The 130,326-nt window shown below is 29.0% G+C and overlaps 3 protein-coding genes across 4 annotated transcripts; 1 reads left to right on the forward strand and 2 right to left on the reverse strand.

Moving 5' to 3' along the window:
• Positions 1–10,518: 10,518 nt before the first annotated feature.
• Positions 10,519–82,077, forward strand: LOC123290875. Its single transcript, XM_044871228.1, has 7 exons — positions 10,519–10,945; positions 48,235–48,438; positions 49,816–49,994; positions 60,765–60,990; positions 61,058–61,188; positions 66,382–67,047; positions 81,577–82,077. The coding sequence occupies exons 1-7, from the start codon at positions 10,519–10,521 to the stop codon at positions 82,075–82,077; spliced, it is 2,334 nt and encodes a 777-aa protein (XP_044727163.1).
• Positions 82,078–83,284: 1,207 nt separating this feature from the next.
• Positions 83,285–88,693, reverse strand: LOC123290926 (E3 ubiquitin-protein ligase parkin). Of its 2 annotated transcripts, none has more exons than XM_044871312.1 (8): positions 88,345–88,693; positions 88,084–88,273; positions 87,819–88,021; positions 86,698–86,855; positions 85,347–85,545; positions 84,102–84,236; positions 83,860–84,043; positions 83,285–83,458 (listed from the first exon to the last, which is right to left on the reverse strand). In XM_044871312.1, the coding sequence occupies exons 1-8, from the start codon at positions 88,600–88,602 to the stop codon at positions 83,349–83,351; spliced, it is 1,437 nt and encodes a 478-aa protein (XP_044727247.1). In that variant the 5' UTR covers positions 88,603–88,693; the 3' UTR covers positions 83,285–83,348. The 2 variants fall into 2 exon arrangements, with proteins under 2 accessions (XP_044727247.1, XP_044727255.1); XM_044871320.1 differs by having other exon boundaries at positions 87,816–88,021.
• Positions 88,694–99,240: 10,547 nt separating this feature from the next.
• Positions 99,241–114,877, reverse strand: LOC123290918 (palmitoyltransferase app). Its single transcript, XM_044871300.1, has 10 exons — positions 114,782–114,877; positions 114,487–114,709; positions 114,256–114,416; positions 114,010–114,194; positions 112,668–112,779; positions 111,515–111,669; positions 111,327–111,448; positions 109,382–109,481; positions 109,228–109,303; positions 99,241–100,679 (listed from the first exon to the last, which is right to left on the reverse strand). The coding sequence occupies exons 1-10, from the start codon at positions 114,837–114,839 to the stop codon at positions 99,997–99,999; spliced, it is 1,875 nt and encodes a 624-aa protein (XP_044727235.1). The 5' UTR covers positions 114,840–114,877; the 3' UTR covers positions 99,241–99,996.
• Between the last annotated feature and the right edge of the window lie 15,449 nt (positions 114,878–130,326).

The raw sequence follows: 130,326 nt of genomic DNA on the forward strand, positions 1-130,326 counted from the left end.
TCGAAATTCCGTAACACCACTATGTAATTAGTTTCTCATAGGAAAATTAGAAGCCTTCCTTTCCCTTCCGCATTCCTTTAAAATACTTTTTGCTCTTGGGGAAATCATATGATATTTATTATAGTTAAAATACAGAAATATAAATGTCTAGATGTAATTAATTAAAAACTACTCAAGTATTATCTATTGAAAAAGATTTAGGATAAATTCATATAGCTTTTAAAGAGGAATGAATGAATGGAATTTCTGATTTAGGGGAAAACAAGTTTTGCCAAATTAAGGGGTAAATTTCTCGAACACGTGGTGTGGTGAAACAATTTTTACTTTAAAAAGTAAACTCATGCATCTGTGACAAAATTTGTGTTGACCATGTGTTATCATAGTCACCAGTTATTATGGATATAGTTGTTTATTTATTATTACCATGTGTTTTATTAAAAATGAGGTTAGGGAATTACTCTTAGTTGTATATTATATATCTCGAGATTTCGACTTTCGATATTAATAAATTTTTTTGTCACTGATTTTTACAATTTGATGCTGACGCTTGAGGGTGGACATACCTAATTCTATTTTTTTCAGTTAGGTGGAATTCTAATCTGACGCTCAAAATAAGCGTCAAGAGGCTGCGCATCTGTAAAGGTACAGTCTATTGAAAGCATATCTGCATATCTATGAATTTTTGATAAACTTCAAAATAAATTTGTTGTGGGAATTTCAGATTTTTAATTATACAAAATGAAAATTAAAAAAAAGATAATTGTATAAATTATAGTGCGATATGATGAATAAAAACGCATGATCAGTGTTGGCAGATCCGTGAAAAATTATTATTGTGTCAGGGTCGTACAATTATTGTACTTTCAATAAAATTATTACACATTTCAAAACTATGTTTAATTGTCGCCTGATAGCTTGAGTTTTTGATAATTATATAGCTGAAGTATTACTATCCGTATGATAATTATAAAGTATAAAGGTTTAAACTGGGGTACTTAAAATACTACGTACACACTGATCAATTATAATTAACCGATCACATTAATACATATCTAAAAATATGCTTATTATTGGCTGACACAAAGCTATCGCCACGCTGTCTTTTAGACATAATAGGAAACATTCACTCAAGACTCATGGCGGAAATATAAATTATACCTGAAAAGATGTTATAGACATTTTTTTATTTATGAAATTGCTATCGTTCAAAATTATGAAAATGTGGTACGTGAAAAACCTTGAAATTGTGGTACGTGTACAATAATTACTGTACGTCTGCCAACACTGCGCATGATATCTACCGTCTCATTATAATTTTAAGTTTAAAATAATATTAATAACCGAATTGAAATTAAAAAAAGTAAAACTATTTAATTTGAACAAATTTAATCAAAACCGTTACCGTACCATATGAAAAAATTAAACTAATACCGTTTACAAAATCGATAAATCTACTTGACAAACCGGTTGTCAAACATTTATTTTTTTATGTATTATATTGCCTCTGTTCCTTTATTATGCCATAACTTGTTGTCCCTCAGCACGGTTTGACATTTTATAGCACTAGTTCGAGTTACATCTAGGCATATAACTATCACGAGTATGACAGAGTACATGCGTTTAAGCAATGCATCTAAGTAAGAGGTATTATAGATGTTATATGAAATTGCAAAAGTGACTTGTATCGTGGCTTCGGTGCCTTTTATGCTATACAACAGTTCTTCTGTTGTATATAATACCTCTCACTTAGATACATTGCTTAACACATGTATTCAGTCACACTCGTGATATTCATATGTCTAGATTTCAATCGAACTAATGGTATAGTCTATTTAACAATATCAACAAATATGTTATGTGATTCTGGTCAGTTTTCAAAATTAAAATGTGATTGATTTACTTATAATATTTACTAATTAATGTAAATAAAAATAAATAATTGTTACCGAAACAGTTTTCATCCACTTTTTAACAGCTGAAAACGTTTAATTTTTACAAAAATGTAACTGTTAATGTTGTTAAATTATAATCGTTGAAATAAAAATAAATTTGAAGGTAGCATAAGTGTCAGGATTATAATATAATCGTGTAAGTTGGATGGATGGATGTTTGTTACTCAATCAAGCCAGAACGGCTAATCGGATTTGGATGAAGTTTAACACAGAGATAGATTATAGTCTGGAATAGCACGCAGGCAATTTTTTATCCCCGTAAAATGTATATTCCCGTTGGAAATATTTGTTTAAATTTTTCATAGAGCAAAGTATCGGCATGATTTTTTGCATAGTTAGTGGTAGTTTAGGTGTTAGAAAATGACACACACTAATTTTTATCCCTGAAAAATACACGGTTCCTATGGGATAGCATACAGGAACCGTGTTTTTTATAGGGTTTTGAAAAAGTTCGTGAAATAGATTTTTAGCGCATTTTTCTCAAACAGGCTTGATTAAATTGCATAGTAACGATAAGAACTGTCAAAATCTCTTTTAATCGCGGATAATATCGCAGGGCACAGTTAGTAATCAATAACTAAACTCTGAAAACATTTTTTGGTCAGTAGTGTAATATGAATATCAGTTGTTCTCTTCACATTATTTTTCGAATCCATTAATTAGAGCTATTTTCGAGAAACACTTCCTTTCCAAGAATTTCTTTTACATAAAATCAGTTAAGGTTGTAACTATAGTTATATAACTATGGTGCATACTATATGTACAACAAAGTATGCCTGATAAACAATTCACGTTACCTTCTCACCTGCTTACTGTTATAATAAATATAAGAACATGGAATACAGGTTGATCAAAATATTGGGGTATAGCTTTTAATTAGCTTTCTGAATTATAAATTTTTTAATACAAATTTCTTCAACGTAATCGTCAAAATTGGTTCCGACTTAATAACGCTGTGCAGGATAAAAAAATGTAGATCCTCGGATACAGATACGGTTACTAATCATCAGTGTTAACATCCGAAGATACGGATATGGATACTAATCTTTGTTTTAGAGTTATATATTTCATTTGATGCATTCTTTAAACAGTTATAGACAGAAGAAAGGGTTTAGACAGATTAAACTAATAATTAAAATATTGTTTTGTATATGCAGACTTGCACGCTGTGAACTCCGATGAGTGTACATAGGTTTCGGCCCAAGTAGGGAAGCAAAATTGAAATTTTTGGTCTGGGGGGGGGGTCAAATAAGGAAAATTGACCTAAAGATTGCATTAATTCAACTGTATTCGTCATAAATACATACTTAGTAAACTAAATTGGCCAAGACCAGTGGAGGGAAGCAATGTTGACTTGCACAATTTAAAATGCTCTAATTTATTAAAATTTATTTGTAATTTAGTTTTTAAATTCTTCTATTTGCTATTAAAACACAAAAATATCCGGATCCTGATCCGAATTCGGATAAGGATCTCCTTTATTTATGGCGTCCTATTTACGTATGGCCTCTCCGCGTTTTAATCCCCCAATTTTCAAGTTTTCGTAAATGTAAACCTTGTAGGTTACACTGAAATGAAGATACTCACGATTTTTGGTAAGAGTGTTACTCACGAAACCATACCCTCCTCTGTACTGTAAACGAGTAGTTATTCCAGTTTTACGTTGGAGATCGCCTATTTCTGCTGAAAAAGTTCAATCGCGCCATGAACCTGCGTCCTGTCGCTATAAAATTTGTGGCACTAAATATAGTCAATGATAATAATTCACAGTGAAATGGTTCTACGCTTTAGAAGTTTAACGCTTCGATCTATCATTTATGCAATGATCCTTCGTCTGGCGTAGAAATGTATTCTTTATAAGTTGTATTGTCCGACTCCGATGATAATAAGACACTCTATATATATTTTTTTTGTAGAATAAGTAGAATAGAAAATACCTATTTCATCTACGAGATTTTACTATGAATTCAGTAACATTTGTGGTAATGCTACTGTTTCACAGAAATATTTAATAAATTTAGGTGTTAAAGGTAATTAATCTCTATGTATTTTATTTCTCAGAAATGTACCACCAAGAGTTCGGAGAATTTAGATATATATGTGTAGAAAATTAAACAGTTTTTATGCAATTTCAACAGTTCGAGTTGGTAAGGTAACGAAAATTACGATTCGGTAGTCACAATGTTACGTATAGGTATAGTAAGATTGAACTCATATATTAATTTCGGACTCTTCTTATAGTCTAATCTGACAGTAATACTAACAGATTGTTCTTCCAAACCACTTTCAACATGAAACGAAAGTTTAGTGTTGCTCCTAAACGAAATAAATAAGGGGCTGTACTTCAATTACGTAGCGCATTTAGAACGACTTTTCAACCCCTACCCCTCTATGTAACAGATTATAACAAATTATCGAACCCCCCCCCCTCCCACTGTTTCGTACGTAATTTTTTTTCGTCTTTGAATTATAGAGTACTATGGTTATAGACCTTTTTATTGTTATAAAATAATTTGTGTGTGTTGAGTAATTCGAAATATTAAAAGCTAGCTACAGCCAAATCAAGAGCGCAAAGTTTAATAAAAATTTTTTTTTTAATTATCAAAATTTTTTAAAATTTATTTTGATAATTACGTTCAAGCGTTGAAGGACCCCCTCCTTCGTACCATAACAAAAAGTACCTAAAGCTCCCTCGTTTTTTATTGTCGGAGAGATTTTTTATACTATGTATATTGTATATATGAAAAATAACAAGGTATACTAACTTTAGTCCTTCTGAAATTTTTCTAGCGTGCTCGGGACGTAAAATCTGACATCGAGTTCGTAAATGAGCAGCATAGGTCAAACCGTAAGAGATAAAACAAAAATTTAAATGTAAAAATTGTTCCTCATACAAAAATTAACAACTTTTTTTAGTAATCAACACTTTCTTTACATGGTATTTCAACAATTAATTCAGTCAATTGTTTGTTTTCACTTGTTTTATTTTAAAAAAATAGTTAAGAATACGCTATGAGTTCAAGAAAATCATAGAATGATTAAGAAAAAAAACATTATCGTAAAAAACGTTGGGTGCTAGGTTTCAATTTGTAAATATTTGATTGGCTTTGATTGGCCCCACGCTTTTTTACGATAAAATGCTCTTTTTTCATAATCACTTTGTTTGTTTTTTGAACTTATAGAAATTATTTTCTACTTTTTAGTTCAGGTAAATAGAAAAGTGTGCTTTTTAGTTTTTTAAACTATCGTTTATTTTTTAGTTCAGCTAGCTTCAAAAAAGGTGCCAATTTATAAATACTTATAATATGAATAGGAAACATTATAGTGTCTACAAGAGGCTGGAAAAGTTTAGTATACATTTTATAGAACCGTAACTTATAAGTAATTCTGTATCAAATATCCTATGATATTTGATTTTGAACGAAAAATCATTTATACTGTGTTTCCTAGAAATTTGTATGTTTCTTTTGCTCGCTTTAGAGGTTGAATTGCAAAATATTCTTTCATACTGATAATACCAGTGTGTATATTATACAGGGTTATTCACGCTCTACAACACGCAAGATTATGGTTTAACAGTATTTTATTTCAGGAATAGATGGGGGTGGTGGGGTTTATTGGCTTTACATTTTACAATTATGTTCATAATATACAGGGTGACCGCCGGAAACGCGTAATGTATCAATTAATGTTTAGTTGTAATGTATCGTTGTATTTTTTAAAAATGGAACACTCTGTTTATTATTTCATTTTCTGGTTCTGGGATCAAAATAAAGGTGTTTGTCATTAAGGTTTACCTTACTTTAACTTCACGGTTTCCGAAATATTCTGTATTTTATAAATTAGAATGAAATTATAATAGCAATTTTAACGTATAATTTCTCAAAGTTTATATCAGTTTTTAAACCATGTATATGAAATATACCAAGGTATACTAAGTTTAGTCCCAAGTTTGTAACGCCTAAAAATATTTTGATGCTATGAACAAAATTTTGGTATAGTTGTTCATAAAATCATCTAATTAGTCCATTTCTGGTTGCCTGTTTGTCCGTCTGTCATCACCTAAAAAGTGAGGTCGAGTTCATAAATGAGCAACATAGGTCAATTGGGTCTTGGGTCCGTAGGACTTGGGCTTAGTGACAATGTCTCCCGATAACGAGAAAACACGTTCATTTTCAGCTTTGTACATTTTCAGCAGGGGCATTCCGGGAATTTGTGAAATCGACGAGCTTGCTAGAAATGGCACAATGGTGCCGGGCACAAGCATCAATAAATATCCGGGATTTCCTTTGCGAACTGCAAGTTGTACTTGTGGTACTACAACACAGATATGGTCTGAGTACAATCGTAGGCGTTCCGAAGATCTTATATCATTCCAAGGGCCTTTGTTAGCAAAGTTGTCTCGGCTACTACAGGACACTGGTTGGGCGGCAGGCATGCTGAACGCCTGGACCTGGCAGTGTATCACTGCAGTGTATACTGCAGCAGCTGTCACAGTGGTGAGGGAGAGGAGACAATGTCTCATCTTCTCTGTCACTGCCCAGCTCTTGCCATGAGGAGATGGACTTACTTGAACCAGTCTCTCTTTAACGACCTCTCCGACCTTAAGTTCGTCGACGTCAAAGCTCTCCTGCTGTTGTTAAACAGCTCCAAATGGTTAACGGAGTAGTGGCCGGGGATGAGTCAACCCTTTTTTCGGTATCACAACGGACCCTATGTCCCACCCCAGCCACTCTAAACTAACCTAACCTTGTACATTTTTTCAAGAGTAGGCGTTCGTTGCCCAGTAGACTCAAATAACTGAAATTATTTTTTAAGTTCTAGTTATGTGAGTGTGACTGGTTTTGTACGTAGTTTCAGTTGTCTGAATAGCCGTTTTAGCATATAATACATTGTCGAGTTTGGGGTCTTCTTCATTATCTTGGTTTATATGCGTGTTTTTTTAGTTACCAAGCGCGCGAAAATGATTTCTCGAGTTTTCGAGGCATTGAGTTTTTTTCCCGTCTCCCTAATAAAAAGTTAATACAACATTCCTATTAAACTAAATTATTTTTCCAAAAAAACAATATATTCATAATTATACCATGTATATATGAAATATATCAAGGTATACTAAGTTTAGTCCCAAGTTTGTAACGCTTAAAAATATTGATGTTACGAACAAAATGTTGGTATCGGCGTTCATAAAAGCCATTTCCGGTTGCCCGTTTGAATGTCTGTCCGTCTGTCTTTCTGTAAGTATGATAACTCAAAAACGAAAAGAGATATCAACCTGAAAGTTTTATAGCAGGCTTAAGACATAAAAAGGGAGGTTGAGTTCTTAAATGAGCAACGTAGGTGAATTGGGTCTTGGGTATCTACAATTCAACTTGTAAACCGTTAAGGAAATTAAAAGCGAATGTATTATGTATTCAGTCATACTACAGACATATTTATATCCCAAGATGGTAGATACACACATGGTATATAAGAATGATTATCTTTCGATTACGTAATCAACACTGTATATAGATGGTATATTCAACAATTAACTCAGTCAATAGTTTGTTTTCACTTGTTAATATCAAATTTAAATATTGTTTAATCTATAAAGTATGATATGATTTAAGTTTCACATAAATTGGAAACATTAAAATATAAACAATAAATTGTTATCATATTATATCAAACATTATTAAAAATTAAAAAATATTTGTTATTAAATATAAAATTATTAAATATTTAGTATTATTAAATATAATATCATTGATTATATTTATTATCAAATGTATTATTGGGTGTCATGTTATATTAAACAACTTATAAATGTTGACAAATGCATAGTATAAACAACTTGAGGACTATTTTGAATCACGTATCAATTTGGTATTTTAAATATTAATTTGTTTACTGTTATGGTATAAGAGCCCATGACAGAAAAAGGCATCCATCTAACACCTAAAAATTATAAAGTGAAAATGACTGAAAAACATGTTACGCCCGCCAGACTATTAAGAACTTTTAATTTTTTTCACTACTTTTCTATGAAATTTGATGTTTGTTGTTTTTAGCCACGGGTACAGGTTATCCACGGGTTACGGTAACTAGGGGAGCGGAATTCCACACGAGTCAAACTAGTTAAGATTAATAATCGCTCTTCAGATGTTAAAATCAAATAAATTGTAGGTGAAACTTAGTTCACCGGGCATTTAGTTAACAATAAAAATAACAATTGGATTGGAAAATGTGTGTAGAATACTAGTAGTATAAAATAAGTTTGTAATTGTTGGGGAAGTACTGATAGATAGTATGATTAACAAACACACAAGTCCATGTAATAATTGTAAAATGGGCATGTTATTGTTAATACATTATTGTAAATACACATAACATGATAATGATATGAAGAGTATACATAACAACAATAAGTATAATATTAATAGTTCGTCATGTCATGTCAGTCAGTGTAATAGTTATTAGTTTTAGTGTACGAGTAAAGCTATTAGTAGAGAGCCGTAAGATTTATACCTCGGAATCCAGGACCAGTCAATAAATCTTTATAAAAACTGTGCGACTGCATTGTTCTTTAAAGCTAACATAAAGAAGTTAAAAAAGAAAATATGTGCGATCTAGCCCAGGGGGTGAGAGCCACACCTTCTAAGAAGTGGAAAAATTTATGCTGAAAATGACAACGGAAATCGATATAGGAATGAATGCTAAGCAAAAAGTGTTATTGAAACATATTTCGAAAAGCCAATACTTTCCGAGTTATTAGCGATTCAAATTCGGAGTATTTAACGTTGAATAATTGACAAATTTGAAGTTTTTTAAAAAAGTATATCATACACTTTTTAAAGTACTATAAAAAGCCTTGAAAATGAAAAGGTTTTAAACCATTTGCTTGAAAATTGACGGAGTTATAATGAAAATAAAGTTTCTCGGACCTTTCTGTTTATGTTTTATTTAGTACAAAAACTAATAAATTTACCACGGGAATTAAAATTGATGCTTTTTCTAACAATTTCAGATATATATTTTTTGAAATATTGCAATTCAAATGCAAACTTTTTTTTCGAAAAATACAAAAAAAAATGTCTTTGTCGTTAAATAACTCGAAAAATAATAAAGTTACAGAAAAAAAGTTTTGAGGGAAAAAATTTAGCTTTTCTTCAGCAAAATATTTTACCGCCAAATTTTTTTTTGCAACAATGCAGTCGAGTAGTTTTTATACAGATTCATTATCTGGTCCTGGATTCCGATATTTTAAGAAATTTATTCTTTACGGCTCTCTATTATATCGTTGCAATGGGATGACTGTTTTCCATCCATACAGTTACAGAGATACAGATACAACTGAACTATTATAACTATATTGAAAATAGTGTTTTATTGTTTGGTTTATATAAAAGCTCTTCTTTTATATAAATGTGTGTGAATATTGTGTTCAGTTTATATATGAGAGATAGATATTGTCGGTTGAATTTGGTTTCAAAACCAAGTTTCGTCTCGCCGCGACGTGCTAGTGTATTGATTGGCGCGCGAATGAGCTTCACAACGCTTTTCAACAACACTGTTTCAGTCAATGTCCGGACATCGCACGGAGAACAGCGCATTGCGAACAACCATACACCATACACACCGCCGCGTCAATATTACGACGCTGAAAGCCGATCGCTAAGCTCACATATACACACCAGTCTCCACTCACCGTTCACCGTTCTTCATTACATTTAAACACATATTTACTACCAACTTTATATAATAAAAATTCAAATTTGAAAATCCTTTCACTACATAATTCAAATAAATCATATGTAGTTTTCTAAATAAATATTCTCTTCGGTGTTATGTAAAACGAATATAAATAATATTTGTATGCATTTTTTCCTGAGCTTTGGATAAAAAAGAATATATATATATTTTCACGTGTGAAATTTTTTTTTTTTACATAATACTTGCGATATTCTACGATATTTGGTTGGTTGGTAACACGGAGTGAAATAGATATATAACTATTGTTATTTCAGTTTGTTGATGAAGAACGAGGTGTATTTTGTGCGGTATTCTCAACAGTGAACTGTCAATAGTTAGTCAATACTCTAGTGCGCGAAATGTATCTCGTCAAAACCACCACGGTTACTGGTCAAGTAAATACTTTATAAAATAAGGCGAGAGTGACAGTTTAACTACTAGGCCCTTTTCAAGCATATAAAACATACATGTGAACTTTATAAGGAGTGTTCTTATCTGAAAAATTTAATCTTCCGGATTTTAAAAGTTTTGTGATTTAAATTAAAAAATTTATTAGGTCATAAAGGTTTACATTTACTTCCAATGTTTACATTTTTACAACAGCGTGCGTGGCAGAATTATTAGTAAAGCTATTAATAAGAAGGACATTTAAAATCGATTAAAATTATTTATTGGTTATTACGAATACGAACTTTCCGTATATTACATGTTATGCAATGAAAAACATATGTAATAAATGTGCCAATTATTTAAAAACAAATGAATACTATATCTTCCATATAACAAAAATGATTTTAAAATAAATTTTATAAAGCGCGCCAAAATACTTATAACAATGGATTGTTGCAATTACATGGACTACCAGCTACAATCGATATATAACTATAATCGTACACAGTATAACGATACTGGTGCATATCATTCGTCAAATGGATATCATAATCAAGTTCCACCAACGTATTGTTCGTATAACAGTTTTGGATCGAATAGTAACGGATATCATTATCCATCTACAGGACCAAATCATGTTCAAAATCATCATGCAGCAAATTTTAATGAATATTCACAACGAAGTTATTATAATGATCGAACAAATTCAAATTATTTACATTACGATGGTGGACCAATCCGGGGTGGACATGCCCCACCTCCACCGCCCCCTCCACCATTACCACCATCCTCAGGAGGGCCACATTTATTTGGGGCGAGTGCATCGTCATCATCATCATCATCATCGAATGGAACAACAGCAGGCGCAACAGGTTTGTTGTGAAAGTGTATCTATTTTGTCTAAAGTATTTATTTTAATTCAAATGCAGATCAATGTATTTGTATGAGATAGTATTTGCTTTGTTGTTGTTCTATGATTATACGTTTCGGAGTAATAAGTGTAGTAAAATTTACTAAAGAGAACGCGAAATTTTTTCGATTCCTTTTTTTGTCATTCTCTTGCGGGAGAAGTACCTGCAAAAGGTAAAAAGAATTTCCAGGTCGAAAATAATGATTTAGGAAGAAATAATATATAATTACTCTTCCTGGTTTTGTTAATAAATTCATTTTAATTTCGTTAAATAAATTAATGGAAGTATTAGAATTTCAAATAATTTCGATTTCAAGATTTTAATGCAAGAATCTATTTTAAGCATTCCTGAATCCTTTTTTACTAGTTTCAGCGTGACGCCTTTATCTACCTATACGTTTGTATCTTGCGTATTTAAAAAACTACAAGCCGTAGAATGTTGGAATAAGGTTTGTCGTAATATATAGGGTGTCTTACATAAGAATTGAAAAAAAATTCCTCATCGAACTAAAAAAAATTAATTCTTTTTGTTTTTGAATCCGATGTACCATTAACGCTATACGCTTCGTTATATATCGATTGCGAGCTTAAAAAAACTATAGTTTTGTTCCCAAATATTTTGTCTCTAAGTTATATATTTACAGATTTTTTGACAATGAAAACAAACAATTGAGTTAATTGTTAAAATACCCTGTATAGAAAGTGTTGAATGTCAGTGTCTGCCTTATTTTTTATAAATAAAAAAACCAACACAATTATGCAAAAGGCTGCCATTTATCTGATATCGAAAATTCGAGTTTCCTCACTCCTCCCACGAAAAAACGAACACGAAACGTGTGAAACGAAATTTTACTAATTTCGTTACACACTAGCCACAAAAAGTTTAAATTTCACCCAATTGACCTTTATTGCTCATTTACGAACTCAGCCTCGCTTTTTATGCTATAAAAATTTCAGCTTGATATCTCCGTTTTTGAGATATCGTGTCGACAGACAGACAGACAGACGAAAGGGTAACCGGAAATGAATTTTATGAACACCTATACCAAAAATTTCGTACGTAGTATCAAAAATTTTTAGCGTTAAAAAGTTGGGACTAAACTTTGTATACCTTGATCTAATATAAATATTATCGAAGATAATAAATGCGAACTCTAGGATATATCGAAATAAATTTCGATTTTTGCCCCAATTTCCTAGATCAGTTTTTTGTATTTTTAAAATACGTATTTTCTACTACCAAGTAGTCATCATCAGTAAGAATTAGCTAGTGATTACTCTTATTATGAATGTTACTCTTTGCTAATTTGGTGGCGGACTGCACATTGTTACTTTCGTGTATTTAGAATTTATACTGTTCACAGTATCTGTCAAATTGTAGTATCAGTGGCGCTAGCCAATCAACTTCCATCAGTTGACTAGTGTTTGGCCAATGAGCGTGATACTTGTGCACCAGCCTATTCGAGTATTTTTTGACGTTTAAAATAATAAATTTCAAATCAAACCTAAATTAAAAAACTATAAGTAAATCATAAAAATAAATAATCCTTTATTTTTACAACGTATTAACAATTTTTAGAAATTCAACCTTGATTTTACAATTTTTATTAGATCCGAATTTGGAATAGATCCTTTGTCCAAGTTCATTGCTTCATTACCCAGCTTTTGAATGAAGATGCTTGAAGATCCAATTTGGATGTCGTTCTTACTGATGATGACTACTTGGTAGTCGAAAATACGAATTTTAAAAATACAAAAAACTGATCTAGGAAATTGGGGCAAAAATCGAAATTTATACCTTGATCTATTTCATATATACATGGTATTAAAATCCTAATGGTCTATAGAATAACGACTAGGCCATTAAAGAGGTATTTTTATTAGATAGTTCATTCCTACATTCAAATAATATAGGTGAAAGTTTCTAAGATTTCTTAATATTCATTTATCTATTCAACACTTGCTGAAACCCAATTGGGACCTGATATTTTACAGTTCTATTTAAAGACACCGCTTGTCGTATGCAAAATGGTTTTTCCAATAGAATTAGTTGGATGTTAAATCATCCAGTAACTGTATTAAAACTTCCTGTGCCCTCATGGTAAGTGGTATTTTAAAAACACTGAACTTAAAATCTTGAAAATATACAAAATTGATTAACATTTTCATCCCATTGCAAAAGAACGCCTATAACCTTTTTTTTTTAAAAACTTTTTACACATACATACGGAAAATAAAATGTGGTTTCTTCTGGATTTATAAAATTAAATATATTTTCCTATAATGATTTCCTCTGTCTTACACAAACTTTGAAAAAAGAGTTTTGAAGCTTTTATTGAATGGTTACATAATATTATTAATTGCCATTTAACTGACTACATATTTAATGTTATTAGAATTGTTTTATTGTAACAATAAATGTTTTTCTGCAGGGTGTTATAGTAAATGAAATTTCATTTTACTACTTTAACGTGTTCATGTTTATTCATTTTTTTGAGTACACGCATACACAAAATAAAAACAAAAAATTATTTAAAAAACTGAAAAACTGAAAAGAAAAAAAAGTCCAAAAAGTTTACATAGCGACTTTAACAGTCAGGACCACCCATTATTGAGAGGATTCGAGTTGGTGTAGATTTTAATGGGTCCCGACTGTTAAAGTCGTTATGTAAATTTGCGGGACTTGTTTTTTTCTTTTCAGTTTATATTCAGTCGGTTTTTTTAATTTTTTTTATTTTCTCTAGAGACCAAGCACGTGAACCGATTTTAATGATTATTACGTTAATCGATCGATTGGTCTATTTATTAGCTATCCAATGATACCCTACTTGACAGAGTTACCCAACTTTTATTTTTTTCTTTATCACTTATGGCGCCTGTCTGGTGGTCCCCTTATTGATTTTTCATTATTTCCACATCTTTAGTACCACTCGCAAGGTTAACAAAAATCGATTGACGTAAGAATCAGCCCACGCGTTTGATCTCTAGTGTGCCACATAGGAACACGCATACATTATTTTTCACAATATAACGTCTGGTGGTCACCATATTGAATTTTCATTACTGCCATATCTTCAGTAGCATTCGCAAGATTAAGACAAAGGGATTGACGTAAGAATAATACTATAATGTATACTACACATATATTTCAACTAGTGCGTTACTTTTAACTCTAATGTACAATGCGAAGATATTCTCGTAAAAATAAAGTGTATTCTCATAATAAAGTCTTTCTTCTCTCTTCAACTATCTATACTCTAACTATAGTCGTTTCTGTTCAACAATAAAATTCATTAACTTTGAGTAAAAAAAAAGACAACGCAAAAAAAAGACATCAATCTTAGTTTTTTGAGAAAATCTTAAATCTAGTTTTTTTTCTAGAATTAAATAACTTGTTAAAAACACAACTTCTCCTTGTTAATTATCCAAATTTTAATTAAATTTATCTCGAGTTAGAAACGGTCAAACGACTTCCAATTTTCATGGTAGGTGTCTTATAATATCCTTAATAACGGTACAAAAATTTGGAATTTTCTGCGAGACAACAGTCTTAAACTGATAACTGTATTATGGTAACTTTATTACATATACCAACACAGTAATATTTATGTTTATTTTTATCATAATCTTAAGAAAAAAGTCTATAGAAAAGTTTTTAGTTATGCTGTAAAACATCATTTTCAGTCAACTAATAAATTTAACTCTTGTAAAAAGTTCAGCAAGTATCTCTTTTACAAAACGGGTTATTAAAAACATTTTTATTTTAGTAATTCTCAACGGGATGGTTATTTTTAAAGCACCTTTAAAAATGTTAATAGTATAAATACATTCTACAAAAATGAGAATTTACGGACGTACTATCCTAAGACAGATAAAATATATATCAATCATACTTTTAATAAAAATACGGCATGTTTTAAAGAGAGCACAACTCGTTTTGGCCTATTAAAATATTGAGCGTTTTAAAACGTTCAGGGGTTCGATTCCGGTCTTTGAGCACAATGTATTCTACAAAATACGCTCTTCCTTTTATGTAGACCAACTTTGAAAAAAAAAATTTTTTGTTCCATTTCTAAGAATTTCAATGCAGAAATTTATTTCCATGTAAGAATAATAGTTAAATTCTATCAACTTAACGTACGTATTTCCTTATTTCGCCTTCGTAAGTATGTACCTACTTCTTACGTATGTACGGACTTCATACGAATTAACATAAATCATTCGCATACATTAATGTCAGCATAATGTTTTCAATAATACACCTTTTTCAATATTTATAATTCATTTTCTTGAAAACTAATCGCTAGACGAAAAACTTACAAGACACTTTTTTGTTGAAAATTAGGTTGGTAAATAAAAAAAATTAATTATTTAAAAAAAATCGAAAATTTTATTTTTATGCCGTACTAGAAATTTTAAACCGATTTTGCTATTTCATTCAATACGTACTTAAATTATGGACTCTAGAGAGGCAACATCTACAAGGTGTTCTATAATTGACTGCAGAACTCTTGAAGACGAACTAAAAAGTTGTTTACCAAATTTTGATCTGAGACCTAATTTACAAATTATTAATTAACCAAATCAATTAATAAATTTATCCAATCTGTCCAATAATTTATCGTCATCTTGGAAAATGATTTTTTTGCGTTTTGACCCATATCTTGCGTTCTATTAATTAAAATTTGATTATTTCTGTGTCTTTGGTTTTATCGTCAAACAAATTTATATCAAAATACACGCTACGATTGATAGAAAGGAAGTTATGCGTGTTCAAAGTCAAAAATTTTCTCGTGCGGTTCTTTTTGTAACGGTTTGGGTTTCTAACCTAATTTGGGCTCTCAAGGGTAAACAGTGATGTACACGAAAAAATGTTTCACAGAAAAGTTTTTTTTTTTATTTTTTTTTTGTAACTGGTGTTTCTAATCTAATTTGCGCCCTCATGGATAAACGTGATGTTTACGAACAAATGTTTCAAACATTTTTTACATTTAAACTTTTATTCTAACTCTAACGGCTTAAAAGATGAATCCTACGGATCCAAGACTCAATTAACGACTTATGTTGCTCATTTACGAACTCTATCTCACTTTTTACGTCCTAAGCATGCAATAAAATTTCAGCTTTATATCTCTACAGTGCAACGTTGCACTATTAAAAAACTATTTACAAAAATTCACGAAAAAATTTTTGACTTTGAAGACGAATAACTTTTTTCAATCAATCGTAGTATGTACCTTGGTATTAATGATATTGGCCAAAACGCATTTTCCAAGATGGTGGTGAAAGGGTTAATTTCCTGAATACGCAAAATCAGATTTAAGGTCTCCAAATAATCCCCTATTGAATGAATGAATAAAAAAACTTTTGAATTACCCCCCTTTCAATTTTCGTAAATGAAATCCAATGGACTATCAAATTATTGCATGTTATTTTATCTTTTATACAGGTATAGATATCGGTAGCAAGATCACGAATCGTTGACAACTTTTTAATCACATATCAATTAGAGACTTATAGTTAAAACAAATATTGCGTGTCCTTACAGAAGTAGCATTTTATTATTCGTGTAATAGATAACATTTCATTCGATACATCTTAATAAAGAAATACATTGTGTTTTTCTGGTAATTGGTGCTAGTAAGTTCTTTAAATTTTAAGAAATTATTTTATAACGATTTGTTTATAATGATAGAGCCAGGGCAAAAAAAATTCTTTGAATTTACTAAAGCTGATCATTTGAGGATTGGTTATAGTAGTTGTGTACACACACATACTGCTGTCAGTCAAGTGAACGATAGAACAGGGGGCAGATATATGGTATCGAAACGGTTATGATTTCCATGATATTTAATATATATATATAACCTGTATAACAATTTTTAGCTTTAGAAAATTCATTTAAATATCACGGCAAGCATAACTGAATTTTGTTTATTTATTTACATACAATAGGACTGACTGACAAGCCCTGTTCTAACATTTAACTGACTGACAGTCATAACTGTTATTTATATGCAATATACAATCTGTATATCAATTTTCAGCTTTATTAAATTCATTTAAATACCACTGAAACCATAACCGTTTTAAATGCTTAAATAAAGGAAAATTACTTGTCTCAAATTTTGCACTAACTTTTCAGTAGATTGTTTTATATCTCCCAATGAAAGCTATAGGCATAACGGCCAATAACATTTGTCTTAACAATTGTTTACTATGGCTCATTGTTCTTGCGTCGCCAAAGTTGCGAACTCCCGAACAAAGCGCATACAGAGATATTTAAAAGAACCTTATGTGCCTGTAAAACATTAATAACGCTACTTTAGAGTAAAATACCCATACATATGTTGCTGTTATGAAATTATTGCAATGTAAGCATCGTAAAATTTCAAAATTATTAATTTCAAATTTTGCACTAACTTTCCAATAGATTGTTTAATATGTGACTTACACAAAAAATGCAAAAGGCCTTTTTTGTAGAGAATTTTCTCTACGAAAATTCTCTCGGCACTTTTTTTTTGTTAAAATCAATAGTGGAGCAGTTATTGCAAAAAAAAAAAATAAAAAAACAAACTGTCCCCTTTAAACCAAGATGGCGCGCTTCCCTCCAAAAGTCAGTCAATTATTTCAATACTTCCTTGAAAATAATTAACTTTTTGATGAATATTTTTAATCAATTCTGTATCAGCGTGATTAATTAAAGTAATCAAATTTTAATGATTGGTATTGTCAAATTACATTTAAAGAACGTAATTAGCATGGCAAACCGCTATTAGACAATAATTTATTTATATTTAATAATTTTAATGGATTAATTTGCTATGTTCATTGATTGATTCAAAGTATTAATGGAAATTGTGTATCTTCTGGGCTGAAAATTAATTTATGAATTGTAAATTTTAATGTTAAAAAGCGTAGAGTGCTCGATGATACTAGATAAACTGAACTACACATGAACTGTCCACATTTAAATAATTATTCAATTTTGTATACCATTTTCAATCAAAATTATTCAATTCTTCATCCATTTTAAAAACGTGTAAAATTAAAAAGTATTTCTTTTTACTCCTCTAAAAATTTTGAGTTTTTTTTTAAAGGCAATGCAAGAATGTTTTTGAAAATTTGTAGGTAGAAATAATGGACAAAAACGTAAAAAAAATATGCAAAGTGGGCATAAAACCTTTTGTGTAAATTTTTGCAGGGCTTTATCTAAATTTTTAATTTAAGACTAAAAATCGTAAGCGCATCAAAAATATTATGGAAGTGTTGGGAAGAAAAAGCAATACAGTTTTAAACGCATAATCATATTTCAGCTTTGAATAAGACCTTCTATGTTCTTAAAACTTCGAAACACCTTAAGGGTGTTCTATACATATTTTTTATCAATGTATTAAATTTTAGATTGTTTTTCCTACCAATCTGTTGAACCAAATATTATTTCAATTTGAAATTTGGATATGTTGTACTACTTTCAAATCTACCTGTTATGTCTAGCTTGATTTTTCAAAATTTTCATTAATTTCCCCAATTTTCATTTTCAAAACGAATATATAATTAAATTCGAAAAAATTCGAGATAGCCTTAACATAGCAAATAGCATTTGCAAAGTATACATTTGCAAAAATTTCAAAATTTTCCTTTACTTTTCATTATTGGTAGGAAAAATACTTTCAATTTTATATATTTTTACAATTCTCCTTCCTATCTACAATATAAGCAATAAAACGTTATGTATGTATGTGTATTCAATTTCTCCTCGTTTAGTTAGGTCTGTTTAAACTTGTATGCCTGTCTATATAGAATATGGTTTGTTTTATCTTTTCCTAGTGCCACTGAGTTTTAAGTGATATTTTCATTTTTTAGTGACAAAAATTTTCAGTTTGTTAAAGAGTTAAAGAAGAAGCTTTGTGTAAATTTATTTTAAAGTGTTTTATTTTGACGTGGATTTTTATATAGAAGGTGTGTACATTATACTGCTATTCTAATAACCTAATTATTTTAACCATAATTTAATAATATTTTTTTTTATAAATAGACGTTTAGTTTCGATCACAGAAAACTTTAAGGTATGTTTTTAAATCAATTTTTTAAAACAAATTTTATATAATATAATTTATTAGCTCGACTGAAAATTTAACTTTCCCTGATATTGAAGCGTCTACTAGCCGTTTAGTTCAGTCCAATTCAAGGTAATTATCTTAAATTTTTTTCAGTTTCTAAAATTATAGAGTAAGACGGACAACTTGGGCATCTCATAAACCTCTTGCTTGTAATGTTTTTCCAAATAACATCAATGCAAAATTTTGGGAAAACTCGAGAATTTGGAAAATGTTATACCCATAATGATTTTTTTTTTAAATTTTATTGTGTTTATTGGTCGAATACGTATTTTTTAACTTACATGTGAAAGTGGGAAAATGGCTATATTTCGAGAACGGTTAGTTTTAGGGCAAAAAGGACGAAAATTTTCAGCATCTCCTGAACCTTTTGTTTAGAAATTGATAAGCTAATTTGTTTTATCGGTTAGTTTTTTATTAAATTATGAATCCACATTTATATTTCAAAAATTATGAGGGTCGCTTCACGACACACAGCATGAGCTCATTTACAAATTTTACATTGGTAAGAAAAATTAAACTTATATGAAATAAATGCTGATATGAACTTTTAAATTATAATTGGGATCTAAAATAAGGTAAGCTTATAAAATCAAGAATTGTATATAAATTATTTTACTAAAGTCCATTTAAAACCATTTCAGGTTGATGCGGATCTCTTTTAATATTAAATACAAGGGCAATTAAATATTACCTAACAAGCAGTCTGCAACTTTGTTATTTATAATGGAAAAGAAATTGTATTCGAAAAAATCGTTTGATGGTTTTTCCTACCAATCTCTTGAACCAAATATTATTTCAATTTGAAATTTGGATATGTTGTACTACTTTCAAATCTACCCCTTTTGTCTATCTTGATTTTTCAAAATTTTCATTAATTTCCCCAATTTTCATTTTCAAAAGGAATATATAATTAAATTCGAAAAAATTCATATTTAATTAAAAGGAATAAAATAGCATTCCTATCCAATTGGTGAATGAAAATTTCAAAATTTTTCTTTACTTTTCATTATAAGAGGGAAAAACGCTTTCAATAAAAGAATAATAAGAGAATACACACAAGGTTTTTCCTACCAATCTCTTGAACCAAATATTATTTCAATTTGAAATTTGGATATGTTGTACTACTTTCAAATCTACCCCTTTTGTCTATCTTGATTTTTCAAAATTTTCATTAATTTCCCCAATTTTCATTTTCAAAACGAATATATAATTAAATTCGAAAAAATTCATATTTAATTAAATGGAATAAAATAGCATTCCTATCCAATTGGTGAATGAAAATTTCAAAATTTTTCTTTACTTTTCATTATAAGAGGGAAAAACGCTTTCAATAAAAGAATAATAAGAGAATACACACAAGGTTTTTCCTACCAATCTCTTGAACCAAATATTATTTCAATTTGAAATTTGGATATGTTGTACTACTTTCAAATCTACCCCTTTTGTCTATCTTGATTTTTCAAAATTTTCATTAATTTCCCCAATTTTCATTTTCAAAACGAATATATAATTAAATTCGAAAAAATTCATATTTAATTAAATGGAATAAAATAGCATTCCTATCCAATTGGTGAATGAAAATTTCAAAATTTTTCTTTACTTTTCATTATAAGAGGGAAAAACGCTTTCAATAAAAGAATAATAAGAGAATACACACAAGGTTTTTCCTACCAATCTCTTGAACCAAATATTATTTCAATTTGAAATTTGGATATGTTGTACTACTTTCAAATCTACCCCTTTTGTCTATCTTGATTTTTCAAAATTTTCATTAATTTCCCCAATTTTCATTTTCAAAACGAATATATAATTAAATTCGAAAAAATTCATATTTAATTAAATGGAATAAAATAGCATTCCTATCCAATTGGTGAATGAAAATTTCAAAATTTTTCTTTACTTTTCATTATAAGAGGGAAAAACGCTTTCAATAAAAGAATAATAAGAGAATACACACAAGGTTTTTCCTACCAATCTCTTGAACCAAATATTATTTCAATTTGAAATTTGGATATGTTGTACTACTTTCAAATCTACCCCTTTTGTCTATCTTGATTTTTCAAAATTTTCATTAATTTCCCCAATTTTCATTTTCAAAAGGAATATATAATTAAATTCGAAAAAATTCATATTTAATTAAATGGAATAAAATAGCATTCCTATCCAATTGGTGAATGAAAATTTCAAAATTTTTCTTTACTTTTCATTATAAGAGGGAAAAACGCTTTCAATAAAAGAATAATAAGAGAATACACACAAGGTTTTTCCTACCAATCTCTTGAACCAAATATTATTTCAATTTGAAATTTGGATATGTTGTACTACTTTCAAATCTACCCCTTTTGTCTATCTTGATTTTTCAAAATTTTCATTAATTTCCCCAATTTTCATTTTCAAAAGGAATATATAATTAAATTCGAAAAAATTCATATTTAATTAAATGGAATAAAATAGCATTCCTATCCAATTGGTGAATGAAAATTTCAAAATTTTTCTTTACTTTTCATTATAAGAGGGAAAAACGCTTTCAATAAAAGAATAATAAGAGAATACACACAATGTTGTATGCATATACAAAATGCAATGAATATTTGTTGTGTGTTATAAAATAATGTAGTATGATATTTGTACCTCCATCTACACAACACAGGTATGATAAGAAGGAGTGTTTACAGAAAAATAATAACTATTTGACGTCGCTCCTTTTCATCGCATAATAAAGATATATTACTGTATCTTATGTATTGGGAATTGAAGTTGGGCCTGTTAATATTTGACCCCATTATTAGGAAAGCAGATCGTGTAGCTTTCGACGAATCAACCAATGAAGCAGAGAGGTATGGTATTAAACTGGAAACTAAATAATTATAAGAAAGCATTTGAGTGGAAGAATTTTAATTGTTTTTTATAGATACCTGTCGTTAGTGTCCAAATTTAATGAGGGGAAGAGGACAAGCTTAACGAAACGAGGTGGATATGAAATGCGTAGCGTTGACGCTGCTCTATCGCATACAAGTGGACCTAGTTGCCATTTAGGCCCATCTTCACCTAAATGCACGATCATTGGTAAAACATTTAGTAAAGTATTTATCAAAACGGCCAATAAAGCTATGAAAAGAACCTGATAAAAACTACGGGCCTTATAACTCCCAACCAAATATTTGTGAAGAGGCCATGTTAGAGGAAGCAAAAACATTTCTTTTACGATTAAAAAACAACGTACCATCAAAAAAAAAGTCGAGGAAGAAACAAGGGGTCAACATGACAATGCAAAATGGCGAAAACTTCACAAAAATATGTTGATTAATCGTAAATAAACAACTTCCTCACATAATTTAGTTGAAAATTTAATAAATGGGGGAGTAAGTATTTTCAAAATCAATGGAATATGGTCGTATCAATGAAACGGTGGCATTAAATCTGTATGAAATACAGAATAATGTAGAAGTTGAAAAATGCGGCCTGTTTATTGATTTTGAAAATCCTTGTCTTGGGTTAGTCCCGCTGGTTTGGTGGGGACCGAAGTCATTGTAGACATTAAATGCTTCGTTTCGTTAATAAGATATTTTGGCCACAAATAAACAAAAATGTTACACTGTAGAGGGAAATAAAAACCGGTAAGCTTTTTACCCCTACTATTATCAAATACAAGGGCAATTGATATTACAAAAAGTGAAATATGCGATTTGGTAATTTATAATGGAAAAGAAATTGCAGTCAAAAAAATCGTTAGGGATAATGATCTTTGGAAGATTGTAATGCTTCCAAAATTGCAAGCATTTTATTTAAATTGCATTATTCCAGAAATTATTGATGCCCGCATTCCCAGAGACATGAAAATTCGAACCTGTAATTTGTTTTCCAAAATAATCTAGATAATAAGATAAGATAGTAAAATGAAATGTACAAGTACCATACATATCATATTTCTTTCAATAGTTAAAAAATACAAAACATAATGTTTCAAAAATAAATAAAAATTTATTTCTATATATGTGTGTGTGTATTATTTTTTTTTGTGTGATTTTGTTATGAGTGAGATATGTAATATATGTTTATAAGTAAATGAGAGAGACAGTATATATATGTAGTGTTCGTGTATTCAAAAGTGAAATGACAAAGGGAATATGTATTTGATTAACAGAAGATAGAAGATTGTATCGGTAATGAATATATACATATTATTGGCTACTTGATGTTATTATAAAGTATTTCTCCTCAAAAATAAAAAAATACTTTTCAGAAGAAAGGGTAATAAATTTAACTAAAATATTTAAAATACCGTGGCGGGCTCTGGGCGGACAAAGTTTACTTTGTTTTGTATAGATTCGGCTTAAGAAGAATGGAAACAGTGTCGAATGCACAAAAAATATATAATGATAAAATAAATAAATATTTATTATTAATTATTATTACCCATAATAATAATAAACACTGTAGTTGTTGTTATTATAATAGCGAGTACTGTTACTAATTGTAAGTAGGAATGATATTATACAGAGTATTGCAAAAGTCACGCATAAATTTAAAATTGGAATCAATTTATTAATTTTAATGTCTCAAGAAGTGCCAGTATAAAACAGCCGTCATATTCATATAGACCTTTTCATTCCAATTAAGGATTCTTTCTTCGTACTGCTAGTATGAAGTCTTCCCTAGAACCTTCTTCTGAAAGATGAATTGACGCGCAAATAATAAATCAAACTTCAAAGTTAAAATTTATTAATCGAATGAATTTTTATACAAATTATGTTGTTATAGTAAATGCAACGGCACAGCCTTCCTTGGAAAGATGTGTCCGTTATACTAGTAATAAGTTAAACTAAAAGACTAAGACTTAAAGACTAACTAAGATAGAAGATACTTGATTTTCATTTTATCATATTGGTTACCTATCGATCATGTTGTTCGGAACAAAAGTATATTGTAATTTAAACGATGCTGTCTTGCCATAATATTGTGAAAAAGTCTTGTATTATATGCGCGATAAGAGTATATGAGCTTGTAATAAACTGAGGTATAATTTTTATCTATACTGTACCAGACAACTGTGTACACAAACAACGCTCAGTAAGTTATTAGTTACAAACTTCTACTATGGTTACATCTCTTTCAACCTCAATTATGCAAACTTATCTCTCTATTTTACAAACTTCTACAATAGTTATTTCTCTTACAACCTCAACAGTTTAATATACTGGTTTCTGTTCAACAATAAAATTTTGCATTATTATATCTTATCAATGAAAAAATCAATAATTGTTCTTTATCCTACGTCCATGAGATAAGAAGTTCTTTTCTCACTCAGTATGTTTGGGAAAAATAGTTTATTATCGCCTTAGTGTGGTAATGCTTTCATTACTGCATTTGTATCGTAATGAATTCATTACAACACTTTAAATTACTGTCAAAGTGTAAACTAATGTTTTTTAATTTTCTATTTTTCTCAATAAGCCATGACAAATTTTATATAATAATATTCGTTTATTTTCACATTTTAGAGGCATAGATAAATTTTGTACGATACACGTGTGATAACGCATTATTAACGTACTTCTGCGATTGCTCAAGTTTTTCACAGGCGTACGTAAAAAATGTTGTCCCACTAGTATCGTAAAAAACTATTTTTCTTTTTATACCATGCATGTATGTAATATGCAAGGTATATAAAGTTTAGTCCCAAGTTTGTAACGCTTAAAAATATTGATGCTACATAAAAAATTTTGATATAGGTGTTCATAATCTGTCCGTCTGTCATCACGATAACTCAAAAACGAAAAGAGATATCAAGCTAAAGATTTTACAGCGTACTGAGGACGTAAAAAGTGAAGTCGAGTTCGTAAATGAGCAATATAGGTCATTTGGGTCTTGGGTCCGTAGGACCCATCTTGTAAATCGTTAGAGATAGAACAAAAGTTTAAATGTGAAAAATATTCCTTATAAAAAATAACCAACTTTTGTTTGAAACATTTTTTCGTAAATATCACTCTTTACCCGTGAGGACGCAAATTAGGCGTAAATTGTATGTAAATTGAATTTTTACAGCCATCTTGTTAATTTGTTTTAGACATCATATAATATACTTACCTTGGCCTGTTAAATGAAATCCACCAATACTCCTCCAACCGTTTAGATGGTAAGAGATAATAAAGAAATGAAACCTTTTTTAGGTGGATAAAAGCTGAAATAATCCAAAGAATCGTGAAAAAAATTTCTTAAGCTACGATTTTTGAATCTGAAACCAAAATATTAAAATTAATTAATTGTAGAAAATTATTTCTATTTTAAATATCATTAGATTTTTGCGCCGCTCTGAATAATATAATATATATGTTTATTATCGTTAGTTTTAACTTCTATTATCATTTTTGCAAAAAATGATAAATAGAAGTTATTGTAATTCAGTTAGGCTAGGAAGCCGACGAGCTTGCTAGAAATGGCAAAATGCTGTCGGACACAAGCATCAATTGGCATCCGGGAGTTCCAATCGCGAACTGCAATCTGCTGCTTAAAGAGGATATCTTAAAAGAAAAACTTTTAGATGGAGGGAGAAACTTACTTGTGATACTACAAGACAGATATGGTCTGAGTACAATCGTAAGCACTCCGAAGATCTTATATCACTTCCAAAGACCTCTATTAGAAAAGTTTTTGCGGGTATTACAGTATTACTCTAAATGTGTCCTACCCTAAGACAGCTACTCTAATCTAACCTAATCCAGTTTGGTGGGAAAAATTGAACCACTCTCAAATTTTGCATTTTATATTTTTAAGTACGTAGATTTCAAAATTGACTGAGTTAATTGTTGAAATACCATGTATAGACCGTGTTGATTACGGATTCATTTGTTTTTTTACGTCATGTAAGTAAAGAAAGATAAACAAACACACACATACATAATATATGCAACGTATAAATTTAAAGTATAAATAATAGGTTCCTGTATACACATACTAAATAATGTTTCTAAGCTAATTTGCATTCTCACGGGTAAACAGTGATGTTTACGAAAAAGTGTTTCAAACAAAAGTCGTTTATTTTTTTATAAAAGACATTTTTTATATTTAAACGTTTGTTTCTAACGGTTTATAAGGTGGATCCTACGCACCCAAGATCTTGGCCTATGTTATTCATTTACGAACTTGATCTCCCTTTTTACGTCCTGAACACGCTATAATATAATTTCAGCCTGCTATCTCTTTTCGTTATTGAGTTATCGTGTTTACATACATACAGACAGACAGGCAACCGGAAATGGACTAATTAGGTGCTTTTATGAACACCAATATCCACATTTTATCGGTAGCATCAATATTTTGTAAGTGTTACAAACTTGGGACTAAACTTCTTGGTACATTTCATATATACATGGTAAAAAGACTTTTGCAATCTTTATAGGCGGTCGCGGTGGCTCGGGTGGTTTGTTTATTGAAGTACATCTCAATGTCCCAAACCATTTAGCTAAGACAAATAAAAATTTATTCTCCCAAGAAATAGAAGATGTAAAATGTGCATAGAAGTTGGAGTGTAATCATTTGCAGTGTTTTTATATTCATAATAATATTTTATTGTTCCTTTTGTTCCTTTTCTTTTGCTTTTTTTGTGCTTTAGAAGAATAATAATGATAATAATAATATAAGATTCAACATCCATATTAAATATTCATTTTAGAACATATTATTTATGTGTATGTATATTACTGTTTATTTTAAATAGTATCTTCTTTAGTATGAAAAAGGAAAAACTTTTATTTCCATTCCAAGTAATAAATAATTTTAATTCATGAACATTTTATTCATAATTGTTAAATGACAGAGAAATAAGAAGATATGTTATTCATATAAACAAAATTGCAAAAAACTTTGCAATTAATTCCATAATAACTTTCATTCCCACATTGCATGCTTTTTCCTTCATTAATTTTATTAGTCTAAGATCCCAAGTAGGATCGACTTTCACCCATCTGTTTACAGAATGAAAGTTATTTTTTATGAAATATAAAATGTTAACAAATATCTTTGTAATGGGTTGCCTAAAACAATGTGGTCAAGACTACCTTTAGTGAAAATATCAAGAGTAAAATTTTTTGAAATTTTTCACTGATTTGCAAATCTAACGAATTTTGATCTACTCGAAAGTAAAAGCCATAAAGATTATGCAGCAGCTATGTTGCCTGCCTCTTTTCGTTCACTATTAAAGCATTTATACAGGTTGTGAATAATAATTACGTTCATTTTTTAATTCATTGACTCGCATTTCTATTAAAGATAATTTTATTGCAAATACGGTGCTATATGATTGTCCACAAAATATCAGTCAAAATATAAAAAAGCTTTCAATTTATTCATATCAGTCGAAATATAAGAAAGTTTACAAGCTTTCCAAGTTTTGATATTTTTATTAAAAGTTGTCTTGACCATATTTTTTTAGGCAACCCACTATAGGGATATTTGTAAATATTTTACATTTAATAAAAAATAACTTTCATCCGGTAAACAGATGGGTGAAGGTCGACCTTAATTCGGATCTTGTACTATATATACCAAGATTCTTTTTATATGAATGTAAATTTCAAAGAAATTTCTCCTCAGATCAAATTTTTCGATCTGATTTTGAATTTCGATACAATTCTGATTCTTTCAAAATTCTGTACAATTTTTAACCAAAAAAGTTTTTCATGTACAAATGATCTTTTCTTTCCCCTTTATAATCGGATGGGATTTATATAAAATTAGTATCACTAGTCCCACTCTATTCGTAGCCATCTAAAAATTTGAAGTCTTTTATATTTTATTGTTTTGAAAAATGTATCTGGACAAATTTTTCAAGTTGAAAAATAATATTTTGTATGTTCTTAGAAACGTCATACAGAGAGGAAAATCTGGATAATATTTTAGAATGATACTTCGGGATGGTAGATCATTTTTTTTCCCGTTTTGAAAATGTTCCGTATCATTTTTGGGGAAGTGCTTTTTTAATTTTTGGGCAATTTCCGGAATATTAAGAATCGACCCTATTTGTAATTTTAAAATTCCGATTTCGGTTCAGTATTTTAAAAAAGGTGATGGTCTTGATCTTAAATGATGCGACACATATTCAATTTGTTACAAATGAATGACTAATAATAAAAATAACTCTCTTTTTTAACTTACACTCCACTCTGTATGGTTGAAATAGGAAATCACTAAAACCTAACATTTCCTGTGAAAACTCGTTATTAATTTATTTTTGAAACAATTATTGATTATTCTAGTTAATATTACAAATGGTTTTGGGTAATCATGTTATTTGATTTTGTGTTTCGCATATGTAAGTGCATAGTCATACAATCACATTCACAATCAAATACATTCACAATCAAAGAAACTGAATTTCTATAATTCAGAATTTTCGAGATAGTTATTTGCTGCGTGTAGCTGAACTTATCGATCAGTACTGCTCTGTTAGACCCCATTAAAGGAAAAATAAATTATCGATAGATAATAATAATAATCATCATGGGGTTTTATCTCCGTTTCTCAGACTACGTCTATAACAGAGGCCACCCACCTCATTACTTTTAATCTTTACATATTTCTTAAACTACATCCGAATATAAAACTAATTTTATGATTTGGGTGGAGTCGGTGTAAGCGAGCTGGCGAGTGATCAGTTTCGCTGAACACGCTTTCTTTACATATAATGGTAAAACCTGTGCAAATTTTTTGACGCAGAGATACATAACTGATATTTCCATATAATACATACTATACAATTTGCGTCTAATTTGCTCCCTCACGGGTACCAGTGATCTTTACAAAAAAATTTGTTTAAAAAAAGTTGTTTATATTTTAGTAACATTTTTTAAACTATTGTTCTATCTCTAACGGTTTACAAGTTGGATCCTATGAACCCAATACTCAATTGACCTATGTTGCTCATTTACGAATTCAACCTTATTACTTTTTATGTCCTGAACACGATATAAAAATTTCAGCTTGATATTGTTTTTCGTTTTTGAGATATCGTGTTCACAGACGGGCAGACAGACAACCGGAAATGGATTAATTAGCTGATTTTATGAACACCTATACCAAAATTTTGTTCGTAGCATGAATATTTTTAAGCGTTACAATCTTGGGACTAAACTTAATATACCCTAATATATTTTACATGTATATTACACATGAAATTTGATTTTAACAAAAATTTTCATTCCTTTAAATTATCAAATCGGGCTTGAATGAGAATAACTTGAATTCCGATCTGTAAAGCGGGATCTTTCCCTTATGGTTGGGTATAAATAATATGGAAATCTCAGAGCACCAATTTGTGTAGTTTGTTTTCCGTTTCTTTTCTCCGGAACTATGAAAGATCAGTGTGGATCTTCGAGTTGTCGGCCTATTGTGTCTAATTTCAAAAATTTTTTAAAATTTTATTTAATATAAGTAAAAAAAAATTAAACTTATAAAATTTTATTTTTTTATTGATCAAATTCAAATTTTTGTTCTTAAGAATGAAAAGATGAAAAATGGTAGGGGATGTCGTAGTCCAATGATTTGTGTTTTATAAATTAATTAACCAAACCTTCTGAATGACTAATGCTCCAACTGAGTGACCCTCAATTGTAGAAAACCCCTTTTATAAGTTTTTTCTACTTGTCTATATTTATAATGATAAAGTAACATACATTTGCAAAGTCTGTGTCATAACTTTTCAAGTATTAAAAGTTCAAAACTTTTAATATCTATTTCAAAACTTTTCTCTACTTTTTACGCATGCATAATTATTATACCGGGTGCTCAAAGAAGTCTGTACCATGCTCTACTAGGCAGACTGTAGCTGGTTATAAGTTTAGCAGCTATATCTTTGTAATTTATTTAAAATTGCTTAGGACAATTTTCGGCACTATATGGTCCTAAAGTTTCAATTTTGTATAAATTTTTAAAATTAAATATAAGATTTTACTAAAATTGCGTATGCACAATATATCCAGGTATACTAATTTTAGTACCAAGTTTGTAACGCTTAAAAATATTTATGCTAAGATCAAAATTTCGGTATAGGTGTTCATAAAATTCATTTCCAGTTGTCCGTCTGATTGTCTGTCAGTCCAACTCTCTGTCAACACGATCGCGATAACTCAAAAACGAAAAGAGATATCAAGCTGAGATTAGCGTACGTAAAAAGAGAGGACAAGTAACCGTCAAAGATAGAACAAAAGTTTAAATGTAATAAATGTTCTTTATAAAAAAATAACAACTTTTGTTTGAAACATCTTTTCATATACATCACTGTTTACTCGCGAGGGCGCAAATTAGGTTAGAAAAATTATATAGTATATACAGGTATTGTTTATATTTTTAATTTATACGTTACTCATATTATATATGTGTTTGTTTATTTATAGCATATACTATATCCGCTGAGGAAGTGAGAGGACAGATCCTCGATTACTTCGTGTGTACGAGTGGCTATCTTTCTTTAATTACATGACGTAAAAAAACAAACGATTGCGTAATCAATACTGTTTGTACTTGGTATTTCAACAACCAACTCGGTCAATTGTTTGATTTAACTTGTTTAATCAAATAAAATAATTTTGATGTAGAATGTGGAGAATTTTACTAATTAAACAACCCAATCTACGTCAATAAAAGAAAATGAGTTTAACATAAAATTCAGAATAAATATATTAGTACTGCTAAAAAGGTACAATAATGTTAGCCTAAAATTGCAATTTTAGCAAACCGAATGCAAATGTTTGTATCTTAATCAGCGACTTCGAAAATTTGGGCAAGATTTTTGTTCATTTTTGTTAAGTATTTTTTGTTAATTTTGAGTTTTTAGAAAGTTTGCACGTTTTCAATTTTTCCAAATTCTTTAAGGTCTGATTATACCGTCTTCTTCTTACTCTCTGACTATAATACAAATGTTGACTTCTCCAAACCATGTTTTATCTGTTACTCGTATATATAACATTTGCACCTATTCGGTCTACAAACGTTCAATTTTGGACTAAAGTTAAAGGCTTTTAGCCCGTGCCCTCGGCGAAAAAAATGAAATAAATCCCAATCATCCCTGTCGAAAGATATATCCGATTTACACAAAGTTCAAAATTTTGTCTCTTGATTTATAAGACTCGATTACTATATAATAGTTTATTCAAAATTCATAATTTTATTTATGACAAGCAGTTTCAACGCAAAAATTGTGATAATTTGTTCAAGATATTCTTTAGCTAACATTCTTAAGATACATAGAGATCTTTATATATATATGTAACTGAAGTTTCAACTAGTTATTAACTGAAAATTATAAAAAAAAAAAGTAGGCCGCCGTCCACTTTTTTGGCTAAAAAATGATTCTTTATAATGTACTGAATAAAAAAGTATAAGGTCATTTTAGAATTCAAGGAAAGGAACACCCCCTCAGGGGACATGTAACTTATTCACTTCGGCCGTCCACCGATTTTTTCAAAAAATGATTCCTTATAATGTACTGAATAAAAAAGTATAAGGTCATTTTAGAATTCAAGGAAAGGAACACCCCCCCAGGGGACTTTGAAAATTTTTTACATATACATAAAAGTGACCCTTATTCACTTCGGCCGTCCACCGATTTTCTCAAAAAATGATTCCTTATAATGTACTGATGAAAAAGTATAAGGTCATTTTAGAATTCAAGGAAAGGAACACCCCCCCCCAGGGGACTTTGAAAATTTTGTACATATACATAACTGACCCTTATTCACTTCGGCCGTCCACCGATTTTCTCAAAAAATGATTCCTTATAATGTACTGATGAAAAAGTATAAGGTCATTTTAAAATTCAAGGAAAGGAACACCCCCCCAGGGGACTTTGAAAATTTTGTACATATACATAAAACTGACCCTTATTCACTTCGGCCGTCCACCGATTTTCTCAAAAAATGATTCCTAATAATGTACTGATGAAAAAGTATAAGGTCATTTTAAAATTCAAGGAAAGGAACACCCCCTCAGGGCACTTTGAAAATTTTTTACATATACATAAAACTGACCCTTATTCACTTCGGTCGTCAACCGATTTTCTCAAAAAATGATTCCTTATAATGTACTGAATAAAAAAGTATAGGTCATTTTAGAATTCAAGGAAAGGAACACCCCCTCAGGGCACATTGAAAATTTTTTACATATACATAAAACTGACCCTTATTCACTTCGGCCGTCCACCGATTTTCTCAAAAAATGATTCCTAATAATGTACTGATCAAAAGTATAAGGTCATTTTAAAATTCAAGGAAAGGAACACCCCCTCAGGGCACTTTGAAAATTTTTTACATATACATAAAACTGACCCTTATTCACTTCGGCCGTCCACCGATTTTCTCAAAAAATGATTCCTAATAATGTACTGATGAAAAAGTATAAGGTCATTTTAAAATTCAAGGAAAGGAACACCCCCTCAGGGCACTTTGAAAATTTTTTACATATACATAAAACTGACCCTTATTCACTTCGGCCGTCCACCGATTTTCTCAAAAAATGATTCCTTATAATGTACTGAATAAAAAAGTATAGGTCATTTTAGAATTCAAGGAAAGGAACACCCCCTCAGGGCACATTGAAAATTTTTTACATATACATAAAACTGACCCTTATTCACTTCGGCCGTCCACCGATTTTCTCAAAAAATGATTCCTAATAATGTACTGATGAAAAAGTATAAGGTCATTTTAAAATTCAAGGAAAGGAACACCCCCTCAGGGGACTTTGAAAATTTTTTACATATACATAAAACTGACCCTTATTCACTTCGGCCGTCCACCGATTTTCTCAAAAAATGATTCCTAATAATGTACTGATGAAAAAGTATAAGGTCATTTTAAAATTCAAGGAAAGGAACACCCCCTCAGGGGACTTTGAAAATTTTTTACATATACATAAAACTGACCCTTATTCACTTCGGCCGTCCACCGATTTTCTCAAAAAATGATTCCTTATAATGTACTGAATAAAAAAGTATAAGGTCATTTTAGAATTCAAGGAAAGGAACACCCCCCCAGAGGACTTTGAAACTTTTTTACATATACATAAAACTGACCCTTATTCACTTCGGCCGTCCACCGATTTTCTCAAAAAATGATTCCTTATAATGTACTGATGAAAAAGTATAAGGTCATTTTAAAATTCAAGGAAAGGAACACCCCCCCCCAGAGGACTTTGAAAATTTTTTACATATACATAAAACTGACCCTTTTTCACTTCGGCCGTCCACCGATTTTCTCAAAAAATGATTCCTTATAATGTACTGATGAAAAAGTATAAAGTCATTTTAAAATTCAAGGAAAGAAACACCCCCCCAGGGGACTTTGAAAATTTTGTACATATACATAAAACTGACCCTGACTGATTTATATTTATTACAAGTAGTTTCAACGCAAAAATTGTGATAATTTGTTCAAGATATTCTTTAGCTAACATTCTTAAGATACATAGAGATCTTGCTAAGTTCTTCCATGTTAAACATCCAGTTTCAGATTTCCAAAGTTATGGTGCTTAAAAGCATCTAAGTTTTTGTTTGTAGCAAAAAATAAACATATCATTGCAGTATCAAGTCGGAAAATTATTTTTAAAAAAAAAGATGATGCAAAATGAGGATAAAAGTTGTGTAGTCATTTACAATATTTTTCCTAGGATTAATTTATTCATTTCTAATATATGAGTATGTATATATTGCATTTATATTTTACATTGCAACTGCTTAAATTTAGACAAGCTTTCTGTCTTCTGTCACATTAAATTTATATAAATTAAACACAACTTGTTGATTATACTGACATTATTTATATTGTATATATATATGTATAAACTACATATAGTAGAAAATGGTATATTATGCACTACCACGACATGAATATTAAATTGAAATATTTATGTTTGTTTAAGCGAGTCCAAAAAAAATTGTTCGTAAAAAACACATTTTTTTGCATTAAAGATCCTTAACTCACACTTGAAACGTCTCTAAGAACACTCCATTAAATTATCTTTTTCCCTAGAGTGTTCTCCAAATTGAACTGATTTTGAGGATCATCGCCTATTTTTTAGTTATTTGGGGTTCAGAACTCTAAACTCGCACTTGCATCATAGCTAAGAACACTCCCCATTAAATTACCTTTCAAACAAAACAAAAAATAATCCAAATCGGTTCATCCGTTTAGGAGCTACAATGTCACAGACAGACACACATAGCGGTAATAAAATTTATAACACTCCTTTTTTGGTTCGGGGATTAAAAATAGTGTGCCTACATTTTCCTAATGGCAAATTACTTTCAAACAAATTTTTCTTGCATTCTTATAGCCTTTGACGAAAGAATAAAAAGTCTCCACGGACAGAAAGTCTTAGAATTTAAGTATTTAATATAAGGAAGAAGCTTATATATGGCATAATAATAATGCCCTGAGGATAAGATTTATTGGAAAATTTATTCTATATTTAAAAGAGCTATCCAATAAAATGCCACTCAAAGGGAGAGGGGGCACTCTCTTCAACGTATGAGATCTCGAATATTACATTAAATACAAAATTTTAAAGATGTATTCTATTGTTTATGTCTGATTTTAAATCCCCCATTTCCAGGAGGAATTTTTAGGAGTCCGAATCCTTAGACATTTTTGCCCTTAAAGATTTTTGATTCACTCGTTAAGATCTATCGAAAATTAGTAAAATTGTATGTAACTATTGCTTATATAAATGGAAATTAAATAAATTCAAGAATCTGGGGGTCCTACTGGCCCGTAGGCCTAACTAGTAATACGACTACAAAGTAACAAAATACGAGCAGGATAAATTAAAAAAAAAATCTTCTCCTCAAATCTAAGGAATCTAAAATAGCAGTCATTTTTTATGATTTGGGGTTTTCAGTTCTCTTTTGCAACTTTTTAAACAGTGTATAATAAATAATTGTACTTTTTACACTTTTTATGCATTTATCGGTCACATCACATTACATTAGGCATCGCCCGTTGATGTGTCCGTATGTGATACGGGCCTGGGGTCTTACAATAAAGAGTCTTCAAATGACATTCAGGAGGAGGCTTAGCATTCAGGATGAGGCTACCTTTCACAAGTCTTTAAGTTAGTTTATTGTGTCTAAAACATTTAATTTGAAATATTTCAGTTCGTATAAAATAGAAATATTTACCATAAGCAAAGTTGTACAAAATAAAGTATAGTATAATTTATCAATGAATACAATAATTTAGATATTAAAGTTTTGATCTGGCCTCTAAAAGCCAAATTCAGCACGGTTTTTTGATTATACGTTTTGTCGAATGTACTTAACTAAATTAATTTACGATTTGCCCAATTTAAATAACTGATATTAAATGATTTGAATGCTGTTTTGTAGGCTATAGTCTAGTCAACAAGCACTATTTTGGAGCGAACTTGATCTAATTCTCGGGAAATTATGATGATGGTGTCATTTGTTTCGGAATTAGAAACTTTTCGGCACAAATGAAGAGGCTGTGCTAAAATTACAAAATTTGTAAACAATTTAATAATAATTTAAGAGAGGGTTTGTTTTTCTTTTTGCAAATATCTCAATTACTATTAAAAATATTCGAAATTTGAAAAAAAAAATCCCTATAGAACAGGAATTTTTCTAAAAAAGTGCTGTTTTCGGGAACTTTCCCACCAATATTTATAATTTTAATTTAGAAGTGAAAATAGCGCAGAAATAAATAATTCACAGACATATACATACATTTTTTTCAAAAAAATAACTCAAGCAACAACCATCACAATAATTGTAAATAAACGCTTTTAGCGCTATTTTCAATTCTAAATTAAAATTATAAATATTGGAGGTAGAGTTCTGGAAAAACATAATTTTTTAAATTTCGCATATCTTTAAAACTTTCCGATATATTTGCAAAAAACCAAACCCTCTCTTTTTTGTTATTAAATTGTTTATAACTTTTGTAATTTTTACTACAACATCTTCATTTGTGTCCGAAAGGTTTCTAAACATAATTCCAAATCAAATGACACCTTGATCATAATTTTTCGAGAACTAGATCGGAAACGCCGCAGAATGGTGCTTGTTGACTAGACTAGAGGCCTTTTATAGTTACCACACACTCACCATGCTATTGTAAATGTGGTATATACAGTATGTGTTTTACATAATGGCTCATATATTAGTCCAAGAAAATTAGAGTTCTAAAAGGAGTAGTTTGAAATAAGGTACGGGATCTGTTGACTGGATCTTATTTCGGAGACTCTCATAAAACCCAAAACTCATGTTAGGACAATGCAGTGCTGGGTTAACTCAAAGGGGACCGTCAGCACATTTTTTTTTTTGACGGGGGCCAAATATTATTCACAAATGGCATAATATTAACTTTCTACATATTTGTCATTAATTTCTATTTAAAGTTTGTTTCTTTTGAATAATACACTCGTTAGATACTATCTAAAAAGCTTCATGCAATTCCGTAGTTAATATAAGTTACTTATACTTAGGTTAGCATATATTAACGTAATAACCCAATACGTAATCTTTGAATTTCATCAACCTTTAATTCCAATCTAGTCTACTGATTATGTCTTAAAAAACAGGGCAATAAGGAACTAAATCGTTCGCGAGTTTTTATTACAGGAATCGTGGTATTTAATTGGAGGGTGAAAATTGAGATGTATTGGTGAAAAAGCACCCATTTTGGTTTTTTAATATCTCTTAAACAAAGCAAAATTTCGATCTATTTTATAAAACTTTTTTGAAGAAAATCAAATTTTCCATCTGATTAATCTATTTAAAAAATTTAAAAAAATAAAACAAACAGGAAAAAAAGACCAAATTTCGATTTTTTGTGATTTTTTTCAGCAGAGATAGCTATAGGCATTGCTGCACACAAAAGAAAGTAGATTGATTCTCTTTAAAATTCTGTGCTGCAAAATTTGTTTGGTTAAAAATTGTAAAAGCAGGAAATCCACTTGAGGCTTAAATTGTTGCTTTTATAATGGTATCTTTTTGTAAATAAATGTTTGTTGCAAAATAATATAAGGTTCCCTATAATTTGCTGAAATTTAAAAGTAGGTTCTTCAAAAAAGCCATATGCGATTGGTAACGGAGCATACAACGACAATTTATTTAAAAAAATTTTTTTCTTTTTTAAGAATTGCCCTATAACTTCTGCATAATTTTTAATCTCGTCGATGCATGATTAAACCGTGAAAACGCAAAGATAAACTATTTTATTAAAAAGATAAACGGAAACTGGATATTATTTACTATACACTCTGTGTATTGATAAATGGTAAGTAATCAGGTGGTCTAAATTGGTACTACTGAAAAAGAGACTTGTTTAATAGTACAAATTTTTATCGCCAGCTAGCGGGATTTATCTGATTTGAATTTGAACTTGTAACTACTGAATTCGGGGCTTCTTCTAATTTTAACTAGTATGAATTATTATCGCGAGTTGGCGAGGTGCAACTCCCAGTTATCAATAATGTTCACTATAGTTTGTAAACCTCCGTTTTTCTTTGCATTTTCACCATTCCATCATACATCTACGAAATTAATACCTAATTATGCAAAGTTTGTAGGACAACTCTTAATAAAAAAAACACTTTTTTTAAATTGTAGTAGAATGCTTCGTTAACGATCGCGGTTTTCCGAATAAAGAGTTTTTTCAATAATAAATTAAATAATTTATTTTCTGAATTCTACGATTAGTATTTAAACAAGCACCCAATGATCTCGTACATATACCGTACATTAATATGTAGGTATATTGGATTTAATTTGCAATACACTAACTAATAAACGATGTCGTTTAAATTGTTTTAATCAATTATTCAACAAAATGATACGAAGTCAGGTATCATATTAAATGGCATGAATCACTGTATTTGGTATTTATAAACATTAAACACGATTAATTTGCACATAGCTGTGCTTGAAATTTTATGCTTAAATATGGATATATGTTTACATAATTTTAAAATTTTTTTGATCTTTTTAATTAATATTAGATTATAAATTTATTAATTATACAATGTATATATGAAATATATCAAGGTATACTAAGTTCAGTCACAAGTTTGTAGCGCTGAAAAATATTGATGCTACCAACAAAATTATTGTATATAGGTGTACATAACATGAACTATACACTTAAGAAGGATTACTGAACATTTCAGATTTCTAAAATGATGCAAATCCATTTTTAAACTGGGTCTAAGTATGGAATACTGGGACAGGTGGGGTGAAAATCCAATAATCAACTTAAAGGTCCTGCTCCATGACGATTTTCATTTTATTTGATTAATTATATACTGAAAAAAATTTTCTGAGCATATCAACTTTTTAAAATGATGCAAACCCATTTTTCGGGACTCTTTAAGTTAGAACTGAACCTAGCAGACAATTTAAAATATTCTTTAAAAAGGCATTTATTGTTTATAGTGTCTTAAGTCCAATGCTGTACCGACTGCGCTACTAATGGTTGTATATAATTACGCAAATATGCTATATATTATAAAAATGATCAATAAGTTTAGTTCAAACTCATTGTAAGTTAATATTAACAATCTTTATGCAGTTGACAACATCACATATGGACTAGACATGACAGCTATGTGTTCGTAATAACCAAATCCTATATTTTAAGCAAACGCAAAGAAATTTTCTTTTAATGCATCGAATCGCTTTATTTACACGATTATATATTCCAACTAAGTACAATTTTATTTTCCATCAATAAAATGCATAACTTTAAACTAAAATCAATCTCCGTCATGGAAGTAATGATTTTGTTTATTTAACTTCAGTGATTTTGTATCAATGAATTCATTTTTTAAATTCAATCTCATTCTATTGTAAATATTGTAATTTTTTGAAAGTATTTTTACTAGTCATTATTTTAATATTTTTTTCAGTGTACGTTTTTTAGTTAAAATAATTATTTCGTTCATTAGTAAATTTAAGTGAAAATGAAAATCAAAAATTTTCGATTAATATTAGTGGGAGTTTGGAAAGACTTGGGGAAGATATAAGTAATTAGGGAAGATATAGTGAAGTTCAAAAAAGATAATGCTCAAAAAGCTATGAACGTAAAAGTACACAATATCAGGATGAAGGAATAGATGGGTCTGTAATCTGACAATGATGTTAGTGAGAGCAGCAGTAATTCATATTCAATGAATTTAAATTCAAGTGTCAAATAATGCATTCATTAAATTGACATATTTACATGAATGATCTATGTTTAAAGTTAAAGTTTTATGTGATCAAATCAAAAGTATTGATACTTTTTTTTGTTTTTTATGTTATATCATATCACTTGGATATTTATGCAAACAATGTAACCAGAGAGATGAAAGTTGAGCTTTTAAAGATATGTACGACATCAAAGAGATACATACTATATATTTACCGTCAACTTTGTGGAATTTACACAGAATAATTTAATGCAATATATCTTTGCCATCCAATAAATATATATAATACAGAGAAAGAATATGGTAGCACTTGTATTATACATCACATCGTCTAGTACTTGGCCAGAAGTTTGCAACAAACAGTATTTACTACACTTATTTCTCTTTTTGTTCTGACTACATATTTAAAAAATGTGTCATCGGACAGTCATATTGACTTATGTAATGTACTTTTTATAATCGTAAATTATGATCGTAATAATAATAATTTTTTTATGTTTGTCATAAATACAAACCATTAAGGATTCCCCAGAAATGTTCTTTAGATCGTTCAAGGGGTTGCATCTGCATCTACACTTAAGTGGGTCAATACAATTGACTATTTTCTTTTACTTTCGATACCAAAAAAATGATTGCTATACCCCTCTAATAAATTATCTTCAAATATGAGATATTATTAATATTAAAGTCGTCCTCATCAAAGTTTTCATTTTTACCTGAACCCATTATGAAAAAAATTCAAGAAGAAGATTTGAAGAACCGAAAAAAAATTTTTCTTCTGAATTTTATAACTCGCTACTCTTTTGTTTATTGATTAGCGTTTAAACAATAATCGTAACCAAAGTTCAAAGCATATATTTTTTCGAAGTTTTTAATAATTACCTTAGAAAATATGATTTTAATTCATTTATTTTTGTAAATATTTCTAAAAAATTCGACTTTTCGAAAGCTTTTAAAACTATTTCTAGATAGGCACAAATAAGACAAATTGAATGGGGATAAGCAAACAAAACCAAATGAGAATTAAGAATTCATAACAGCATGTGGAACAAGTGAACCAATATGCATACCTTGGAGCTCTTATAGTTGAAGACGGTAGATGTGCACATGCGATCAAGATGCGTGTAACCCTCGCAAAGATAGCTTTTAATAAATTAAGATCGTTACTGTCAAATAAAAACATTTCTAAAATAACAAAAACTTGGGTGCTCAAGTGTTATTGTGTTGCCTATATTTTATTGTAGGCATTCAAATCGCGGGCTGTGACAAAAAGAACAGAAAAACTTTCGGAAGTAGCTGAGATGTGGTTTTATTGACCAATTGAGCGTATTAACTTTACGTTTAATTAATGGCGAAGCATGAATTTTTTCGTATGGGACTGAGGTGGAAATGATTAGAGGAGCACAATAAATTTGTAATCTTTTTCTTTGTATTTTCCTTCAAGAAATGCGGATGCACCCGGCGCGCACGTAAATAATTACTAATCTATTAATTGATCCAAATATAAGCGTAGAATAATAAAATAATATCGCAAAATAGTATCAACACTATAGACCCTTATTGAAAGTAAATTTGTTATTAAATCTTTTTAGAATTTTTTGTTGTTCATCTCATCTCATCCTTGGTCTGCATAACCTCCAGAAGGCAATTGATTAAGTCAAATCACCTCCCAACCGGAGCATCAATGTATATACGTACTTTCGGTCGTGTATAAAGAAATAGTATATTACACTACAAGGGCAGAGAGTTTGAGATTCCTGCACTGCGTGATATGATGATTGAGGCGAAGCCCACTATTTATTACCTCAATCCCACGTGTTGCGGATATATCTTCACAAGACTCGATTCACAATTCACTTGAGAAACTCAACTGGATAATTCGATAGATCTAGAACTTTTTCCGTCACTTCTATATATCCACATTTTACTAAAAAATTTATTTTGAATCGGTAACTAGTTTATTATATTCAGTAATAATTTTGGTCAATACTTGGGGAACAACTTGATAACTTGATGATAACCTTAGTTCCGCATTTTAATACTAATAAGTCATATCAGTGATGAATCTTATTAAATTTAATGATGTGCCTATTTATCTATCAGTGCGTTCTTCTTGTATTATATTTCTTATAACATTCATACAGAATGCTGCATAAATACCGAATTAAGCTAATGTTTTATTCAAACAGTAGGCATTTTTTCCTGTTCACAGCAAAACCAAGGCAGATATCAAAGGATTTTATTCTTATTTTTCTTCTACATTAATAAAGTTATAACAAAATTCATCATCAAAGTTGAATATAAGGTACAAATAATTGCAACCACAAGTCTAAACTTCATCATTACCACATAAACTAAACTTCATCATTATTGCAACCACAAGTCTAAAATTCACATTATTAGTAGTTTTTGAAAGATAATTTCGAGGATTTGTATACGACATTATTTCTCTATTAAATAAAAAATGAATTCATCCAAATAGTGAAAATATTTTCGGTAATAAGAAAAAACAAGAAAAACTAACGCTTAACTGGATATTTTATATCCAGTCGTCACATTGATAAAATTTGAATGATATACTTGTTCCATTGCCATATCACCCCGTATTCGCATAACCTTTACTATCTAAATTGGAAATAAATAAATATACATATTAATAGCAATAAAATAATTATGATTGCACTACATTGTATATTAATAATAATATATTATTATATTATACATATATTATGTAACTTATTATTTACTATAACTAAATATTTCAATATTATAATGAATTATTAATTTATTGAATATTTCAGCCATAGGTATCGTGGGGTACAAGATGGTACACTTGCAGTCATTTGAATAAAAACTTGAATAGTTTGCTGTCCAAATTTATAAAAAATCGAAAACTTTTCGGATTCACACAACCTGAAATGATTGATAACAAACTTGAAACAACTTGAAATGATTGATAAAAATTATATTACGCGAGAGAAGTCGCTAGTAAAAACTTGTAATTTATAAACGAAGAAAGAGTGAATAATTTGAACTTTAACAGTTTAAATCTAAAAATTTAGTTCCAAAGAGCTATTATAAATTTTACCTACTTTGAACAAAGATGTTAAAAAAATCATTCTTGATATAAGAAACTCTTTGATACAAACCCTGGATTTAATTGAAGTACCTTCCCATGGAAGGGCGAAAAAATCACGTTTTCTTAGGATCCTCTTTTAATCGTGTAATTCAATCTCATTAATGTCCTTTATTTTAAAAGCTTTTATTTAACTTGCAATGTATGTATGTATATATGTTACGGTGGATTCTTTGAACTCAATTTTGAAGTAGATATCTTCAACCGATTGAGCTGAAATTTTGCAAGCACATTTAGTTTAGATGACAGTGCATGGTAAGGTTGTGCTCTCCTGATTTTCCCATCGCTTCCACCATATTTTATATAAATACATTTTTTTAGTCTTAAATTAAAAATTTTCATCAAAAATTTAAGTTTTAGTTTTTAAGGTACAAGCTTTTATTGTACTAAAAAGTAGAAAATAATTTTATCTATAAGTCACTCATATCCGACTATTTGTAAAAGCTTGAGGCGGTTAATTTAAAATATAAATAATGAATCGGAACGCCTAATCTACTCCACATGCCTAATTACTTTTCGATTCATCCTTGATATTAAGCGCCTCAAGCTTTTACAGAAACTACAAAAACTAACATGTTTGTCTGTCTAATTTTATTCTTTAAATTTATTTAAATTTATGATATTTTTTCATTCAAATTAATGCTCTAGCGTGTTTTTTCCTAAGCGATATATGTTTAGACCGTGAGTATATTTTTCGTCAAATCTAGACATAATAAGGAGTGAATCATGAAATTTGTTAAAGGAAGAAAGAAGATAAGGGTAGGACAGAAACAAACTTGCTAGAGTAGTCATTCATTGAAAAAGTTTAAACCGCAACTCTTTTGTAGAATTTAAGGAAATTGAGTTTTTCGTAATTATCAATAAATACTATACATTAATTATCAATAAATACTAAAAGTTATGAAAAAAGTTTCAATTTTCGTAACTCATTTTACATAAATCAATAGAAATTGATTGTTATTTAATTTAGTTTTGTCATTTTATTTGTCGATTAAAATAAATGATAACATAGAAATGACTTATATTTTATTTTCACTGTATGCTTCATTCATGTTTGCGATATTAAGGAGTAGAGTGAATATCCCATTATCAGTAGTGAAAAGGTCAATTTCAAGGTAAAATGTCTTTTTTCGATAAGGACAATTTTTAACTTGAATATTTTTTTCTCAAAGCTACACATATATTATATTTATAGTACATACCTATTCGCTTCGTGCGTGAATTTCGTTTCCATGACAACGATACACTACTTTAATTATAGAATTGTATGGATGCATATAGAATTGTATGGATTGCATTGAAAACTTACATTTAAAATTTAATATTCTTGTTTCACAAATTTAAATAAATAATTATGATAATTTACATTTGAAAAATAATATTTGTACAATTTGATTTCTTATTTTCACAATTTTTAATGCATTAAGTTTAATTAATTAGTGTTTTTCAATCATTTTAATTTGACAGTTTCTATATCATTAACATGTAAAGAATTGCAAATTAGTCATAACAGCCTCCTTTATCTCCAAAATTTTTCACTTAAAGCGCTGGCATCGATTTTATTATCCCTATCATGACTACGCACACAACGAATATGACTAGGAAAATGACCTTCTGTGAAACTTTTTCAAACCACCTTCCAAATGTTTTTCAAATCGTTCTGATCAAAAACTCTCACGGCCATAAAACATTTTGGGGATTGTTTTGCTAGTCATATAGGTACTATAAATATAATATTGATTGTATGTAGCTTTGATTGTATGTAGCTCCAAAACTGCTCGTAAAAAAGTTTTGTGGCCATGAAGAACATTTTTGGGGGTAAACAAAATAATGCAGTCACTGGTATTCAACTCTTTCTATACGTAGTATTTCAACAATTAACTCAGTCAATTATTTATTTTCACTTGTTATTTTTTTAAAATTGTTTTTATGCCTAAAGTATTTTATCTATCAATAATATTAACATAACTTGGGTAGGTATAGGCAATACTGTAATGATCAATTCAATGAAATCCAAATAATAGAATGTTGAAAACGGTATCTAAATTTTGAAAGATAATTATATTTATTATTTAAAATTTATTATTCGTCATTTAAAATTAAAGTAATAATAATCAATAGTTAAACAATACAAAATGATATTTATATAAATTAATTTAGCATATTTAGCTGAATCAAATTAAAATATTTCATAATTCTTAAATAGTTTGTCATTTCACCATAGACATACATGGATATACAATATATTTCGAATTGTGTTGTTAGCAAATTCTAAAGAGAGTGTTTTAAAAGATAATTCATCTAATCGATCCACTCAGGTGAATATAATTATTTTTCAAAAGTATGACACCATTTTAGACATTAAATCATATGGGATTAATTGAATTTATTTAATTAGGGATGTATGTGCATGGCAACAATGTTTTATTTAAAGGCTCAAAATTTTTTATAGGTAGACTTTACTCGAGCTAAGATATCCATGCAAATTTTAAAAAAAATATTGAAAATCGATATAAAATACATTGGGCTCTTATGAAGAAATCTCAAAAAACGACATATTTTGAAAGTTTTTGATAATTTTCACTGGGAACGAATTAAAACAAACAAAAAAACCCTTTTTAATAGAAGTAAACATATTAAGTACTCAATTTTTGTTGTTAAATTAGTATTAGATACAAATATAATTACTTTGAGTATTTAAGGATGTATGAGCATGGTAGTGGGGGCACAAATTTAAAAATAGATATTTTCAATTTTGATGATAAATTTATATTATTACTTGACGATATAAGACGAAAAGTAAGAATAAAATTTTTCGATATCTGGCTTAATTTTCAAAATATCGAAAATTGAAAATTTTGTTTAATTATTTAGCTTTCGATATTTCGAAAACCAAGACACATATCGAAAAATTTTATTCTTATTTTTCGTCTACATTCATGAAGTTGTAACAAAATTCATCATCAAAGTTGAAAATAAGATAAAAATAATTTCAACCCTTAATCTACCCTGCTCTTACATCCCTTATATGGACGGTGACACTTAGTTTTTTTCTTTTCTAATTCATTGCTAATATGTTTACTTTCTATTAAAAAGTTTTTTTTAAATTTGTTTTCATTCATTCCAAATGAAAATTATCAAAAACTTCCAAAATATGTCGTTTTTTGAGATTCCTCCATAAGAGCCAATGTATTTTATATCGATTTTTAATGACTTTTTTCTTAAAAATTTGCACGGATACCTAAGCTGAAATTTTAACCACATATTTTTTGAGTAAAAGACTACCTACAAACAAATTTTGAGCCTTTAAATCAAACATTGTTGTCATGCTCATACATCCTTAAACATTTAAAACAAAAAAAATTAAATCAGCATGTTAATAATTAATAAGCCGGTTCTATAGCCAAAAGGATATATATCTCGACTAAACTCCTTCAGCATTCACAGAACCCTTGCTCTTTTGTGAAAATTAATTTTAGCATGCGACAACCTATAAACTTTGTTTCCGCAGACATTTAAAAGTCTTAGCAATTTGCGATAAAACTGCATGGCACTATTTAAGGAGCATGTTCCATAGCTCAACCTTTAATTATCTTTTTAAAGCTGATTCAGCCTCACTTTCTTGATTTCGCACTTGATTAAAATCTGCCTTTAGAAATAAAAATCTTCAACCTTTTGTATCTCGGTAATAAATTATTTTCAGACCAATGTTAATATGAACTTTTTTGCTTATTTTAAACTAGAGAACGCGCACATAAAATAGTGCGGTGCAATTTCGAAACACCCTATATATCTCCCCGGTCCGGATAGTAAAGTGTAAAAATTTTTAAATAAATAAATTTTGTAATTAAATATTTTAAATTTTGTTTGTCCCATTTTAATATGTGTCCCGCCCATTTATTGATTTTTTTTTCAATACGTTCAGCATTTCATTTTTTCAGAGTTGACGAACTCAGGTACGTTGTACATTATCTAAGATACAACACTCTTGTCCCTGTTATAAAAATCCTATAATATAGAGATTTTTGATTGAAATTTTTCAAAATATAAATATGTATAGAAACTTTGCATAAAGTCTACATCTATCTATACAATTAGGATTGAAAGCAAGGATTTAGAAAAGTATACACAGTTGTGACAAGTATTGGTATATATTACGAAATATATGTGTACATCCATTATGAAATGTAGGTTGACATTATTACAAATAAACTGTGTGTGTACATTTAAAACACTTGAAGGGCGTTAGTCACCCAACAATATACAACCAAAAATACTTTCATGTGTTATACATAACCTATGTCTATACTGTGATACTATGTATGTAGAATATGCAGGAAGTACAAAATGATCTGTTATCACCTATAATCGATTGATAGTTTTTTAAATCTCTAAACATGGGCTTCGCCAACCTTCCTGGGGACTCACAAAAATGTTTTCGCTTACTCATCATTGCACATTCAATTTCAAATTTAACCTTTCATTTTGAATGATGAAACTGCATTATCAAAAAAAAATTAATGCCAAAATAGGTTAAATTTTAAAACACTTACATTTTTCGTTTTTTCTTCTTCCCAACAGAGGTTGGGCCATTTTGAATACGTTTCTTTGTGTAAATTATAATAACAATAATAATAATAGGAGCCATTCATCCCATAGGTTTGGCAAAGGCCTCCTCCAGAATATACCACTCTTTTCTATCTATAGCCTCTCTTGATCAGTAATCACCCGCGAACGAAACCAGTTCGTCTCGCAATCGTTTGATAGGACGGCCTTTCCTCCGGATGCGGTTATACGGTGTCCATACGGTAGAATGTAATGTCCATCTACCGTCTCTTAATCGGTAGATGTGTCCCACTCATCTCCACTTTAGACTTTTAACACTTACTGCTACATTCTTTTGTTTCTTGTTTGATTTCTTAGCAGCTTTTTTATCAGCTCTACGTGTACCTTGGATTGAGAGTTTCATGCTTCTTTGGCACGGTAGGAGTTTTTGTAATCCTTAATTGTATAGGCGCTTGTTTGTGAGCCGTTAGTTAAAATGAGCAGGACACACGTGTTCAAAACTTTAATTTTTTGGCTGAATGATAAAGAATTACTCTTAAAGTCATGCTATAACCCCAAAATCTCTTCTACGCGTTACCTGTTCTTGCCTGAACCTGCGCTTCGGCCGTATTGTCAAAATATAGGATCTGTCCTAGGTATTTAAAGCTTGTTACGTTTTCCATATTTTTACCCTCAATTTAGGAGCACAGCGTTAAAGTGTTTGGGTGAAGGAGATCTCCTTATCAGACCCCGTAAATTAACAAAGATAATGTTATGACCAAAATTGTCCAAAACAAAAGATAATGGATTTTTTTCGCAGAAAAATAGTACTTACTGAACTTATTGAATATATAATTGAGCTATAAAAAAATTAATAAATTTGAAAGAAACAATTTTTATTTGAAATAATTTTTTTTGTAAATGTCACAAGTTGCAATTATATAAACTTTGGCCTATTTTAAACCTAAAATCAAAGTTTAAAGATCACATCAAGAGACTTTAATGAAGTACCGCAGAAATAAAATTTTCAATCTCAAAACTTGAAGTATTTCATTATACATAGTAAATCATTTTCTACACTTTTTTTTCTCTTTTCTCTGTGTACGTATTTTATGACAAGGAAAATCACACAAGAAATCAATAAAATATACAATACAATAAATAAATATTTCAAACTTTTTCACACATTTTTTATACTTACAAAATTTTTTTTTTTTTAAATTGAATATTTTTTAATTTTCTTTTTTATAGATTATCAGTATAATCCAAAGGAAGCTCGCATCAGAAAAGCTCAAAGAGATGCCCTTAAAGTGGCACAACGACAAGCAGCCTCAGCAGTACCATTATTACAATCACCAGGTTATTCACCTTTATCAAACACGTCCAGATTAGATATGAATTCTACATCACCAATGCAGCAATTTATTCCGGCCTATACATCTCAACAAACACTTGGTAAAAAATATTCTTTTTTTTTTTTTAAATATTGTATGTTTAGCCCCAAGTTTGTTGGTAGTATCTACATGCAAATGTATTAAAATTCCGTTAGTAGGATTACCCAACCAAAGGGAATAAGCGGCTTAACTGTCAAACAAAATATGTTGGGCCTTCACTTTCAGGGTCATATAAAAGTCACCTCGTTACTGATAAATGGTAGTACAAACGGTAAATAAGAAATCTCCGACGAAATACTTTATCGCCTTTGACTATTAATATAGCAAAACTCTTATATTTTCCCATTGAATTTGCTCGAAAAATATGCAAAATAAACAAAATACAAACAATTTTTTAAAAATTAAATTCTTAAAGATTTACATGATTTTAAAGGACAAGGTCAAATTTAGGATATTTGAAAAATTTGCCCTATTATGTATTTCTGTTATCCCAGCACCAAATCTAGGTATTTATGGGTATTAGGTTGATTACGCTGATTTGTGTCGGCGTAATACACCGCGATTTCCTTTATCAGTTATTGGCCTCTTCAACAACAAATTTTTTCGATGATATTTTTAAATTTTCTTATGTAACAAACTCTATAGTTTTGAGACCTCTAAATCGCAAAATGTGTAAGTGTTTACCATTCTAAGTGGTATAGCTATATCATTTAGAATGGTAAAACACGTGCACATTTTGTGCCAAAGAGTATATAAACAAGAAATTGTCTCAATAATAAAAAAAAAACTTTTAACAAAAAGAAAACCGACTTCAAAAGAAAATCTTTTCCAAACAAATTAATATGCACTAAAAAGTAAAAAAATAACGATAATATAATGCAGTTAAAATTATTGTTTTTTTTTTGGAATCGGTGTCAGCCAAGGAAACAGCTCTGACAGAACAATTTGCTACATTAGCTTGGCTGACACCGACTCCAAAAAAAACAATAATTTTAACTGCATTATATTATCGTTATTTTTTTACTTTTTAGTGCATGTTAATTTGTTTGGAAAAGATTTTCTTTAAAGAATTTTATGAAGAAGTATAGATAGACCTTTTCATTTCAATTACGATTCATTATTGTTTCGAACAGACAGTAATAAGTTGGACAAAGATACAAGATATTTCTTAATCATTTTGTCACATTAGTTTTTTGACATACTGTCCGAAACAAAAGGTAATCACTTTTTAAAATGAAAAGGTCTATTGAGCTTGAAGGGGACCGATGTGCGTTTTGTTTCAATAAAATTTCTTAAAAGAGTAAAGGATTGTGTTCCAGCGAACCGGGCATAATTTTCTTTAATGGCAGAGTACTTCTTCGTTAAAATACTCTTATAATTTTTATGCTTCAATCTGTACAAAATAACTGATAAATTAACCACTTTGTTTTTAACATAGGTCAGAATGTTGGCAGTATTAGTGGAGGTGGAATAATAAATACTGGACCTTCTCCATTAGGAAGTCGATCACCTGCAATAGTTTTATCTAATACAACATCTCGAAGACCACCACCACCTGCCTATCCGGGCTTAGCACGCCAACAAAGTTTTCATCATGGATTAGAACCAAACCATAGGGTAAGTTAATTTAGTTTTTCATTGTTGTAGTATATTTTTTCGCCACAATTTAAAAAATATAAACCATCGAAGATAAAAATTTTGAATTAAATCCCGCTTCTAAAATGAAATGATGGGGAATAGAGTTTTGTATAGAGAACGCAAGGTGTGAGTCCAATATTTCGTTCAGGGCGAAGCGAAAAAAGCTGAACCACGAATCAGCGAGCAAAAGGCTAGTTCTATTATTACATTTAAAGTTTATGTATGCAATTCTGTACCAAGGGCGGTAATGGAGTTATGTAAAATTCCCTTACTTAATCCAAGCAATTTGGGATAGAGGTGGAGTAAAATGGAACTTTAGAACTAAATGTAATATATTTTGATAAAATGTTGTATATAAGAATTTTCGAGGGCAAAGATTACGTAATTAAACTCAAAAATATAAAATTTAACCTCTTTCTCTTCTTTCACACCGTTCTCTACTCAGTTACTTTTAAAACTGCTCAGTTACTTTTTTTATAAAATAGCTACAAACCTAACTTTTTGTTCCTTTCATAATAGTACAACGGGCAGACAGCTCGTTCCTTACTCGATTACTCTTTTCCGCATAGATGTTTTCTTATAATTTTAATGCACAGATTCCAAATTTGAAATGCTACCCTTTCGAAAAAATTTTTTTTTGCTATTCAAAATTAGTTTGGTTCATAATTGATGTATCTATCTATATTTTGATACAAATTATGGTAGCAAAAATGGAAATGTGCAAAAATGGCCTTCATTTATGAAAAATTGGTTGAATCGAACCACCTTCGAAACCGATAGTAGATTTTTTAATGTATCGATCTTTGGTCAATCAATAATTTAATTTGATCGCTAACCTCCCTATCGTTTACGCCTCAACAAATAGAAATAAAAAGTCAAACGATACTGGTCAGTATATTTGCATTAATAAAAAACAGAAGGCATACAGAAGGTGTTTTTTAAGTTGACATATGCTTGAAATTCGATAAATAAATTTAAACGAGGAAAATGCTTTAATCGAAAAATGTTAGTTTCAAAGGCACACATCTGATACCGACATCGAATTAGATCTAAGTTTTCAGGTTCAATTAAAACCTCACTCTGATTCGTAACTAATTCGTACTTTAAATTACAAAGTTGTTCTTTATAAATACGCAAACATTTTTTGTTTGAACATTTTTTTGTACACCGAATAGTTAAGACAGTAATTGATAGCAAAAATTTAGATTTTTGTGCGTTTGTTCATTCAATTTGTACTAAAATGGTCTTTATAGAAAAAAAAATCAATTTTATTGGATTTATTGAGAAATTTTTTTCGAAAAGTGCCTAGATTTCGCAGAAACAATTATATGAAATAACAATTTTCGGTAAAACTTGTCAGTCCTTTTTTGCCTAAACTGTACGGTTTGTGGAAGAATGTTTCGAACAAAAAATGTTTTAATCATTAACAACTTTTTAAAGTTTTCATCTATCGATTACCAGTTAGGGAGTAGAGTAAACTTGTGCTTGAAAACCTAGTTTAATGCCTGCGTAAGATGTGTGCCGGCACAACCAATTTTTTTTGCTTGAACCTTTTTATGGTTAAAACTTAACTAAAGACACCCTGTATACTTTTATTCCATCACCGCTACTACGGCTCAAATTTTTATTTCGAGTTTATAACCAAGGATATACTGTTTATTCTTGTACGAGGTTCAAATTTTAAATGTATTAAAGTCATAAAATACACAGGTGACATGGCTACTATCCATTAAGCCAATAAATGGAATCAATTACACAAACCATTAATATTAAATTTCTGTGTCATATACAAACAGAAACAAATTTCATGGTAATATCGTTTAATTTGATTATTATTAACACTATCAATATTTGGACATTATTTATACTAAATATAAGTAGAAACATTTGATAATAAATTGTCAACATTCAACAAAATTTATTGTTTTGTAACAAAATATATTCAACGTACTTATTGATAATATTTTTAGAACAATTTAAAAATTTTAACAATTTATGTAGATTAAAATTGCACAAAGTCTAAAACTTTGTTAAATTTTACTTCTTTTTATACCATATATATATATATATATATATATATATATATATATATATATATATATATATATATATGAAATATATATCAAGGTATACTAAGTTTAGTCCCAAGTCTGTAACGCCTAAAAATATTGATGCTACGAACAAAATTTGTGGTGTTCATAAAATCACTTAATTAGTCCATTTCCGGTTGTCTGCCCGTCCGTCTCTCAACTCGATAACTCAAAAACGAAAAGAAATATCAAGCTGAAATTTTTATTGCGTGTTTAGGACGTAAAAGGCTAAGTCCGTCAATGAGCAACATTTGAACCTCCAATGCTTACAAAAATTAGCCTGAGGTCTAGAGTATTTAACAGAGCTAGGTACATCTTAATTTGTATTTCCTTAAACAAATACATTACTGTAAACAAGTGAAAACAAACAATTGACTGAGTTGAAATACCATGCATAGTCAGTGTTGATTTCTTTATTACACATACAAACATGTGATACATACATAACTGATAATCAAGTATAGTACATATGTAAATGACTTTATAGTGTTCTGCATTACCGACATTTAGTGTATAGTTTGTACACATATTATAAAATTTCCGCCTAATTGGCGCCCTCACGGGTAAACAGTGATGTTTACGAAAAAATGTTTCAAACAAAAGTTGTTTAATTTTTGATAAGGAACATTTTTTACATTTAAACTTTTGTTCTATCTCTAACGGTTTATAAGATGGGTCCTACGGACCCAAGACCCAATTGACCTATGATGCTCATTTACGAACTTGACCTCACTTTTTACGTCCTGAGTACGCTGTAAAAATTTCAGCTCGATATCTTTTTTCGTTTTTGAGTTATCGTGACCACAGACGGACGGGCGGACGGACAACCGGAAATGGACTAATTAGGTGATTCTATGAACACCTATGACAATTTTTTTCCTAGCATCATTATTTTTAAGCGTTACAAACTTGGGACTAAACTTATAATACTATGTATATTTCATATATACATGGTATAAACAGTACTTCAGAAGAGCACTTGTTGTTTCTGTCGTAATAGAAATCGCTTAAAACACTTTAATCAGACCAAAAAAAAAGAAAAGAAAGCGAGTTAACCATAAACAAATAGATGACAGGTTTTTATCAGAGAAGAGAGACAATACTTTATCTCTTCTCTGGTTTTTATATCGATGATAATAATAATATTATCGATGTCATATGATGTTAATGATAATGATTCGTTTATATATATTTTTTGGTGGCGTCATATGGTGGACGTAGTATATATTAAAACGATGTTGTCATAGCAACTGTTTCATTTACTGGTCGTTATGTTGCTAAATGATCACGCGGATGTTTGCCCGCGCGCAAATATAAATATTCCACTCTATGTTAGTTTTATTCTTGTACATTTCGTCTTCTTTTTTTATTGAAAAAACACAATGGAATTTTTTAATATTTTGATAATAAAAAGCATTTTTAAAGGCAGAGAAATTAGTATACTAATAGCTGTAGGTATTTATTGTTATTAATTTGTATATTATTTTTAATCCCCGACTTACAAAGAGGAGGATAGTGTTATAAGTTTTACTTGTCTGTGGCATCATAGCTCCTAAACAGATTAACCAATTTTGATCTTTTTTAAAGGTAATTTAACCCTGAGTGTTATTTGATATGTTTTAAGTATGAGCTTAGGATTCCGTACCCGATAAAAACTAGAATAGAGGTGATGTTCTTCAAACGGCTGGGCAGATTTTCTTGAAACATAGCTAAGAATACTCATGGTCAAAATTACTTGTATTCAGATACGGAATCCTAAACTCGAACTTTCAAATAAAAAAAGGACATAATCGGGTCTTCCGTTTAAGAGTTACTCGAGATAATCGATGAGACACGATTTTGTGGCATCGTAGCTCCTAAACGGATGAACCAATTTTGTATTTTTTTTTATTTGAAAAGTAATTTGATCTAGAGCGTTCTTAGCTATGTTTAAGTTCGAGTTTAGGGTTCCGCACCCGAATACAAATAGAAAAGAGGTAATGGACTTAGCCCTTCAAAGGTAAGCAGATTTTCTTTGAACATAGTTAAGAACACTTTCGATCAAATTATCTTTCAAAAAAAATCAAAATCTGTTCATCCGTTTAGGAGCTACGATGCAATGAATTGATAAGAACTGATTTTGTGTCGAGGTTTTCTTTAAATTTTCAATTTATATGTTATTGAAATATTGAAAATTTGATAGAACTCTTTAGCGTTTTTCACCTGCTACCAATAGATACATATATTTGTAACGATGTAATTATGCGTATATAAGCATAGACTGTAAATATAATTTTTCCTCTGTTTTATCGATTTGAATGAAATGCTAAGGGAATTATTATTTACTAGTCTGATACCCGCTCGTTTCACTGGACTTAAAAGTAAAAAACACCGCTTTATAGCCTCCACCTCTCTTAATGTGCACAGTTTTCAATTTTGTTAAATATAAAATAGTCATAATTCATTGAGTATATCAGAAAAGTTGGCCATGAATGGTTTGACATTTACTATTTTAAATTTTTACAGATTAATTTTATTTTTTTCAATATATCTTTATAAATTATGATGTGTTATTGAAGTATGAAGTATATTGAAGCTATATTGCTGTACAGTTTCATTAAAAACCATTCGCTAGTTTTAACGTGAAAGCGTAACAAACAAACAAACAAACACCCTTACTTTCACATTTATAATATATAGAGATTATCCCAATATACGAGATATTAACTCGTAAAGAATTTTCTTAAGCTAATACGATTATAACAAAATTACACTAAAATTTTCTACATAATTTAAGAAATAAAAACGTCTCATAAAGATTAAAAGATGAAAAACTATTACAAGAAAATTTTAACATTTTAGTATTTAAGTAATTTGAGTACAGGTAAATTTTAATTTTTCATCATGAACAATTTTAATTGAACAAATAATGAACAAATCTTTATGGTTTTAAACATTTATTAGGGTGTTCGAGCTCCTTCATTTTTATCATACTTCTTAAAGAAAAGAATGTAAGCTTGTAGCAAAGTACCAACTCTCAAATAATGATTGAATGCTCATCTAGATTATTTGGATTGACCTAAGGCTAGTTAACCGACGTTGGAGCAAACGTTTGAATTTCGGACGTAAAAGCACGCCTTTTCGAACATCTATCATTTATGTGTCTTTTTTATCACTACTTAAATTGAATAATTACGATTTCATATACGAAAACTTAATAAATTAATTCATAAGTGTCAGTTTTGCTATGAAAATTAATAAATAATCCGATCAAAAGAAGCTCGTACAGAAATGCGTAAAAGCGCGTATTTACGAGAATTAAAGCTGTCGAGTTTATTAATTGTTTTTTGGTGAAAAAGATTTTGTACCTCGTGTAGGCATTTTTTTGTTCCAATAACAATTACAAGTACATTTTCATTGAAATTCATTATTAAAATTATTTGTGAACTCTGCCTGCAATTTCCTGCAAATGGTTTGGTAAACAGGACAGATAAAAGCCCACATGTACCATATCATGTTACATACCAAGTTTTTAACCCTTAAAAATATTGATCCTAAACAAAATTTATCTTTGTTGCTCTCCGTCTGTAAACACGATAATTCAAAAACGAAAAGAGATATCAAGCTGAAATTTGCTTAGGTGCTTAGGGCGTAAAAAGTGATGTCGAGTTCGTAAATGAGCAACATAGGTCAATTGGGTCTTGGGTCCGTAGAATCCATCCTGTAAACCGTTAGAGATAGAATAAAAGTTTAAATGTAAAAAATGTTCCTTTTAAAAAAAAAAAAAAAACTTTTGTTTGAAACATTTTTTCGTAAGCATCACTGTTCATCCGTAAGGGCGCAAATTAGTACGTGTTATATGGGAATATCAGTTATTTGTTTGTGGCATGTATGTATGTGTGGCTATCTAAGAGTGGCTGCCTTTCTTTACTTGCATGACGTAAAAAACAAACGATGCGTAATCAACATTGTCTGTGCACGGTATTTCAACAATTACCTCACTCAATTGTGTGTTTCATTTGTTTTATTTAAGAAATTAATCCCATTGTTGTGTAGCCAATGAAAATGAATATCATGGATTATCACTCAATAGTCGTGAAATCATTGATCACAAAAATTTGCTTCTTGGTTGTTTTCCTTTGGTACTAAATCAAATCAATGGTCTATCACAAACAGCCAGAGACCTTAGGCAAACTCCAATCTAATATTGAACGCGAATGACCAGAACAACTTACAAAATGTATGAAAGAATGTTCAAAATTAGGTCCAGCGAGCTTATACAGCGTGACTACTTAAGCTAGCTACATATGGAAAACTTTTTTTATTATAAGGTTTACGAACAGTTATTCTTTATAAAAATCTCTGCTTTCGAAATTATTCATCTATTCACTTTTGAAATTGGTGTACAAAATGTTCACAAATTAAAAAAGTTCGATAGGAATGCTAATGGTCGTTTAGAAATGTAGACCATTTAGAATAGATAATACGGGAAACGGTTCAAGAAATCACTCCCAAGATATCTAGGAGTGTATATTTAAATAATTTTGTCCATCAATTAAAACCACTGCGCATATTATAAGAATCTTAGGTCAAACGTTTTTTCTGAAGCAAAAATTTGATGAAATTTCTGAGGTCCAACCAAAGTAAAACCAACACATCGATTAACCTTCTCGATTAAATCTGATGATGTACAAAGCCTTAGTCAAGTATATGTTTAATGCTATTTGAAAGTGCCACCCTTAGAAACTGTATCTGTTTGAGGAGTAACTAATTTCAAATCCTATTTATATGTGCAAATTTCGATGCCACGATTCAAACCTTGTAGAAAATAATCATGCAAAATAAACTGACGTAAAAGGATTGATTGATTGAAATATGTGTATACTTTAATAGCATAAATTATTTTCTTGCATTGAAAGTATAAAACATTGGCACAGTTAAACTGTGTCAGTTAATCAGTTAGACTATATCGTTCATAACAACAATATAAACAGTTGACCCAATAACGATTGTGTGTGTGTGTAACAGGTTAGCAAACATAGCTCTGAATATACAAACTACGAGTACGAAGCGCAAGTTAGTTCACGAAATAAACGCTACCAATATTGAACGTACAATGTTGTCTGAAACGAGACTAGTTACCATGGGAACAACGCTACAGCGTCTGTATGACGCCGGCTTTCGCAAAGATTTTCCAACAATACAACCAAGCTTAAGTATAGAGACGTTAGAATTATAATATTTAAGTTAGACAAAGTACACATCATATATAATTGAACACGATAAAAAAAGACGTAAATTTAAATATATAGCACAACAAATGCATCATATCGTATAAAACATATATCAGGGAAAAAAGTGAAATAAAGTATATAAACATACAGTAAGTTAAAATGAAATGACAACTGATGATGAAAAAAATGATCGTAATGATAGGATATAGATAGAATATTCGATGCAATAGCAATATAAGATGGTATATGTGCTAGTAAATGATAGTAATATGAGTTCGATAAAGAAAGAGAAAATATTACATAAAACATTCATGTAATAAGGATTGATATTACATGAAAAAGAGAGGTATACAATTTTCATTCGCTCAATAAATTAAGCGCGAAATCTCTCTCTTCTGCAACCAGTATACACATGTATACAACACATAACATAAATATACATCATATCCTCGTGTTTTCTCGTGTTTATGTATAGTGTAATAAAGGACCCCGGACTACTGTATATAGAAAATAGCTCTTGGTCAAATGTTGCCAGAACTCGGGAAGATATTCTTATTGTTATTCTGAACAAATGACTCAATGGGCAAAAATTTTGCCAACGTTTTCGAAATATTCCAGTCAAAGTTCCCGATTTTCATTAAATTTCAAGAGATGCTATATCATATGCAATCGCATAATTTACGCCTGAAACGATGACAGAAATGAATTGGCCTCTGCCAAAGTTACAAATGAGTTTACCCAAAAATGTTCTAGCTATCTTCACGGCTATTGATATCTAGCAACAACGAATAAAATGGCTCATACGCGATATCCGCCAACCAGATTGTTTAATGAAGTTATGAATGTCCGAAACCATGGAAACAGTCCTGAAGTTTAGAATGTATAAATTATTCAAAAAGAACTGGAAAAAAATTACTTTGTTCTTGAAACACACCCAATCACACATACACACTGCCATGTGCAATTTATGCTTTGTAGAAGAATTATTCCGAAAAAATTTTGCACACTTCCGGTTGCAATAACTCCAAAAACCGGAAGCTCCAAAAAATCGGAACAATTCAGAGATACTCTCGGAAGGTTGGATAACCTCATCTGATACTATGGCAGAAACCAATTCACTCCTTATCTTTTCAGCCGTAAATTATGCGATTGCATTTGATATAGCACCTTTTGAAGTTCAATGAAAATCGGGAACTTTGACCTGGAATATTTCGAAAAGGGTTGGCGAGATTTTTGCCAATTAAGACATTCGTTTAGAATGACAAGAAGAGTATTTTCTTACATTCTGGCAACATTTGACTGAAAGCCATTCTTCATATACAGTAGTACGGGGTTCTTTATGTATAATACGTAAATACGTTGTCCCTTTTAAAATGAATTTATATTTTTCGATTCGATATTTAATAGGTAAAAGAAAGAAAAACGTCGATAATTCAAAATGAATTTATGTGAAAAACTATTCCATAAATTGATTGAGCGTATGTACTATAGTTTTTGAAATAGACGTTTTAGTTTGACATAAAACACATTCATTTTTCGGTGTATATTGTTATAAAACCAACAAATATAGATACTTTTTCGAAAGTATCTTACCTGTAAGACAATATTCATACATTGTTTTGGCTTTAAACAATTATTTTATCGGTGTCGCTCTGATATTCCCCCTTTAAGGCAGATATTAGTACACTACTAGAAGTTATTTATTTATATCAGTACCTAAAGGGCTAACATATTTAAATCTAACTAGTATTCCTCTACTCAGTCGTGGAAAGCTTGAAATTAGTTTAGTAATTACCGCCATAGGCGAAGTCACAAATGATTTGAATTTTGTCAGTATAATAGCCGCGGTAAAAATAGTTTATTCGAAAAAGGTACTCATATAAGGTTTGCTTAAGCTGGCTCATATTTGGATAACTAATTTTTGTCATATTAAAAACTCGCCTTATTTTATTGTAACGTACTTGAGGCCCCTGAATTATTGTTCTAACCTGTATTATGTATCCTTAAACTCTAGCGTTATAGGGGGGTCGACAAGGTTTACCTAATGGACGAATCATCACAACCTATTGCCCAAATCAAGTGTGCCATCCATTTTAAAGCTTGAGGAGTAATTATTTCAAAAGATTTTTTTCTTTCAAAAATCGAATGCGTTCTATTAATTGGAGCTATTTCCAACTTTGTGGTATTTTCCAAAATAGGAGTTTCAGACCTGAAGTGTATTTTTATACCATGTATATATGTAATATATATATCAAGGTATACTAAGTTTAGTCCCAAGTTTGTAAGTACGAACAAAATTTTGGTATACGTGTTCATAAAATCACCTATTTAGTCCATTTTCGGTTGTCTGTCCGTCCATCCGTCTGTGAACATGCTAACTTGAAAACAAAAAGAGATATCAAACTTGAATTTTTAATAGCGTGCTCAGGACGTAAAAAGTGAAGTCGAGTTCGTAAATGAGCAACATAGGTCAATTGGGTCAAGGGTCCGTAGAACCCATCTTTTAAACCTTTAGAGATAGAAAATAGTTTAAACGTAAAAAATGTTCCATATAAAAAAAAACAACTTTTGTTTGAAAAGTTTTTTCGTAAACATCACTATTTACCCGTGAGGGGGCAAATTAGCTTAGAAACATTATATAGTAAGTGTATATACAGGTACATGTTTGTTTATCTTTCTTTAGTTACATGACGTAAAAACACCAAAGAATGCGTTTTCAACACTGTCTATACATGGTATTTCAACAATTAACTCAGTTAATTGTTTGTTTCCACTTGTTTTTGTTTCTTTTTCTATAAAATGACACAATTTTAAAATCGACTGACTAATCATACAACAACTTAAGAACAAATAGAAATAACGAATTCAAAATTTGATAGCGTGTTAGCACAAGATATAAACAATTTTCAAAAACTAATTATTTCGAAGACCTATTTTGTAAACTCGAATTCAGTATATTTCCAGTACCAAACGTCTTAGTAATTATTTTCTTATACCCTTACTTTATATAACATAAATCTCTTCTTATATGACACAATCGTATTTGTTTGAAGAAAATTTTTTTTTATATGTTGCCAAAAACTCATCGAATTTTTTACTATAGCGTGATTTTTCATAAAATATCACTTTCTGTCCCAAGTTCAGTTGTTTTAGAGACAATAGTATGTATTGCATCTCACATATAACTTATTGTTCCGGTTTCTTGGTATATTAAATAAAAATATTTTTATAAACAAAGCTAATAAATATTTTGATAAATAAATTTTGATTCGAAATTGCCTTAACAGTCAAACAGAAAAATTTTGCTTGGAACGCCCTTTTTAGGAATTTTTTTTTACAGTTTTAAAGTTACATAATTAAGCTGCACAATATGATTATTTATCGATATAATATCAAATCATTGAAAGCAAAACAGAATATATATGTAATTTTCATTGAATTTACAGGAATACGGAATGGGATATGGCGAACCAAATTTTAATCCATTACCAAATATTTACTCAAATAACCAAAATATTTCATCACCATCAGAATCACATACAAGTGGAATGTTTGACTCTCATTATCAAAATAGCACACCTATGGAATCGGGATTATGGAACGGAATGTCTCAAAGTACTAATATGTGGAATTCTCAAAATTTTGATTTACAAAGACAACATTCATTAAACGGTAAAATATTATTGTATTAATTTTATAATTTTTTTTTTTTTTTTTTTGATAAAATTAATTTTTTAAGATTATTCTCCATTTCAATCACCAGCTGAACAACATTCAAGAAATCAATTAATTCCAGCCACATCTACTCCCACACCTGGTACCAATTTAGATGATCCAAGTATGTTTAATCACTCGGATTTTCCAGCAGATGTAAGTAGTATTTCAAATGAAGAATTTGTGAATATTTTAACTAAATTTTCACTTTAATTATCTTTGTTTATTTTTCAAAAGTAGTGGCACTATAATTAGAAACTAGTCTTGATACTTAAAATATTAAAAAATGTATTGAGAAGTAATTAATAATTAACTATACAGCTTCTTATTGCCTGACCTCTAATTATTTATAAGCATAAATAGAGTGGAATCATATTTTATGTGACATTTTTATCACATGATTCATTTCACGTGAAAGGGACAAAACAGCTACTTAGCCGCCAAATCCAAAGATTTTAGGGGAACACTTCTGTATACTTTCGAAAACGAATGCAATTTGGCACAAATCGTATGTAAAAGCATGTTCTCATACAATTTTTAATAATGAATTTCTGCCAAATGTATTAATTTTTCGAAGAAATTTTTCCAAAAAAATGGTTAGTTATTTTATTATGATCCAAGAGGCCACTGCAAAAATTCCAGGGTGTCTGTTATGTTGATGAAAACCATCAGGAATGATGGTATACATGTTCGTTAAGAATATGTACGATGATTGCCTAAATTTCGTATGACCCCAAGAGAGGGGCAAGAAATTTTTTGTTGCAAAACTCGCACACTTACTTGATCCATGTTATAGTGATCAAACTTATGCCAAATTGAAGATTTCAAGTATAATTCAAGGAAAAAAATGATTGACTGGAAAACAAATTACCCAAGTTGAGGCAATCACGAGTTTCAATGAGCAAAATGCACTGTACTTGCGTGACATTAAATGATCGAAACTAAACCTTATAAGTTCAATTCATGTTTAACCTCATTGATAGGTCAGGGGATCGCCGTTTCGCTGTCATTCAGAAAACCCGCGCGTTTGAAACCCAATTCAGTCAAAATATTTTTTTTAAAATATTACTATAGTTTTTTATTGATAACTAAGAGTTGAAAGCTTGCCAACTGGCGATAATAATTCGTACTAATGAAACGAAGTGGACTCGTTATCAGTAGTTCCAATTTTGATTACTAGATGACAATACTTGTACTTACCATTTTTAAAGGCCAATCAAATTAGATAAATCCTGGCTGATAATAAATCGTACTAATTAAAACAGGAAGTGGACCCGTTTTCAGTAGTCTCAATTTAAACTACCAGGTTACTTACCATTTATCAATAGCCAAGTAAATAATTTTAATTTACGAATTGTAAAATTTTAATTATTCATACTATAATTAATTTAAAAAATAAATAAAAAGTTCACTTTTTTCAAAGTTCACTTTACTTCTGAGGATAGCCGACTAACATTTAATTCATATACATTATTATTCCACAATTTTTACCCACGAACAATAGTCATATTTTATTCTTTGTAATTACTCTTGTAGATAAAACTCGTGATTGCCTCAACTTGGGTCCTTTTTCATTTAAGCAATCATTTTTTCCTTGAATAACCCTAAGTTACGATTAGACTCATTATTTTGTTCTGTGAATTATCACTTTGTTTATCCTTTTTGGTTTTGCCTAACTCTTTTCGAAATGGATAGTTTTAATCAAGAAATAAAGTGTCAAGACTAGTTTATTTAACAACTGTGGCTAGAAATTTTTTCAAATTGTCTGATATTTAATTGTATATATAAATATTTACAATGGAGATTAGAAGAATTTGGTTAGTTTATTTTTTCAAATTAAATTTAACGAATGTAATTATACACAAGGATATGGAATTATAGTAGTAAGCTATCGAAAGTTCCATATTCTACCGTACTTTACTATGAGTGTTTCTAATATTGAGAATTTTACCTCCGTTTTATATGACAATGAAATAGAGGTCCGAAGCACCTATTTTTGCATTTTCGCAAATTGTGCGGAAACTTTGTATTATTTTGCGACGAATTTTACAAAGAGATACCATTAAAAACTACAATTTGAGTCCCGAACGTATTTCCTGCGAGTCATATAAGCCGAGAAAATAAATGGCAAAAAACGCGATTTTTTCCTTATAAAACCGTGTTTTCTCTTTAGCTAAACTTTTTTTTAGTGTTCGAACCCGCTATTTTTGGTTTTTTTTAATAAAATGCTTTTTCCGTCTTTTCTCGCACCTTTTTGGATTTTTTTCAAAGTGTTTTTTCTTAGAAAATATTTTTTTCTCATAATTTTCTCGTTGAAAAGTATAGCTTAACTTTTCTATTATCCTCGATACAAAGCAAGAATAAGACTCAATAAAGTAATAGATTACATTAATTTAGAAACATTCAACATAGTGAAGTTGATTATAACTAACGTTTCCAGATCAATTCGAATGACTTTTGTGTTAAATCACTTTTGTTTTGTCAAATGATAACAAAACGTGAAAATGATAATGTGTAATGATAATGTGAAAAATTATAATTATACATTAATAAACGGACACTTTGAAAATAAGTTATTAATTTTGGGTAGAATTTCTATGTATATAAATAATTAAGCAATTTATGTATTTTGGCTTTTTTTCTATACTTTAATAATTTTTTTTTTAAGATAAAAGTTTAATTTTAAATATGTTGATTTTATTTTTCATTTTTAAAAACCATCCCTTGAACCAATATCCAGTTTCCTTTTATTTTTTATTTTCAGTTATTTGTTAACGCTATTTGTAGTTTTTGTAAATAGGAGATCTTACGTAATGAAAATAAAATAATATTGCAATTTTTTAGATATTTAATTATTTTTATAAGCTTTGAAACTTAATTATGTTTTACTAATCGAGATGATTAGTATCGAACGACTAATTAAATGGAAAAAATGAAAAGATGAAAGACAGTATAAGATGTTAGAAACGTTCTATACACTGACAAATCTCCTATAGAAATATAATTAATAATCCAAATGGTTACTATCACTATTAAAGAAAAATTGAATCCTTTACTTTAATCCCCATTAAATGAATAAAATAAATATCTGCAGATTCAGAATACCATGAAAGCCACTTTCACCCATGTTCAATGGATTAAAATACTGTAAAAACATCAACATTTTCGATTTTCGTAAAAATGGACCAAAATATATATAGGCAGGTAAAAATATCCATTTTTTCGCGATATGTCTCCATTTTGAAATTACAATGATGTAAATTTTACAAATAACATTTTTCATGCCTTTTAAAAATCCAAATTTGGATTTAAATTTTTCAAAAACGGAGTTAATTAAAAATTTCAATTTAGGCAATTCGTCCACCAATGCAATGCAATTGCAACGAAAATAACATTGGCCGCTCTTCTTCCAAAAAAATCCAAGTCGTTTTGGAGTAAATCGGACTTAACGTAGGTAGATGATCGAGTTGAAGGTTGCATTGCTGGCTCATTATATATAGGACGAGGAATTGTGAAACGGACAATTTGCCATAATTTGTATTAAGGTTTGCCAATAAAATAATGTTATAAAATAGACCTCGAGAACCTGGCACAATTTTCCGAATATTTACCGCCTTTGTAGCGGTATGGCGGTTATTTAAAACTGTCGGGGAAAATATTTTACTGGATGACAGAGATAAATGATTATTTTGAACGACCACCGCTGTGACCATCTTTTTCCTTTACATAATTACAAAATTAATTTTTCCTGTGTAAAAAAAAGTTTAATGTGAGATCTCCTATTACAGCAATTCATAATTTGAGAAGGATAACTTTTTAAATTGTCAATAACTTTTTATATTAATATCAATTTTAATGTTACAATGCCTCAAATTACGATCCCAGATAATTGTACACACAGTTATGTTTCCAGTGACGTAATGCGTTCTGGTTAATGATTTTCATTAGATTTGAAAATCTATTTCAATTTATATTAATTCTTTCATTATTTTGCGTGATTTCGAGGCATTGCAGCTGCATCTTTAAAAAAAGGAAAAAAAATTAAATTTTAAAAATTATTGTTATGAAACATAATGCTATGATTTTAATCGTTAATTAATTTTATAGCGGTAGTTATCTTTCAAAATAAAATGCAAATAAGATTATTTTTATTATTCGCTTACTATAAATAATTTTCAGTTAGCGTTATTTTATTGAAATACATTTTTATAAAAATTATTATTTATCTGTAAATTTTTGTTTTGTTTTGGAAAATTATTTTCTTTATTTTTGTTGTAATACGTGTTTGTGCCTCATCCTGACTCTTTGTCTTTTAATTTTATTTTATTTTATTTTACACTAGACATTTTGCTTTTTAAATTCAGGTAAGTGAAAAATTTATTTCAACCTTAATAATATGTAACACTTCAGTAAAACAACTGTTTAGTTGCACTGTGTAAAATTCACTTCAAATATCTTTGTTCCAGGGAGTAAGATGTAAACAAACTTGGACATAATTTTTTCTCTCTGAAACATTTTTGGTATGGTTAAAATTTTCTAAATTCGAAATCATCCGTGCCATACCACTGGGGTGAAATTTATACCGTCTGACTACTGTAATAGTAATAAATTTCGATTTTTGTCCCAATTTCCTAGATCAATTTTTGTATTATATAAATACGTATTTCGACTACCAAGTAGTCATCATCAGTATGAATTAATTAATCGTAATTACTCTTATTGGGTATGTTAAAACTTTTAAAAGTTAACTACGAACAACAGTCGGGAATTTATTTCATTGGATGTCAAAATAGAAGACAAATTATTACAAGATTTAAAGATCATATGGGACACTTGGAATAATAGAAAAATTTTAATTTTGATTTTTTAAATGTCAAAATCTGTCGATAAAATACTCGAATATCATTGGCCCAAAGGATCATGATCATTGGCAAAGCAGTCACCTGATCGAAGCTAATTGGTTGACGTCACTGTCATCACAATTTGATAGATACAACAGGATAAATTGTAGGTACATGAAATCATCAATGTGTAGTCCGCCACCAAATTAGCAACGAATTACATATACAATAAGAGTAATTACGATTAGCTAATACATACTGATGATGACTACTTGGTAGTCGAAATACGTACCTATTTATGTAATACAACAAAAAAAATGAATCCTAGATCAAAATTTTTTTTATCTAGGAAATTTGGGCAAAAATCGAAATTTATTTCGAAATATCCTAGAAATCTTATTTATTATCTTTGATAATATTTATACAATAATAGTATTAAGTTGATTTTAAAAATATTTATAATATAAATATGAATTCAGATCTCATTTTTATTTTGTTTTATATTTAGGCTTATAATTATCAGAAGAATCAACATCCTTTAAATATATTAACGCCAAAAGATTTAAACAGATCAATAAAAACGGAAAATCATATCGACAATTCAATAGTCCCTACCAAAGAAGATTTATCAACATCGCAACGAATCATCGAACAATATCCTCCTCGTACAAATACACCTATGCCATCATTACCTTACAATCCAAACTTGTATAAACATGAAACCATATCACATGTGGCATCTTCATATCATCCAAAAATGTCACCAAAACTACATTCAGACGAAACACGAATGTCACCATACAATCGACCAAATCATTCGCCAAAAAATGGTTCAAAAGATTTAATACATTATCGAATATCACCAAAAATATTTGACAATAAAATGTCCTCGTCGCCAAAAAGTCAAAAATCACCAAAGTCTCACAAACACGGCAATACATCACCATCCGCATTTAAATTTGATTCATCTAGAAAATCACCAAAAGCTCAAAATATTGTAAATGGTGGTGGTCATACGCAGGAAGTTAAACGTGAACCATCTCCAGAAAAACATCCGTTGCCAGCTTTTTCGAAAGCTTTTAGTGGTACAGAAAGAGGGCGATTATTAGCGACACCTGAGAATACAAATCTTAATTTGGTTGGCGCTACTTCAGATACGTCTGATTCATTAACAGTACCAAATAATCCAGATTTTGAATTTTTAAATATAGATTTATTTAATGAAGAAAATTCTAAAATTAATTTCGATGAAATGAATGAGCTCAATCATAACTTTTCAGATACTATTTGATCATACTAAATGTAGAATTTTTTGTGTGTAAAATAATTAATAGATACAAATTATTGCGGATCAACAAATCTATTGAAAAAATATTTATAAAAATTTTTTTGTAATAATCTAATACTTATAGAAAATAAGTTAAAAAATACTAGAAAATGAAAGTTTCAAAATTTAAATTAAAGTCTGAAATATGTTCTGATTTTTAAAAACAGCTTGAGTAATTTACGGGAATGATATTTTGCTAGATTTAATTAAAAATGTAAGTGAACTTTCCAAAACTTTCCCTATACCGGATGTTTTTAACTTGACATATACATGAAAATTGAAAAATAAGTTTAATCAAGGAAAATGCTTCAAAGGAAAAATGTTAGTTTCAAAGGCACACATCTTATACGGTTATTGAATTCGATATAAATTTTCAGGTTCAATTAAAAACTCATTCTGATTCATAACTGGCAAACACTAGACCAACACTTTAATTTCGACAGTAATTGATATCAAAAGTCTAACTTAGCGCGTTTCTTCATTTAATTTGAACAAAAATGGTCTTTATTGAAAAACAAACCACATTTGTTTGAATTTTTTTTCGAAGTGTTCCTAAATTCTGCAGAAACAATTTATACGAAATAACAATTTTGGGTAAAACTTTTCAATTCGTTCTGAAAACCTAGTTAGGTTTAATACCTGCTTTAGGGGTGCGCCTATACACCGAACAGCATTTAAAGCATTTTTATCGATAAAACTTATTTTTCGAGTTTCAAGCATATATCAGCTAAATCCGATATAAATGACTTAGCGGATCTTTCTTGTGTCGGGTGGTTATTATACGATTTTTCAAAAAACATAGTCTATTCACACTTCCATATCAAAAACTTCACCAAATTGTTAATTTTTTTCAATATAAACATTCTTGAAAGGCGCAATAGACCTTTTTCATGAAAAACAGAAATGCTTTTTGATAATTTTCTTATGAAAATATAGGTCGAGTAGAGCCTGTAACTCAAAAATTATGCATTTTTAACAATAAAAGCACTTTGAAAAAAATTGTTAAAAAGTCGCATTATTTGAAATATTTTAAAACGATTTTTTTTGGCTCCACCGCACACGTGGTCTGTGATGTCAATCCGACTAGCAATGACAATAAAACAGTGTCAACAGTTGTATTAATATATCACTATTATCAATTTTAAATAACGTCAAACCAACCTTCTTGTAACATCGTGTATTTCCGGATCGTTTTCGCCAATTTGAATTTTAATGTTTTTCATTGTCTGTTTTCTTGGTCATATGGCTTCAAAAAAATTGGAGAAAAAAATTTGCCCATTTATCAAGACATTTACTTTCATTTAAAAAAAAGAAAAAAAATGTGAAAAAGGTCTATTTTGCTTATTCTGGAAGTCAATTAAAAAAAAATGAGCTATATCAATTTTTTTATGAAACAATGGATCTGGCTTGAACGCAGAAATGACTTTTTGAAGTTTAAAAACCCACATGCTATGCAAAAATTACCCATAAGTAACTTACTAAGATACTTACTAGAGAGATCACAATTTTCAATATAAATTACTCCTTTAATGTCATGTTAAGCTTTAAGTTTTAAACTAGTTATAACAACCCTAACAAAAAAATGCGATTCGAGAAATTGAGATTTCCTATTTATTAATCGAACTTTTTATAACGATAGAGAAGCGCTAGAACTCCAAGTGAATATGAATAGAATTTGTTTTGTTGTTATTTTGAAATATTAAATGTTAAAAACTGAAACAAATGTTATTTTTCATTTTTTTATAAAAGAAAAATTCAAATTAACTTCAAAATGTCGACAACCATTAGAATATCGAAAAAATAAAATATCGGATAGCAATTTAGAAAAATCTTATAACACAAAAGATTCGCTGCAAAGAAAGTTTTAAAAAGAAAGAAAAAAAAAAAAGAAAATTTTAAAATATTAACAAATAGTTTGTTTAATTGTCTGGCCGAAATATTATCAACAACTAATTCATTACGAAAACTTATGAATAATGAAATTAAGAAAAAAATTTTTTAATTCTTTTTTTAATTTGTGTTATGTAAATTTTATTTTTAATATATATCTCAAAATTGAGCAAATTATTCTCAACATTTGTTAATATTGTTATATTCTTAGACCAAGCAGTAAGCATGCAAAAACATATTTTATAAATTTATTTACAAAAACCTTTAAGTCGATGTGAAGATCGAACGAAAAGCATAAGGAAATGTTCAATGGATATCCCGTAGATGCATTGTCGAATCAGCTGTTTTACATAAACGTTAATTGTTTAAGAAAACAGTTCCGTTATGAATAAAACGAATATTATGACATATTAGTTAAAGTGAAAACAGTACTCAAATGAATCATGGGATTTTAAGAACAATTTTAATAAAAAGTTATCAAGTTTTTGAAAAGTTAGTGTAGAAACAACGACTTTGATTTTTGTATTATTTAGGTTACGAAACCTAACAAATACTGTTATCTACTGCCAATATATTCAATATATTTTTTTACTTGTTTTGTGTATCCAAAGATTTCTTTTAACAGTTTCAAAATTTCCAACCCTCCGCTAAAACAGAAGATACAGTGCAAGATAATTAACAGCCCCAATAGATACTTTGGCCCTCCAAACTCAATTTGGAGGGCCTCCAAACTGAAACTTCACACAAAAAATTAAATTAAATCCAAATCGGTTCATTTGTTTATGAGCAACGGCGTTACAAATACACATTTTGAACTTAGAATACATTGAATGTATGTATTTTTAACCTACGAAGCAAAAAAAAGGGTAGAAGTTTAAAATGTGTATTTGTGTGTATATCTGTTGGCATCGTTGCTCATAAACGAATGAATCGATTTGGATGTTGTTTTTTCTTTGTTGTATGGATTCCCAATAGAAAAACACACTTTCCCTCCAAATTGGGATAGATCGAAAATTTGTATGCAGATAGCACATAAGAAGTATCTATTGGGGCTGTCAATTATCCTATGCTGTTCCCACTCTTCTGTTTTGGCGGGGGGTTCAAAATTTTGAGACTTAAATGAAATCTTTGGATGCGTAAAACAAGTAAAAAAAATTGTCTTAGTAAAGTAAAATTTAAAAAAGCACATTTTCATGATTCTTTACGTGCCTGATCATCCTATCATTCTAAATCAATGTTTTTATACTTGCCTTATCAAAAAGATTTCAATATTTTTTGGTAAAGATAAAACTGTTTTTGGCAAAACATTAAGTTTTCAGTTGACGAACTAAGTATTTTGTTTTACATTTTTGTATTCCTAAATAAATATTATTCAATAAAACTGATTTGCATTACTAACAGTGACATTATCTTACTGCTTGATCTTGGTATAAATTGTAAGTAAGTATTATTAATCCTTAATAAATTAATTTTTAATTGATGAAATAATTGAATTATAAAAATAATCAAAAAAATTAAACATATTGGTTAATGAATGCCAAATAATGAATAAAAACAAATTCATTACTAGCCAAATTTTTTAGTATAATTGTTATTTACTAACTAAATTAAATAAATAATAATAAAATTAAAAAAGAAAAAAAAATACATACTAAATTGTGCCTTTTTTAAAGTAAAAAGGTTGGGACTTTAATTACTATTTAGGAATAATTTTTACTTAACAAAATTTTAAATTTTTACAACATATCTTCAGCAACAATATTCAAAATAGATCATGATTTTTCAAAAACTTAGAAAACATTTTCGGGACCAATATAATTATTGTTTTTCTGACAAAATTTAGTAGACATTTTTTCTTCCTTCCATAATCAATTTAATTTCTCATCGCTCTAAATACCATAATCGTCTTGATAATATTTAAAATGAAGTAAAGTTATGCAAATATTTCTTTACTTTTTCTTTTGGTAGCCTAGTAAAAATGTACGAAATTTTTATTAAAAATATTTATTTGCAAAACTATCAAACCTAGCTATTATTATCTTTTAGAAAAATCAGCAGGATTTCTAACAATAATTTTAAAGTAATGGAACTGTTTATAAATGGTATTCCAAAAAAATCTAATATTTAATTTTGGAATAAACAGCATTGTTCATTGAAAATTTGTAAATATTTTTATTGAAATAAAGATTACACAAATATTGCGGTTTATTATAAAAGAAACTCTGTTGGAATTAGGAACTACACTGTATCAATAGACTCATAGCAACCATTTGTTGGAAATTTTGTTCGACAATTTGTGTACTCTTTATTTCAATAAAAATATTTAATTTCAATAACTTTTTATTCCAAAATTAAAACTTGTATTATTGTACAATCTTTATTATAAAGGGTAACTACACTAATCGCACTGCAGCCATAAAACAAGGGTATCAACGATTTTAATTAAATGTTTTATCTGCACTAAGAAATAAAATTTCGAATCACCTAAAATCGAATAAAATTACTTTCCAAATCCAAAACCCTAACGGGAAGGAATCATACAAAAATGGAATATTATAAATTGGAATGTTAGTAATACAGAAATATTATTTTTCTTTATCTCCAATTTGAGTTCGCTTTGTTTAACTTACTACAAATCTTAAGTATGTGTTAAATTGTAATAAAATCTAATTTATTTGGAATTTATACGAAATACAGATCATTAACATTGCTAAAAAATTTGATTTGAGTTTCCGTGTACAGAAATAATAGTAAAAGAACATATAAACATTTGGCCAAACACACTTTCGAGATAATACAATTCAAATAAAGTTTATAATAATTTTTATCTTTGTATATCTCGAACTTGTATTGAATTCTAATTACTATTTAAAATAATTTTTTTTTTTTAATTAGGAAATTTTTTAAACAATTAGAATTCAATAAAATATTTTCAAAAAAAGTTGTATCATTTATTATTTATTTGAGGGCTTAGGCTACTTGTGAAATAATTCTATAAAATTTGTATTGAAAACAAAATTTTTGAAAATAGCTCCCATACACAATATATTTATTATTATCAAAATTTATGAAATTTAAAATTCGTCAACAATAAATTATCAGCTGTATATTTTTACTAAGCTATAAATAGTTGTACAAAATCAGAAAAATAATATTCTTATTATAAATGTTTTTAGTAATTAGTAATAAAATAAATAAATTAATTAATTAAAAAATAGGATGAACTTTAAATGTATGTATGCATGATTAAAAAAAAATATCGTTAATATTAGTAAAAGAAATAAATTTAAAAAATATATATTTAAAAATCGTTAGATAGTCAATTCACCGTTTACTATTAGAAAAATATTTGATAAAATCATTTTTTTATTCTCAAATATTTTTCTTTTCTAACATTTAAAAAAAAAAGTTGTTGGAAATATTTTTTAAAAAAATATCATTTCAAAAATTAAGAAAATTTTATATGGTGCCTTAAATTTATTAAAGTTAATTTGTTCAAATATTTTTTGTTTAAAAAAAAAAAGTGAATGATTTTCATTTTATGAAAATATAGGTAATTAGTTATTATCAGAAATGTATAGGTAAAATTTATGCTAAATTTGCCAAATTAAAAATAATTTAAATTATATTCGAATCACAAAAAATACATTCCAATTATTATGCGCTTCCTTATAATTTATTTATTCCAAAAAATATATTAAAAGTAAAAACAGTATTGTTAAATTCCTACATATAGTCCAAGTATCTAGATACATTTAATTATTCGAATTCGCGATTTAAGTTCGCTATAAATAGCACTACTCTTCATTCCTATCTAGAGTTGTTCAAGGTATAGCAAACAAATTGGTTAATATAAAAGCTACAGCCAATCATAAATTTAAGTATTGATATTTGGCATGACTCTCCCTTGAACAAATTTACTCTATCCCAATCTCTTTTAAAGCTTTCAGCGATAACCACTACGCCGCGCCATGGTAAACTTAAATCGCGAATAATAATAATAAAAATTAACTCGCCAATAAATTTTGAATATTTAACGCTTTTACATATAATAGAGAAATTTTTTTATTTCTATATTTATCATAAAATTAAATAAATAGAAACTAAACTTCTTCCATCAGTAAAGTAAAAATATTACATTGAAGTTTACATTACGTTAAAATATTAACGCTGTCGCTAGAGGATAGACGGCCAAGTTTGGATAGTAGCGTGTATGTCATCCAACTTAGAAATTATTAAATACGGCGAAAAATATATGCATTTTATTTTTTAATAATTTAAATAATCGATTCTTAAGCAAAAATAATTTTTATACATTTATAATGAATATTTTTGTTTGAATTTTAAACATTGTAATCTTTAAAAGTTTTAATCGTTTTTAAAATAATTATAAATCTATAATCTATAAATTTATTAAATACATAATGTATCTAGACACAAAGGCAAAAATGTATCTTGATTAACAACACTTTTACAGAGTAAATGCTTCCAACAAATTGTTTGATTCAATTTAAATAGGTTATTTTGTATGTATGATTTTGTTTTTAAAAATTATTATTATATTATATTATTATAAACTAAATTATATTAAAAAAATAATATATAGAAATATCAAAAGGTCCATTGAAGTTTATCAAATATAAATGTAATTTGTAGATTGATATTTAATATTTTGATTCTATTTGAACAAAAATAAAACATAAATAGTCAAATGATGTACGTAAGTAAATTGCTGTATGGAAAAATGATAAGGAAAAGGGTTTTTTAAATTTAAAAAAAAAACGACCATTTTAATACTTTTTTGTAAAATATTGTGTAAATTGAAAATGTTAAATGCAGTTATTTTTGTGATTGTATTTAATCTTGTTTGTAGCTTATGTATAGTTTCTTGTACCCGTCAAATTTTTTTTTTTTTTTTTTTTTAATAATTAGAAAATGTTGGTCATGCAGGTTTTGGAACTATGATCAGCACATGCAAAATTTTGATAACATTAAGAAAATTGTTGAAGATTATGTTTTTATTTCGTTTCATGGAGTGGCGACTACGTGAAATGACCACTAGCATTTCATAATTCGGATTAAATTTTCTCAGATTATTTTAGAAAATTTTTTTAAAATTAAACCGTTACCTACTATGTCGAGAATTGCCAATTTTATCCTATTAAATTGCTCTAATTATTGTGTTACCTATATTTATAGTTTAAATAGAATTTAGAAGTTTTTACCTTTAGAAATACCCCAACCGAATCAAAATTTCTCTAAAAACGTCATATCTTAATGTATTCCATAGCAAAAAGTTGTATCTTTTTGTTTCTGCAAATTCAATCTCTTGCTAGGTTAGACTAGACTTAGTAGAGTGGTTGTTCTGGGATGGCACACACTTAGACCATAGTGTCCGTTTGATACCGAAAAAGGTTGGGAGTGTTTAAGACCAGCAGGATTGCTTTGACGTCGACGAACTTCAGGTCGTAGAGATCGTCAAAGAAAGTCTGTTTCAAGTGAGTCCATTTCCTCGTGGCAATCGTTGTGCGCTGGTTGGTTCAGCTTGCCTGACTCCTAGCACCAGTGTTCTATAATAGCCGCAACGATTTTGGTTATGAAAGCCCTTTGAAGCTATATTAGGTTTTCGGAACGCCTACCATTGTACTCATACTATATCTGTTTTATAGTACCACAAGTACGTTACTCCCTCCATCTAATATTGGACTTTTTAAAGATATCCTCATTCAGGAGCAGTTTGCATTTCCCAAATGGAACCCCCGGATGAATATTGACGCTTGTGTCCGACAGCTTTGTGCCATTTCTAGCAAGCTCGCCGGCTTCACAATTCCCTATCTCTCGATAGGTTGATCCAAAATGAATATTTCGATTGCAAAAAGAAAATAAATATATTTATCACAGTACTGAATTTAAAACTGGTATAAATCGGTCACAAATTAATCGAATACGAGAATCCGATTATCGTTTGACGTGTTTTTATTATTATATACAAATTTTATATTTTATAATCTATCAGCGCAAATTAATAATTTCAAATTCCTATTGAAAATACCACATTCATCCCGAAATACCTGAAATTAGCGATTTTCTTAACAATTCGTCTTTTCAAAAATCAGTTTTGAAATCTAAAGTGGAGTACAAAAACGTTTATTCATGAAATACTAATTAGTAATTGTATGTTTCTTTCACTACGATTTGTACACCTACAACTATTCAAATATTGTTTTTCGGCTAATTTTCAATATGGTGAAAAAAAATTTAAGATCGGAAGATGGAAAACCGTTTAAAATTCGTTAAAGAGTTCTAATATATATTATAACTCTAATTATAATGACACCATTCCAACTCCAAATTGATTTACTAATGTCTGTGAATTTTATCCTACATACATCGGATTTTTGCTAGTGTGTAACAACGAATAAATGAAAACCTTTGATAAATAGACGAAAATAATTTTGTTCTAATCTAGTGTCAAAGCCTGTTTACATATGACCATTATAAAAACGAAATAAATCTATAAATTTTTACTAGAAAGTTGAATCACAGAAAAGTCTAATTAACCAATTTACGCTCAATTTTTTTAATACAATTGTCTGTCATAATTCAATTAAATATTATTTTTGCTGTGAGATTTATACGAGGGAAAATTTTTTTTAAAAATAAATGCATATAAATAAAATAAGAAATATTTGGCCTAAAAAATCAAAAGAAAATTTACCATTTAAACCAAATATCATTGAAAGTATGGCAAATGAAAACAATTTTAAAAACTCAAATAAATAGAATTACAAATTTTAGAAACAAGAAAAAAAAAATTATATACATGTATAGTTTTTAAGTATACCACTGTTAACTGTACAAAATCATTATTATTGATTAATTATATGTTTTATGTATGCAAAAATTATGAAGAAAAAACATTTATAAGTTGACAACTTATGATATTCATTGGAAAATCAGTTTCTTTAATATATTCATTTTATTATACTTATATAGGTGATTAAAAAAAAGTTTACATCCGTATATTTCGGAAACACATATGAACAGCTCATTTTTAGGAAGATTGAAATTACAATATTTATTTTTTCATAATTAATAATTAATGTAATTTCATTTTCGTGGTCAAACGGCTAGGGGCTAATATTATTATCATTATTTTTTTTAAATAGAACTGTACTGCTTCGCATAAAAGATGGCGCAAATAAAAATTTTTTCGAAATTCAAACAGGTATATCCTTAGATCATATTCCTTAATATATAAACCCAACGTATACCAAGTATGTATGTATATTTTGGGTTCACAGAATAGATTAACAAAGACAAAAATACAATATTCAAACAGCTGACAGAGAAACACAATACGAAATTTATTATCCTTGTCCTACATTGAGACGTGGTTCTCACTCTGTTGCCGATTCCAGTAATGTATTTTCAAAGGGTTTAAAATTAGTGTATTTTCAAAGGGCAAAAATTCATAACAAACAATTCTTTTTTTATTCGCCTCAATCCAAACGATAGAAGCAGAAATATTCGAGAAAACATCACCAAAGAAAACAATGCCGAGATAAATTAGCCTAAAATCACGTGCAGAAGGTCATGCGGATCGTTCCGGAACCGGATCCTTTTCTCTGTTTTTTACAACAAAATAAACATATTTAAAAAAATTATCCTTCCTCTAAAATTTTCCGACTTGTCAAAACCAGGTAGATTTACCCCATACTATATTTTTCAATTTTATTAAAATAAGCTGATACGTGTTTTTGCGTTTATTGATTTTGTTTTCGAAATATAAGGGTGTATACTTTTTAACAAATCGAATATAAAAAAATTAATACACTGGTGGTTAAACTTTTATCAAGTAAAATAATTTTTTATTTTCATAATTGTGGGTGGGTCAAATAGTGCAATCGCCCTATACAAATGGTCATTAAAAATATCGTCAAAATTATTATCCAGCTCAAAAATTTGGATATAAATGGCTTTTAGTATTTAGAATTCGATTCTTAAACTTCCTAACGGTATTTAAGGGATATAAAAGCGAAAGGCGAAGGTCTAACTTAAAAAATAACTTACTAAATATATTTCAACAATTTAGGTTTTTTTAATGGCTTTTAATGCCATAAAAAAAATTGATAAAATTTCCTACTAACCTCCCTACACATTTTATTACGATCATTATTTATATTCTAAATTGCAATTCGAAAGTTGTTGTTCCATACTTGTGTGAATTACTCACAAAACAAGTAAGTCTAATTTACAAAAAGATTTTTAAATTCATTGTTTTATTCTGTCTTTAAAAAGAAGGTTTCTGAAAATGGGCCAACGTTTTATTAACAAAGACCATTTCCACTAAAAATATTTTAATGTACCATGTTTTAAGGAAAATCTTAACTATTCAAAAAATTCATATTGCATTGTTATAGTATTTTCCATTAAAAAGGGGGCTCGAACTTTAAACTTAAATAAAACGAATTGTGAATAAATTTTTTGTTCCTTTCAAAAATTATCTCATAAAGTTTATTTTTTTGTGATGCCAGAAAATATACACTTCGCTTTGCAGAGAGGCGTATGCGAAATACTACCATATTTGATTACCCGACCGCATAGATGGGTCACGATATCAATGACGACATTGGTTGTGTCGACTTTTAACAATACTGGGCTCTTTGACCGTTTTTATGTTGTCATTTTTCACTATACCTCAACGTTTTCCAGATATAAGCGCAGTTAAAAAAAGCTTAAAGCGCTTAAATCTCGAAAATTTTGAGGTAAGGCGAAAAATGGCGAAACACAAAAAGTACTTAGAATAGTCCAAATAACATAAATTTAATCGTTTTTATACCATGTATATATGAAATATACATGGTATATTAAGTTAAGTCCCAAGTTTGTAACGCTTAAAAATATTGATGCTACGAACAAAATTTTGGTATAGGTGTTCATCGAATCACCTAATTAGTCCATTTCCGGTTGTCTGTCCGTCTGTCTGCCAACACGATAACTCAAAAACGAAAAGAGATATCGAGCTGAAATTTTTATAGCATTCTCAGGACGTAAAAAGTGAGTTCAAGTTCGTAAATGAGCAACATGGGTCAATTGGGTCTTGGGTCCGTAGAACCCATCTTGTAAACCGTTAGAGATAGAACAAAAGTTTAAATGTAAAAAATGTTTCTTATAAAAAAATAAACAACATTTGTTTGAGATATTTTCTTGTAAACATCACCGTTTATCCAAAAGGGTGCTAATTAGGTGCAAAGTTTATAGTATGTATTCATATATGGGAATATCAGTTATGTGTGTGTGGCTATTTAAAAGTGGATATCTTTTTTTATTTACATGACGTCAAAAAACAAACAATTGCGTCATCAACACTGTCTATACATGGCATTTCAACTATTAACTCAGTCCATTGTTTGTTTTCACTTGTTAAATTAAATATTTGATCACAATTATTCGTTAATTCCATTGATAGCAATGTTTTAGTTTAAAAATGCGAGTTTTTTATGAGGCTTACATCTCAAAAACGGTGAGGTTAGGGGAAAAAAGTCAAAGGACAAAAACTGTTTAAAATAGTCCAAAATATGAGATCCAATAAGTTTCAAATCAATTATTTGATCGAAATTACATAAACGTCAATTTCGGCAATATCAACTTTTGATCAAAATTAGAATTTTCCTTCAAACACTTGTATCTCAAAAACAGTGAATTTTTAGGAAAAAATGTCACATAAATGCTTAAAATAGCCCAAAATATAAGATCCAATGGTTGTTTTTTTGAATTTTTTTTCATTTTAGGAAAATAATCTCATGTAACAAAAAATGCTTAGAATAGCCCAAAATATAATATTTCGTTTCGAAAGTAGTGTGGTTTCCTAGTGAGCTATGAAATTAATACAATCTGGTTAATTAAAATGAATGCTGGTGTAAACCACTAGACGGACAGTTTATTGACTACTGTTATTGTGTTTTATATTCTCACTCATTTAATGCAGTATTAGAGTTTAGCTCATGTATATGTACACATCTTATTACGAAAACCTAATTTTCTACACTAGTTGTCAATCAATCAATTTTTTTTTTTTAAATCGTAGTATAATTTTTTTAAAATCATGGTATAAAATCGTATTCACAATATTTGATAAGCAAGTTACTTAAGAGGCTAAAATATTACCAAAAATTTTTCATGATTAAAAAGCAAGCAAAGAATTACTTGCGATCAAATTTTGATAATTAATAATAAATTTTACTTTTCCAAGGGAAGTAAGTAAAAACTTATAGTGCCCGTGCCCTTACTTTATTTTTTATGTTTCTTTTTTCCATCTTACATAAAATTTTCATAAAATAGTAAGTTTAACCAACAGAAGTTATTAATTTATTATGTATTTCATTATAATTAAACAAAAAAATATTTACAAGGAAAAAATATTTCATTATTATTATTATTATTAATCATTATTTAAAAATTATATTGTTAATAATTATGTTATTAAAAATAATTTTTAGTTTAACAGAGAGAATTGTAGCCATTTTTAATAAAAATTCATAATGATTATTTCAATACATTAACTTTTCAATTTATTATGAACCATAATTAATTATCATTGTCCAAAATAACATTTATTACGGTAGGGTCTGACAGACCCATAATCTTTAAATGCAATTAAAAACACTACTACACATTCTTTCTAAAACAAATCACATAATATTTCTCAATTTTATTTTTAATCATATTTTCCCCGAAGATTAAGACTTACGTAATGTACCGAAGATCAACGGGGAGGGGCGGAGGTGTGTAACAAAACAGTTGTTTTAACTATTAGAACACGATTTAGATGGTTTTGGAATTTCTGTGGATTTAGGATCGATTTTTGAATGATGGCAATATTTTATCAAATTTTGCTGGTGCCTTTCACAATAAAATCCAATATTTTGATAAAGACACTTGCGCTCAACTTTTTAAACCATATTCTTTAATTATACACGATGATTTCCATGGCATCTGGATCGACAAAATTCACCCGAAGCGCTCGATATCTGCAATGAAGATATGTTTCCAAATACCTACCAAATGCTTCGCGTTCTGGCAGTTTTAACTGTGGCAGCTACGAATGAACGCTGCTATACAACTTTGCGTCGTCTCAAAACGTACTTTAGATCCATAATGTCAGAATATCGGATAAACGGTTTAGCATCGCTCAATGAGTTCCTTGTTTTTGATGACTTTATGACCTCACATGATAAACAAAAGTTTGAACTCCTACCCCTCCTTGGATGATTCCTGTACACAGACATGAACATGTGGGTCGATTATTCAGTGTTTTACATATAAAGAAATGTATATATACCACACACTCAACAACTTGGTCGCAAATTTGATGTTACTTGTACGAATGTTTCCACATATCAAAGATGTAATGTTTGTTGTGTATTATGTAATTTTTGCCACATGTGTTCCGTTCTTAAATATGAAGAAATTAAACAAAAAAATTTTAAGTATATAATAGGATAGACGGAAAAATCGAAAATTCAAATCAAAAAAAACATCAAATATATGGCTGGATTCGCCAGTGTTTTGCATATAACAATTAGTGTATACGAAACCCCGAACAACTTCGTCACAAATATATGGCATTCGTTGTACGATGCTTTCCACACGGCAAATATGTAATGCTTGTTGTATATTTTGTATCATGTTTGCTGAATATACAACTTGTTCTTAAAAACGGATAGATTAAAAAGAAAACTCAAACTGTATTCACAACTCCAAAATACTTAGCTGATCTCTATTGATTTAAATGTGAAATTTAGAGGAGGGTGTAAACATTATCTTAGAACATAAAATGGGCCTTTGCCCTAAAAATTTTTTATTGCTTCAATAGACGATCGTTACCGAGCCAAAACATCGTGTGAAATCAATTTTTGGATAACATCAATAACTACGAAAAAATGAAGGATTTAAATGCACAAATAGAAAGAAAGGAAAATAACACTTGGTGGCGTCATAAACAACAATTGCCATAGAGACTGCATATCAAAAGTTGTTTTGCAAGAGTAAGATTTAATTGATGCTATCTTTTATATTTATCGATCTATATTTTAATTTTGATTTCAGATCTTGTCATCTATTCTCGCACATTTTCAAATTTTAATGAAAGATACATTGAAATCGTCATCAGGGCAAAGGCTTATTGAATGACACAATTTCCTAATGTCGATTTCTATGTATCTTTCGTTAAAATTTGAAAATGTGCGAGAATGGGTGACAAGATCTAAAATCAAAATTAAAATTCATCGATAAATATAAAAGATATAAGCAATCAAATAATTTTTTTCCTTGTGAATTTTATAAATAATAGATTATATGTTCTATGATTTTTGTTTGTTTATGTCATGAAGATAGATATTTACACCCTCTTCAACCACCATTAAAGTGCCACCTATAATTTCTTGGAGTCCCAAATAATCCTTTATCTTCCTTATTTTCCAGTTTCCTTCAAAAATCACAGCAGAAACACAAAAGAAGGTTCTGGATTTAGTAGTAGCCAATGATTATTTAAATATACCTAAATGGAATGCAAATAGTATAGTAAACTTTGGAGTACCGCCCAATTATGGATTATTTACTCATGGATTAGTTCCACCGATACTTTATGATTTAAATTGTATGAACCTTTATGAAGCAGGTCCAAATAATAATAATAAAAATAAATCCCCTAAGCTACAAGCTTGTTTTGGACCCCAACATGAAATTTTCACCACATCTGATGTTGCAGTTAAATATTATAGTGGTATGTTTCAACATATGAATTCCACTATAAATGCGACTCCACAAGTTCCATTGATGGGCGTAAGTAATATTAACACGGTATTACAAAACAAGGAGCAGACTGATCCTAAAATGGTATCCACCACCGTGATAAGTAGTACGGATGATATAATTGATATTGCTGCTGATGATGATTATGTAATTAGTACCACCACATGTTAATTAATATAATTAAAATCCGTTGTGTCATATTTTTAAGTATTCATTTTATTAACATTCGATTTAAAATATTTTAAGCGCAATTCAAGTTTCAAGCAGCCCAATAATAATTTTAAATATTTCTTATTTCCCCCCGGAAATCTATTTTTCTCACTGTTTAAGTCACCGAGAGAATTATGATTTTTCTTGCTCACAAATTATTTTTTATTCATCCGGGATAAATAGATACAGATAAATTTATATCCTTGCTCAAATTACCATTTGTGAGCGATAAGTAAATTTATTTGTAATACTGGAGTAAATTTAAATTGGAAATTTTGGCCGAACTATTTAACGGATTTCGCTAAAATTTTAACCGAAAGTTGTAAGTAATAAAACCTACTATTAATATTAATTTTATTAAAATCAATCAAATATTTTTCAAGTTACAGTCAAATGAACTGTTTTACCATATGTATGTATACATATATATATAACTGGGAGGGGAAGGGACGAAACCCCCCCCCCCAAATATGAGGAGTAGTTCTTAACATTGACTACAAACCTACCAAATTTGGATAAGTACCGATGTCTCCTTTTGCGAATATAAAATAAAAATGATAAAATTTCTGAAAAAAATTCCATTTTTGACACCATTTTGTTTTTTAAACATGTTGCACCACTCCGGGAAAGTAAAAAATTTCAAAAAATACTTATTTTGATGTGAAAAGAAAAACCCCAAATTTTCGCTGCCCGAACTTTTAATCCATATAATAGTCTTAGAAAATTAACGGAATTAAAATGAAAAGAAAGTTTCTCGTACATTTAAATTTAAAGAACTGGGCAGTTTAGATTAAAATGGCCCACCCTGTAAATAATAGCTCGAGAATGATTAAAGTTAATAACTTCAATAATAGACCAAACCGAAAATATTTTTGCAGAAAAAATCGTATATTTTTTGTAAGGTGAACCAAATTTTATACTTCTTCTGAATAATCTAGAATACAATAAATAATGTTTTCTAGAAATTGATATCTACAATCCAATTAAAGAAAGCTAATTCAATTCGGTAAAGTAAAAATGTGACACTCGGCACTTTTAATTAATATTAAATATAACTATTGTGTAATGTAAAAGAAAAATTGATAAATAAATAATCTGCAAACTCTTTTATTAATCCAATTAAAATTTTTTTATGTAAAATTCAGGCAAATTAATATTTTACCACAAACTACAAAATTATATAATTAAAAATCACAGACAAGTCTAATATTGTAGTCCAATATTGTATTTAATTAATCAAACCAATGACTAGCCATACATTCTCTAGTCCAAGCAGCGTGGCAAACCCAACACCATTGAAATTTACAAGAACCTCGAGCACATATCATATGCATGCACCCACCTGTGAAAAAAGTTACACAAATATTTTAATTAATGATCGATTGATTAATTTACATAGAGAATTACAAAAATTGTGGCTCAAAAATTGAAACGATTTCATCGCAATTGGAGTCATGTCGGCAATCCTACGCCCTTATCCACTCTAGTTAGATTTCATCCCAACAACTTTGAATTGTAATAAAAAGTTCTTATCATGTCTTCAATTATCAAAAAATTCAATCCTTTTTCTACAATCACAAATTTCTTAAAAGATGTAATTTTAAATATTCTTAAAACAATTTAGTTTTTTTAATTTGCCAAAAAGGTGCTCAAGAAGTTATAGAAAAATTTTTTTCTTATTAGGAAAACGTTTTTCAAAATTTAGCCACAATTTTCGATATATTTTGTATATTCTATAATAACCATCTCTTTCAGTAGCAACTCCACACTTTGGACAAGTTTTGGTAGTTGCCGAACTTGAATCAGCCTTATTATTTCCAATCCATCTACCACGGGCCGCATTGTTTGGGTTAACACCCGGCCATAACACTCCCATACCCTCTATTCCATTTTCCAAATTAGGATTTGCATTTCTGTCCCAAGAATACTGTATGTTCCAAAAAATTAAAAACTTTTTTTAGGTCATAATTTATTATTTTACTTACTCCACAATTTCCGCAAACAATTCTTTGACAATCTTGTTCAAGTAATATACCCATACCACACCCTGGCTGTGGGCACAGAACACCCCCTTGTCTTAAAACATATTCTTCCGTAGCAAACCTTTGATATTGCACATACTAAAATAAAAATTAACAAAAAATTATTAATTTGAGAAAGTACCCTCCGCATCAACCTTATGAAAATTCGGCATTTGGAACATCCTATTAAAAAATTTATCAATTCAAATAAACAATTTTGTTTTTAACCTGGAGAGACCAGGTGCGTTTGAGTTCACATGGCTTACTTTCAAAATGTTGATTTTCCTAATAAAAAGGCACAAAAAATATATTATAAACACGCTTTCTTGCCATAAAATTAAATTAAATTTTAAACCTTTTTGATTTTCGCAAAAACGCCAATTTAATGACGTAATATTAATATAAAAAAAACAGTCGTGACTCAGTACAGTAAAACAATAATGTGCTTTTATGACTCAAAAAGTATATTTCTACACAAATTTTAATTTATATCAAATTTCATAATTTATTTTTCACTAACGAAGATACCCTATTGTACCAAATTGAAGATCTATAAGATCAGAAAGTCATCAAGTTTATACAGGATGTTTAGTTATTCAATAGCCAACTGGAGTTACAGCAAATTTTGTAACAATTCGTTAGCAGTACAAAAACTATTGCACATGGAGCATTTAATTGAGTTAGTGGTACCTTTAAATTTTAAAGGACGTCTCAAGTTATCACACGGTGAAACTTTCCTCAACTCTTGCCAAAAATGTATAAATATTGAATATACATTTTAATGAGTAATCGTAAATTATTTTAAAATATATGTAACACATTACCAAAAATTACAATAACACTTGCAAGATAAAAATTACAAAAATTATCAGAAATTAACCACTAAATAATTTGTTGTGAAATGTTACAAAAAATTTGGTGATCTTGAAAATTTATTTTTTCTTTTTTGTGATCATTTTTGTTCTTTTTATTTTACAAGTTTTATTGTAATTTTTGATAATGTTTTACATATTTATTTTTAACTCTGTAAAGAATATGTGTATTGTGTTATGTCGCTTACCCGATAAAGGGGTATGATAAGCATCAAAACGGTTCATAGAAATAAGTGACAAATGACAACTTTTTTTAGGGATTATTTTGAAAGAAATTAACTGAGTCTGAATTTTCATATGGTTTGTGTGGAGTGTAGAGTTTTTAAACATTAATTACTTGAACTTCACTCATTAAACGAAAATGATGAGTTTCTTTAATATAAGAATTAGGACAACCTGCTGGACATTCTAAAGTGTAGCCTAAAGTGTCATGCGGCCAAAATTGTCGATCACGAAGTCTTGAGCCACAATATTGTCGAAAACAATCAATGCATGTTACATGATTCTGTTCACATGGAAACACCAATACTGGATCACTAATAAAACAAAATTTTATCAAGTCAATAAAAACAAGAAGACAGAATGGTAAAATTATAAAAAGTTCAATTAAAATAAGAATTAAAAAGAAGAAGACAATTACTTATGAATTACATATAGTCCTTAGGACCGAGGACATTCAGAGTTCAGACATAGTTATTGAAATAAACTCGATCATTATACTCGAAATAAGTTAAGAGAAATAAGATTTGTCTATCTCAATAAACTATATATGTAACTCGAAAACGGTCTATTTTACGAAAAAGATTCCAGTTAAATTAAAATGGGTTAATTTTGTATATCTTTACGGGAGGACCAAAGTAGAAATTTGTACGTACGAAATGTACGTTTTTTAAAAACGAAAAAACGTTTGCTTGAAATATTTTTTCATAAACACAGTGCATTGCTATTGACTCTGTGCGTTGTCACGGTAGGAAGAATCGGAACAGCGCCAGTGCTCACAGTGGGTAATTTTATCGTTAAAGGAGGCTGTCATGACTAATTTTCAATTGTTTACATGTAAATGATAGATTTTAGCTTTTACCCGCGTTTTGTCACGTTAATGTTATTTTTGTTTATCAATTTAGGTTGCCGGCCGACACAGGAAGCATCAAAATAAAAACGACTATGTAGAACGGTAAGAAAAATACTGCAATAATTAAACAAAAGCTTTAATTCCGTTTTGCATTAAAATTTCAGATTAAAACTATAAACATATCAACTTTTTGCGATTTTGCCAACTAAACTTTCGAATGATTCTTTTAGTGAATCATAGACTACCCTACATAGCACTCGCAATATAGACAATGCTAACTTTAAAGGCAAATCCACCATATGCTATCTTTCAAACCACTTTCCCTTACTTAAAATTTATCGACGCAAAATTTGAAAAAACTCCTATATTTAACATAGATTTACAGAGAACCGATTTTCTTAAATATTATACCTCTCCGCAAACCTCCCATTTCCCTTAAACATCGTGAATCTTTTCTAGAATCGAATTCCCCGTACAAAAGCCTATGTTTATTTAAATTTTCATCCGACTAGTAATTTTTCCGGATTATAATGATATTTAGGCCAATGCGAATATACTAATAATCTTGAATAGTAAATTAAAATATAGTAAAATCTTGAATATTAAATTTTATTACCTGATATCCGTACAAGCAATGCAAGGAACATCGTGCAAATTTGGTTTTATTAAATATAAAGGCACAGCTTGATCAGATTCACCTTGACTTGTATGTTCGCTACATTTGAAATAAAATTGAGCATAAATTACATTATTTAAAGTTGAAGTAGACGATTCCTAAAAAAAAATTCGTATTTTTATACTATATGTTTGTTTAGCAAGGCCGTTACGAGTAAGACTTTTTCAGTTTATAACAAAGGAAAATTAATTTTCAACAATTAATTTGTTTAACAATACATAGTATAAAACAAAGTCACTTCCGTCTGTCTGCCCCTAATCCCTATGTATGCTTAGATGTTTAAAACTACGCAACGAATTTTAATGCGATATTTTTCATAGATAGAGTGATTCAAGATGAAGGTTTTTATAATACATGCATAAAATAGTAGAGAAACACCGAGGTTTCAAACAATTAACACCAGGTGACAGGGCCGGCTTCATCCATCTAGGCGCCCCGGGCGATACATTGGGCGCCCTTTAAGTATTCTTATTTGATTATAATTTAAAAAACTTATTTTGAATTTATACAATTTTTTTTTTAAATTAATAAACAAGTAAAATTTAAAAAAATTTTAAAAAACCCGACAAATTTTTCTGGCACGGAACCCTAAACTCGCACTTGAAACATAGCTAAGATAATTCTCCATTAAATTACCTTTAAAAAAAAAACAAAAAAATCAAAATCGGTTCATTCGTTTAGGTGCTACGATGCCACAGACAGGCAGACAGACACACATACATGGCGGTCAAACTTATAACACCCAACTTCAAACGTATATTTATTATCATTAATAATAACATATTTTATCCATTCATACTTTAAACAATAAACCTAATAGTCTGCCAGTCACGTCGCGAAATATTTAACAAAAAATTAACCTTATTTTTCTAGCTTTTTTTAAGCAAACTCTCGGATAAGACTGGGATATTCTAGGTTTCCCTATACTTCAATCTTTGGCATTAGAGAATTAATTGAACAGAGGTAAATAAATGGACTGATGAAATGGAAAGTATTAAGTTATGATGATGCCTCTTACATGTAAGTTATCACAGGTAGCGTAAGAATTCTTTGTATACTACCTGAGTAAAAACATTTTCATGATCACTTTCACATTCTCCAGTAATTCGTTTAGGTTCTAATACATCATCCCAACACTGTGGATCAGAATCTACTGTAAAAGCCCCACTTTTACATATTTCACATCGAACGCGCAATTTACCAGGTTTCATGCCTTTACATACACCACAGTATACAAAGAAATGAGCTTTGGTGCGAAGGCGTTCTATAATAAAATTGTTATTGTTAATAATATTCATTTAGTATTAAATTCTTAACACACTTTACCTTCATCGGTATTTACATGACTTCGTTCTTCTGAATTTAATTGTAAATCGATAAGTGTTTCATTTAATGGCTTTGAGCCTGTCTCTTCTACTTCCTCGCCAAGTGTACTTGGTGTATTTAACTGTTTTTTATTGCGTTTTGGTCTAGCTTTAACTGCATGTAAAATACTCTTTTCACCTAAATCGCATTCCTAATTAAAAGTAAATGAACATTTTAGATAACAGAAAACAATAATTTTATAACTATATCATAATTTAATACTTCTATTATTGTCGAATCACACAGCTCTTTTCCCGCAAAGATAATTTTGACTTCTTCTGGTTGTAAACCTAACTGAGGGGCTACAATTTCTTTCACTTTTTCGATATCCCATTTTGGATCTAAATCTACGCTTATTGTACTGCCTGTGTTACTTTTTATGTAAATACTTAAAGAGTTTGATATACTTTTTTTCCCAAACCAAAGTAATTGTAGCATATTGTGTATTATTGATCTTAAGACGTTTAAAACAAACGACATTTGTTTGTAGTTATGGTAATTAAGTGTACTCAAAATTAATTATTATTAGTTTAAATTTGTTAATTATTTGACATTTTAGGACTTAATTGTGCAATTGTAAACTACTTCTGTACATTACGCAAATACAAATATTGTATCATAACCTGGATTTCTATTTTGCTTTTGCCTTTTGAATATTTTTGAAGTATACTTTAGCCACAGACTAATATTATCTAATATCGGTCTATCTTTATTATAGATTGATATCACACTCTATGATCTTTTGTTTTTGATATTAAAATAACATACAATTTGCATACAATATCTTTGTGGGCACCGCACAGCAGATAGACTAAAAGACTCCCACAATCGCATGAAAGAAAGAAAATTAAAGCATTTTTTACATAACGAAAAAATTTCACGTGTCATTTTTACTGATTTTTCAAACCAGAGATAAATAATTAGTTAAATAAATAAAAGATAAGTTTTTCATTACTTTACTAATTATAAAAAAATTGTAAAAAAAACTTTTCAAAAATGATAAAATAGGTTGAGTTTTTATGTGTTTGTATGCACAAAATATTTTGAGTTTCTATGCAGAAAAACTTTTAAAATTACGGGGTGTATACCATCATGTAAAGAAATATACGCAAAATATGCATAAATATATTTACCGTTTTTTCTTATAGTTGTTTTTTTTTTTACATTAATGAATAAATTTGAGAATCGCTGAGTGAACATAAGGGCCAAAAACCCGCAGACTCGTACTCATACGATCTCAATAAAGGCATGGTCAAATCATGGATCCCAGTGCGAGCACATGGGAAGAAAAACCCTCCAACTTGACCTCATTAGAAGCATGGCCAACCCACGGATCAGATGGTAGACACACTCATAGGGTGAACGCAAGAGCCAAAAATTTCGCAAACTCGTATTATTTCAAGCCAATTAAAGGCATAACCTACCCGCGGTTCACAGGATGAATGCAATCAAAAGGTGAACGCAAGGCACAAAACTTGCAGGATGCAAAAATAAATAGAAAATTGGACGAATCCAGCGATGTCATTGGAGCACGAGATCCCTCGGACCTCAGGGCTACTATCAGTTAATTACCATATAATATTTACCACTCTTTATCAGATTGCTCTAAGATAATATTTACACTGCCTTTTTTTTTTGGCAGTCAAATTTACAATTTTACTAGTTAGTGTAAAATCTGACAGAAATTACAATATTACGGTGATACAAATAATTTGAGCTTGGTTCATATGATACAATTACGAAACATGTACAAATAAATCTTTTAAAGGTGTAAAAATATGGTTTTTCTCCAGAACGATAAGTTAAATTATGATGATGGGTCACTAAATCTTCTATTAGATAAATACCATCAGAGATTATGCCTAGTAAATATACAGTCTGTGAATACTAGATATTATGCTTGCTTAAAATTCGTCCACAAGAGGATTTTAAGATATATTACAAACTATAGTCTAGCCATCTGTGAATGAATTTTACAAAGCTATCAGAAATCTTAGACGGTAATGTAAGCAAAAAGAACTGTTTGTGTTTAGATACACACATTTATATGAATGTGTAGGTAAAAATTAAATATATGTTATTAATACTTTTTTGAACGTTTTTTTTTTTAAAATAATATTTTTTAACTTAAACACGAGAAAAATTTTTCCGTCTAAATACGTGTTTTGAAATAAAAATATATCATTCCATAAAATGTGGTGAAAAACTGATACAAATTATTTCTAATGCAATATACTTTAACGTAAAGTTAAGGTAAATAAGGTCTAAATACGACAAAAATACGATTACTTTATATATTTACATGATTTTATTTAAGGTTTTTTAAATTAAATTTTATACATTAACAATTTTTCATATAATATTCCATCATATCTACAATTTATTATATTTGTTTTAATAAACTACTTGTTTTGTTTGTATTTTAAGGCATTTACAATTCTAACATAAAAAAATTTTATAAAAATAACTTTTAAGAACCATAGACAAAAATAAAAATTCGTATCTTTATAAAAATTATATTGATTTAATTTGTCTGAATACGTTACAATTAAATAATTTATATAGAGACATGAACTCAAAATTTTTATCTAAGGCATTTTTAAAATAAAAATTGTTTGGTTTTGGACCAATATTTATAATCAACCGTATGAGTCAGATTTGATTAAACTCGTTTATAAATAAAATTAGATCATAAATTACAGAAAAACTATAAATCGAATATTAAATTTAACTCTACCTTTAACAGACATTCTTCGTATCACAATTATATTGACCTACGGAAAAATCAGAAATTTGTTTATTATAAAGATGCGGCAGTAATATGCTTTCGGTCTTCACATTAATACAGTCATCTAGTCTAAGCATAATATGGACGCACCTTAAGACTTAATAAATATGAAGCTTTTTAGAATAATATCGCGAATAAAAATTAATAATTGAATTATCTTCGAACAATATTTAATAATTAATTTTATATATATATAGAATAAACTTTTACTGGCAATATTACTCCAAACATTTTCAATTTATCCATATATTAAACACTGAACCACATAAAATGTACCATTCTTCATTGTTACTTACTTTTAAAACTAAAAAAATTAATATCAAAATTGGTTTCTATTTCAAAAAAAGTTAAATACAATTTTATTACTGAGATCTTGTAAACATTTTGCATGTTTAGTCAAGCCTGTATAGTTACAAAAAATTTATATAATATTTTTAAAATTGTTTTATATAAATAAATGCGAGTATTTATCATTTTAACAATAAACAATGATCACTTTCACCAATATTGTTTTATTGAAACTATATAAAACATTGTACAATGTGTTGAGCTTCCTACTTCGAGTGGACTCAGATCCGAATGAGAAGTCAAATAATGTATTATCAATTTTATCTTTTAAAAACTTTGTATAAGTTGCTGTACGTCGCGTCGATGGGTAGCTAATTGTAGTCGATAGGTACTTCGCAGTTTCAAATCTATACTAAAGCTTTAGTTTTCTTGGATATCGGCGGCATTACTTAGCGGTCGTAATATAAGGGTAATTCGTTGAATATAGAAGTAAACTGAAGTACATATAACTTTATTACTTTGTATGTCGTTTAAGTAGAATCGTATATCACGTACTATTTACACTACCAGTAAAGTGTAAGTAAAAAAAGATTAGTCCCATTATATTATAATGTCGCTTTTCCACTAAACGGACAAACAAAAACAAAACAGAAACTCGTGTCGAAAAAAATAAAACTGCAACTTTTTACAAAGTTTTTGAAGACTGGGAATGTAATAGCCATTAGTTTTAGTTTTGTTTTTGTTTTTCAACAATAACTCAATTGTCCGTTTAGTGGAAAAACGACATAATAATACTACCCATTTCTATCCACACTCAATGTATGCCACATTGAGCCAAAAATAACAAACGGATTAACATGTCACTGCCCAGTATTTTATCCCCCTCCCCCGTTCTCAGTACAACTGATAATTTTGAATACAAACCTATTTTATCACGATTCGTTATTTAACTTAAATATGATTGCATAACAACCATTTACACATAAATTTCCAAAAAATTTCGTATTTCGCTGTTTGGTAGACGACATCCGTATATCATTGTGCCAAAATCTTAATTTTATATGTGTCCAATTTAAACAATGATCGGTGAATGTAATCATTTAAAAAAATATTATTTTGGACCACGATATTCAAGTTATTGCATAACAAGTATTTTATAACAATTCAATAAAATAATTGTATGTGAAAACTTTAAATGAACTTTGGCTGCTGTGTTGGAGTAAACTAACCAAGAAAATACTTTAGCTGGCGATGTGAAAATCATAGTGATCCAAGTATCATTTTTCTAAAAATGAAGATATGACATAGCATCATCTTTTCCCGATAAATTTTACTTTACCAACACTTACTTAATGAAGAATTGATTTATTAATGTGTAAAAAGAAAATTTTATAAACATTAAGCATTAAAAATCATTAATTTCCAAAAAAAGAGTCATCCATAAATTACGCCACACAATTTTCCCCCTCTCCGTCTTTGTCACATTTGTGAACCTCCTCTCTCAGATGTGAAATTAAAACAACAGTTTCAAAATTTATTTTTAATTCCATTCAAAATAATCTTTAATAAAATTAACATAAAGTCAAATGGCGCGTACAATGGCACTAGTCGAAGATCTCAAGCACAATTGACGCGCGGAACTGTAGAACAGTGAGAATTCACTCGCCGACGACTTAAACATACATAAACCTTATCAATATAAATCGATTTAGTAATATTTTTAAATTATTTGTTTACGTATAAATTTCGCGTTTTAACATTTGACATGTGACGTCATAAAGCTTTTGAGCCCTCCTGCCCCCTGTTACATAATATCACATTTCGTTGATTCACTCTCCTCACCCTAACGGATGACGTAATTTATGGATGGTCACTAACTTAAATACATTTTTTTTATTTTCTCACAAATATAAAAAAAAAACTTACTTGGATCACTTTGGCGCTGCCGTCCCTATCTACTCATGTTTATGTAGAATTAAAAATACAGCGTTTTAAGTACAAGGTATATTCAGTTCAGTTTAAAGTCTGCTTTTATGATTATAGTTTTTTCATATTTTTAAGTGAATTTTAAACAACTTTCTGTTTATTTTCCCCGAAAACTAATTTTCGGGAAAATAAAAATGTAAATGAGCAATAAATAAATGAAGAACCCGTTTTTCTTCTTTTTTTTTTCAAAATTAAAACGCTTATATTTATTTATTTTTTTTTATAATGATTGTATTGAACATTGTAATTTTAAACAATGTATTATTTATATTTATTATTCTGTTAAATATTTAAAAGGAGCTCGCACATTTTGATATTAAAATGGCTTATGGAAAAGTTCTAAAACCCACCGCGAAATGCTTTTTGAAATGAAAAATTTTCTTGGATATTTTTTCGATTTATAGTCGATCAAAAGTGTCTTTATTTTGTATAGAAGTATGTATTATAGAGGTTTTCATTTTAAATGATATAGAACTCTAAGTTTAAAACAAAATTTTTTTTGATAACATTTTATTTTTTTTTTAGATAACATTTTATGACGTTTGTTGTGATATATGATACCAGCTAAATTTAGCCCCACAGCTTAGATGAGGCGCGTATTCTAAAAGTACAATTTTTCGATTACCTAGGCTACATGGATTCGATTCGATAGTATCGATGGCATTATTTGTGTTTACTTTAAAGAGCACTCGAACAGCTTGTATATTTTGGAAATACCTTAAACATAACATTCATTTTGATTTAATTAAAAGTTAAATAATTTACATGTATTGTTCAACATTCCACGTAATGTTACATGGATCTTTTCCCAATATTAATTATATCACGTTATCTACCAAGACGCTGATTTTTTTTCAGAATATTTAAAAAAAAATTGTATGCCATACACAAATTGTTTAAATTTAAAGTTGTATTATTTTAACTGTGGGGCGAAAAGTTATTTTTCGATGGGTGTTAATAACTTTGGCCATAAGCTATTTTCTATCAAAACGTGTAAAGTACTTTGTTTTTTCTTTTTTTTTAATACAAGTATTGCACAATTAATATTTATATTTTATTTGATTATCTTTTAGACAAACACAAAAATGAGCTATTAGCTTAATAATTATTCTATTATCTCTTACTTACACGGACTTTAATTTAAAAAATACTTCAATTTTGTAAATATAAAATTACTCAAATGAGTACCAAATACGATAAAAATGGCACATTACAACACACTTATTTAAGAGAATGATTCAATTGAAGATTGTTAATTGAAGCATAGTGTTTATTAATCTTGTAAATAATTTTTTTTTTTTGTTAAATTAATGAATTGTTAATTACTAAATGAATCACAGAATTTCGTACTATTATTTTATATACATACATAATATAATAATTATTTAAAAGAAAGTTACAACAAATAATGAAATGTGCGTACAAAATATGACAAATTATCTAACAACGAAAGAAGATAGATAATATTTAATTTTGACGGATTTTGAATTTTAAAGTTTTGTATTCGTCAGGTACGCTTTTTTTTGTTCGAATACTATGTGATAAATGTAAACAAAATATTTAAAACCTAATTAATTTTAGTACGTTAACCTTTCTTAACTTCGTCTTTTCTTTTTATAGTTTAAGGTGTTCCATTCAAAGTAGATAAGATGTTCTAGAATAGAAACTCATGAATAATAAAACGACATAGAACAAAATCTAAAAAAGTAGAAAAATCTTCGATTTGATGTACCACTAGCGAGATTTTAATTAATTGACCCGCCTTCAAAAAGTATAAAGCTTATACGAAATACACTTTATTCGATTTTTAGTTGAATTTAATTTATTCATTTTGAATAGAGTAATATTTTATTGATTCATTTTCTTATAATTTAAGATATTAGAGATTTCCTCTAGCATTCGAAAAAAAGCACGAAAATGAAAAAGCATTTGCATTAGGTGTCCATATTATTACTAAGTCACATAAAAAATTTAAAAAAAAAGAAAGTATATTTGTAATTTAACATTATTAATTGATATTTTATATACGTTCTTATTTTTAATCCTGTATTTTTTTCTTCTTGTTCTTTCAAATAATAATTGTTTGTAATTTTGGAGTGGGGTATAAAAATCTGATGTAATTTAAAAAAAAAAAAAGTGAAAATAAACAATTGACTGAGTTAATTTTTGAAATATCTTGTATAAAAAGTTTGAATGTCAGTGCTTGCAATATTTTTAATAAATTAGAAAACTTTAAAAAAACTAACACAATAATGGTAGCTTTTCAACTCCCATTTGTCTTGCTTTTCAAAAATTTTCAAATTCATTTCCGGTAAAATGTAATTTTCTATAACTTTAATTAATTATATCTCTTAAATTTGTAGATCCAAGCTGGTAAAACTTGCTTTACATACTTTATCGCATTAAAAGTACATCGAATCAAATTTTTTTCTATATCTCTAGAATTTCGATTTCTAGTAGAATTTTTATATCTTTAGATTTTATACTTGGGTGATAATTATGGGACATCGGACTTACACTTGGTAGTCACGCAGGCTAGTATAAAGCTCGAATCATCTTTTAACTTCACTCATTCGAATATCTACTAATTAATTGAATTTTCTTCAGAATAAAATGTAAGAAAGTGAACTGTTGATGTGTAGGCATATCTAAATATTTTTATATGTAAATTATTTTAATTACAAATAATTAAATTGTTAAGAGATTGTGACAATTTTTGGTTCCACTTATCATGGTTTTCATTCAATGTGAATTGATGTAAAGCTGCGTATTGTTCATGCTTAACACTAATATATCCGTGTAAGTATACAACTTTTCTATTTAATTTCTAAAACAAATTAGAGTTCATATGATTTAGACAATTAAAAAAAATATTATCGCTGCTTTTTAAATAAGTTTTTACCACATTCAAATATTAATAAATTTTCTGAATGGCACATAAAATTGTTTCTGAAATTATTGATTAGTTTTGTGACAGCTCTAGGCACATTTATTCTGGTGGACAAATTATTCAAAATTCAAAATATATGTTATGATTCAGAATTACAATATAAATAAAAGAAATATAATATTTCCACCAATTTTTTTTTTGATAATTTTACTCTTAGAAAAATAAATATGTAAAATGGTGTCCTGGATTAAAAATTAAATATTTACTTTTTTTGCGGTTCTTCAGAACATCTGTACAGCCACTCCAAATGAAGGGTTAAGAGTCAATGAGAACCACTGATCTCTATATATATATGGATAGAGTATCTATATGGCGTAAAATAAAATTAAGTATCTTGTATTACAGCATCCCCAGCGCCTTCGAATGAGTGGCTGGAAACTAAATAAAACCATTCAACTATGTTTTATTTTTTTTAGTTCTAGACAATCATTTGGTTCCGCTAGTATATATCTATATATCTCAAATTCAGACCAATTTCAATACATGGGATAATCAACCAACGCCATTTAATGGCTATTTTTTTATATTTAGTTACTGCTATATACCTACGTACAGATAATACTATACAAACTGGCAAACAAAAATTAATTATATTTTGGTCAAATAATAATAAAACAAATGTTCTGCATGTGACCATAATTATAATAATCCATTATTTCAGAAACAACTTCAATATTTAGTACTTAGTAAAAGTGTGGTCTTATTAAACTCGACTTATTAAAAAATCATCATCTATTCTTCTCGATGTGGACGCTAGAAATGTATTTTAATTGAATATTTTTAAAATGTATTAAAACAAGTAAGGACACTTAACTGTTATCAGAAAATGAATATATGTATGCGTGTACTAGTGTAGAACTATGAGAACCAATGAGAACTTTAAAACTAAGTTTATGTTTTGGATAACTTAGTTTGTTGTAAAAGAAAACAAGTGAAAACAAACAATTGACTGAGTTAATTGTTGAAATACCATGCATAGTCAGTGTTGATTTCTTTATCACATAACACATACAAACATGTGACACATACATAACTGATAATCAAGTATAGTACATATTATAAAATTTCCGCCTAATTGGGGCCCTCACGGGTAAACAGTGATGTTTACGAAAAAATGTTTCAAACAAAAGTTGTTTAATTTTTGATAAGAAACATTTTTTATATTTAAACTTTTGTTCTATCTCTAACGGTTTACAAGACCCAATTGAACTATGATGCTCATTTACGAACTTGACCTCACTTTTTACGTCCTGAGTACGCTGTAAAAATTTCAGCTCGATATTTTTTTCGTTTTTGAGTTATCGTGTCCACAGACGGACGGACGGACAACCGGAAATGGACTAATTAGGTGATTTTATGAACACCTATGACAAAATTTTTTTCTTAGCATCATTATTTTTAAGCGTTAAAAACTTGGGACTAAACTTAATATACTATGTATATTTCATATATATATAATATAAAAATAGTCAATAAATTGACCTCTTCAATTTTCTGATGGAAAAAAAGTTTAACCGACTCGCCTATACATAAAAGTAAAACACTTATTAGTCAGTTTATTAACTATTTTTATATATAAAAAAAACGCTAAGTACAATGGTGCAAAAAAAAAAATTTAAAGCCACGGCTTCATTGTTAAAAATTATGTTTATTAGCGGCAATTATATAATATTTCCAGTTAGTGATCAAGCGTTTTTACGACAAAAAAAAATTACAATTTTTGACAATTACTTAATATAGAAAATAAGCGCTTTTTTGAAAATTTGTTTTTAAATAATTGCCATTTTATTTTTTAAATAGTGTTTAATAACATATTCTTAGTATTTTTCAGTCGTCAATCACATACTCTCGACACATTGCCATTAAGAAATTTCTCAATAAAGGTACCAACTTATTTTTTAGATTTTGTCCTCTTGATTGTGACGTTACGTAAAAACAACCTAATTTTTTTTCTTAAAGTAATATAGGATGTTCAAATGTAAGAATATAATAGCTTAAATTTGTCACCATTTTTCACACCCTATACAAATCATTTTTTTTATACAAACGTGTTTTTCGATTATAGAAATTTTCATTGTTTGTAATTATTGTACCAGTAGTGAATGATATTATGATATTTTTCAATTTTTTATTATTTACATAAAATTTTAGCCCTGAATAAATATAATTTATTGCCAAAGCATCAAGTAAACATTTCTTTATTGGATCGATTAATCGCTTGGCTATAATTCATATATGAATAAGTCAAAGAGTCCTTAGAGGCACAGAGTGAACTTACTTGTTTTTGTGTATATATGCATTAAAAAGGAGGCCTCTAAACGTAACAATAAGTTTTTCAAACTAAATTGTATAACAAATGCTGTTTGTAAACTAGCACGCGATCCTTGGCCCAAACCTTATTTAGCTCTGGACTTCTTCATGTAATTTATACAATCAAGTATAAGTAGGGGAAGTGACTGAAACTTGCATGAATTATTTTGATGAAAACGAATTTGTAGGTACCAACATTTAGTTATCGTTATTACATTCAATTAAATTTTTATAATATTGCTACCTCAAATAGGTTTTCACAAACCATAAAGATGTTGGTGCAAACAAAGTATTAAAATCAAAATAATATCTGCAGTGTCTGATTTTTTGTTGGTACGATATATGTGCACAAAGAAATTGCAGAATACAAGTTTACTGTGTACTGTTTACTATAATCTTTTCGTGCCTTAAAACAATTATGTGCCGCCTTTTTTACTGAAATCCGAATGAATCCTAATTTGTTTACTTAGCCTCATGATAACCAGCCACCTAGTTCATTTTTACATTACTTGATAACTTTTGTCCCAAATATGGGACATTCATTTTTAATTTTAAATGGCGAAAAATCAAAAACTATTATAATTTATGTGCCATGTACGGGCAATTTTGAAAAACTATTAGGTTACCTTTATTTTTAAACATTCAAAATATTGGTTACTCAGAATATTCAACTCAAAACTTTTTCAAAAAAAAAAGAAAATTTTCTCCATCTGTCAATTGTGCTCAACGGTTGTAAAATATTTTGTCCCATATATTAGACAAAAGTTATCATGAGGTTAAAAATCTGTTTGCTTGGTAATTATTGTTTTTTTCATTATGGTATTTTATATTTAATTTACATGTTAATTGACTTAGTCGATGATTAAATTGATTATGGTAAATAAGTTTTTAAATCAGACATAGCACACATTTTCATTGCGTTTACCTGTTTGTAGAGTACATTCAAAATAAAATTTAGTTGCTATGATGGTACAGGCAATGAGTTAATTGGAATTTGATTAAAGATTCTGTTAAAAAATCAAGTGTTTGAAATTACACTACACCATCATAATTTCACAGACTTTTACCGTTAGAAACATATCGTGATGTGTAAAATATTCATTTTGTACTTCAAATAAATATGATTAAATTGTTTGAGTTACATTTCTATATGTACAAACTTTATGAGTGCAAAGTTAATCAAATTATTTAACAAAAAAAAAAAAAAAAAACAATGTAGGGTATAAACTTTTATGCTCCATTCGGGCCATTTGTTTGCACAACTAAGTTTAAAAAACTTGAAGATACGTTTAGGGGCCGCTTTAAATAAGTTCATTTAATGAACACAATATAAATAACGCTTCAGTTGAGATACTGATTATTTAAAATAAAATCGAAAAATGATTTACATGACTTCGAATTAATATACGTATATACATAAATCTTCTTTAAAATGTTAAAATTGTGATTTTTCTTTTAAATATAAAAATAAAAATGGTGTAAAAGTTAGTTTGTAGTAGTAAGTGTTGTATGCAGAGTTGATTGTTTTTTTTCATCCGAGATAGAGTGTATGCTATACAATACCAATTTTTAATAAACCGGCTTGACTATTATTACCAATACTAGAATCATCTAATGAATCTAAATCTAATGCAGATTCAATCATTGTTGTATCTTGTAATAATCTTAAACGACTTGCACTTAATAAATTATTCTCTTTCTCATGTATAGTCAAATCAGAATCACATTTATTGTTGATAATATTATGTATTGTATTTGTTGTTGACATATTGTCACTCTTTTTATTCATTTCACTAATATTAGTTGATGGAATCATATGATTTTCACGTATTGTCACAAAATCTAAATCTAAGTCACTTACAATTAAATTTAATTCATCTTGTGAATAACTTTTATTCATCACTACAGTATTATTTATTTGACCACAACCTCCACCACCTGTTGTTGTACCACTAACCACTATGTCTTGTTGTGAATTTCTTTGTTCATTTTGTTTACGTGAATTTTTCTTTTCACTTGTTGATTTTATATTTAAGTGTTGTATATCTTCTTGTTGTACGGACACTGATGTGTTCTCCATTGTTGATTTGTTTGGAAGATTGGAATAGATTGGGGAAGAATTTGTAACAATTGTATTTGTAGGATGTTGCTTAATACCTAACTCGGAATTTAATGGTCGTATTACAGCAAGTGGTATTTCATTTTGGACTAAATAATTAACACTGGCACTACTTCCTGTAAAAAGAAAAAATAATTATTTAATATATTTCAATTTATAATTTTAGTTAATGATAATGGTATGTTAGATAAACACAAAAATTCGTACGAGATAGCTGTGCCGAGCAGTATTAATCAAAACCACCGTTCGATCTGCCGTGTTTCACCAAGACTCGATTTCGTAACTCCATTCAGAGGGGAGATGTAAATCTCCAAAAATAATATAATTACAAGGAGGCTTTTCGACATAGCTGCATCATGAAATATAGACAGACAGGTGGCAATGGATTTGTTTCTAGGTCTCCTCGGAATTATATCAATTTTAGCGGTTTTTTTCTCTCTCCTGATTGAAGTAACGAGATCGAGTTTTTTCTGGTATCTTTGACTGATATCAAAATGTTAACGCAGTCATCTCGCACGGATTTTCTCGTGCATATCCTAGACCATAAGTTTTATATATCGCTGCAATTGCTTAAGTAAGTACTTTGTCAGTTTTAAATATACATGGAAAATTGATTGAAGGTCCCTCAAACATCAATATTGCAGAGATCTCAATAATTAAGTAAAACAAATTTAATAATTTTGGCGTATCAATAACTTGAAGAAGGTAATGAAATTTACCATACACAATTTAGATATAAAAGCGGATGGCTAGTGTATTTTATTTTTTTTATTGCGTGTGCTAAATTTCAATGCTTACTTATTTTTTGAAATATTGACACGCAAAAATTGCTAAATTAGCTTATTCTAACTTATTTATAGTAACACAAATTCCTTCAGTTTTTGATGTCTGAGGAACCTTAGTATTAATCGGATAATACATTTCCGGCCATAAATAATTGAACGAGGGAAAGATGAGAATAAGTACTAATAGAAACATCCTGTTATTGTATCTAGACAAATAATAATAGTTTTTAATCCGTTAATACTCAATTGAAATAATCTAACCATGCATATTTCAAAAGTGTTTCATCTTTGTTTATATTGTAAGAATATGCACATTTAAAAAACGACATTATCGATTATGTTTCACCGATGCAAACTAGCCTTTAGTTATAAATAATGAGAACATAGGACATAGTTTTCAAAATTTGATGATTATTATATGAATTGTATTATTCAGTGGATCAATTACATTGAACCAAGAGCCGATACCCAAACACGTAAATTTCTGCTAACCTATCACAAAGTTCTGATCGACTGAGTGTTCTTATTGAGGCTCTAATTGAGATTCTTTTGATATTTTGTATAATAACATGATATCAAAATTTCTTTTAATTTTTTTCATCACTTTTCTACGAAATTTGTTGTTTGTTGTTAGCTACGGGTACAGGGTACCACGGGTTACGGCAAATACGCGAGCGGGATCCCGCACGGGTCAAGCTAGTCGAAATAAGTTCTCATTAATTATAATATTTAACTAGTACAATTTAGCATATAAACATGGGAATATCTCGATTAAAATTAGCAAAGTTTAAATTTGAAGAAAATAAATCTTACAATAGTTTATCATCAGATTATATATATTAGCAGAATTTTTATTATTATAAAAATTTAAATTTTACAAGTTATATATTACTGGATCATTACCGGATACATAATATATTCGCTAACATTTTAATATTCGAAGCTCATAATAAACGTGCTATTTTAGTGCTAATCTACAAAGTACGGTCTCACGAACAATTAAAGCACACATTTTCACAATCGTATTTACATTCCAACAGTAATCAAAATTAGTGATAACTAATTATATAACAGCAGACGATTGATTGATTGTTCCAACTTTTGCAACAAGTTCATTTTTAAATTTTCTGGGAATATGGGATATTCTTAAAATGTTAATTTTTATTTTTTTGTAGTAATTTTTATTTTTATGTGAAAGATATTTTCAACGAATCAAGTGACGCTATCCGATAGGTTTTTGCGCATAACATTTTCTTTAAATGGCATTTAAACAGGCTTATACCTCAAAATCGGTCGGATTGATTCAGTTTATTGAATTAAAATAGCTTTTGCTTTAACTTTAAAAACCTTTATTGATTAAACTAAAAATAAGCAGGAAATATTTGTGCCACTCTCAAGGTTCTTGTCGAATGTTTTGATAACAATAAAGTTGACAGCGAACATTATGATAAGCTAATTTAAAGAATTTAAACTTCACCTAAAAATGTCTTAAATATATTTTTGTTAGCATGATTTTTTGAAGGGATATGTTTTCCAGATACTGGACCTTAAAATGAGTTGAACGAACTACACATGCCTGCAGATTTTTAATTTAAATAACTGTTTTCACTAAACTCAGAAATTAAACAGCTTCGTAAGCCAAAAAAAACCACATCTTCTGGAATGTGTAGAAGTGAATTTAAGTAAATAAGGCTATTTTTGGGGGTTTGTTATTTGATCACTTCTGGTGTGAATTCCTTTGCTAAATTCAATTTTCCAACTTTTTCCTTATGGAAGTAAAATAACGTCAACTGTAAAAGTGAATACGTAAAGAAAGTATTTTTGGAGATTTTATTATTTTGGTGGTTTTACTTTGGCAAACTCAATATTCCGATTTTTTTCCTTAATGAGGAAAATTACAAATCACTTTTAGCATTTAAGCAGATTCTGTCTACTTAACTAATAATGTTTAAGGCATAAATAAATATTCGTTGCAAAATGTTTAAAAAAAAAGCATGGTTTTTTCGACTTTCTTTTATTATGTTTATAGTTACATCTTTAACTAGACTTGATTATGCATGCTAATAAGCAGAATTTTCTGTTGGTTTAAGTGATTTATCTATATGTGAAAATAAATAGCTTCTCAACTTTGGGAATTTTTTTTCACATTGAGAGTGCTTTCGCTTGTCACAATCGGCTCGTAAATTTTCTCTCGATGTAGTGGGAATATGCAGAGCAAACACACTGGGAATTTAAACAATAAGATTTTATTTTTAAATTTTGTTTTTTATACGTAGTATTTCAAACACGGCTTGATGCTTTACCAAATGTAGAGTAAACAAAAGCATTATCCGTGTCATCAATTACCAACGAGCAGGCAGTTAAGATTTTCATCTAAAAATTTCTAAGTCAGCAGCTAAAATAAATTATGTGTAATTATTTTGAATTCCAAAATTGAAATTTTATGAGATGTGAGCAAAATGTTGTTGAATCTATACAGGGTGTGTCATCTTTTATGTTGGTATGTAAACATTGAATTATATCGAATTAATCAACCGATTGAGTTGATTAGACATATTCCTCAATCGTCATTACAATTTTAATCATAATTCGCTTCACACCGATACAACGAGCCACAATAGTGACGCTGTACATTGAAAATAGTTATTCAGTTGTATTAACTCAACGTTTTGTTGAGCCCACTGTCCCACGGGACAGTGGGAGATCGTCAACATGCCTTTAATCAACGACCAAGGCGTTCTAATGAACTGGTTCAAGCGGTCAGAGAGGTCGTGGCCCAGAACCTAGAAATGCCGTATCGTCACCGCGCTCAGTATTTTGGCGTCAGTGGAACCATTTTGAAGTATGATTTGCCTTTTTTCCATACAAAGTGCAATTAATATAAAGATTATTGAAGATAGCGATAATTACTGAAATCATCGCTATACCAGAGAGATGCTCGAAATGGTAATGGAAAAAGCAGAAAAAAGGGCACATTTTGTTTTGGCCAATAGAGGCAGCCACTTGATTGATGCAGTATTAAAAACTAGCCCAATAAATTGCAAAGGACCGAATGGAATAAAAATACCTCACATACAGAAATCGAATGTTTTTTAACAATGTTTTCATACCGACATAAAAGATGGATAAAGCAAAGTTTTCATGCTGGTAGCAGAAAATTAAACATTTCTTTTAAATGACTACCTCAATATGCCTATAATATGCTATGTGTGAAAAATTTACAACTATTTACGACTATTTTATTTAACAAAAAAATATTCATGCAATAAATAGTGTTTCCAATTACTTAAAATTATTTTTTTAACGCACTCACCATTTTATTTTTTGTGCTCCATTAATTTTAAGCCAAGTGAAAAAATATGTTATTAATTTTTTTAATAAAATACATATATATATAAATTTTATATTAAAATGTGGTATAAAGTTTTTTTAATTATCATATTAAGGTATATTTTGCATTTAAAAAATATTTTATATTGAGCAGTATATTGCCAAATACCAAAATACTACAAATTTTAATTCTATATCCAGTTTTTTCTCTCTAACGATTGTTATTGAACGACAAAATGTCTACCATTTACACATATATTGCGAGTTTTATTATATTTGTTAACAGGCAATAACTTTCTGTTATAGACTGTAATCTGGATCGAAAAAGCACCGTTGATTATAACTTATATCACGTATATCAGATTCTTGTGATTCCATCATGCAATCATTACGCGAGAATTTTGTATCACGGTTTACTTCAAGAAATAGCAATTTGAATTCTAAAAAAATGCTGCCTCTCGCGTTAAAATATATAATAAAATTTTTTTTTCATTTTTTATAGATTTGTTTTTATCTCTTTTTAACAAAACATAATTTAGCATGGAGTAGCTATGGTAGCATATGACCACAGTAGCTTCTGAAGAAGAAATGCAAAAAATTGTCATTTCTCGAAATAAACGTAAGCCAAAATTATCTAACTAGGCTTGACATTTTCGGGGCAGATATCGATCTATTAATTTATTGAATAAAAGTTGGTTGATTTTCCTGGAACTTTGGAAGCATAATTTTTATCAAAATACTAGATAGTACTTGTATTATTTTAACTTAGAGATCTTAGACGTACAGCCCTTTTCTGCAATTTTAGAATTTAGAGTAGAAAAAATGATAGGCATATGTAGGCATAAAAACTCATATTTATATGGAACAATGAGGAGCAGATTTAATACTAATAGCAACTTTTGAACATGATAAAAAGTAAAAGAAGGTGAAAATGAAGAATCTTTGAAGATCCAATATGATATGTACTGAAACAATCATTCCAAAAATAATCGATGAAATTTTGGTAACCTTTGGAAATTCTGTCAATGAGCTATAGTATCTTCTACCACTGTTGACGGATATTTATAATATTTATTTTTTTCTCTCAACGGATATTTATAATGTATCAAATATTGAGTATATACTTGTACAAAATTTTGATCATACACTTGCAAAGTAGATAATTGCAAAATACTTTGTCGATAAGGGTGAATAATTTTTTATACAAACATATAAAGGGAATTACTCCAGAAATGTTTATATGACTCAAATATACACAAGAAATGGAACAAAATATTTAAAATCCATTTACAAATTCAATCTTGAAATTTTTAAGAAAGCCATCAAAGAACCGCTTCATTAAAAATTATGTTTATTTTTCTAGGTGTATTTAAGAGTTCTACAAACATTTTTTTGATATTTAATTTATCATATTTAGCTTAAAAAATATACCGTATCAGAAAAAGTAAGTTTTTTTTTCTAATTCGTTAATTTGCCTATTTATGTGCTTTGTTTGCCTAAGTGGGAAAGGTGGAAATTAATCATCCACGCTGTCATGATCACCTTATATCAAACAGAGCGAGAAGACATTGGAACGGATTATTGTTTCGCGACTTGAACGTAATAGCGAACGATTAGTAGTCATCAAAATAAAAAAAATTCAGGAGAAACTCATTAGATTTCGGCATTTTGATATTGAAATAAACGCAAATCAAACGGAATAAATCAGAACTTCATGTATCAGAATTTCGTGTTTTTTTAAAAGTGTATATCCCAAAAAAAGTTCTTCCATTTTAGACTGCAATGATACAGGTTTTAAAACTGAATAAACATTTTTTGGGATACCCACTTTTATCAAATCAAAGCAATTTGATTTAATTCTATTCAAGTCCATTGAAAATTTTATTTGAGTTTGAAATGAAATTTATAGCAAATTAAAAGTATTTTTTTCTGATTCCAAATTTCGAATGAGTTTTAATCGAAACAAACAGGTAATTAAAAATATTTGTTCCCATTTATTTCCATTAATCTCAACTTAATGAATAATTGAATTTATATCAACCAGAATTTAAATTATTTTCCGATTCAAAATTTTGAATAAGATGAAATGGAAAACTGAATTTTCGATTCACAATTTAGAATAGTATGATTTAAGCTTTAAAAGCGATCCTAAAAAAATTTAATAACCTACTTTTATTCAATAAAGTTTTAACAGAATGTATATTATTTTAAATTTTCAAAAAAGGTAAAGTAATTAGAATAAAACATTGTAAAAATATTTTTTACTCAGGAATATTCGATTGACTATTTTGAATGTATGTTTTACTATACTCAGGTATGGGAAAATGTCTCATAACACTTAAATTTGGCAAAATAGGATACATTTTTGAGCTATCAATATTATTTTGGGGCGGTCGTGGTGGATTACTAATCATATGATCACTACTACCACGTAAAGTACTGTGCGATGATGGTGAAATATTAGACATACCACCAGCACTAACATGCGGATGAAAATATTGATTTGGCATTATAGGATGATACATTTTTGGATCAGCATGTTGTTGGCGTAACATTTCAGCATCAAATGCTTGAACGTTATCATAAAAATAATACGATTTAGGTCGTATATGACGTGGATTCATATGCTTTTTATCTGGCGAATTATAATATTGGCGTAAACGTGGTAAAGTATATGAATAATATCGAATCAATTCAGCTGATTGCTCATGGCATCGACTAGGTGATGCAAATGTACTACCAGCTGGATCATGACAACGACGTGTGGGTGGTGATGGTGAAAATTCATTTGTTAAATGATAAGTGGGTGATATCGATTTTTCATCCATAACACGATACTTCTTCTGTAAATAATTATTTCCAGCAATTTGTTGTTGTTGATCATATGATTTACGTAATGGAAGTGTACTTGCCGTTAACTCGTTATTATTATTATAAAATGGTTTTTGTACTAATAAATTAAAATTCAACTGTGACGGATGTATGCCCTTTTGTTGGGGTATACAATTTTTATTGTGTGGTGAATTATTGCCTAAAATACTCGTATTTGATGTGTAGTATGGTGACGTGACACCACGATATAGTGATATATTACTACCAACATTTGTACAATGTGGATACATTTGATTTGGGGATGTATCACGTAATATGTATGGAGGAGGAGGAGGTGGTGAATCCATGGTAGATTGGTGTATGTGACTTAAGGACGATGTGCTATTACTTTGATGCATCATTGTATTATTTGATTGATTTTTCATAATATGACCTGTGTGATTTAAAATATATATGTTAAGCCTCGTCTTTTGTTAGAACATAAGCCCGCAATGCCAAATTTTGATCACAACTTTCATTACTGAAGGACAACAAGGCGCACAAAATATCTATAAACATGTAAATTATGTTGATTTAATTGAACCCTGTCATTATAAGAATGAATAGATTCAGAACTTATGGAGGACGGAAATTATTGAATTTTATACGAATATAGCTCTTCTAATGCGAACCACAAAAAAAGGATAACACAGGGAGTATTTTTTTTCAAAAATTCTACATTTTACATCTTCTCCATTATTTTTTGAATTATTTGTGTGCAAAAATTGATGAATTTTATAAAAATACCCAGGAAATTTCAACGTTTTTATGTTAATGCAGAAAACTTTAATTTCCCATAGCCATAAACTCAGCTTATTTAATTATTTATTCTTATTTGTATTTCTCTAAATCCCTCGCGGGTAAACAGTGATGTTTACGAAAAAATGTTTCAAACAAAAGTTGTTTATTTTTTTATAAGGAACATTTTTTACTTTTTACGTCCTGAGTACGCTGTAAAATTTCAGCTCGATATCTTTTTTCGTTTTTGAGTTATCGTGTTGACAGACAGACAAGTGGAAATGGGCTAATTAGGTGATTTAATGAACACTTGTACCAAAAGTTTCTTGATAGCATCAATATTTTTAAGCGTTACAAATTTGGGACTAAACTTAGTATACCTTGATATATTTCATATACATGGTATAAAAAGCTAACGATTTTAGCAAAAATGTTAGTTTTTGTATGATGATTAACTTTCTAATTTAAAGTGCTATTCTATCTCGTACCTTTTAGGATCTAAATTGACTAAAGCAATGCAGAGAACTAGGTCCAATCTGACGTCCGATCATTATGTCCCCCATCAAACACTACAACTTTTGTTTAAGTTATTTTTTGATTGGTTAACTACAAAACTATTAACTACAAAGCTATTAGCCATAATAGACTAAAATGGTTCATCCTGTATATTATTGGATTTTAATGCTCAGAAAGACTCTATCTAGCGATAGAAAAAAGAACTATTGTCAGAACGCCAAATATACTAATATTATACTTTCTTATTTTGGGTAGGAGCCCCAAATGGGACAATTTACGTAAGAAATTTGGAATTGCGGATTTTGTTCTGAAAATGGTGATCGTTTTTATCACTATACAGAACGCAAATTACATTTCCATATATCATAATTCAAACAAAATTATTCCTAGAAACAAGAATCTTATAAAGTAAAATCGTACGTACCGTTTCCAATATCTTCAGTATAATTATAAATTGTTTGGGGTTGTTCATTTGTTAGACTAATTTGTGAAATTCCATTCTGAAAAATTGAATACAAAAATTTGTTTAATTAAAAAATTTAATAATTTTTTTAAATTATTGTTTACTAAAAACTTACTTTAACTGTTCCATAAATTTTATTTGTATTATGTATATTGTTATCCGATGAAACTGGTTGTTTACATTCTAAACGATATTCATCAGTTACAATACCTCTTCTAAAACAACAATATTTTATTTTATACAGCTTCTATTATATATAATAGCAAAAATTTTTATGTTTAACTTAGTAATAAATATGTGTTGTAGTCGATTTTATACGAAATACATTTTGATGGCTGTGGATTTGTTAATAAACAAAATTATTAAACTCATAGACTACAAGCCCATGCTGAAATTTTTCGGGCGAAATGATCCCCAGGAATCATGTAGTAAAAGTTGCTCCTATATGTAAAAGTAACTTTAAGCACCATGAATTGAGTTTTGGGCGGTACATATAAGAATATGAATGTAACATCCTTTGGTATCTCGCCCCTGCGCCATCAAATATGTACGGCGTGGATTCTAGCTCTGCATAAGCATTCGAAACGAATTAAATAAATGTCGTACAGAAATAAATCCGGTAACTTCGGTACCGAAAGTTAAAAAAACTTTTTATCTTCGACATTTATGTAATTCGCTTCGAATACTTATGCAGAGTTAGTATTCAACAACGACGTACATATTTGATGGTACAGGGGTGAGACCCCAAGGGGTGTGACATTCATATTCTCACCTGTAATCAACTGTACCGCGCAAAAGTGACGCCATGGTGCTTAAACTTACTTTTACATATAGAAGCATCTTTTTCAACATGATTCCTAGTGGTTCATTTCACTAGAAAAATTTCAGCATGGGCTTGTAGACTTTTAGATACTACAGGATATATGTAGAATTGATCATTTGAAATTTCTTAAGTCTCACTTCCCACAAAAATGAGTGTATGCAAATATTTGAGACTTCCGTTTCAAAGGATCCCGCACAGTTTAAAAGGAAAATGATCCTCGGTTAAATTAGCTAATTGTATGTTGTTCGTCTTGATGTGTTGAAGAAATGTTCTCACGGACACGAGTTTCCAAAATGCTCCTTTACATGTTATTTTACAAAAAAAAATCCGAATGAAGTCTTATAATGTCAAGTTATATTCACATAATTCACTATCAATATTGAATGTATATATTGCATCCCCACTACTGTGCTCATACATTCTTAATTAATCGGACACAACGGATTTTTTTTGTTTTCAATAATTTTTTGAGATTTTAAATTTAATTTAAACATTTTTTTTTTAAATTTCCACCGACTAGTTTTGCAGAAATCTATGAAAACAGAGGAGGTCAATGGCCCTCAATTTTTTTTTTACATTTTTATGTCGTTGATAATTACATCTTTTGAATTTTTCGTGCAAAATTATTTTTAGTCGCATCGTCATTAGAAATAAAACGTTAAAACGTCTCATATCTTAATAGATCAATACCCTAAATTGAACAAATATTTTAGCTATAATTACTATTTTAGGAGATACCGGAAGTCAAGAGGAAGTTCTGAGTGGCTGAATAATCACTAGATAAAGCGAATCAAAATATGGACCATGCTTTATATAATACGGTTTATTATCCAACTAATTGGACCAGTAATGGTTTTTTACCCCATCAATCCTGGGAGAGATCCTGCGGAGAAGCTGTGATCTTTCTGCATGGACTCTGGCCTCGACAGAATCCTTTAGCCTAATCTGACTTTAATAGAATCTCTTACCCGAAGACGTCTCGTCTTCGGCTGACAGATTGTTTTTAAAGAGGGCATAGAAGACTTCTTGGTCTAGGTGCTAGGGATCTACTTGCGCTTCCCCTCTTATGTTTTATTATTACTAGCCTACTAATACTAATTTTCCGAGTTAAAGTCTAATCGAAATCGGTTAGAAATATTCCTCAACTTTATTAATATAGAATATTAATTAATTCTCGCAAAAAAATTAGTTTAGTGTACATTAGAATTTCTAGTGTAAATAATATTCATAAAATTACCTATCAATTAAAGAAGGCTGCACTGGCCCACATAATACATAAAAACAATTTAAACAAACATTTCCTTGCGAATAAGGATTGAAACTATCTTGACCACGTTTTGCAGTAAATGAGCCTTTAATCTAAAATGAAAAAAACAATTTATTTAAGTTTAAAATTTTAATTTTTATGGTTAAAAAATTTCTTACATCTTCATTTGTTGTTTGGTTACTTGTTGTCAGATAGGTATGAAAACCTGCAAGGCCTAAAACACTCCAAACGCTAAAGAAACAAATCACAGTCACAATTACACTAGCTGGTGATATTTTTACAGCATCTAGAAATGGATTATCTTCCTTTGTTACTGCAAAAAATATTTAGCTTAGAATTTTCAGATATTTTAATATATTTTGTTACTTTGCCTGTACACCGACCAGTTAGTGGTTTCAATCGTTTGACTGGTTATTCTTAATAAAAATGGAACAAAATGGCAATAAATTATTAATATTTAATTAAAGTGTTTCGATACCAAAACGAAAGTGTTACCAAAAAACTGAAATTTTGTGTGCCAAAGTATTTAGTACGTCTTCTGTATAAATTTCAAGTCGATTATCTGTACAGTTGACGATAAATAAAAAATAAAAAACAGCTCTTTTTACATGGTAGTATATGAAGAATGAATATTGTACTTTTAAAAATGTTTTAACATTTACATAAAAAACTTTTATCAATATTCCTCTAGTTTTACCCTTTAAAATCATACCAAAAGGAAGAACTATGAATAAAAATGAAAAATTTTTTTTGGTAAAAACACTGAACTTCATAGTTAATTTTTCCTAAACCTTACAGAGAATCAATATGAATTTTTTTTGTCAAAAGACGTATAAAAGGTTGATTAAATGATACATAAAATTTTAAATCTTTGGTATCAATACCTTAAAGAGTTGAAATGAAAATGATAACAAAAATTTAAAATTTTATTTATCAATTAATCATCCTTTTATACGTCTTTTGTGAAAAATTCATATCGATTGTCTGTACGGTTTATGAGAAATGTGCCTTTTTTTGGTAAACACATTTATTTGGTAGTATATTTCTCCTAAACTGTTCAGAAAATCGATATGAATTTTTCACAAAAGACGTATAAAAGGATGATTAAATGATAAATAAAATTTGAAATTTTTTGGACCATTTTCCTTAATACCTTATCTTTTGATCAACATCAGCACTTTCTAAACTCTAACTTTTCTCAAAATTTCAGTTAATTTCATCGAAACCCAATTTCCATAATAAAATAGTATGGCCCTTTGACGACAACACCACTAACTGATTGAAAACAGGCGAAAAAACTATAATACTTACATAATATTAAATGCGTCACAGCACAAGCGAATATAAAAACGGCTAAGAAAGCTAAAGACACGATAAACATGTAAAAGTATCTATAATTGCGTTTACCAACACAGTTCCCAACCTAAATAAAAAAATATATTATTGAGTGAAATTAAGGTAACGATTCAGTTTCACAGCTTTTTATATAAATGGTCTAACTCTAAAGACATTTGAAGAGAAAACAATTATTTATATTTTTACGTAAAGCATAGAGCCGCTGCTTTTACAAAAAATCAATGGTTTTTTAACAACAAAATGAAAGTTGTGAAATTTCAACGTCGAATCACATATGATACAATGAATAAGCCGGAAAAAAATGCCAATAGTGGAAAAGTTGGGAAACAACACCGATTTTAATGAAACTTTTTGTAACATGCTGATGAACCCATGGAACATTCAGCCAACTTAACCTAGTCAGAGAATGGCATAGGTTCCCAACGGGAGTCATATGTAACAATAAAATTTTTTGAAATGCTTATTTTGGATTAATATATTTATTTTATAGTTACTGACAAAAATGGCATGATTTTCGGAAGACGTGACAGAATTCGTGTAATCTGACTTCGGATTCGTATTCAACGACTAAAAATACCAACTAAATGACAATTTTAAACCAAAATAAGCATTTAAACAAATTTTGGGTTACATGCAGGGGCCGTATATTTTATATGACTATGTTAAGTTGATTGAACGTCTTTGGGATTCTATAAACACCTCCCCAACTTTTCCAATGCATACCGGCTATCAACTTTGCTATCACTAATGATTTTGTTAATTATACGAAAAAATTTACAAAACCGATTACCGTTTTGAAAATTCAATTGTTTGAATTCTTGAAAGAAAGCTCGTCTTACCTCAAACCAAACTTAAAGTGCGTTGTGTTGGCACGGAATGAAAATTTGTTTGGTAGCTGCATTAGAAGAGTTTTATTTTAAATTTAATTAATTGCGTACACACTTCGGTACAATCAGTCTCTACCATCTACTTTGACAAATTATTTAGACAAATATTTGTTAAATTTAAAAAAAAAAATATAATTATAAATTTTTTCACATAAAATAATTAACATTTTTATTCCATTCCATTTTTAATCTACTTGAGTCATGTATTTATTGCTAAGCACGAAAAACTGTTTGGTATTGAATTTTGCAACTTTTTTGTTAATAAAAATCATTGACATTTTTGAAAAACCACCGATGAACTCGAGATCTTTGTAAAGAATTACAATAATTTGTTATTTTTCTAATGTCTTAAGATTATTATTTAAAGTTGCTAAACTGAACTTTTTTAATTAATTATTTGTAAATCTTACCCATGGGCAGTGATGATCAAAGCGATCCACACAATTATCACAAAGGCTGCAATGTGAGGCACGGGGTGGTCGAAATATTTTACAAGTAAAACAATATTTTAATTTAACAGTCTGGCCCCGAACTACAATCTCTTTTGTTCGAGGAGGTGGCCGAAATGTTGGACTGTTAGCACTATTTGGCACTTCTACAAAACAAAAAATTTAAAAGACTACTGTTGAAGTAATTTAATATGCATTTGAAGTTACCTATCTGCTTCTCAATGTATGCAGCTTCGTCTGGAGTAGCCCTTGGAATAATACCAGGATCTGTAAATGATGTTCTTAACAAAGCTGACATTGTAAAGAAAAACAAGATTCCTCCAATTACTGGAATCAATGGCGATATACGCGTCGTCAAGTACGGACAACTACAAATTAAAGATAATTAAAAATTTAATGTATTTCGTAATATGTATAACCTTTTAATTCGATACTCACTCAAAAATAAAAAATAAAGCGCTGGTAATTGAAATTAATGATACTGTTAAGTAAAAAACTCCTGTATGTGGAGCAGTCATTAGACGACCATCACAAAAAAATGTATTACGTCCAGCAAAAACTTCCCATTTACGAGTAACCGTTCGATTACATGCACCAGAACCAGCCATAATCTTAACGTTAATATCTTTAAACTTATTATTTATATCATAATTTAATGGAACTGAAACAACAACAAAAAAATCAGTAATCTTTATTCTAAAAAAAACATAAAATTTTGTTAGTTACAACTTACCGTCACTATCATCACAGTAAGTTTTAGTACTTACTAATTGATAATCACCTTGGATCATAGGTGAGAAATAAAATAAATTTTTGAACTTTTTATTAATGAATAAATGAACTTGTACACAATGAAATAAATTAGCTCAAGAATCAATTACAATTGAATTTGATGATAAACGTCATTATTAAAAAATCATGTAATTGAATGTTTTAAGTTAATTCAAATTTAATTTTTACACCTGAATGCATGTGTAATCTGTTTATTGGCACAATATTCAACATTTTACTATTTTAGATAACAAAAACTTTAATTTTTGTGTTGTTTTAACTGGTATATAATAGTTGAGTTCATTAAGAAATGTTTATGCTTCGTCTTGACTTAATCATTATGTAGGTTCAGACTGGTTTAGACGTAAGAACGTACCTACACATATGACACTCTGACATATATAGATGTGTATTCAGTATTGTGTATACTGACTGTATACTTTACTTTGTTTATTTCAACGTTTATAGATTCACGTTAAACACACATGTTTATAAATTCATGTTGTACTTGTACAATCAAATATTTTTATATTCAAAAATAAGAATAACTTAAGTTATTAAAATAATTACTACTTGATAATAATGACTTATTAGTTATTATTAACTATAATTTAATTCAGCTTCTTAGCTCCCTCACTCTCATTAGTATCAATGTATCATCTATAAAATTTTTATACCCTGTATATATGTAACATATCAAAGTATACTAAGTTTAGTCCCAAGTTTGTAACGCTTAAGAATATTGATGCTACGACCAAAATTTTGGTATAGGTGTTAATAAAATCACTATAAGTCAATCTATAAGTAAAAAACGAAGAGATATTAAGGTAGTACCTACACGAAAGTGATATTCCAAGAATTTCTCAAAACTCAGAATATAAAATATTTAATTCATAATACACTTGCTGTTAAAATTAGAAGATGATTTACCATGCCATACATGAGATATTAGCAATTAAAAGTGACGCAATTTGTACGTGTACATGGGAGAAGTGTATAAAAATACACAAATTTACAAATATTATATTTATTTACCAATGAATGACGTCCACCATCTCTATGAAAAACTAATATAATGTAGAATACTATATTTAGAAAATATATAAATAAAAATAAAAATTATTTACCATATAGTTTCGATAAAAAACTTAAATAAATAACTCGTTTTAGCGATGATTTTTGTGGAAAGCATATAAAAACTAATGGTAAAGATAGATATCAAAGTATGTGTGTGTATACGTATAGAATATATAATTGTGAGTAACTACAGTCTTTTGAAAATAATATATGGTATATGTATAATAGTCATAGCACAGATAATGCACTGAATGATAGTATTAGTCCAAAACTTTTTGACTGGACGGCGCGGAGGAACTACCTTAAGCTGAAATTTTGATAGCGTACTCAGGACGTAAAAAGTGAGGCTAAGTTCGTAAATGAGTAATAAAGAACAATTGGGTTTTGGGTCCCTAGGGCCCTTCTTGTAAACCGTTAGATATAATCAAAGTTTAAATGTAAAAAATGTTCCTCATAAAAAACAAAATAAAACAACTTTTGTTTAAAACATTTCTTTGTAAACATCATTCCCCGCGAGGGTTTAAATTAAGACAAAACTTTGGTGTCCATTTTCTCCAAAACTATAAAAGGTATAGAGTTGAAAATTTACAGGTATAACTTCAACTAGTTCAACTCCGGAAATGGGAGGTATATACAAAATAGGCAAACTTAAGCTTCCAAAAAAAACTATTAAATAGATAAATCGAAGTCTTAAACGAACATTCGAAAAAATTATCTGGCTTCTATCTAATTGTAAAAAATTCCTTAGATTATATATAACGCGTTTATGAATGGCTTTATAATTAAATGACAACAAATGTTAATAAATATATTAATAATATATTTTAATTTTGTTTTATTCAAAACCAAAATAGTATGTAAATTAAAATAACGTTGCCTTTCGTAAAGAAAAAACGGGAATATTTGAGATTATGTTTATGAATTTAAACAACAGCTGATCATTGAATTTGACAGTTAATTTTAGTGAACTCAGTTTTTAAAAATGTTTTTACGATTTTTAATTATTGTTATTGAGTATTAAATTTGATCAATACAATATTATGTTATTTTAAAAGACCATTCAATAATGTTTGCTGATGTGTTAAGTGTTTTGGGTAACAAACTACCTTATCTCGTGTTATTAGAATTATTTGGAACTTTGACAGACGGTACGGTACAAGGGTTACTTATGACTCATACAAAAATACCAAGCAGCCCATAGACGTATTATATATTTGTTTATGTTAACTTACTGTTTTTAGTTCTTAAAATAGCGGTAGAGAGCGCATTGATCAGCCAAGGAGAACTTACTTAAAACAACGACCTTGCTTATAATCATATAGGTAGTAGAGTTGGTTTATTTTATGTTGGACTTTACAAAGAGAATAAATAATACAGTAGAATCTCGATAAGTTAAAGTCCAAGGGAAACACAAAATATTTTAAGTTATAGAGGTTTTAAGTTATCAAGAGTCTATGTTACGTAAAGGTTAATATAGAGGTATGTACATGTTTCTATGTACCCTAGTTAATATAGAGCTATGTACATGTTTCTATGTAGTTACTGAGGGCCTATACAGAGATTATTTATTTAAGTTATAGAGGTTGCGTATTTTAAGTTATAGAGGTTTTGGGCTCTGATGGGAAGGGAACATAGTATTTTTTGAAGTAACAGAGGTTTTTATGTTACCGAGGTTTAAGTTATCGAGATTTTACTGTAGTACATATATACAAATGTAATAATATTTATTCACTTTGTTTGTAAGGTCCAACATAAAAACCAACTCTCTATATTCAAATATTCAAAAATGTTTATAACAAACATATATGTTTAATTTTAAAATGGGAACTAAAACAATAGTATAGTCCAATATTCATAAATTATACAATTAATTTTATTAGTCCCAAGTTTGTAACGCTTGAAAATATTGATGCTACCGACAAAATTTTGGTACAGGTGTTCATAAAATCACTTAATTAATCCGTTTTCGGTTGTCTGTCCGTCCGTCTGTCCATCTGTGTGTCGATCTGCCAACACGATAACTAAAAAACGAAAAGAGATATCAAATTGAAATTTTTATAGCGTGCTTAGGACGTAAAAAGTAAGGTTGAGTTCGTCAATGAGAAACACAGGTCAATTGGGTCTTGGGTCCGTAGAACCTATCTTGTAAACCGTTAGAACAAAATTTTAATAGATAGTAGTAGATAGCACAAAAGTTTAAATATAAAAAATGTTCCTTATAAAAAAATAAACAACTTTTGCTTGAAAATTTTTTTCGTAAACATCACTGTTTACTCGCGAGTGCGCAAATTAGGTGCAAGTATGGATTATATAGTTTAGTATGTATTAAATGGGAATATCAGTTAGATGTGTGTAACTATATAGGAGTGGATATCTTTCTTTATTTACATGACGTAAAAAGCCAAACGATTGGGTCATCAACACTGTGTGTACATGGTATTACAATAATTAACTCAGTCAATTGTTTGTTTTCACTTGTAATGTATATAACATTAACAACCTCAGCCATCAACTTGTTTGTTTAAAAAAGTACAAATAATCTAGAAAATAAAATAATGCAATAAATTATTTTTGAATATACTTATAAAATCATATATTTTTAGGAATGTCTCTTAGCGAATTTTTTCTCTCCATTTCAAAATCAATTAGAATATAGTAAACAAATAAATCGATTAATATTAATAAAAATTAAACAAATAAATGTAAGTACAACAATTTATAAAAAAAAAGAATTACTTTATTAAAGCGGGAAAGTGTTTGTGAGGATGTTTGAATGTATGCATTGTTACGCTTTCACAGAACAACTATTGGACAAATTTTGAAGAAACTTCACAGTATTATAACTTATACACCAAAATAGGAAACGATTTCATCTAGATACCATAACTGTGGTCGCAGCTCTAACGATAAAACCCCATTTTCTTTCAAGATAAAATACGGCTATAATTAAACCATTATACGTATACATTCTAAACTAATGTTAATCAGTTTATACTATATTGCGATTTACGAGCGAGCGAGCTTCATGGCCGAAGACCAAAGTCATCCCGATTGTCTAAAGGATGACATTAAAGGTGTTATGGAGAGGTAATAAGTGAGAGCAATAGAGATAAAGGTTATAATGGTAGTAGTTGCTCAGCGAATCATTTTAATAAATTCAAAATTAAGTAGCCAAGTCATACTGTTTTGAGACGAGAGAATTTTTTGAATCCTAGTGAATACACAGTTCGCGATTAAACAATAGTCTCGTATGAAATTGATACTCTCTAGAAAAAGAGAAAGTGACTGGGCGGTCAATACATGCCTCTTTTCTGTAGGTCTGTAGAAGAGACTTAGAGAATAGTCAATGACCGTACGATCGCTTTGTCTCTCTCATACATTTCGGCCCGTGTTTACTTTACAGCTGGATTGGGAACGCTCACTTCAGTCCATTCTCTATGTTTTTGAAATCGAGTTAGTAATTCGAGAAGATAATTATCCGGTTATTTATCGGTAAGTTATTTGGTTAATTAACCGGTAAAATAAGTTTCTGGGTGATAATTAACCAAACATTTTTATACAGTCGATAGTGCAGCTTACAGGCTGATTAATTTTGTTTTGTTTTGTTTGTTTGTTTTTTTCAAACGTTAAACCCAAAATGCAAACGGCGTATATGCATTCTTTCTAAAAACTATAAAATTCAAGACAATAAACTTGTCAGAAATTAAAAATATGCCAAAGCCTAAATATTCAATTTGGAATCATTTAACTGAAGTGTTAAAGATGAAAAAAATATAATACATGGAAAATTTAATTATTGCGGCATTAAATATGCCACAAATGCAAAGTGAACTTTTTTAATAACTTGCCAGTGATTATTGAAATTATTTATTCAATAGGGTATTATCGTTAGTCAAAAACAAATTATGAAATTTATAAAAATTTAAAATTTATGTAAAAACAAGTGAAAACAAACAATTGACTGAGTTAATTGTTGAAATACCATGCATAGTCAGTGTTGATTTCTTTATCATATAACACATACAAACATGTGACACATACATAACTTATAAAGTATAGTACATATGTAAATGACTATAGGTTTCTGCATTACCGACCGACATTTAGTGTATAGTTTGTACACATATTATAAAATTTCCGTCTAATTGGCGCCCTCACGAGTAAACAGTGATGTTTACGAAAAAATGTTTCAAACAAAAGTTGTTTAATTTTTGATAAGGAACATTTTTTACATTTAAACTTTTGTTCTATCTCTAACAGTTTATAAGATGGGTCCTACGGACCCAAGACCCAATTGACCTATGATGCTCATTTACGAACTTGACCTCGGACGGACCAGACGGACGGACGGAACCAGACAGACGGACGGACAACCGGAAATGGACTAATTAGGTGATTCTATGAACACCTATGACAAAATTTTTTTCCTAGCATCATTATTTTTAAGCGTTACAAACTTGGGACTAAACTTAATATACTATGTATATTTCATATATGCATGGTATAATATACTTAAATATTCTGATTTCGAGTTTGAAATTACGAGAGGATATTGATTTTATACTGTGGGTGTCATTTAAGAATGTATTTTTCGAAATTCATTTCCTAGTATATGAAAATTTCCTTTTCATTTTTTAGTTTCAATAAATAAATATGTATTTGTTTATTAAAATAACAATATTTTAATAGTCTACAGTACAGGGGTAGGGGGGTATGGTTTCGTGATTAACACTCTTATGAAACTTCGTGAGTGGCTTCATTTCAGTGGAACATACAACATTTTAATTTACAAAAACTTTGGAAATTGAGTTCTCAATTCGGAGAACATGTCAATAAAACATCCTATTAAAAAATTATGAACAACCATTTGTTTTTTTCTTGAATGCAAATAAATGTATATAAGAGAAGAAAATAGTGGCCTACAAAAATATTGGGCCGTTCGGCGTAACCTCCAACCCCAACATGTAGGAAAAATGAAGTTATGAATATGAAAACTTCAAACTTTTGTTGAAACTTGGTTTTTGTAAACTTCTGTGAGTAAAAATTAAGATAAAACTTTTTTGCCCATTTTCACCAAAACTATCAAAGATAGGGGAAAGTTGAAATTTGCAGGTACCCTTCAAAGTCTTGTAAAAAACGAAAAAAAATCTAGAAAATATTTTCGAAATTCAAATAAGTGGCGGCCGACATAATTGTGTTGGTTTTCAAACTCTTCTAATTTATAAAAAATATGCAACTCAGTCAATTTTTTTTTTTCACTTGTTATTTATAGTTTAGGAAAAATTATTCATAAAAAAAATATTATAAGGTCGTTATAAAAACAATTAAAAAATTCTATTCATCATCATCGTCTTCAGAATCTTCGCTGCTGAAATCTTCATTTTCATCGCAACTAGTTTCTGTAATTAAATTAAAAAAATATTTCAATTTTGTAAAACATATTTTATTATTTTTAAAATTAAGTATATATAATGTACCTGAGGTTTCACAAGTTAATTCTTTCAATGTCGGACTTTCTGGGATATCGAATCAAAAGAATTCATCAATTCCATCTATCAGAATCATAGCCGCATTCCTTTGCAGATAACTTTGTCGGATGCCATCCGAATAATAAAATCTTAGTTCGATTAAAATTAAAAAAATTTCTTTTAACATATGCTCCATTTAGATTGTGGGCCATTACATTTTTTGACCATAAAAAAAAGTTCAAATTTCATGTACTTTGCGTGGTCTACAAGTGTTCACAAATAAACAATTTTTTTGTAGGATACGACACACGGCTAAATTTATTTGTAGGCCACTATATTTTTTGTTCATAAAATTGCTAAACTTTCATGTGTTTTTCGTGTCCAACAAGTGTTCGTAATAAAACAAGTTGACGTTAAACTGATATGTTTGAGGCGTAGGTCTGGGAAAACGGCTCATGAAGTTTGTAGGAGTGTATGGGCATTCATTTTTACTTATATTTCTTAAACATCTGTGTAAAAATTAGCCCGTTGTTGATAAATTTTCTTATCCTCGTTTTTCCAACCTGTTGGGGTGGAGGTTGTTCATAATTTTTCAATAGGCCGTTTTATTGACATGTGTTCCTGTTTTCCAAATGTTTATGATCCTTTAATTCATTTTGATAGTTAATAGGTCACAGTCTTTACATGCGTATGGTGATCTTAAGTGCATGTTTTACTAAACTCTTTTTAACTTAAATATTTTATGAAACTTAAATAAGAACATTACACGGAGCTATTTTTTCTCTCCTGTGTTTGTGTATACTTTGTTTATGCCGTGCATACTTTGTTTATGTCGAACTAAAATGTGTCGTGAGTAAATTTTTTCTCACAAACATATGAAAATGGGTTTTCCTCATTATGTATTCGTTTATGTACCACTAAATTTTCTTGTCGGGTAAGTTTTTATAACAAACAGCAGAAGATAATATTTTTTCCCCAGTATGTTTTCTTATGTACAACTAAATTTTGTTGTTGGTTAAACTTTTGATTAAAAACATCACAAGAAAATGGTTTTTCTCCAGTATGTGTTTGTTTAAGTACAACAAAAGCGTTTTGATAGTTGAAATTTTTTCTCACCAATATCTCAAGAAAATGGTTTTTCCCCAGTATGTGTTCGTTTATGAGCAACTAAATTGTGTTGTCGGGTAAAATTTTTATTACAAACATTGCAAGAAAATGGTTTTTCTCTATCATGTGTTCGTTTATACAATAAAAACGTTTTGGTTAAATTTTTTCTCACCAACATCTCAAGAAAATGGTTTTTCCCCAGTATGTGTTCGTTTATGAGCAACTAAATTGCCTTGTCGGGTAAAATTTTTATTACAAACATTGCAAGAAAATGGTTTTTCTCTAGCATGTGTTCGTTTATGTACAATAAAAGCGTTTTGATAGTTAAATTTTTTCTCACAAACAACACAATAAAATGGTTTTTCCCAAATATGTGTTCGTTTATGAGCAACTAAATTGTCTTGTCGGGTAAAATTTTTATTACAAACATTGCAAGAAAATGGGTTTTCTCGAGTATGTGGTCTTTTATGTATAACTAAATTGTGCTGATGGTTAAACATTTTATTACAAACATCACAAGAAAATGAATTTTCTCCAGTGTGTGTTTTATTATGTACAATTAGATTGTTTTTTCGGTTGAAAATGGTTTTTCTCCAGTATGAGTTCCTTAATGTCCAACTAAATGGTTTTGCCGGGTAAACGTTTCATTACAAACATCACAAGAAAATAGTTTCTCGCTATTTTGTATTCGTTTATGAACAATTAAATAATCTTTTCGCTTAAATTTTTAATCATGAATATAATTTTTAGTTGTGTAGTTTTTTATGTTTACTAAATTTAAATTTAGTTGTACATATCTTATTACAAACATCACAAAAATAATTTTTCTAATTCTTAATAATTTGAATCAGTTTTAGCTTCTTCAAATATTTCATCTTAGCTTTCATCTTTTATAATTAATTCTGAATGTAGCTTTTGTTCAATTTTAATTTTGTTTTATTATCACTAATATTGTCACATAGTTCATCATCTTTTGAATTCAATTCATATAGTATTTGGTCATTAACCTCAATTCTAAACAGAATTCTTCATAATTTCTCCTATATTTTGTTTTATTATCATTAAAATACATATTACTTTACATACATAGGTATAAAAAATAAAAATTCTTCTATAATCAAACAAGGAATATGTTCCAGAGAATGTATCGGTATCGTCTCTGATATGTTCTAACTCTAAGGACGGCCGACGAAATGCAGCAGTATTCAGGAATGCAGTCAGGCGCGTTTTGTCCTGTCAAAAAGCGGTAGCGCCACCTAAATAAAACAGTAGGTAGGTTAGGCAAAAAAAGCGGTAAGTTTAAAATTAATTCCAATACATACTTTTATTTAAAATAATTAAGTTTTTAACTTATGATGTCTTGAAATAAATCTTCTGAAAGATGAAGTTGCACGAAATAATAAATCGAACTTTATAGTATCAATTTATTAATCAGAATAGTTAATTTATACAAATAGGGAATATTCATGTATTTTTTTTTATATTTTTAATTCATTGTTTACACCGTTATAACAATGTAAAAACATAAATATTGCTTAAAAATGCTGTATTTAAGTGTAAAAATTATTTAAAATACATTATGATTTATTTAAAATACAACAAAGAAATTTTGATTCTAGATTGAGACCATGCGAAAGGAATATGATTGTGTTATGAAATAATTCTGATGAATCGAAATCAGATTGTTTTAATGCCAATAATTTATTCAGACTATCTATTTGTTTTGTAGTGAAGGATTAACAATTATATCTCTTACATAAGAGGTCCATTCTTGTGGAATGCTCAAGCTCATTATAGTGAATTTGGTATTAATCATCGATGATATTACGTATCGTAAAAATACGATCTACTTGAATTAACCACAATTCGATATCTTTTGTATCAAATTCTGGTATTTTGGAAAATTATTTATCATCTGTGGTAACTCCAAATCTATTTCTGAAAAGTATTGAGGTAGAAATATCAATATAGCAAAGCAAATAACAAAGCGATGATAAATAAATAGGTACGTACCTTTTGGTATCAGGAACCAAAATATGATGTCTTGAAATAAATCTTCTTCTGAAAGATGAAGTTGCACGAAATAATAAATCGAACTTCAAAGTATGAATTTATTAATAGGAATAGCAATTTATACAAATTATGTTGTTATGGTAAATGCAACAGCACAGCCTTCCTTGTACTATTAATTACTTGAATAATAACAGCTAACGGAAAGATATGTCCGTTACAAACTATTACAAACTATACAGAATGTTAACATAAAATTTCCGATAATTATTAAATTAAAACCCCAGAATTTTTTTCCCTCCGTGAAGTTATTCTTATTAGGCTTACAAATAAATTACCGTTTTTAAAATTTTAAAATTTTGATTTTTCAATTTGTTATTAACATTTGAAAATTAACAAATGAAAAAAAGTAATGAAAAATAAATTTTTTTTTTAAATTTTTTAATTGTTTTAATTTTTTATAGTTAAAAGCTACATAAAAATAATTTTTTCAAATTTTTTACAATTGTTGTTTAAAAAATTGTTATAAACTTTCCCAACCGATTTGGCCTGGTAACCTATTTTACCCATGAGTAGTTTTCACTAGTATTTTTGTGAAATTTTTCGAAAAACTAAACAAAATTCCAGAAAATACTTTCGAAAATTTTCGAAAATCAAATTCATGACAGCTTTGATCACCCTGATTGTGTTGGTTTTTAAACTCTTCTAATTTTTAAAAAATAAGGCAAGCACTGAAATTCAACACTTTCTATACAGAGTATTTCAACAATTAACTCAATCAATTGTTTGTTTTCACTTACTTTAATAAATTTTCGGATTTTGTTAATTTTTGTACATACTGTAGACTGATCAGCAATATTAATGTTAATTTTTCGATAAGTAGGAATTTTCTAGTTGCCAATTTTTTTTAGATAACTGTTGGTTTTTGTTTTTTATCGGTCCCATATTATAATTTTATATCTATGATAATCGTACTTTGGCAAGCAGGGATTATTATGACAAAAGACTAAATAAATTAAAAAAATTGTCTTTTGTTAACGCCACCGGACCAAACCATTGTATTATAGCATGCAAAATTATAAGGAAATACGCTTAGAAATTTCTATTATCTAATAAAATTTTAATCTGGTTTAATTTGGAAATCAATTGTTAAAAAAATTCTAATCCAATGTACTTGAGTAAGATATTTGTGATTTTTATTTAATAAAAATATTAAAGCCTCTTTTATCTCTATTTTCTCAGACAGTAGAGATAATAAATATTCTCAAAGACGAATTGAATACGTTTTCATAAAATCACGCCATCGTTTAGCCTGTATATAGTCAAAAATTTTGTCACTAGTACCTCAAACTAACCCACTATGTCTTTGTGAAGTAAAAAACTAATAGACATATAATAATCCAGTAAAATTGTCGCCTTAAAGTACGGGGTACATTATTTAAAAAGATGATGGATTAAAAAATTTTGAGAAAAATTTTTTGAACACATTTTCAAAAATTTTTTAATATTTGTATTTTTAGTGAAATTAATCTCATTATACCTACATGAACTTTAATATTTTTGATAATTTATCTGAAATTGATACAAATGAGTTAAAAAACCAAGCATATGAACTCGCCAGTAAGTATCCTGACGACTTAGAAGAAACATTGGGAAATGAATGTATTTATTTACATTATCAACTTAAAGACACCTTAGCAAAGAATAATGAAGATGTATATACGCTTGGCACAAAACATACCTAATGTATTGCATTCACGAAACCATCAAGATTATTCTTATGTAGGAGTAAGATCTTTTTGCACCCTGAAAAGGGTAAAAATTGCTTACATACAAGCATGGGCAAGATAGACCTAATGCTCTTGCATTATTATCTATAGGCCAATAACCGGGTATTTTTTTTCTGCAATTTACTGCAGAAACTTTGTATAATTTTGTATAATGCATTGGTTTTTATTTATACCGCTCCAAACTTTTCTTAATATGGCAATTGCAAAATATATAGTTAACGGTTAACGGCTATAGGCCAAGCTCTTAAACTACGAATGTTACGACAAAAAGTTTCGAACAAAATTTATTGGAAATTTTATGTTCTAAAAATTTGTTTATTACCATTTTTCATGTACCATGAACCGTTAACTATATATGTGGTAGTAGCCATATTAAGAAAAATTTGAAGCGGTATAAATAGAATCCCTTGAATTATACAGAAATAAATTTCCGATAAAATTTACAGAAAATGTTTTTCTCTATGAAAATGATCACTACCATTTTTGTTGTACGATACCCGGTTAACGAGATATTTGATAAAACGTGTTTTCCAAGATGGTGGCTGAAGCTCACGCCTCTGCGTCCCGCCAATTTGGATTTACGTTTTATCAAATATCTCGTGAACTGGGCATCGTACAACAAAAATGGTGGGGATCATTTTCATACAAAAGAAAAAAACTCCCTCCTGGCCCTTTTCTAGGAACACCCTGTATAAGATAATAAAAAACAGGGTCCTAACCGTACCAACGATGTTATTATGTTCATTACAGATGTGTATGAACGGGCACGTACATTTTTATTTAATTTATTTTAAGAAGATGATTCATTAATTATTGATGTAATTAAAATATGAATTCCAACAATTACGATTATAAGGTACTATTAATTTAAATAATAATACTTGTTATCTTCAAATATCCACATTTATAAATACTTCCATAAATTACTGAGAACTCTCAAATTTTGACTCTTTTTTATACTTACTCTTAGATACTTTTAAACTAATATTGATCTACGATTTCGTACTTGTGTACCTCTTTTGGAATATTAAAGTAAAGCAATAATTAACTATGTATAAGACAATATTTAGGTTTCCCATGAATTCCTCCTCAATAAAAAAATTGTTGGGTACAAAAAAGGCATCGTTTGTCTTTGACCTTTGTATTTGGCCAATAGCAATGGTCAAAGTATCTAGCGGTACCAGATTAGGGGGCGTCCATTAATTACGTGAGGTATTTAGGGGGGAGGGGGTCGAGCCGAATCTTACTAAATCTCACTTCGAGGAGAGGTCTTGGCAAATATCACGTAATTTTTTTTAGCAGAAAATGTTGTAAAGCTGCGTGAAATTGAAGTTAACTTAAAGTTGAATGAAAGTAAAAAACGTATCTTGAATCTAATATGGCAAAATCTGACACAATTATATTTATCACATTTGTCCGAACGCCACAGAGCAGCATAGTAGCTCTTCGATTGTTTAACCGCTATTGATCAGCCGTATCCACACGTACGACTCAAAGATTTCATTTAACAGTTTATTATTTAATTTTATCACTGTAATTTAAGATTGCAGCAATATTCGCAAATACTAGTCTTGCTAGTCTTAAATAAAATCAATTGAGCAAATTGTGTTATTTTTTTAAATAAATCCAATACTTTTATACCCAAAGTATAAGTTTTGAAAAATCTCACGGAGATTGGGGAAGGGGGAGGGGGTCGACAAAAATCTTACATCTCACCAAGAAGGACCAAACCACCAAAAAAGGCTCAATAGGTTGAGATACAAAATAATTCATCATTTCACACTTTTTTCGTCTAAAATTATACTATTCTAACTGCTTCTTCTTTTTTGTGATTTTTTGCTATATTATTGTGGTGTTAACAATTAACCCGGCAATATAAATAATCCGTCGTTATAAACAACCCGACGATACATTCATTCAACGCTTCACACACACACACAGTACAACTAGAATTCTAGAAAACTCTAAAAAGAAATAAACAATATCGTTTTATATTACTTAAACAAAGATAGAAAACATATACAAATCAAATATATGCAATAGAACATACGTGACAGTTCTAGAATTTGCTAGACTGTAATTGATTGTAACTATATAAACAGCGCACAGTGTGCGATACCGGGGGGGGGGGATTACAATACAGACTCTTCAAGTTAACTACAGAAGGGAGTCAAGTTTTATCATCTATCAGAATAACGTTAATATTGTTAAAAAAATTTAACAATAAAAATTCGTATAAGTATTTGAGTATAGACAGTTCATTTTTTAATTACACTTTGATTACGTTAAGCCCGCTACATTATATTTGATTCAGAAGGAAATGCGTATAAATAATATGCACGTAAATATTTTAATCTGATTGATATAAAATAGATTCATAAATGACGTGATTAAAACACTAATTCAAACAATTATGATTATTATTATTATCAATTTCAAAAGTATACTTTGTTATGTTCAAGTACATTCATTTGATACATACTTCTGTAAAATTTATTATTCTCTGTGTGGTTTTATGCCTAGTCTATAAGAATTGTCCTCTACAAATTTTTACCCGAAAATAAGCGTTTTTTGCAGCGGAAAATTTTCAATTTAGTCCTAAAATTTGAAGATTTTTTTCTGACAAAAACTTTAATGAGTTACAGTAGAGATGTCGAGCTCACTACATGAAATAAAATAAATTGATAAAACACATTTTTTTTCGGACAACATGGTTTCAGCGTTTGTACCGAAATTTATTAATCAGCAAACTGGAATAAACAAAAAACGTGTTTTCAAAAATTTTTACAACATAGCTAAGAACACTCTCCATTAAATTACCTTTTAAACGAAACAAAAGAAATCTAAATCTGTTCATCCGTTTAAGCGCTACGATACCACAGGCAGATAGACAGGCAGGCAAATACACACACATAGCCGTCAAACATAACACCCTTTTTAGGTTCGGGGGGCTAATAACTAGTCAATTTTCGTAGAGCATATACTCATATTTTGAAATCGAAGCGGAATATCTGATCACGTCTACAATAAAAGGTCATACGTGTAATGCTGTAAAAGATATCACGTTGTGTAGGCAGATCTTAACCGTGCAAAAGATACTACAGATTTCGAATTTAAAATGTCAAACTTAGCCCTCCGAATTGTTTTGAAACTAAACTGTGCAATATCTTTGTAAAGTACTTGCTATTTCTTTTATATAGGTAATAAAGATGGTTTCGTTTTTCAGTAATTTGAAGATGCATGTTAAGCCTGGAGATTATGTTCATTTACAATTAATAGATATTATTCTAAGCTGTTTGAAGTTATATGTGACAGTTTAATAATACTTTTATTATTGATTTATATTTGATAGCATGCACTCCAATTGTGGAGTCAGCAGTACGAACGAGGCGACTATATCTTTAAGTTTGGAAAGAATACTACTTTTCCTGCATGAGTAAAGTTTAGGAATTAATAATTTGTGTTTTGATTTTCAGATAATTTTACAATGCGATTAAAACTGACTTTAATTACACGATTAAACAATTTTTTAATTTGAGTGGTTTTGGAAATACCAGTTCACTAATAAAGTAAATATTAAAAAAAATATAAAACGGCCGACTGTATTAAAATCTGAAAAGAGTGAAACAAGGCAAGTAGGTTACAAAGCGACTATAAAAGTCGAGGCCCATTAACATTTAGACCGGCTCAAATCTTCCCAATAATGGGCCCCGATTGTTAAAGTCGCTTTGTTAACTACTGGCCTTGTTTCTTTCTTTTCAGATTTTTATACAGTCGGGTTTTTTATTTTGTTTAATATTTATTTTATTTTAGATCTTTTTAGTGTCCCGGCACTTAAAAAACATAACTAAAAGCAATCCCAAAAGATTCCTGTGTGTGGTTTTTAATGCACATTGTTAAAAGCTGTAAACTACCCTACTTTAAAATTCATATAAGCGGCTATGCAACTAATTTCAACTTTAAATTCATACTATGCGACTCCAGTCGAATGGTATGAATTGATAAACCTGCTGAGTCCGATATTTGGAGTTAAAAATGGCAGTTGTTAAAAAACT

Source organism: Chrysoperla carnea, chromosome 1 (assembly GCF_905475395.1).
Source record: "Chrysoperla carnea chromosome 1, inChrCarn1.1, whole genome shotgun sequence".
NCBI classification, from domain to species: Eukaryota; Metazoa; Arthropoda; class Insecta; order Neuroptera; family Chrysopidae; genus Chrysoperla; species Chrysoperla carnea.

What these genes read in the sequence shown, in the direction of transcription:
- LOC123290875 (XM_044871228.1), top strand. Translation starts at nt 10,519, where the DNA reads ATGGATTGTTGCAATTACATGGACTACCAGCTACAATCGATATATAAC. An exon ending in AACAACAGCAGGCGCAACAG is followed by an intron (nt 10,946 to 48,234) that starts GTTTGTTGTGAA and finishes TCTTTTTTATAG; the next exon opens with ATTATCAGTATAATCCAAAG. An exon ending in ATACGTCTGATTCATTAACA is followed by an intron (nt 67,048 to 81,576) that starts GTACCAAATAAT and finishes CTTATTTTCCAG; the next exon opens with TTTCCTTCAAAAATCACAGC.
- LOC123290926 (XM_044871320.1), bottom strand. Translation starts at nt 88,602, where the DNA reads ATGTCGTTTGTTTTAAACGTCTTAAGATCAATAATACACAATATGCTA. An exon ending in ATTGCTTGTACGGATATCAG is followed by an intron (nt 85,546 to 86,697) that starts GTAATAAAATTT and finishes TTGTTTTATTAG; the next exon opens with TGATCCAGTATTGGTGTTTC. An exon ending in TTGTTTGCGGAAATTGTGGA is followed by an intron (nt 84,044 to 84,101) that starts GTAAGTAAAATA and finishes TGGAACATACAG; the next exon opens with TATTCTTGGGACAGAAATGC.
- LOC123290918 (XM_044871300.1), bottom strand. Translation starts at nt 114,839, where the DNA reads ATGATCCAAGGTGATTATCAATTAGTAAGTACTAAAACTTACTGTGAT. An exon ending in TGTGACGCATTTAATATTAT is followed by an intron (nt 111,670 to 112,667) that starts GTAAGTATTATA and finishes TATTTTTTGCAG; the next exon opens with TAACAAAGGAAGATAATCCA. An exon ending in TACTGAAGATATTGGAAACG is followed by an intron (nt 100,680 to 109,227) that starts GTACGTACGATT and finishes TTCTTTTTACAG; the next exon opens with GAAGTAGTGCCAGTGTTAAT.